This window comes from Phalacrocorax aristotelis, chromosome Z (assembly GCF_949628215.1).
Source record: "Phalacrocorax aristotelis chromosome Z, bGulAri2.1, whole genome shotgun sequence".
NCBI classification, from domain to species: domain Eukaryota; kingdom Metazoa; phylum Chordata; class Aves; order Suliformes; family Phalacrocoracidae; genus Phalacrocorax; species Phalacrocorax aristotelis.
In genome coordinates this window covers 62,949,334-63,093,512 of record NC_134311.1, presented here as the reverse complement: position 1 = coordinate 63,093,512, position 144,179 = coordinate 62,949,334, and the positions used below count along the sequence as shown (strand labels likewise).

At 40.7% G+C, this 144,179-nt stretch overlaps 1 protein-coding gene across 3 annotated transcripts; it reads right to left on the bottom strand.

Moving 5' to 3' along the window:
• Positions 1-74,759: 74,759 nt before the first annotated feature.
• On the bottom strand, positions 74,760-115,588 carry LOC142050671 (chondroitin sulfate proteoglycan 4-like). Of its 3 annotated transcripts, XM_075079640.1 has the most exons (11): positions 115,400-115,587; positions 105,075-105,185; positions 104,807-104,970; positions 100,645-104,214; positions 99,314-99,784; positions 98,280-98,456; positions 92,685-92,883; positions 89,016-89,147; positions 84,699-84,871; positions 80,938-81,121; positions 74,760-80,433 (listed from the first exon to the last, which is right to left on the bottom strand). In XM_075079640.1, the coding sequence occupies exons 1-11, from the start codon at positions 115,494-115,496 to the stop codon at positions 78,380-78,382; spliced, it is 7,332 nt and encodes a 2,443-aa protein (XP_074935741.1). In that variant the 5' UTR covers positions 115,497-115,587; the 3' UTR covers positions 74,760-78,379. The 3 variants fall into 3 exon arrangements, with proteins under 3 accessions (XP_074935741.1, XP_074935743.1, XP_074935742.1); XM_075079642.1 differs by lacking the exon at positions 99,314-99,784 and having other exon boundaries at positions 115,400-115,588; XM_075079641.1 differs by lacking the exon at positions 105,075-105,185.
• Positions 115,589-144,179: the final 28,591 nt, after the last annotated feature.

Sequence of the window (144,179 nt, the reverse complement as noted above, 5' to 3'; positions counted from 1 at the left end):
TCTTTTATTGAGACTTTTTCTGTACAGAAATGCCTTATTAGTCTCCCTTTCCTGCAATAATTACATCTAAACTAACAATGATTCTTGCATTAGACTGTTAAGATTTATGTTATAGTAACTTCAAATTCTTGGCTTTATTTATATATATGGTACGCTTCCTCTTCACCCACAAAGAAGATTTTGAACCTAATGGTGTGTTATTTCCTGTGCAGAAGGAAAGGAAATGTTTATTCACATCCTGGGTCTGCCAAAGCAAAGGCAGACAAGCCCTCTGAGCTCATTGCCCCAGTAGCAACACTGACTGCATGGCTGCGCTGGAGCTAGCACCCTTTAAGAGCAATCTGCGGGGTCACATTTTTCTTTTGTAAATTCATTTGCAGACACTGTTTCCTGAAGAAACAAGATGTTTCCAGTCATGAGCCACCCTGGAAAGCCATGGCTGTTGCTCAGTTTGGGGGCTGTGGGGTGAGGCCCTGCCTCTTGCCGAGTCCTGCCAGTCCCACCTGTGGCCCAGGTCTGTGTCTGTGATCTCTCTGGGTCATCCTCACCACTGGCCATCAACCCTGGACCATACCACGGTAAAAGTCAAAGGGGAAAGAAGACATTTAACTTCAATCACGTGGGCTGCAGAGTGGGAGGTAAGTAGGCATTGTAACAACCACCTCAATCCCTTTCTACGTGACAAGGGTTTGACAGCCATGGGAGCCACTTGGCCTTGAGCTCAGAAGACAACCTATTTTGTCTCTTCCATGGTTCTGCCTCGAGAGCCGTTATCCACATCAGAATCTCAAAGTAAAAATATGACTTTCTCACCAGTAACGACATGATGCTGAAGTCGTGTCAGGGACACCTAAAGGAAATTTTGGCTGTGTCTGAAAGACTTGCACTTCCATTTGGGAAATGATGTGTTTATATACTAAACTGAGTTCAACTATGAAAAATACTACTGTACAGCTGTAAACATCAGAGGACCACAGTGCTGCTTGAAATGTCAGGGAACAGTGGAAAAGCCCGTATAGTTTTGGCAGAAGGAAATAGATGTGGGAAGAGAGGTTTTCATTACAGATACCATCTGATGGTAGTTTTACTAGGAAATAACTCTGTATTTATATTTTTGAAGGCAGGATTCCAGTCTAATAATATTACTACTGCTGTCCACTGAGAGTTGCTGTGCCTGTGAGAGTACCACATGCTGAGTGACTTGCCATAAAGGAAGAACTGTGCTACCATGCAAAGTAAGGGCTTTGCTCAAATGGATCACATTGGCTTGCTGTAGGTACGTGGATATGAGCATGCACACATGTAGGGGGTGCAGAACAAGCTTGCAGTGAAATAAGCCCTAATTTTTTATTGCCTTTTCTGTTGCCCAAAATACCAGGACCAAGATTGCAAGTTACAAGTGGCTGTATAGCTACATACACATCCAGACATCCACGTTCATTCTCTGTACTTTGAAAATAGCTGCTCACGAAAGAGAAACTCTTGTGCATAGTAACTGTCACCAGCAGATGTGCCCCATTCTGACTACTAGCTGCTCCCAATGAAATATCCTGTTGCATATCCACTGCACAAATCAAGAGTTCTTTTTGTTTTCCTCCAAATATGTACATAGTTTAAATTTTGTACTGATTTGCAGTTTCCTAGATTCAGAAGTTAATTACACCAACGTATACACTTGCCATATGTTCTATAGACAGTGCTTTGAGAAAGTACCAGAATTAACTGTAACAGTTTCAGAATCTGCATTAAGTATATTGGGTTTTGATATATTTCTCAGAAAAATCCACTTGTCTCAAATATGTAATTTCCATCTATATTAACTTTAGAAATGTTTACTCTCTGAATTGTTTTTCTCTGGGACAAAGGAGAATTCAAGTTTATCCTGCTCAATTAGCAGTAATTAGATTTTAAAAATGCAATATTAAATGTAGTATTCTCCTTGTTTGGGATTTAAATGAGGAGGTTAAGAACAAAATAAGAGATATTTCCCAGCATTATTCCTAATATAACAATTTTTTTCTATTATGGCTAATATGGATGTATTTTTCATTCCTTCACCAAACAGCCCAACAAATCTGTCTTTATTTAGGTCCTATGAGTGATTTCTTAATCTAGGCAGGTGGGTAAGGTTATCATTGAGTTGAAATGTATGTTTTATCTAAAAGACAAATAACTGAGATAAAAATGCAATAAATCAAATGAGTAATGATAAATCAAATGAATCAAAAATGAGATAAAAAGAGCAGAGAATACTTTGTCCTTCTTGCAAATCTAACTCAAGACATCTGGTGTGGATACTTCCATATATTTCCATTAGGTTTCATAGAATAATAGAATCATTAAGGTTGGAAAAGACCCCTACGATCATCAAGTCCAACCATCAACCAAACACCCCCATGCCTCCTAAACCATGTCATGAAGTGCCATGTCTAATATATCTTTTAAACACCTCCAGGGATGGTGACTCCACCACCTCTCTGGGCAGCCTGTTCCAATGCCTGGTCACTTTTTTAGTGAAGAAATTTTTCCTAATATCCAATCTAAACCTCCCCTGATGCAGCTTGAAGCCTTTTCCTCTCATCCTAATTAAAGGAAAGACTCCACCCCACACCCTAAGTTTTAAAGCCCTAGTGCGGTTATTATCATGATGGTCTAAGACTATAAGAGAAGCAGTATTCATAAATTTAGAAACTAACATTTGAAGAAAAGAAACTGGATGACAATTCATAAACTTTGGGATATGCAAAATCTTTCCTAGCTACCGCTTCAGGACATAATGGGGGCATTTGCATACCTAAAACTGCATGTGTTTTTCTCCAGTTGCATTACTTGCTCCAATAAAAGATTTCACTTCTTCCTTCCTGGTATTTCAAAGGTGGTTGCACACCTGGTGAATTTTTCAAAGACTATTGCTTAAAAGGTATCCATCAGTAAGAAAATTCTGCGTTCCTATTAGGTGAAAAATATGTATTTGAATCTCAGTTAAACAGAACAGAATTTGTTCTGAACAAAAGACGGGTCAGGGATTTGACACCACACGGTAACACCAAGTAAATCTTATGTGGAATAGGATGCTGGATTGAGATGTTGATATGCCAGTCCATAAAGCACAACTGATAAGTACAGGGGTATTGTGTGATGGTGTGATGAAAGAATGAAGAATGGTGTGTTGAAAACAGATTATGCCTTACCATACCATTCACTGCACTGTTGAGTTAGTCTGGCTTTCAATTCATAAAAGTCCGTACTAACTGGATATCTAAGTCGATATCAAGGAGATGAGGCTTCAGTAGTGACTTGTTACACATACGCATAAGCAGAGTTTCTTTAAAAACAGCAGCTGTCCAGGACAAAATGCACAGCTGAAATGTATTTTCTTGGGTTGGAGGCAGTCCGAAAAGATTAGGGTGCTCCTTCAACAAAGTAGAAATCTCAGGCTCTGCTCAATGAGCCTGATTTTGCTCTGCCTGTGAGTCACTGTAAGATGGGAGCAAGTCTGTTACTGGTAAGGGAATTGATTTTGGGGTCAGACTCATATGAGCAGACTCCAGCTCCAGCAGAGCAGCTGGGGATGAAGCACAGCGTTTTAACTGATGGAAAATACAAATGACAATTTGTAACAAATTATTCCATCTGCTTCACATTGCACAGACCCCATTCCTCACATCATTGTTAAAATTATTAACAGGCATCTTAATAGACAAAGTGGAGGTTGGCATTAGAGCAAGAGAGGGAGGTCCCACTGGAGGCTGAGCTGACAGCGCTGCACTGCCTTGGTCTCCACCTCCTCACCAAAGTTAGTGTAAGAAAGCTCCTAGATATGTTTAATTGCTAATTTACTAAATAAAATGTTTTATTATTAATACTTTCATCAAGAACGCACACTTTGCTCCTCTCAAAATAATTGTTTCTTGGAAACATCTGTGGCTGCTATAAGTAGAACAAATGCACCAAGACAACCAGATATAGCAGACTAAGGCAAAGCCTAAGGCATGTGATGCTTTTAGTGTAAACTGTGCTGACAATTAAAATGCATTCTTTTTCATGACTGAATACAAAAGAAGAATGTGAGGTCTTCTCTAGTATTGCAATTAACGTACCGGGAACATTTTAGTGGAGCCTGAATCTTGCAGATACTAGCCAATATTCTGTACAAGCTGACCAATTTCCTGCATTAATAGATGGCTGCTGTCCAAACTGAGCCTCCTCTATGAAAATAGACACAGATTTAAAGAGATTACTCAGCAAATTCTTCATTTTTAACAATGAAATAAACAGTATAGTTGAGAAACACCTTCCTAAGTCCTTGCAGTGTTCACGTTACATTAGCAGACAAGAGTGTAGGAGGGAAAATTATATTCACACAGACACCAATAATAATTAAGCTGAGTTCCTGAAAAAAAATGTACAGTTATTTCAGGAGAATTTATGTGTTAGATACTAACAGTGCTCTAACTTTTTGCCCCAAATAAAGGGAAAAGCCCAAAGAGTTGTGTTGTCTATGGAACATGTATTTGACTTTATATTCTGGACTGAGAATCTATGCATGTTTTGGAAGAGGATTGCAGGGCCAGAGGAGGGAAGCAAGGAAAGAAACAGGATAAAAAAAGATTCAGAGAGAGACATTATTCCCCATTATTCAAAACTATATTCAAGGGCACAGACACAGTACATGGCTAGATAAGAACTTGCTGACAAAAAAATTCATTGCTCTGTAGTGCCTGTTAAGAAATCACATTTTATTCCTGCCAGAAATTATTTACTTCCCACAAAGATATTTTTCCTTAAAGTTCTTCCTCACTTTATAATCACTGAAATAAGAAGAGATGAAATAAAGAAGTAGGAACCTTCCCTTGCTGAAGTGGCTAGCAATACCTCTGAAACCAAAAAAAAGTTAAATGCTCAGAAACCTTGGAGGAACTGAGAATCTGAACCTGAATTTTTCAAATGGAAGTTCCCTAACCAAAACCAAAATCTGAATGCTCCTTGAATTTTGCACACTTGAAAACCTATTTTGAATATTTGATAATGTGTTTGAGGATCACTTGAAGTTAGATGTGCAAAATATCATAGTCTTCAGCTGTGTAATGCATTAAAAAATGTGCAAGAGAGACTGATTTTCTATAAAGGCAAGTGAATTTCTGTGTGTCTTACATTAGGCAATTTTTTTTTTTCCTCCCTCATTAGCAAAGCCCAATTTCACTTTCCAGATCAAATTAATGCCTGTCTGACACACATTTGTATCATTTTAGGTAACTCCTTCTCTTAAATTTGAAAGATAAAAATTACAAAAGTGACCTAATATTTACAGCTAATAGCAAACACATTCATTATAGATTTTAAAACCTGATATTTGCTCTATAAAGTCATAGTGACAGTGCTGAAATTATTACTGGACATCTAGATACTTTGGCATGTATTTGTAAGAGACATGACTAAATCAAAACAGCTCAGGCCAAACTTGGACTCTGCATTAAACAGCATTTTGATGTGCTCAGGTTGGCATAAGAAGAAATTCTTCTGGGTGCTTCCAACGTTAGCTGGGGGAAATGAAAACTGTATGCTAAATGCAAGAATCTCTGCCCTTGCAGGCAGAGATGCTCTCTTAACTCTTCTTGTCCTGTTCCTTTCCCTGCGTAAAGCAGCCAGATGTCAGACGGAGCACAAGACACTCCCTCTTCATCTGGCAGTGATATTTCCACAAAAGGAATGAGCCAATAGCTTTATTTTGGGCTGAAATGTGTTGCTTCATGGGGTAAGGTGTGTTACCGTGCAGGTGGAAGGGCACTGGGGGCTGCCATGGGGCACCAGGACATGCAGCAGGAAAGGAGAATGGCTGTTACTCCGGGCTGGGCCATGGGCAGAAAAGGAGTAGGTCAGCCTGACCCACCACTGACAATATGGTTTCAAATCAGGCAAGTTGGAGCTGAGCAGATCTGCAGGTCAGAATGGAGTTTGCTTATGGGAACCACTGGCCAAAATTATGCCAGATGGGCAATTTTTCCCTGCCAACAGCAGCATTCCTCTCCCCGCAGGCAGTGGCGGCTGGAAAGGGGATGCCAGACGGGGCAGCCAGGGCTCAGAGGCAGCACAGTCCTACAGAGATGGCTGGCAGGTGCCTTTGGCACATGGGCTTGCACAACCCAGCTGCCAGGTGTCAAAGAGTTTCTGAGCTGTTTAAGGAGTTGGTCCAAGCCATTTGAAGAGAAGCAGGGTGAGTCTGCACTGCTTGCACAAATGAGAGCTAGCACAGTTGCCTGTTTCTTTACCATAAAACTAATAAATACAAAGAATCAATAATTTCTTTCTTTAGGAACAGTTTCTTAGTTTTAACAATTGATAAGAGAAATGGACCTGCAGTGTAAGACAGGCCACAATTTTCTAGTTCCGAAATACTCATGCTCCAGCAAGCTGCAAAAGCTGGATACACAGGATGGATTTGTATCCCGCATTATGTCCCAAAGAAATAAATGCTAAAGATGTTTCTTGAATTTTCCATCAAAGATAAAATATACTTTTATTACCTCTAAGTGCAACTGAAGTGAAATAAATTAATATACAGTAGCTACAGGTCCTTTGATTTGGACCCATCAGGGAGGTAGTGCCATAGGGAAGGGTTAATATCTACACCCTATTGGTTTGGTTATAATTTAATCATAGCTCCAAATGACAGGAATTTGAATATATTTCAATATATCTTATTTACATTTTGGAACATGAAGGATGAAATTGAGTATCTGGAAAATAATTTTGCATATAACTCAAGAGATAGGTACGATTAGATTTCCAAGTGTAAATGAAAGCAATTGCAAGATTAACATTGAATAATTGAACAGAAGAAAGCAAATGCCAAGCCAACCAGCTGCACGTTAAATTCAAACAGGTCCTGTTATGGGAGCACAAGTAGGGGGTGTCCTCTAATATGGACCTGGGCAGCAAAATGAGGAGAAACAGACTTTAACATCTGCAAGACAATTTAGCTGACTTCAAATCCAGAGCAATCCTGCTTGGGCTTGTACTACAGAAGCAATCATGTTGCCCCTTGTGTAAATACTTGTTTCATGTCAATTAACAAATGCCTCACAACTTGAACTGTGCCTGGTAGATATGTGTGGAGAATGCAGATTTATACAGTAAGATGCTGCAAAATGAGTTGTGTGCTTTGGGCCTTAATCTCTCCACTACTTTTTGTGATTTCCTTTTGGCCACGTACCTCCTGCAGCATTCACAGTGATAAACCTCCTCTGCTCAGAGCAGTGCTCCCCCAGCACCAGAGAGGGAGAAGGAAGCAAAAAACAGAATTTAACTTCTGTCTTTTCCTTTTCCCCATGACCAAGTCAAGCAACCTCAACCTTTAAGGATGCAATTCGTTTTCCTCTACCTAGAACACCTCATTTGGCAGAAGCAGAATGAATAGGTGGAGGCTGGGTTACTCTCTGATGGGTCCAGTCGCTCGCTGGCCTGAGGATGGTGGCACACAGGTAGAAACGCCTCTTAGGAACACCTCTCCTTAGCAAACTACAGCTCATTTGCAACCCCAAGCAGCCAGCAAGTTTTTGCTCTTGCTCTCTGAATTGCTTCTTCAATCTTTGGCTCACTGCTTCATGACAACACTCTGCCAGGCACCTGAAATTTCTGCCATAACCAGTTCTCATCAAGATTAGCATTATTTTCCAAATTATAGTTTTTATGTCTACATCTTATCCCCAGAGCCCTGTGCAGTACCTGTAAAAAACTATGACATGCTAAGTGCTGAACTTGGCCAAGAGATAAGTTTACTCCAAGTGATGTCAATATAGATCAGGCATAGTCAGGACTTACCTAAGTCCGTTCTACCTGAGTGCCGAAAACAGTATACCTAGATAAGGAATATGCAGAACTCCTTTAAAATAATAGAAGATCCCAGCCATTCAGAAACACTTGATACCTTGAAAATATGAACACAGAACAAAATGTATACTGGAAATTAATAGTCTTAGAAACGTATATGGCAAGGACAGAACTAAATGGTTAGGTACATTGTTCAGTGGTGGACTTGGCAGTATTAGGTTAACAGCTGGACTCAATGATATTAAAGTTGTCCATTCCAACCTAAATTTCTATTCTATTCTATTCTATTCTATTCTATTCTATTCTATTCTATTCTATTCTATTCTATTCTATTCTATTCTATTCTATTCTATTCTATTCTATTCTATTCTATTCTATTCTGTTAAATATATTCATCACAGCTATCTCCAAACAGCTTTAATGTGCTGAGGATAGCTGTGGCCAGAGACATGAAAAATGTCAAGAGAGTCTTGATGGTAACACTTCTGCCAGAGGTGAGTGAGGCAAAGAAATTAGGAAGCCCAGTATATTGGCAGGAGAAAATTTATTTCCATGTTTGGAATAAGCTGGATCTTATGAGTGGCTGGGTGAAGGAAACCAGTACAAAGCTGATATATCAAGAGTACCCTAGGATCAAATCTTACATATGAATGCTACCTCATTAAAGCAGCTCAGCAGAGCCAATGCATGTTGGATTATATCTACAGAGCAAGAATGCACGTGGTATTTCCTTGGCTCTTCTTTAGTGTCTTAGGCATTGATTGAATCCTGCCTATGGTAAGCAAACAAACCCAGCTGGGCAAAGAATTATCACAGTCCCTCTGAAACCACTAAAATATTTCTGGCTGGCCAGACTATCTAACATAACATCTGGCATGAGAACGCATCCATCATATAAGCAAAGATCAGGCGTATCATGGCTCAGAGGCAGATGGGATCCATCCACCTGCAGATTGTGAAAGTCCTTTTTCAACAATAATAAGATGAGATCACTTAGCTGACAGTGCATCAGCCCAGATGACTGGTGACCTAACGGAAGTGTCCTGCACCACCCCTGATGCCAGCTCAGCAGGTGCAGATGCAGCAGAACCACTCTAAGGGAGGTGGGAGGGTGAGCCACATCTGGAGCCCATGGATCCAGCTGCAGGACTGCGGGGCAACACATTGGTAGGCTGCAGGGCTGCTCACTCCCCCTACATCCAGGCAGGGAGTGGGATGCTGCTGACTCAGGGATCCACAGGCAGCTAGGACAGCTTAGCTGGGGTTTGTAATCTAAATCTCACTGCATTTGTTTTGCCCACACAGTAAGGCAGCAATAAATAACTATAGTAAAAACTATGAGCCATGAATTCATCCTGTCTCCATATCCTGTCTCACAAGGTGGGGCAGGAGATAGGATGTGATGAGAGGGCATGGTCACAGGCATGCAACTGGCTTGGCAAGGGCACAGAGAACAAACACACTCACCAGTGTGCATGAAGGCTGTCCCAGTGATGGGGAGGGTCAGCTGGTAACAACACCGCTCCCAGAGCATACCAAGTTAGTCAAGGATCAAACAAAACCCCAGAATTCCATCTAATCCATACACATTTAAAGAATGCTTCAGTGTGGTTTTGGCAATTAATGCAATAAGCTGAATTTTGAGGAAGGACACTGTAAAATGACTCTTTTATTGGTCAGGTTTTTATAATAGAGGTATTAAATACAGTTTATTCAAAATAAGTTTGGCCAGTGATCAATAAAGACTATCAGTTAATGTTAAAAAAAGGGTAATTGGTGTAATGGTTAGCATGACTTGTGCAGTGCTGCAAACAAATGAATAGAAGTCAAATACATCTGCCTTTTAAATCCATGCCCTAGATAGAAGGCAGACACAGGGGATTTTGTGATTTGATCATGCAGAAGAATAGTCAGCTTTTGGCAATTGGATGATACATTGTTGATTATGTGCATGATTTTTTGAATGTTTGAGGTGTCCAGGGAGGGGAGAGTTTCCAAGCCATTTAGACTACATATTGAACCAGTATTAGAGAAAATACACAGGAGAAGAAAGACCAGCAAAAAAAGCACAAACAAGAAGACATCCTGATGAGGAGTCTGTGCTTTAAGTTTCAGAGCAGATTAGAAGTCCTTGTACCCTATCAAATAAGAGTCTATAGAGAGAGATTTTAAAAGATGTGGGGGACAGATTGGTTTCAATGGAGCCACCTCTAGCACACAAAAGGCATGCAAGCATATTTAGGATGTAACTTCTCTCTTACACAATCAGACACTGTATCCATTGCATAAGCCGAGAGGTGCAGTGCCGTGGTACCCTACCCCTTCCCAAGGCAAACCTGTTCATCTTGCATAATCGATCTCTATACACCTGAGTATCTATGAAGATTTAACTGCTCTTTGGGGCTACTATAAGCTACAGCAGCTGCCAAAAGCACCCAGGAATGCTGCTGCAACAGAGGCCACTACAGCATCCACACATCCAGCCATCGTCCCCTGTGTGAGGGGATGATGTGTGAGCGTGAAGAATGGGAAGGGAGAGAGTTCTTGTGTGACCTACAGCACCGCCACCACAGCAGCTCTGTAGCCGCAGTGGGGTGGTGCATGGCTGCCCAAAAGCAAAGTTGGAAACCTGGGCAGAAAAAGAAAACGTTTGAGCACTAAACGAAAAACCCCAGGAGTCGTGGCTTCTCCAAGAAGTTTGCCTTGAATAGTGTAAGGAATTAGGACATTGCACATCTTCATTTTGCATTTTGTGTTGATTGCAATGGCCAATGTACACAGCAGTAGGCTGACAGGTGAGATCAGTAAAACAGATGCAAAAATAGGTGTGCTTTGAGTCATATCTTACCATGCAGTGAAATCTGATAAAAGAGCCAGAGAAATCTGTTTCCAGTTACTTCAGCTACAAAGGATTTGAGCAGAGATCCTTCACAAGGAATATTTCAGAAGGGGAGAGAAGTAGGGTGGAGCTCTATGACACTTCTTTGCCTATCGAAATGTAATCAAGATTGTGTCACAAGGCTGGGACCGTACAATGGATGAATCCGAAGGATTTCATGCAGAAAGAAGAGTAGGCAAACTTGTGTTATCCTTTGTAATCCCACATGGAAACTCTCATAATTCTGGAAAAATAGAGCTTGACACAGTGTTTCTGCTCGAGCTGCTGCTCATAGGAATTGTGCTCTTTCCCTGCCACGTGTGTAAAACTGACAAGACACTTTTATCTGGCATTGGCTTCCCATTTTGAGTTTCCTCCTTTCCACATTTAAGTGTTATTTCTCTCCTAATAAGAAATCAGTAGAAAATCTCTCAGCAGCTAGAAAAAAAAATAATAAAAGAACAGGATTAGAAAATTTGAACGTATGGAAGAATAAACTCTCCTTGATTCTGACTGCTAACAAAAACTTATCTTGCAAGCGCCTTCACATCCTGTTCTTGCAACGTAAGTAGGGCAAGGACAGTATAATGATGGCCATATGAAGAACGGAATTCTAGTTCAGAAAAGTGTTTCACATTTTGAAGTTTGACTTTATTTTAAGCTGGATAAAAGCCCAAAAATTCAGACTTCTTCCTAGTAAAATTCCAAAGCATTTTCCAGGCTGTTTGGTTTCAATATAATACACTTTTTAAAAAGCTGTTCCAAAAGACAATGAAAACATTACTTTTTTTTTCCATTTTTAACCAGTTCCTGTGTACTCTATCCCTTTTTTAAACCATTTTGTTCCAATCACACATTTCAGAGCAAAATTATTCCATTAAGTCCCTCCAGTGAGCTATAAGCAGGTCTTCTGCCTCTCTTCTCATTGCTCTAGATTACTCCAAACTGTAGCTCTCTGCTATTAGTGTGTGGGGGGGGGGAAATAATTCTTACAGTGATTTTAATATGCATTTTATTTTTTACTTACTGATTACTTTTCTTAGTAAATCTCAGTATGGTATTTTGAATATTCAGGATGGCTGAAACATAAACAGATAATTCATATTTCTGCCACACAAAGAAGCTACGGCATTGGCGGCCCGGGAGGCTGAAAAGAGAGATTCAGAGCTACGACTGAATGCTTCCAGTTGGGCTGCAGGACGTCCATTTCCCAGCCAGAAACAAAAGAACAAATCCCTGCCACAGCCGCGAGAGCCCCACGTGGTGCAGAGGCTTTCAGACCCTTTCCACGCCACAGCAGACAGTAGCTCCATAGATACTGAGGTGTGATGCTGAGCAATGTGCAGCTGGTAGGAATTATTTATGGACAATTTAGCAAATTAGGCTAACGATTCACATGAATTCACTCACAGTGGTTGGTGCAGCAGGAGGGCCAGGACAGAGCTTTCCCTACTGGACTGAGGAGCCCAGGCCAGCAGCCAGCTAACAGGATGGTGCCTTGCGAGGGGCTCCACTGACCTCAGAGGGCTTCAGGGGCAAGTAGAGATATCTGAACATGCATGTTTGGCAGGACTAACACCTGTGGTGATAATACACTTCACTAGTACAGTGTTGGCAGCTTTCCATTTGCCAGAGGAGTTGAATTTGCAGATGTTTCATCATGCACACCTTTGAGATTTGGCTAGTGTCCATGGAAGAATAGGAAATAGATTAATCCCTTAAAGTATTTCAAAATAATAAAAGCTATGTCTATAAAATCAAAATATGAATATCCGCTTTCTATTTAAAACATGCCTTGCCTTTAGACAGAGAATGCTTTAAATGACTAAAGGATGTGGGGTCCAGTGCCACATCCCAGTGCCTGGGCAGGAGCTGGGATGCCTGCCTGATCCCGGCAGCGTGGCTGGCTGAGGAGAGAGTGGCCAACTGCTGGATGCAAACCTTTTGTTCCCAACACATTTCTCCACATTACAATGGTAAGCATGTAATCTACTTAGATATTTCAGTGATCTCATACAGGATTTTAAATGGGCTGGGCTGTCGGAAGACTATGACCAATGAAGTGTTTACTTTAGCCCGTCTAATGGATTGCACATCCCTGTGAGGTAATCCAGTCTGAGTAAAATCCAGCTGGCTCAAATCTCTCCTCCACTAATGAATTTGGTTAATATGTGAAATTAGTAAGGTGAGGTGGAGTAATGCTATGAAAAAAAAAGAAAAAGAGGTTCAACACCAGCAGTAACAGAATTAGCTAAATAACAGTGGCCCAGTAACAGGTTTTGTGATGTTTGTAGAACTCATTAAATAAAGTCTTTGATTTCATAGCTTGTTTTTACAAAATTGCCTAAGTAGTTAATAAATATTTTTCCCAGGAACTTGGGCTTTGGCAGGAAAGGACACTGTCTTGTCATGGTACAGCCTCCTCCCCACAGCTTGGAAAATGGATTAAAATTAGGCTGTTTGCAGCATTCGTTCCCCAGAGAGCAGCTGGGCTGTGCTGGCTGGCAGTACTGAGGGTGTACGGAAGGAAGCCTAGGTGCCAGTCCCAGCTTTGCTCTGAGTGGTCACATTTGCCCACCTGTCCTAGCAAGTTGCATGGGAGCATTACGCTGTGTCCCATACCATCATGCTGCTGTTTGACCCTGAGCGATTTGGTATTTCCCAGATTAGTCTCCAAATTAAATGTAAGAATCATTTTGTATCATTATTTGTCCTGAAGAAAGGGCTATGCTGGGACCAAAATAATTTTCAAAAATATAATTTCTGGAGCTTCGGTTTGCAAGCCCACCCCTTTTCAAACCTAGGTTCACTGCCTCAGACAAACAGTTTCACAATACAACATGCTGAGCTGCCTGAAACTACCGCACTGAAATCACAGAGGATAACAATGTACCTGAACTTCCAACCCCCCTCCAGGGCTTAGATGTTTGCTTCAGGATTCATTTTTAATTCCACCATCCCTAAAGAAATGACAACTCTTCTGACATAAGGCATCTAATACAGAACTAATTTTTTAGGTGAGGAGATTTGCTCCTAAGCAGCATATGGGGTGAAAACCAATCCTTGTCGAGGAAAGTTTGCCCTTCCAACAAAAAATCCAATACGAGATAAGAATAAGTGTTTTGCTATTCTTATTCTCGAGGTTATTTAATATTTTCCACTTTGAAAACAAGCAATTTACGAAAAGCAGGTTAAAGTTTACCGATATCTGTACGCTTTATACTGAATGAGAAACAATGACAGCACAGTCAGCTGTTATACTTAGTTAACAACTGATGCTTATCTACAACAAAGTTGCCACAGCGCTTACTCAGTTGGTTCTCCTACTAACTTCCAAAAACTAAATGCTACAGCTACTCCCCTCCTGATACTGCAAGCACTGTGGTCAGAAGTGAAGGATAAACATGCAAGTCAGGTCCCTGATGTTGTTATACAAGTACCCAGATGGACATGCTGACAGTTCACAGACCCTTCAGCAGGAGATCTGACTGAATTGGGCTGGCCAGAAGCAGAGGCAGACGGCCACCTGGGACAGGCACATCCTTACAAACAGCTTATGGGATCCACAGGAAAGTGGAGGCTTCCAGTAAAAAGGATTTATCATCAAGTAGAAGTTACAAGATCTGGCTAATGTGTAGGTAAGAAAGGGTATAGTCTACTAGTAATCGTTTTTTGAGAGGTGTATATTCAAAATTTCCATCTTAATTACACCAGTTAGTTGGCAGATCATGATTTTTGTGTTAGTTCAGCCAGCAGAAATGATGAAAATATCTAAGATTAGCCTGGCTGCCAAGAAAGATTGTCTGTTTAGATAATGGATCACAAAATGATGCAGCAGAGCTACATGATGAGGGGTTAACAAATTATTTGATCAGCATGAATCAGGTATATGCTTTCAGGGTAATAACTACCAAGATAGCATTTGCTGAAGGTTAGGTAACCCAAGGCACATGGTTTCTTTCTGGTAGACTCCATGCTTATTGTCATTTCCACGAAAATCCAGAAACAAACAAAACATTCTATTTCAGAAAAATATTTGACTTGAAATGAGAAGACCCTGGCCCAAGTTATGCCTTGCAAAGCACCTTTTGCAACACAACCAATCCCAAATCTTCTCAGATTTACAAAAGACATTATTAAAAAACATATTCAATAAAACATGAGGATTACCACAGAAGAACATGTTAAAAAAAGAATGCTCCTGTAGTCTGATTATTTTAATTAAGGAAGAATCTGTAACAATTTTCCTTTCTATTATTCTGTGAAAAACAATGTCTTTTTTTAAAAGCATTTTGTAAGTTACTAGAATTTTTTTTTTTTGTTCTGCTTTAAGTGGTAGAAACAACAATTCAACACCAAAGCAGTACATAAGTCAAATTCTCACCCTAAATCAAGAGGAGGAGACCCCTGTGGGAGTTCAGGTACACATCCTTTGCTGGCAAAGCAGGGACTTCTTCCCAGGGTCTAGCAACACAGGTCAGAGGTCTGATCCAATTAATACCTCTAATTGTCTTTGAACAACTTCTTTTGCTCTTGTAAATGAAGATCTGCTGCTTTCTGCAGCACAGATCCATGGAGGATTGAGATTAGTGCATCCTGCTGGTTAGACTACCTACTCCTGCTGTTACAGATCTGGCCTCTCTCTGAATCCACCTTCTGTCTATAACAGTTCCTGTCACAGTCCTGCTGCTCTGTGCAGAACAAACTATACAGCTGCCTCAGCATTGCCAGCTCATCACCCCAGCTTTAGCCTGCCAAACCCACCTGGCAGTGGAGGGAAAATAGCTGTGATTAAAATTAAGTCATCACACTCCTCATCCTGCCTCACTTTCCTCCTTAAATGGTCTCTGCACCAAAGCTGACAAAATATTGACAGGCATTAGACAGCTGGCATGCTGAGTCCTGCCAGTTTAATGTGCAGTCTTACATATAATTCTATACGTCTACATGACAAAAATGAAGACACAACCATGATATACACTAAAACTGTGCTGTCTCCGCCTAGCCACAGTAAAGTCATGGTGACATGTGCTTTAGCTCCTGGTAGCAGCGTGTGCACCTGGCGCTGAAGGGTTATTTTTACTTTGGGCACTAGTATATGTTGAAATTTGACACCACGTCTCCACTGCCTTGGTCATCCACAAGAATGGGCTCAAACTTGAGCAGGCCATAATCACATCAATTGCCTACTATGCCTTGTACCTCTTCCAACTGTTGGAGTTAGTCACTACATATAATTTGAGAGGAGGAAAAAGATCTTCAGCCCTTTATTATAGGTATGTTCAGTGCCATGTGTGAGGCTGGAGCATCTCAGCACTGCTGCAGTATGAGCAAAGAGGGATTAATTAAGAGGCTCAGAACATGGTCATGAACAAAACAACAGCATGGGTTTGGAAACACTGTCAATAAGCAAAACACAAACAACCAAATAAATTCTTTTCCTGCTGTGAGGCATCTGTTGTGTTTTATTTACGTCTCTCAAAAATACCAGGGTCTTGGATTTGCTATACAGAATGCTTCCCCTTGGCAGCCAAGCTGAGAAGGCTGTGCTTTCAATTTAATGATCATGAGAGTGAGGGTAGTAAAGGTCTTCAGTTGCCCATCTCCTTTATGATTTGTATTTTAACAAGGTGGATGGAGACAAAATACAACTGAAAGGATTGTCCCAAGCTCTGCTAGTCTACGGAGACTGCAAAAGAAAGCCTATAACAGCACAGCCACCACACACACTATGAGAGTCTACATATCACCACATTTTTCCTGCTTTCTGAATCCCTATGTTGTACTATAAGTTCCATATTAAGAATTATAGCAAAGAAATATAGGATGTCCTAATTGCAGAAAATAAATATATAAGATATATGGAATGCAAACCAAAATACAGATCATATTTTTACTGCAGTACAGATAAAACAGGTTTGAAGTTCAAACTTTACAGCCCTCAATCCTAGTTTTTTATAGTAGGAGCAGAGAAATAGGTACCTGTGAAGATTCTGATCTGGAAACATTCCTTGTAACAATTCCTTTTAATTGGACATAGTATTGCGAGTAACAGGAAGAAATGCCAAAAAGAATGATGAGCAGGGTCCCAAGAAGTCTGAAATAAATAAATCTCTGCTACATAGTAACTAAATCCTTGAGGTGGCTTTGCCAAGATATAGTCTACTGTAAAGTTTTGCTGCTTTGTCCGGTAGTAAGTTTTTAATACCTTAAGAGTGAGAATCGTGCTACTTACCCAGAAGTTATTTATTATACAGCATAATAATTCTTAGTGTTATGGAAAATGTTTATGTGAATCTGGTAAGACTTTCATTTATTGCAACATAAGCTAGCTACTTCAATATGAATACGAGAAAAAGTTCTTTATACAGCTTCACAGATTTGAAAGACTTCAGAAGAAAGCTTGGAGTTTGAAGTTGACATAAAGAAGAGGGAAAAAATCGGAAGTAGTGTATATCATTAACTATAAGAATTCTATCATTTAACAAAATAACATTACAAAAAGATTAAAAGATTGATCTGAAATCCAGTAAAACTAATATAAAAACCATATCACTAGTTTATTATTATGAAAATAACTGACATCCTCAGTTGATTCACATTCAGCCAGGCAATACCAACACTCTGGGTCACTTCCCTTTAGTAACAGGCTCACTACTCTCTTCACCAGTTAATTACACAGAGAAGTCCTCAGCTTCACCAAAAACAACCCCTCCCATCTTCTGTAGTGTTTCTGCAGAAGAAGCCAACTCTTTCGTATCTAAAGACAGGCATTTTGTTTGTAAAAGCACTGTTTATTTTCTGTCCTACTTCTGGGTAAGTTTTGACCTACCGCATCAAATATATGATCATTTTTATTATAGAAGGAAGTGTTAACTCTTTGTTTACCTCCTCAACCATATTTACTAAACCTTCATGAATAATCGATGGTTTAGTAAAAAAATTGTGTTCATGTGTGTGACTAACTTGGCTAAAAGCATCCATATAGTACTCTTACTAAAAATACTAAAAGGTTTAGCTAATTGTAGAGTTGACTTCAGATCCATAACTCAAAAATTAGTCATAGATTTATGAAAAGATTCCACCACCCTTGGGGAAAACACAGAAAAAGCACGTGATCATCATTAAAAAAGTTTTCTAGCCCTGCCCTTTTCCTACACAAGACTACATTGTTTTAAGTGTTAGGACTAGTCTTCCTAGTTCCTACGCATTATATTTTTTCCTGAATATAATTCATTTTTTTCGTTTTGACCACGTCTCTGGGTCTGACAGCTCCTGTTTTGTTTTGTCCATCATTCCTGTGAACATTATACCCACAGCAGTTCTTTGGTTTATGACATTTCATTATGACCTTACAGCAGCCTCAAGTCAGCTTCAGTCCCCAAGCTATTAACTTTTTAAAATATGTGCTCACATGTTAAATCCTTCAAAACTTTCTGGATATTTGACTGGAGAAAATTCAGAAAAGAGCAGTAGCAGTACAGCTAGCTGCTGCTTCCAGCTACAATGGCTGCACCTTACAAAAGTTGTTCCTTTCACTTGTGAACATGACTTTTTGCTGCTGGCCACAGAACTAGAGCCTGAGCTGGAGCAGAGAAGCACTGTAGAGGTGTATACACCACCTAGAACATCAGGGGATATATGGCTTCTCTTCATTTTCCCTTAAAGGAACTCACGTTTATGACAATGACTTCCTCAACACTGTGAGGTTGAAAATGGTGTCTGTGGCAAGCCATTCTGTCACAAGGAGACAGAGGGGCAAAAAAAATCTGCAGAACTTAGGGCTAACACCAATTTAAAAAAATAAAATACATACAGCATTTTATGTACATAATTTTCATAAGCACAACAAAATTGGGTGTTTCTCCACTTAAGCATCTAACAGACTTATGCATGAGAGCAGTATACCTATATGTGTCCAAAAGGTTAAAAAAATTGTAGCCTTACTTGCTTGAGAATGTTCTCTGTAAGAAATAATAATAAGGACCTCTTCTTATATCCTGCTCTATTCACAGCATCACAGAGCAGCTGCAACTAGAAGGCACCTCTGGCAATCATCCAGCCCAACCCCTTGCTCAAAGCAGGGTCACATAAAGCAGGCTGCCCAGGGTCATGACCAGTCAGGCTTTGAGTATCTTGAAAGGCAGAAACTCCATAACTTCTCTGGGCAACTTGTTACAGTGTTTGACCACCTTTAGATTAAAAGAGTTATTTTCCTATGTTTAAATGGAATTTCCTGTATTTCAGTTCTTGCCTATTGCCTCTTGTCCTTTCACTGGGCACCACTGAGAACAGCCTGGCTCCGTCATCTTTATTCCACCATCGGGTTTTTATACACATTGATAAAATCCCTCCTGAGTCTTTTCTTCTCCAAACTGAACAGTCCCAGCTTTGTCAGCTTTGCCTTGTACATCAGATGCTCTAGATCCTTAATCATCTTCATGGCCCTTTGTTGGACTCACTCCTGTAGGTGCATGCCTGCCTTTTGCTCAGGAGCCTTAGGCTGGACACTGCATTCTAGATGTGACCTCTTATTATACTCTTGCCCACAACAACTTTTCATATACAATTCCAAGTCTCATTAAGAGGTCAGTCTGAATGGAAAGATACAGATTTATTGTTAGTAAACTGATTTTAAGTATCGGAGCTGCAGAAACAAACCACACAAGCCCTAGGGCATCATTAGAAGATGAGTCAAAGGCTATGCCTATCTGCCAAATACAAGAGGGCGAGGAGTCAGTCTGAGCACTGGCGGCATGATTGTCTATGCTGATTAACTGCTGGCTCACACACTGGCTCTGCTCAGAGCTCCTCCAGCCAGCTCCCTCCAAATCAGTATGTGGACGTAAGTAGGGAGGTAGCTGACTGTAAGGACCACTCCCAAAAGACAAGTAAAATGGTACTTGAGAGACATCAAACAATTGTGTTAGCTCTTTAGCAGGGGACTCTCAGGTTCAAGTACCATTGACAGCACAATTCCTAGAGCTGCTGGGATATTTGTCCACATCCAGTCTTTGCCAGTTTCAACCTGGAAGCAGAGGGGAAAACTCAAAACCAGCCAGAATGATGCTACAAAATCTGATATGGGCTGTCAAACACACGTGACAGAGAAGGAGTAAAGAAGCTCATTCTTCTGAGTTTAGCCTAGACATGATTAGCATGACTCACACCTAATTTTTACCACCTACTCAAGGAGATTAAATTGTAATTAATTACTGATTAATAGGTACTGGTTTATAACTGATCATATTTGTCCTCAAAGGAAATTAGAAATGGCCAGGCTTATCATTATTCATTTTTATATGCCCGGATGTCCAGGGTAAAATGATCTAGACACAGACCACTAGGTATTTTTAGAAAAATGTGTCTTAAGAATCTAAGACAGGCATCACGCACAGCTTTTAAAAGATCCTTCAGCCAGTTATTGATTTTTCAGGATCTTTAATACTGAGAGGCTGGAATCAAAATAATGCTGCTGTAACTCCAGCCACAGGAGACAACATTTACAACTTCCATTTTCTAAATATGATTTCAGATAGTAGATCTGTTCTGGTTATCACATCCCACACCCCAACGAAAGACGTTGCTTTCTACCATTTAGAAAGGCTGGGAGAAATGTTAACAGTGTCAAAATGCTGCAAAAGCAGCAGGTGTGAACTAAATTAAACAGGAAGAATTATGGTGAACATGAATTTTGGTGGGGGAGGGAAGAGAGAAAGGGAGCAAAAACCTTTTCCTGATCCCTGCAAGAAAGGAGGTGATATTTTTGTAAATAGAAAACACACATTCACAGAACTGTCATTTCTTCTAAACTGATTGCTGTAAAAGTCAGCAATTGAAGGCTCAAGTTTCAAACAGTGCCAGTGTCAGCAAGCTCCTCATCCAAAGGAGCAGTGATTTTGAATCCTCGAAGAGTCAGAATACAGATAAAACACAGAGATACTTTTTGGTGGCATTTCAAAGAAAGTTTGGGATCTCACTGTGGTGTAAATGCATCTTCCATGTAAAGAAAACAGGAGCAGCAGTGCTGCAGATTCACAACATGATGGTTCTCAAGATAACAAGTATGTTCTAAGTAGAGATCTTCAGTAATAAACATCATTTCTACATCTATAGAAGCAACTGTTTACCACCCCAGCAGCCAGTTGATTGATTGAATCAATCTTTCTTTCTCTATTGTACTTCCTCCCTTTCACAGGACACAGCAGGACACCATTCAGGTTTGCAGTATTTCTCTTTCCTTTTTCCTTGTTTGCATTCCTGCGAGCTCCTGCTTTAACTATGATCAATCCAAGGAGCAATCACTAAGGACATGCCATTATCATGCTGTGGACTGGCAGTCAAAACAATTCACACATCAAATAACCCTCTCAAAACCATGGCGCTTTAATCATCTCCAATCAAAGAGCCATGAAGAGGAGAAGGCTTGGGCATCCTTCCTGTGAAGAGAAAAGTCACTCTTTGAGACTGTGCCTGTTGCATCACTGGGGCACTAAAGACTAAAAATGTGCGTGGGTGAGGATATCAGAAGTTCAGTTTGCATTCAGGAGGCAAATGCCCTGAATCATCTGCATTCATAAGCAGCAGTATTTTAGAAATGGCCTAAAACCCAAGAAAACAGTCAGGCCAGGATATGAAGATGGTCACTGCATGGTGTTATAAATGAAGTCAGCTAGGTCTAGGAGCTGAGCAAATACTTTTTCAGTAAGACTTTGTACTAAATGTACCCAGCCAGTAAAAAGGCAATGATGATTTTATCTGAAACAAGACACAGACTCCCTCAACCAGCAATTTGCAACACTTAAGAAAAGAAGTGGAGCCTCTGAAGAACAGCAAATGCCAAGAAAATGGAGATTTTGAGGCAAATTTATATGAACCAGCAAAGAAGAGCGAGGCTTAGGAAATAGCAATAGGAAATGAAAAGTAAAACCTAAGGGGTATGGTGAAGATGAAGAGAGTTTGCAAGAATGAGAGCTGAAATCCTGCCTTTTCTGCAGGCCAGAGGACTTAGGTCACTGGCTCCCGCTGAGCCAAGGAGTTCACTGAAGGAACACTGGAGCTGTTAGGAGTCCAGGCAAGAGTACTCAGTGGAAGAAAAGATTTGAGGTAGAACTGAAAGACTTAGTGTGTTAAAAGCCCCAAGGAAAGCAAAAGTATTTTGAGCCAGAGCAAAGTTCAGCTGTGCTGAAGTTTTTAGGACTAAGAATACAAAAAACTATTACAGACTAAAAACTAATAAAACTATTATCTCTATAATCTGCTGTCCTGCTGACACACTAGTGGGAGCTGAGGAATAATATCCCTGGAGCTTTTTGTTTTCCTGGGACATATACACAACCAGTGTACGCTAGCTAACATATTTCTACCTAGAATAAATACTTGGGAAAGGCTGTGATTTGAGAATATTTCTGAAGAGTAGGTTAGCGTTTGTGTCGGTGAGAAACAGCTTGCGAAACAGCATGACTCTGGGAAACAGAGCAGTTGTGCCTGAGTGGTGGCTCACTCACATACACTGCTTTGGCACTTTTGGACAAGCAGTTACGCAGAAGTGAACCAGGAGATTAGACTAAGGGGAAGACTGATGTGTGCCATTGTGAGTATCGCCACTGACACTGCTGAAGGACCTGAACATTGTGAGCAGGAGTGGGTAATACACTTGACTCCTGGATGCTGAAGAGCACTGACACGTTTTTGAATAGTCACCAGTCTGCAGAGGAAGGAGAGAAATTTCAGGAGAATTTTATACCAACTTATAAAGGTGTTTCATAGATTTATGAACAACCTCAAAAAATGAAACAAAATCACTGCAAAGCCTGGGTGATTTGGCAGCCCTGAAAAGTTTCTCATGTGAGTATTTTAGACCTTTTCTTTCAGCATGAAACATGTTGAATCTTTGCCTATTTCTTTGCTAAGCCAATTTCCCCAGAAAAGAGATGGGGATTTAGGTCTATTGTGTAAACCGATCACCATGGAATTTGAAAATATTTTCAAATTATTTTTTCTTTTGCTTTTCTTTTTCCTCTGTAATAAGGAGAAGGAAATGCAAATATAGCGATCTACTTGGATCTATGTGGAGTAAGATAATAAAACAAGAAAGAACTTGATCATTCATTGTATTTCTACACTCCTAAAAAAACCTCGAATCAAGAAAAAGATCAATAACTTACAAGAACATGCCAGTGACAAATGTAAGCTTGAGCTGAGCAAGAGGAAGATCTGACCGGAAAAAAATTGATACCCAAAGCACTGCATTGATATAGTAAGAACAAAATAATGATAACAACAAAACGAACAACAATAATAACAACAGAAAAAGCTCACATAAATTCTATACATAAATTATTTACCAGATATGCGTTATGTTTTTTATTTTAGTCACATATTATTTGTGGTACAGAGGATCTCAGTTTCTGCTTCAGAGCTTTTATGACATAGTGTATGTATGTACTAACTCTTGTGCTAATTATCAGATATAGATTATATTAATTCCTCTTCCTTTTGTAATTCTCATGTCAGAAATTTACAATAAATCATTTTCTGCTCTATTGATCAAAGTGTCTCTGATGCATTATGGAAAACTAATTCATTTTATGAAGTTACTGTGGTTTGGCTAAGAGAGAGAAAGTGGTTTTTTATAGCATCTATAAACCATTTTCCTCTCTATTTAACAAAAAGATTTACTGGAATTTGCACTGGAGGGAACACGTGCCAACCTAGAAGATAGATGATTGGCATAGTGCTGTATACATACGTTGATGCAGGAAGATTGTTCTTTTTTGAAGGTCGTAGCTCAAATAACAGGAAAAAAGAAAGGGAAAAAGTATCCTTTAAGGAAATCTCAGAGCTTTAACTTAAAAGAGACTGCTATTAACCTTTCCATGTTTGACATGACTAAAAATAGCATTTTGCTTTTTATCTACCTTTTGTTCCCAGACCCACTTCTGGACAGACTTTGTCAGAGCAACCAGTATAGTGGTACGCACAAGTGGTACCATGCTAGGGAGCAGAGATGGAGCCCAAGAGTGGCAGCCAAGCTGGGCATCAGGACAGGCTTAATTAAGGTACAGTGTTTGCAAGAAGACCTGGGGAGAGAAGGGAGATGAGCAGTGCAGCATTACTTCTGGAGAGAGAGAGGTTGCAAAGTGTGAGTCTGTAGGATCCAGAGACTAAAGGTCTGGGTCAAATGAGAGAGTTAATCCAATGGCCTGAACAACACATACTGGACCAGGTTTGGGTGTAAGGCTAGGGACATGGGAGCATTGCTGGTCTGTCTCTCTTCACAATTTTCTTTCTAGCTCTTGAAAGCGTACCAACCTCAAAAAAGATAATGTCTTATGTCTCTCTGACCTGCAAGTGTTACTAGTTAATATAAAACCTTTGGAAGATTCAGAGTGTTACACAAAGTTATTGCAAGCCCCATGCTTAAACGTAATTACAGTAACACCACCAATGTAGAGACAACTTTGTTCCAAAAGCACTCAAACTGCGTATTAAAATAAGATAGGATTTTAAAACCAGGATGAGTAGCCAAAAACAGGTATCCTCACCACCACCACCATTCTTCCCACCCATGGTGACCTTGCAGTGTCCATTCTTTTTTCTTCCTGCTATTGCTCGAACAACTTGCAGCAGCTTGCTGGCTTTGTAATAAACTGTACAGAGGCTCTCCTAGGTCTTGAGGAGGCCTGCTTGTTCTGTAGGCATCTCTGAGGCTTGGTTGTGGTTTGCTTTTTGACACAAACAGGTCTTTGCAACAGTTGCAGTTCATCCTGGCCTCCCCGAGCTCCTTTCCCCCAAGCTAGGCATGCTCAGGTCTCAGAGCAGGCACCACTTCCTCCCCATGGTTTTATCTGGCTTCATGAAGAGGAGCCAAAACAGGGCAAATGCAGCAGCCAGCTGTGCTGCTGCTCAGCTGCACCCTTTCAATGAAAGCTACCACACACTATACACAAAAACAGTGACGATATTTAATTTGTTGTGTTTATACTGGAGTGTGGTGTATTTCCAGTATACCAAAGACCCAAAGAAATGATATGGCTGAAACTAAGCAACCACTACAGCAAACTCAAATCAAGCCAAAAAACCCAAAACACTCAGAAAATATTTCTTTAAAAAATGGCCATGCCATATCTGATTTCTTGATCAGAATTCTCAAAGAAGGATGTTTATACAAGCACCCCCAGAACTATAATCCTTACTGAAAACTAAGGACTTAAGAGAGACATTAGACTCATTATGACCTTCCTGAAGTTGCCTCCCTGCTGTACAGGGGTTAACAGCTCTTCCCTCCCTTTTTTGGGGACGATTGCCCAGGATGCAACTGCACTTTTATCTATTCTGTTAATGTAATTAAATGTAAGTAAAAGCAGTCCTGTAGAGCATGAAATTAGCTTGTTTTTATATATACCTCAAAAGCCTTTCCTTGTCCCTCCTGGCCACTTGCATCTACGGGTCTGCGAGAAGCAGAGCCGATCTAACAAGTTGCCACTGCGAGGGAAGGGCTTGTTTGCCCTCCCTGCTTCTAGCCTAGGGCTCTGGCACTCCTCAGACACTTCCATAAGCAGAATAAAGAAAGATGAGGGTATGGTGTTTTTTTATTAATTGTTGAATTTAATTTCCTGGGGAGAAGTTGGCACAAAGTAATAGGAGAGGGAGAGCAGTGCTTTTTGGGCCAGTCAGCTCTTGGATTGTCTTATCCTACTTCACAATAGGCTGCCATTAGCCTCCTGATCAGATAAAGGATATTGTCTCTCTACATAGACTTCAGAAGAGAGGTGAGGGTGAACAACATGCTGTATAACACACTGTAAAGGTAAGTGGTGATCTGAAATCCTCAGATCAAGAGCAAAGTACCCAGAAAATGCTCTTCGGACAAAAGTGTCCACAACACTCAAAAATTCTGTGGTATGCAAGAGGGCAAACTATACGAGCTCATGGTCCCTTCTGACCCTTTAATGGTCCATCTGGATTTTTAAAAATGTAGGAAAACTGGGTAAATAAGTAAATAATTTTAAAACAGCCTAATGCTAGGATTCAGAATTTTAGTTTGGACTTAAATCTAATTTTAAAGTGTCTCTCCTGTCCCTGCGAAGTCTTTTATACTGAAAGCTTGATCAGACAGAAATATCAATCCAGAAGTATGGGCTTCTAGAAAAAGAAAAAGAAGCCTTTATGACTGACTTAGAAGAGACAAACAGGCAAGTACCTTAAACTATGTTCAGTGAGAAGTTGCTGTACTAGCACTGCTTTTGTCTTCCCCTCGATCCTAAACAGCTATTGGAAATCTTATGAGTTTAGATATTGCATCAACAGTGGGTAAACAGAGCAGCTCTTTGGTCCTGGCATGGGACCAGGATGAGGTCAGATTTGCTACAATAACAAAAACTGACAGAATTTAGAAAATGATTTAACAGTGGCAACTGTATAACTGCTGACACTGGCTGACTGCATGCAAAGGCAGCTGTACTGTAAGAGTCAGGGCATTTGTTATCTTGCTCTTTGGCATTCTCTTTCTTCAACTCTTTATGCACCACCATTTCTGTGGGAGATTATTTAAGAACACACACTCTGGGCTGAAACTAACCACATGACTGAAATTGCTTCATTCAGGACCTAACTGAAAAATACTTTCTCCTGTAAAGGATGATGTGAAATTGAACTTCAAGTTGTCTCCTACCCAGATACGCACTGTGAAATAATTCGTCAGTGTTAAGGTCTTGTCTTCATTTTTCTCTGGGTCGTACTGTTTTAGCTACTTTCTGGGGTCCAGATCTAAATATGCTATTCACAGTGTCAGTAAAAACTCCCACTGTGGCTAGGAAAGTCAGACACTTGCACCCCCCTCCTTTGCTGGCCCAAAAGGCAAGCACAGTGCTGGCATCACACTTTGCACCTCCTAGCAGCCTTGTGATTTCGGTTTTATTTTTTCCTTTTTCTGTTGGCTTTTTGAATTATTGGGATACTTCAATCCCTCTCAACCCCCAGTTTCTGTAGAGGCCAAGATGAACATGCTGTCAGTAGCATGGGCCTCCAGATGTTTTCAATCTATGTGCTAGCACAGAATTGAGCCTTGAAGCTGAAAGCAGGCAGAACAGAGTGAGTCACTGTGAAAGGGCAGGAGCACGAGGGCAGTTTAAAATAGTTTCTTTCTCCCAAGAGTAGTTCTTTCCTGAGGCCAGCTGCTGTTTCAACCTGAAAAAGACTGCCAACAGTTCATTTTTTGATTTGGGCTCTATGTCTTCATATTCCATATTTATTTGCTGCTCCTCTATCCTCACAGCTCTAGATTTCAGTGTCCTTTTCCTGGATTCTCCCTTTTCCTCCATTCTCTGTTTCCTTATAAGCCTATGCAGTGGCAATGAGAGGGGTTGTATGGCTGGACATGTGTCCCAGCTGTATGCCAAGCCTGTACCTGCATGAGATGCAGGTGTGCTCTCCCTCTTCCCCCCAAAGGGATGTGTCCGTGCTCTCTCAGATGAACCTATATGGACTCCAGCAAGGATGAGGACTGTGAGGCATGCTGTATGGACCTAAGGTCCTTGCTGGCCAGAATGTTTGCTGACTGTAGAAGGAAGAAACTTCCATACGAATCATTGTGACTCTTTGTTGTGAAGTAATTTTCCATAGAAGCAATGGTTGGTAGTCCAGCTGTGCTCAAGTTAAATGTTAAATTCACATATTTAATTAATTGGACATAACTGAAAAAATCCACTGTGAGCAAGTTTGAGAAACAGCACCTTAAAGTTTATTCCTGTATTTATGGATTTCTGACTAGCATACAGTGGCAAAACAATAACTGAGTTTGCTCTGTACATAATTTCCTTATTCTGGATTACATCATCTCTACCCACATACAATTAACAAACGTGACACACCATAGCTAATGTTCTGCCAAATGCTGAACCCACCCAGACTCAGATAGATGTGCTATACCCAGGCCACTCCCAAATCTGTGTACATGGCGTATCACGCTGGTTTAACTTCAAAATATTCAAAGTGTAGTGTGATCAGAATGGGTGCTTCCCATGCTGGCTGGGGTAAAACCAGCTTAGACTGCAACAGACTTGGCTCAAACCCAGAGAGGCTTTTTGGGAATCACACTGTAAACCATGACATACACACTAGCTTTCAGCAAAGAGCAGGGCTACAGCAAGGTGAAGGTCTTTGGAGAAGCAGACGCTGTTAATCCATAGGTAGCTCCTCACCACTGGAGGCAGACTGTGTCTGGTAACTAGCTAAAACCTAGGCAGAGCAAAGACCTGAGGCAGAGAGAGGAGATAGGGCCTACAGTGTTTAATCATGATTACTTGGAGGCACCAAGTACAAAGCCATGTTCTGTTTGCTGGGCTGGTGAGGTGAAGTGTCTGCCTGCAAGCGTTCCTGTCTTTTGGCCAAGTGTGTGAATGCTGGACGGGCTCCCTTTCTGCCTGCCTGCCCCACTGCCTGGAGAACAGTCCTGCCAGGTCCCCACCGGGAACATGGCAGCCAGCAGAGCCTCAGAACACTCTGATTTTCCTGAAAATCAAGAATGCTAACAGGGGGAAATGGGAGACACATGTCTGCCCACGTGCCATCTGTTTCACAGCAGCAAGCACCCCTGCGATTCTGTAGATCGAATAACTGGTTCATGACTCCTGCTGATGCTTTGCAATGTGGCAGTGCTCTGCTTGTCTTTCCCAGAGTTTGGCCTTAGTATCTGACACCCTAGTAACTTCTTGCACGGCCCCACAGGAAGGTGAATGCACGTAACCCTGGCCATGGGAGAGCCCGGGGATTCCTAGGAGAGACTGCAGTCTGCAATACAGACCATGTGGGACCCCAGTATGGGGAACAAAAAGATAGGGTGTAGACTGAGCCCTGATGTGGGGAATTGTGTTATGGAGGAGCTAGGGAGTTTTCTGCCAGCAGGAAGGACAAGGAAGAGGAGGGCTGCACGCAGGAGAGGGGAGGAGGAGGGTACAATAGCCCCAGGAGGGCAGCAGCGTGCATACACAGCTCTACCTTAGAAGGGGCTGCAGATGTGGGACTGCCCATGTGGGGCAAGTGGGAATGAGATATATGCTAGAGCTTGAATAAATTTACCTGAAGATGTCTGGATGTCAGGGACTAGAAACTTGTCTCAACATTGTTGTCAGGCAAGTTTCACTACTAAAGCCCGATCACTACGGCAGCTGAACGGAACAGTTTAATCACCAAGGTCAACCCAGCAGGAATGTGTGCCCCGTTATCTCGGAGTACTCGTCCTCCGCGCGTACGCCCGGGCCCAAGGCCGACTGGCAACATATGGGGGGGGGCTCAGACTCTCTAGAACTTTCAAGCACCTTCTAGCAACAGTACTGGGCACGCGCCCCACCGCCACGTGGGAGGCAGGGGTACGCAGAACAGTTACTGACTATGCAAGAGAGCAACCTTATGAAAGGGGAAACCAGCAGAGACGATGGAGGCGTGTTCTGGAATAGCTCCCCCTCTACCGGCTTCAAAGATGCATTGGACGCCTGGACTCCCTGCCCAGACTGGATGGACTGCCACAGGTCCGTGCTACCGCAACAGTCCCACTCTCTCCCTCCCTCTCTCCCTCTCGTTCTCTTTTTCACCCTTTTTTTTTTCCTCTTTCTTTGCTTTTCTCTCCTGTATCTATTTCTGGCCAAAAAAGTGACTTGGAACTTGACTCCATTTTGAGTCTTAATTCTGTTTCCAAGAATGTAAAAGGAACCTAGTCCTGATAACACATCAGAGTTAATCAGAAGTTAAGCCCAGCCGCCCCCAACCTCCCGGAATTATCTGAGTGAGGTCTGTTGGAAAGCAAGGGGGTTTAACCTCTGCCAAACTGTTCAACCCAACAGTGGACCGTGACACTGGGAAATGGAAGGATTGACCAGGACTTGCACAGCCCCCTGTGAGAGCATAGGCTGGGAAGTCACATCAGGAGTTGTTGCATTACAAGACACAGGAGCAGAGCGTGGCAAGGTGGAAAGATCCCCCAGTGGAGGCAAATGCCCCCAGGCCTGGCCAACGGCCCCTGACTGAGTGGCCACAGAGCTGCGGAGCTGAGGAAGAACAGTCCGTGTGGACCTGGGCCCCAGCCATCTCTCAAGGGCTTTGCCTGGAAAAGTGCCATTGTGGGAGGGGAGAGCCAAAGCAGCAGTAATATGCTCTGCTTCTTCCTAATTAAATCTCACATGCCAATGTGAGACTTCTCCCTGTGCTAGCTTAAGGCTGTGGCTCAGTTGCTCTGTGCTTATTCAGCTAAACATTCAAGCATGCGGTTAACTTTTGGGTGCATGATTCACTCCCTGAGACTCCGGTGGGACTAAATCATGTGCTTAACTTTTAATTTGTGCTGAAATGCTTTGTTGAACAGGAAGGGGATCTCCTGTGTACTCGAAGTTAAGCATTGGAGTGCTTGTCTGAGTCAGGACTAACTCCAGAGTCAGTCCAGTGTAATCACTACCTCCAGAGTCACTAAAAACAGAGAGATGGAGAGAAGAACCAGGCCCACTCTTTTTATGGATTTTTCCTTTTGGTTGAATCTGTCAGTGCCAGCAAAAGTTGGGATACTTCAAAAAAACAAAGCCACACTTGTTTCAACATTATTTATGGGGAAAAAAAAAAACAGGACAGGACACTGACATTAAGCAACTTCCTATCTTAAAAGACACTGCATAAAAAAGCAGACTATTATATGGACCCTGGTTTTCTTCTCCCATCAATTCAAAATTCTTACAAGTGCTGATATTATAGGTGCCGCTCCATGATGCCAGGGAACAGAGAATTAGGACTGAACTTTGCTCTATGATCTGCTTTGAGCAATTCATGTTGTTGATCACATAAGCATCCAAACATTTATGTTTTATTTATAAATAAGCCAAGCCACTTCCAACTCACTTCCTGGTAAAAAGGCAGCATTCAAGCCACAGAAATCCCTTGTGTCATGTGTAGTGCTCATTATTCTCGGAACTTTGACTGATGCCTATTGTATACTGAATGCTTTGTTTCAAGCTTGCAGAGGTCGTTCTGCAGTGCTTCCCCACAATGCTACTGTGGCTCTGTTTAACAAGCACTTAAAACCCAGAGCATGTATTTGTAGCAAAAATGAGAATATGTGGCTGTATGTCAAGTGCTGTTGAAAATCACAGCCTGCCCCAATGCTGAGGGGAGGGAATTTCTGCAATTATCAGCAGGAAACTTCTGGAAACCTGAAATAATAAGTTGAATAATAGAAATCTAAGTATGATTTAGGAATGTAAATACTTCGCCATTCCAGTATTGGATATCTGTAAATAATTTAATTGCAGAGATTTTTTTTACAAGTTCCAGGAATATGACTATATCTATTTCAGAGTTGCTGGCAAACAGTAGTCAAATACCTCTTGCTCTGGTATGAAGCAAAATTCTGCCTGTTTACATAAATTGCAAGGTTATTTGTGTGAAAGCCAAGCCAGACAGCTTGAGAAAATCCCAGTTAGCAGCCCTTGTGACATTAATTTTATGCCCCTTAATAACAACAGGAAATACAGTGGTGTTTTCTAGAGGCTGAGTTTTATACAGAACCACTGTGTGCATCACCCACAGCAATACAGTCCATGAAAATTTCTGATCTTGATTCCAGCATTCACTCAGCAGCCTGCTTGGAAATCATTGATCCCTGGGTAGGTCCATTTGCGTTGTCTTCAGACAATATGCTCACTGTGTTGCACTCTACACAAAATTTTCAGTACCTGTTCCTCTTTCATGGGTGTCTGGGAATCTCACTGTATAATTTGCTGGCATATCCCCTTATTAGCTTCAGAAGTAAATATCAGATGACTCTGTGTGATAATTACTCTGCCTACTGCCTTTTACTGACTCATTTTAACATCAGGAATTGCATCATTTGTAAAAATATGTCACTTTTCCCCCTGCTCAGAATTCCCATTTGAAGTTCAATGATTTAGAGTTCACCACCTTCAATTTCATAACTTCTACAAATGCATTAACACTGAATTTATAATGTATTGCACAGGGAAATTATAGGACTGTTTCTAGATTGGCAATGGAAACATTCAGTTGTCACAGATTAGCAGAGTGATGCTGACAATTTCCAATAGCCAAAGTTACACTCTTCGTGAGACAGAATGGAAAGATGCTTGCAGCTGTAACCTCAGAAACTTCAGCTGTGATAGATGCAGCATTAGGTTGTCCTAATTCTGTCCTCAATTACTTCGATAAAATTATGTCTTGTTTAAATAATTTTGGGTTATCTGGTTCCTAGAGATGTCACATCATGGAAAAACTGGCAGCAGACTGATTTCTGCAAATACGTTTTTCTTTTTTTTTTCCATAATCAAGTGGCCTTACAACACTGCAAAGGTAACATGCAATGAAGAGTGTTTTTTGTCTACTAGATAAATCCAATCTTGTCAATAATTGAATTCAGACTCCACCGTCCCTGCCTCCCATTCCTGTTGCCCATACTAGACCTTGAGGCAGAAAGGACCATTTGGGGCAAAATAACCTGAAGGAAAATAGCCAAATAAAACAAACTTTACCTAATCCCCTCAGGTAGCATAAGGGTATGTGGAAGGTAAGAGCATCTGCTTCATTAAGGTTATCCAGTTAAGGACTTTTTCAATATAAATTTTATAATATATAAAGCAGGGAGTGATAAACAAAGGCAGAGGTACAAACCTGATAGACGGGGGATAACGGAGATAATGTCAAAGACCAAAAGTCTCTAGTCACTTAACTGATGGGCCATTTAGAAATGCTGGGCCACAGCTTTGGAGAGGGCCAGCCTGGAGTCTGTAACAGATAAGAAGGGGAAAATAGGAGGAACACAAGGAATTGGGATATTTGAGATGGTCCTGTGGGACTATGAAAAATTTATTCAGGAATATTTAGGGGAAAGGGACAGGGGAAGAAGACAGTGGGGACTGGACAGAAAAGGGTGCTAAGGGGGTGGTCATGTGTGAAACAGGGCTGCCGGTGCACTTGTCTGAGCCGGGCTCCTGATCTCCGGAGTCTCTCCTGCCTTCTGATTTAATCCTCTCTTAACCCTCTCACTGTGTAATCTCACTCTCTATCCCATGCGCGTGTGAGGGCTGCAAGGACTAGGTGCCAGATACAGGGGGAACCAGCACGAGTGGGTTTGGTACCAGTTGCTGGAGCCACAGCAGGGGTGCAGGTGCCCTAGGTGGTGTCAAACACTGAACAAGTGAAGGTCCCAGTGCCAGCTGGTGAGTGTGCGTGAGCTTGCGAACCCAGAGCGTAGGGGGTGTGTGGTGTGTGTGCACCTGTGTCTGTTCGTGTCTGTGTCCGTGTGTCTGTGTTTGTGTCTGTGTGTGTAGTTGAATTTTCACTGCAGATATTTGGCCCTGCACAGGAGCCCACAGCTGGGGTGTCACTGTGAGGTGTAAGGCCTGATTGAGGTCCTTATCCTCTCTGTCTGGGGACCAATCTGGAATGTCCAGACACATCAGCTTTGGCAAACCATCCACCTCAACACCTGGACAACATGCCCAAGCTCCCTGAGCCTGTTTTCGTTCTGTCTTGCTCTGCTTCCTTGCTGTGGCTTTTGCTTTTCCAGTGAGTTTCATGCACTGATCATACCATTCTGCAGTCCAATGAGCAGCTGCTCACATTTCTTCTTCTCTTGGTGGTGTGGCTGCATGAAGCAAAAAGCGCTGAGTGTTTTCCAACATATTTCTTTGGGATTTAAATTCCACCACTGCAGAAATTAATATAAGACATTGCTACAAAGCCTTGTGCTTTCCAAAAAGCGTTCTGCAAGGATAGAGTATTGGGTAACAAGCTGCAGTAAACTCATGTGGAGGGTGTTTTGTTTCCTCCTGGATGAACCTTGCTGTTGCTGTGTATTTTGAAGCCAGATTAAAACATATTTTAAAGAGAGACTGATGGCATGTAGTTTGATTTATCATATTTAGCTGTATATTTTTTTGTCTCTAGACCAGAGTTGTCTGTTACTTCATAAAAAAATCTTCTGCTCTGCAAGATTTACCCTCATGCATTGTACGATGGCATATTGAATATCTTTCTACCAAAAGTTTGTATTTTTACCTGACTGATTTTTTATACGGAGAGTGTAAGAATGAGGTAATGAGTTGGTTTAACTCTGACAGCTATTACACAAACAGAATCACACAGAATCATAGGGGTTGGAAGGGACCTCTGGAGATCATCTCATCCAACCCCCCTGCTTAAGCAGGGAAACCTAGAGCAGGGGGCACAGGAACACATACAGGCAGGTTTTGAGTGTCTCCAGGGAAGGAGACTCCACAGCCTCCCTGGGCAGCCTGTGCCACTGCTCTGGCACCCTCACAGTTTTTTCTCATGTTTAGCTTGTTCCCATTGCCCCTTGTCCTGCCATTGGGCACTATTGAAAAGAGCCTAGTCCCATCATCCTGACACCCACCCTTTAGATATTTATAGGTATTGATGAGATCCCCTCTCAGACTTCTCTTCTCCAGGCTGAACAAACTGAAGTCTCTCAGCCTTTCCTCATAAGGCAGATGCTCCAGTCCCCTGATCATCTTCGTAGCTCTTCACTGGACTTGCTAGAGCAGTTCCACATCCTTCTTAAAACTGGACACAGCACTCCAAATGTGGTCTCACCAGGGCAGAGCAGAGAGAGAGGATAACCTCCCTCGACCTGCTGGCCACCCTCCTTTAATGCAGCCCAGGATACTGTTGGCTTTCTTGGCCACAAGGACACAGTGCTGGCTCATGGTCAGCTTGCTGTCCACCAGCACTCCCAGGTCCTTCTCAACAGAGACGCTTTCCAGTAGTTCAGCCCCCCGCCTGTACTGGTGCATGGGGTTGTTCCTCCCCAGGGGCAGGACCTTGCACTTGCTCTTGTTGAAGGCTCTCCAGCCTTTCCAGGTCTCACTGGATGGCAGCACAGCCTTCTGGTGTATCAGCCACTGCTCACAGCTTGGTATCATCGGTGAACTTGCTGAGGTTACACTCTATCCCTTCGTCCAGGTCATTGATGAATATATTAAACAAGACTGGACCCAGCACAGACCCCTGGGGAACAACCCTAGTGACAGGCCTCCATCCAGACTCTGCTCCACTGATCAAGACCCTCTGAGTTCTGTTGTTGAGCTGGTTCTCTGTCCACCTCACTGTCCACTCATCCAACCCACACTTCCTTAGCTTGCCCATGAGGATGCTATGGGAGACAGTGTCAAATGCTTTACTGAAGTCAAGATAGACAACATCCACTGCTCTCCCTTAAAAGAGAATCAGAATTAAATCAGTGGTGTATATACAGTGGTTACTAACATAATGGGTAGTTGGTGCTTGCCTCCTAACATTCCTTTTAACAGCATCCAAGAATACGGCTTCAAATTTGGATGCACTTCAGTTACAGAATTAATATTGCTATTCTCTCTGAAGAACTACAGACCTGCCCCTCCAAGAAAATGTTTAAGATCTCAGAGGAAAAGCTTTAAGATTATGATGGAGAGAAGGACTGACTTCAAAAGGATTTTGTGCAGAGGTAGGAAATAACGATTACCCGCCATCTCCAAAAATCTGTATATGTCTACTGCTAACTGTAAAATTGTTTTCCCTGCAGTTTAAAGCTGAATAGAATTCCCAGTGAGTCAGTCAGTAAGCACTAGAGTGTCAAATCCAAAGTAGTAAAACTAGATACTATTTCTTCCTGTCCAGGTAAGAGTATTTTACTTTTAAGATAAGCTGCTTAGGACCTTCATTTTTATTCATAAAATTCCTCAAGAAAAACTTTTCCAAGCATACTTTTGGCTATTTAATTCAGAGGGAAATGTCATGCATAGCTTAGAGCTGATGCACATTTCCCTTCCTGGTTTCCTGCAAGCCTCTCAGTTCCTTCAGGGATCATTCATGTTACAGCATATTCTATCCCTGGTTCGTTAATCACACAGCTAATAAGGAAGGATATGCTATGTGAATATATCTATATCTATCTAAATGTGGATCTGTCTGAAATGTGAATATTTTATCACAGATTCCAAGCACTCATTGAAGTGTTTGCTACCCAGCAAGGTGCTCAAGTATACACTCAGTGGAAATATTTTGCAAAACTGTGATTAACTGCTCAACTAAGGCCTGAAAGTCCTTCCCTGAAAAGGTTGTGGTACCCTTGAGTTTGGGTATTAGACCTGGCTGCTTCTAAACAGGTGCCTGTCTTAATTTCCAGATTTTCTGTCTTTTAAACAAAATTCTTAGAGTGCTGCCAGTGCACTGCAGGATGTAATGGTTGGAAGGAGTCCATCAGCAGTTTAGTTTTAAGCATAACAAAGGCAGGAAGCGGGGAACACAGGCACCATATATTCCTAAACCTGTTGAACCATTCTTCCATAGATATGCTGGTGAACAGCAGGGGAATATTGAAAAAAACACTGGTAAGTGACCTTTCAGGGGAAAGTTAGCGTTACTTGTAACAGGAGGCAAAACCTTTCCTTTTAAAAGATAAATGATCACCATGAATTTGGTCAGTTATTTTCGCAGATGTGTTTCAAGGCTGCATTTGTGTTTTGCATCCCATCACTGAATTATTCCCCCCTTTGCATTCCTGGTATGTAAGTGGAAACCATTTCACTGCATTTGCTGATTAGATAACAAAACAATCTGTAATGAAAATTATAAAGCTAAAGGCTATTTGTAAGAGCTGGTTGAAACCTTTCCAATGAATATTTCAACAGGATTTAATCTACAATCTACTTTCATAAAATATTCAGAAGCAATGTAATTTTTCACAAGGATCTATCATGTAAATATCCTACCAAAAAAAAATCACTAAAAATTAGGAAAAAAAACTTAATCTCTTATCTTTTTTTCTCTTTCCAACTTAATGTCTTTCCTATTGCTGCTAGAAAATGTGTTTAAAATGTGCAACAACATAACTGTTTGTTATTAAAGGTAAAAAAGCATACAAAGCGGTCTCTGAATTGAAGTTGACAAGAGCGAAAACTGTTCTGCCATATAGTTTGCCTTCTTTTCTCACTTCTTTGTCTCTAAGAGGGAAGAAATTATTTAAAATCAAAATTTCTTTTTCTCCTTAAAATGGTAACACTAAGGGAGTGTAAAAATAATTGTCTCATCAATTTTGAAGAAAAATCCTGTCTTCCTGTTTAACAAAAAATTCACACACAGAAAAAGACATCCCTGATGTTGGCCACTTCTGCTGTTCACTGCAACTCACAAGGTCCATACAGCACAGAGAAGGCTTTGCATCCAGGCAACCTGTACTTTTCAAAGAAGACATGAACCCAATAACCACAGAATTACACCCAAGCCTCTGTCTGCATCCCTGCCTCAATCTATCAGCCTATATTGGGCAAAGAAAGAAGCTACATTTAGGTCTAAGTAAGCTAAAATGTGCTGGCTAAACTTAATGCAGGTGCAAGGAAATCTCTGAAAGTATATACTCTGGACTGATTACTCTCTGCAAGTTTTTTCAATTTGGAGAGAAGTTTTAGGGAAGATGTTGTAGTTTGTACTTTAAGGATGGATTCAACTAAGCACAGTTGCATTTGAAATCGTGGCAACCATCAGCAACTCTGCTACATTATGCCAGTGCCCTCAAAGGAATGGAAAAGTGGAGAGAGAGACCACTTTTTACTGTTTGTAAAGCACATGTCAGAGAAGCCTGTGCCCTGCTCATTAGACATAGATGACTGCAGTAATGTATGCTAGACCCACAGTTTATTGAATCTTTATATACTGTATAGAAGATGGTATATACATAACTTTGCAACTAAATGAGGGGCAATTTAGAGGTTAGTTAAACAACCGGGTTTTAGCTTACACTTCTTTGAAGGATATCTAACAGAAAATAGTCTGCAAAATATGAGTGTATCATCACTATTAGATCATGAATCCATGATCCTCCCTGTCACCACTCTTTCCTGGAATAAAGGGTGTCACTGTAAAATCATGGTGCAGGGTTGGTGTGTTACACACTGCTTTTGGCCAAATGAAGTGTGTAATCCTATATTAGAGCATAGCTGAGGTGACCGGGAACATTCCATAGCAAAATCACTTGTGTGTGTGATTAACGGTTTCTCTAATAATTTCACCAAGTTGTCCTCTAAGTTGCAGATGAATTACATTATAGAAATTGCGAAAAAACTCACAAGCTTCATTACATTTTGTGTGATCAACAACCGCCAACTTCTCTTTCTGGGAGACTGTGTACTGGCTGTCGAAATCATTACGGGAAACTTTTCTGCAGTGGCTGAAAAAGCCTCAACTTATAAATGTTTTAAATCCTGTCAACAAACCCTTGCCACAGCTGGAACATCTCTCCTCTGTAAAGGCTGTGAGAGTTAGCAGAAGTGCAGCAGTGCCATACTGGCAGCACCCTCCCGCAGGCTACTGCTGAGCACTGACCTGCTGTGGTAGAGCTGCTGTGATAGTGCTTGGTCACTGCTGTGGGTCATACTGAAGGGGGGACTCATCTTTTAACATGTTTGTGTTATTTGGCCCAAATTTTAAGAAGAAACAACTCTTTCTTCCTATGGATGATGTACGCATTCAGAAAGACCAGAAGTATTTGGATGTCTTTGGATTTAACTGAACTATGAAGCTGAACTGTCTAATAAGAACATATGTTGTCATTCAAATCACTTTTCCAAAGAGTCCAGTACCTTTCAAAACACCAATGCTACAGGTCACAATAAGTAGCTGAAGTCTTTTTCTCAGAAGGTTAAGTTAAGGCATTTCACTTTTCTTTTGCTATATAATTCAACAGAAACTGAACGGGTTGAGTATACTGTGATTGCACTGTGGACATGTACTTATGTATTACCCTTCCACTGTTTTTTCCAGTGTTTGACACCTAGTTTCTGTATTAGAGATTTACCAAAGCTTATCCTGTGCTGGACTGTTACAGAATTTGACTGCAGAAACACTGAGTACTGCAGGTTGGAAGAGACCTCTGGAGCTCGTCTAGTCCATCCTTCAACTGAACACAGGGCCAACTTCAAGGTTAGGGCAGGTTTCCTGGGTTTTTATCAGTTGAATTTTAACAGTCTCCAAGGAAAGAAATTTCATGGCCATTCTGGGAATGTGTGTCAGTGCTTAATCACTCTCATCATGGTTTTTTTTTCCTTTAAATACAATTGCAATTTGGATATATGCCTTTTGTCTCTTGTCCTCTAACTGTGCACGTCTGAGAAGGGCCTTGCTCTGCCTTTTCTATAACTTCTCTTTTTGTAGGATTATAATAAAGCTTTGTTTTCTTGGATGAGTATTGAAAAAAATTCTCTTCAACACACACATTTTGATATGCTAATATTCTTAAAACACTTAGGAATACAGTTTCATCCATTTCATCATGTTACCCCATTTTTTAGTTCTCTGAAAAGTTTCTTCTGTAGTTTATAGTTTTCTTGAGTCTTCTTCTAAAGAAAAATGCTTTCTGAGAACTGTTTTTAATTCCATGTTCCTTTCCCTTGCCATCTGCATTTATGTGAAAAACATCAGGTGAACACAAATTTATTTGTAATACTGAAGATTGTTCTGTTCTGTCTAAAGCTTTTAAAATTCTTGTTCTTTCATTTTAACTAGCTACAGAGAGTTTTTCTGCTTTGTCATCTTGGCTCATTTTTTTTTGCTGAGGGTTGCGGGGTGTTTTTCAGGGCCTGTTCTACATTCAATACTTGAAGTAGGGAAAAAGTGCCATGGCTTAAGCATCAGAGACTGCTCTCCACAGCCTCTATGTACCTTTGAAATCAGTTAAGAAGCCAGCGTTACTGAAGAATGATAAATCTATCCTGGGCTGATAGTGTAAAAGCTATATGAAAAAGCTGGATGTTAGCATAAGTTACTCCTGGAGACAAAGTTTGAGTTCCAAACTCCCAAACAAACTTTGTGTCTGTCATGCTGGCTGTTTCACTGAACCTCTGTGCCTTAGCATCCACCTATAAGATGAAAACTGTCACACTACCCTAACACATGCAGCATGGAAGTGTTCATGATATTTCTGGGAAGCTCAGGTGTTTCAATAATATTGGAAAGGCACAAGAAGAGAAAGGAAAAAACATGACTCTTCCCTTTCTATGCCAGAAACAGCAAGAGTAATTCTACTTCATTCTAAGGCAGCTGAGCTTCTGAATTGCTGGTGTTTAGCATTTTCACCCTTGTATTTTGATGGCTACCTGATTATGTGATAGAACTAGGAAATAGCCAGTGATGCCTGTATGTTGTCTTTGCTAGGTCAAAAACTGATTTTGTCTGAAGATATTTTTGAGCGATGAGACTTGTCTGAGCATTCCGAGCTGTACAAAAATTCAGATCCATTGTCAGTCTTTAACTTTGTGGCTAAATGTGATTTTTGAGAACTGAAAAACCTAAGGTAATGTTTCAACCATTATAAATACAAAATAAAGCCAAATTATTTCTAATGCTCAGGAATAAGAACAGGATAGTTGAAACAGACCTAAAGTGCTGTGGTTGAGAATTACTAAGGTATTAAGGTAAACTGATACATTATATGTGTTATTGAAAAGATTATTTCACGTATCAAGTGTAAATGCATTTTTTTGAAATTCTGTTGATTAATGCTCCTGAAATTTTCTCTGCTAATGACTCGTCAGGATACACTCTCAGGGAAGAGTGATGTTGTGGCTGGAAAGATGAAGGCAAGTTACTGAGAGAGAGGCAAGCAATGGGGAGGGCACATCCATCATTTGGTGACAGGTTGATCTTTACACAGGATACACACAGTGTGCAGGAAAGGACGTGGTTTCCCTTCTCCACCATGGTATCTTAGAAATGCGCTGGGCAATAGGGCAACAAACCAAAGAGTGGAGTATTTTTTCTCCTTGGTGGGGTGACTTTTTAGGTGAGTAAATACATAATTCTTATGACACATCTCTAGTCCTATAGTGTTAGGCTGCCACTAGGTAAGACTCAGCTCTGACTGCTGAGCTACAGCTCGCTGTTTTCTCCCTTGTCCTATCTGTGAGAGCTCAATTATCTGACTGGAGATCAGGTGAGTGCCAGAACTAGGACAAGGGAAGGCACAGAAGGAGCCACCAGCCATGCCAGAGACAGAGGAAGGGAGAGGGATTTCCCCTTTGACAAGGATGAGATGTTAGATCTGCTCACCCCATTTTGTGAAATCACACCCTCCATCTGCTCTTCAACAAAGCATCTAAGTGTGTGCTTCGGTGGTTAACCTAAACCCGCGACACATTGAGAGTGAGGGGACAGATCCAGTGTCCTTGGTTGCTGTTTTCAATGTGACACATTTCTAAAAGAGCTAGCGTTTTTGTCACAAAGTGCTGACGAGATCTTATCACTCTTTAAAAAGACTTGACTCCGTATAGGAACCCTGACTGGGAATGTATGCTGGAGTCAAGCATGGAATTAGTCAGCTTGGTTATATGAATGCTCTGACAATAAAAAGGGTTAGATCTCAGTCATTATTCAGGAGAAGGAATGAAGGAATATGTGGATTTTAGGCATTGTGATACCAGTTAGTTTAGCTCTGTACTCACCACCGGACATATGTTATCCACTCACCAGTGTCATCAACAATCCCATGGATGTTGCAGGACCTGACAATGAATACTGTTTTTTTTAAGTCCAGTGACCCTAATCCTCAACTTAAGCTAACCTTTGTCTTGAACACACCACAGGAATGAGAACCTGACCCAGAATTAGGTGTAGCCTATCAACCCTTTTTGGTACTAAATCTCCTGGCTTCCCAGACATTGCAGCAAAGTCTAGAAAGAATTTAGTGCCTTGCTGCCCCACAACACAACCCTTGTCCCCAAACTAACGCTAGCCACACATGGTCCCAGTCCTTCAGATGGCAAAACGCTGAAAACAGAGCTGTCACTCTGTTGTGGCAAATGCAGCCATTCACTCTAGTTAATATGTTCTTTTCCTGGTTATAACCAATAAGCGTGTCAAAGAACATTTCAAGTCAAATATTTTCCATTTGGTTTTTATTGAATTCTGAAGCTGAAAGCAAAATTTGCGTCACTTGAAGGACCATTAGAGAATTTTAACTACAGGTTTGGTCAAAAAAAGAAAGAAACAAACATCAAAGTAACAAAGGACAATGTATTTTAGTAAAGTATTTTCTGTATGCAGTCTTTTCTATCCCTCTCTGAGCAATGGCTTACTTCTTGCAGTTCCCCAGCTTTCCACAGGCTGAACTGAGCACATGAACATGGTGTTAGCTGAGTGACCAGGTAGCTCTCCATATGTCTTCACTGGCATAATACATTCCGAAGATCTAAATACTAGATCTAAGCAATGATCTTCAGAAATCAAGACTGCTCTTAATTCATTCCTGTGTAATTCTATAGGCTTCAGTGGAGTTACAGTAAAGAGGAACCTTCTAAGCAATCTTCTAAGAGATATTATATCATCTGCCTTTGCAATAGCTTTAAAGAGGTTTCCATTCCTTACAGGTAGTGTTATAACATGACTCAGGTTCTGTACTTTATCAGAATATACTGCAAGCATCATTCAAAGCATGTTATTTATGTTATTTAATTTACCAAAGTTAATGAGTAGTGATTGATGCCAGGAGTGTAAATGCATGCTGGAGAGCCGTGGGAGCTCCTGCTGACCTGGAAGCCTCTCCTTTGTGCACTGCTTTGGTGACCCACTTGCAGGCAAGGCTCATGTATGGGTGTGGGACCTTATGATGCCAGCAGGCAGTAGAGTGGAGCATCTGATTAGTTCCCTTTGAAGGAAATCTGATAAACACATAAAAAAATTGGAGAACAAAAGCAGCACATGGTAAACAGAGAAACAAAATCTCTTCAAATCAAATTGCTAATACAGACACCACCTGGAAGACATATAAAAACTTTGGGTGGCACTATGCCTTTTTAATGCTGAGTTTTATGATCAAATGCTTTCCTTGGATATTGCTGCAGTTACATTTCTAAAAGGAAAACCATGCATCTTTGGAAACTCCAGCCAGAAATACACCTCTGTCATGAACCAAACGAGTAGGAAAGTGCCATCCTTTAGACTTGCAGAAACTTGAATGTAAGAGGTCTTAGAGCACAACAGCTCCAGTCCTGCCTTCCTTGGTCACAGAGACTGATGCTGTGGCATTCTTGAGAATATAGAACATGGAATAACCAACCCATTAGCGTGGGAAGCTTAGGTCAGATTTAATTAAAACTTGCTTATGTCACAAGCTATTGTACCACCTTGTAAGCAGTGGCTTAGGTGGTGTAGAAAGAAATAAAGAGAGGTTCTCTGGGACAACTCTACTGTTATTGTGTATATTTTGGACAACACTGAGCTAACTGCTGTTACTGAAGAGAATTCCGCACAAACACATATGAAAAAACATAACCCTCATCTTTCTTACAAGCAGAAACAAGCCACCATCCCTCATGGAAGTTTTGCAGACACACCTAGCCATGGCTGCTCCACGTACCTCAGACATGTAAGATTTCATAAAATTTAAAATTACCCTAGCACCTTACAGACACTTTTGCAATACTACAAGAAATCAATGCATTCAGATGCAGGTGCAAACTGACTGTTGCTGGTTGTTGCCAGCTGGAGAACCGCCAAGTTTGACACATCTCATACTTTGGAGACATCTATCTCAAATGTGGTGCTACAGACTGCTCTGTTAACTGTGCGAAACACTCAAATACCCAACTGCATCACAAAATGGGAGCTTTCAAAGCGCACTGGATTATATCTGTTCTTCTCAGGATTATATTTGCTCTTACATCGTAAATATATTCTGGCTATGATTAGCATGAACCTCTCTTGATGTGGCCCCTTGTTATGAATAAGATGTTTCTCTGAGCATCATCTAAAGCACAGAATATAGGCCAAGTGTTTCAGAAGCACCTTTATTACTTCACACTGGGAATTGCCACACTAAAATACTAAGTACAGTCAGACTGAAATAATAGCTACTTTAAGGGCTTGATTTGTCATCAATCAAATGCACAGGGCCCAATTAATATTATGGAAACTCAATATTTTGGCTGGAGAATTTCTAGATGTTTGGGTCACAGTGGAAAATGCCTCCCAGTAAATAAAGGATAATCGGGTAAAAAGGCTCAAAATCTCCTAAGGAAAAATTATAAATGTCAAATTAAAATATAGTGTCATAGCAGTCTTAAAAGGCTCTTTTACTAAAAAATATTTGGGACTCCAAAAGAGCTTAACAAAGGCAGCTCAGTTTGTATGATGTGCAAAATAAAAAGGAGGTCCAACACATTTATACAACTTCACAGTTCAAAAATTGTGTAACATATAAATCAGAATTGATATGTTATTCCCAGAGTCTAATAAAAACATGAAATGTGACCTCCATTATGATATCTTCCTTGGATGTTACCAAATTCTGTACAAGCTACCTAATAATCTTAAATAAACGCATGCCAGGAAAAGCAAACTTCTTCCTCCACGGCAAGCTGAACAATAAAGGATCATCTTGGCTAACTTTTGACGCTTACAGTGAATATGTCTTCAGGTGAACAAATAACCCCCTTTCTAACTCTAGTGAAGAAAACATTTTAGGTGCAAATCACTTTGTCCACCTTAGGAAATAGGTAAATTAAGTCCTAAACTTGCCCCTTTCTACTCTGTCATCTATTGCTATAGTGAGAGGTAGAGTCATTAGCTCAAACCATGCATAAGGTGAAATAATTTCCATCAGCTATGAATTAACTGTTGGCACCAGATGTTCAAAAGAATTATATCAAGCCTTGAAACATCAGGTCTTAAAATGCAAAGCATTAAGTATTCAGTAATGGATTTGCCTTCCCTTCCTTTTACCTAGAAAATATTCCTTAGGCCTTCGCTTTAGTCCAGCAGGTGCTTGTTTGCTCTGCTAGCTCTGAGATGTAGGAATAATAGCCACTGGATGACCAGGAGAAACTTAGCTCTCAAATCCAACTTCCTTCGGCAACAGGAAGAACCTACTATAACCATCTGTCTGGACTTTCTGTTAGGGCTAATGGTACCAGTATCTTCAATATCCTTCTTTAGACAAGTCTTCATTTTCTATATCCTTTTTAAAAAAGAGAGAAGTACCCCAAATTTTTTTGCACCTCTTTTTTTAAAGACCATGAAGTCAGATGCTTCGCTTCATGTTGGAATAGAGGATTAATTCATAGAATCATAGAATGGTTTGAGTTGGAAGGGACCTTAACGATCATCCAGTCCAACCCTGCTGCCATGGCCAGGGCCACCTTCCACTAGACCAGGTTCCTCAAAGCCTCATCCAGACTGGCCTTGAGCACTTCCAGGGATGGGGTATCCACAGCTTCTCAGGGCAACCTCTTCCAATGTCTTATCACCCTCACAGTAAAGAATGTCTCTCTACTATCTAACCTAAATCTACCCTCTTTCAGTTTAAAACTGTTAACCCTCATCCTATCAACTGCTGGATAATAGTATATGTCAATAACCTTTCCATGAAGCAAAAATTAGAAATAAGCCACCTTCCAGAGTACAGCATTATAAATACAAACCATATCTGGTAATACCAAATGAAAGCCTTAGCCTATGCTCCAGTAACTAGAAGGACAAACTTGTCAGAGGTGGCTCCCGGGTCATTTGACCTACTTACCAGTCAGACCAGCTTGACACTCGCTACTCATTTGCTACTCACTTGCTTATGCTCACTTGCCCCAGCTGATGGCCCCATGGACACACAGGCCCCATGACAAGCAGTCTGACTCCAGCTGCCAGTGTTCAGTCCCCCACATAGACATGTGCACAGAGTAAACTGAAATTACACCATGTGACTTTGATGGTGTCAAAAGCAATCATAAATTGCAAACTTTTGCATAGACTACTCAAAGCTAGACACTAAAATACCTACAGAGACTATATTAGTGAAACAACATCAATCACCTTTTATATGTATTTAATTCCCAGGCAGATGGAGCGTTGGATGCATAATAAGGTGAATTACTTAAAATGAATAATTATTTGATGATCTGTAATCACAAGCTAGTGAATTTAACACAGCTTATGATTATCTTTACAACTGGACAATACTGTGTGCTACTCTACCAAATGAATTAGCTACTCAAGCATGCCACAAGAGATGTAAGAAATGAGGCCATGCTATCCGTCAGTGGTGGCACCACCGGGCTGGCTGCCTGCCCTTTCCCCACCTTCACTGTAAATCCACATTCCTCTTCTGCTGCTCAGCATAATGATAAAGCCAATCTATTTACACACAGAAACAACCTCTTTTGAGATTTACATGCACAGAGGTGATAAAATTACTTGAGAAAGAAGAGTTAGCCTGGCTCAGAAATCCCCTGCTTGCCTTATTTTTTTAAGCAAAGCCAATCTCTCTAGTGTTGCGTAGAGGAAATAGAAATCTTATCCCCTATGAAAATATCTCAATAAAACAGCCTAGTTGTTCTGCCTATGTCTCACCCTGCAGCACTAGAAAGAAAAAATCTATGGATGTGTAGACCTCAGTATCCCAAACAGACAAGCAAAGAGCCTCTCAGAATGCTGTGGCCTTGCCTTTCACTTCCCTTTCCTACAGCAAATGTTCCCATAATAACACAACACAGCTGCTGTAAGGTGTGCTCAGCTGCGAGACCAAGTGACCCTCTGGTAATAACAATGAAAACACCCAGCAACACGTTATGCAAAAACTAAACCCATGAAGGTTACAGCCATAAGGTCATGCCAGCACCTATATATTGGGATCCACCATTTAGATTCTGCAGTCCAGCAGAATATATTCTAATAAAACACTTTAGTCTCTTTTTCATTCAGTTTTATAAACTGCTTCCTTAAAGGATTTTGAGGTTTATATGCTCATCTTGGCTACATGCCACTGTGGGTGGATTCCCAGCTAAAGCCTTCAGGGTTATATTGATTCAAGCTATTCCCAATAACGGTAATGCTGCTCTTGAGTTTTCATCTGTTGTCACAGCCTTGCTCTTTCTTTGTCAGGGCTTATAATGCCCTAACACCATGGTCAACAGCCCTCTTAATGCTTTATTCTTCCAATAAGAATAATCCTCTTCTTTTGTCCCATCAAATACTTTCTTCTGGCATTAGTAATATGCAAATACTGAGCTGAAGATTATTATACTCTATTTTTGCTGGCTGTTTTCCTCAGAAATGTATTCTATTTATGGCACATGTTGACACAGCTGGTTCCAATTTTCCTTCTCATGCATAGCAATCTGGGGAAGCCTGCCATACTGCTGTATGTAAAAGCAATCATGCCAGGCTTTTGTTTCACAGAGCACCCCAGCCTATGGGTCCTTTCTACTGCCTGGGGAGGCAATCCTTGTGTTCACTTGCCAGATTGTCCTCAGCATCCTCAGCAGATGTGTGGACCCGTCACTGGGGTCATGGCCAAGGATAATACTGAGAGCGAGACAATGCTTCTCCAGCCTAAAGCCTTGTTCTCCACCCACTATTCTGGAATAATACTGTCCACACATGGAGTTAATCAGGAATAGTCCCTGTGCAGACAAGCCCTCACACTAAACACACCACTCATAAGGATGCTGAGGCCTCTAACCACATCCTGGGTACTAGATGCTCATCACATATTCCCTCAGCACTTTGCCTTTATGCTGCAATCTAAACCCGAGCCTTCGATCTTAGCAAAGATCAAACAGCATGTACCTAGAGCTCTGCTACTAACTTAAAGACCTTTTATGATGATTATTAATGTGACAGCTTCCATACTTTACCTGCATATTTAAAGAGCCTTTGGATAATAATTCATTTTCACAGCACTGCTGTAAACGAGGTTATCAAATGTCTGACACTGCAAATGTTTCACTCCTATGCTTAATCTCTGTACGTGTGTGTCAGGCAAACCATGCCTTATTTTTCTCTTTCTAGCTGAGCTGGCAAAACATTGAGGGTTTTGAGAGTTGCATTTCTTTTGTGGGAAGGCATGGGGAGCGATTGGGAAAATGATTCAATGTGATGACCCTCCGAATTCCTGTGGGACTCCATGTCGAAAGCGCACTTTTTTTCTACTTTCTTATTTTTGGACAAAATAGAAGGCAAAGTTCCAAGTTCAATTCCCAGTTACTGATGTGTAAAACTGGAGTAGCTCCACCAAAACCATGAGTATTTCACTGGATTTATGCTGCTCTGAGATCAGAATTTGGACAGCAGGCTTTGTGGTCAGTGCTTGACTATAAAGCTTTTCAAATTTAGGGTTTTGTAATCATCTCTCCCAGAATTCTTTTCAGAAGAACTTCAGAAGGCACTTCAGACAATGCTGCATTTTTCTTTTAAAAATCTTTATTTCTGTATTTTGGTTAGTGAGCAAATGTAAATGTAATCTTACAAGTACAAATTAGAATAAAACCAGGGAAAGGAACCATCAAGTCTGAGTTATTTTCATTTGCTCTTTCACCAACACCCGTATTTTGGATCTGCTCAGCAAATGCTAGAAATGGAATTACGCCCCAAAAATTTAATGAACTGATCAAACAAAGTTCAGTTCAAATATGCATAAAGTGACTTTTTATGCTTGCTTGGCAGGGTTTGCACTGGAGAAGCACTGGGTGGGACCAAAATTTGAGGGCCCCTGAGTTGCATCATCCCTCAGGGCTTGGTCACACCCCACAGGTCTCTTTCGCCTAGTCCTCCTTTTCCCAGCTGCAATGTGCTGTCCATGAACAGGCTGTGCAGGTGACAGTCCCACTATGGGGATCTGTTCCAGGTGCTCCTTCCAGCACCAACATGGTCTCTGTCTCCAGCCCAGGCAGAAGCATTCTCCCCATGGCAGGTAAAGAGCCAACTCAGTACTTAAAGAGGCACCTTTTACTTTATTTAATTTACTGCCTGTTGACACCAATTTTTGAGTATCGATTTGGGTACTGAGAAAAGAAAAAAAAATTGAGACCATAAACAACGACCCAAACGAACACCTATCGTCACCCGTTGCTAGTCTCAGATTCCCTTATGTTTGCCTAGGGTTACAGTCAGACGGCCACAATTTCTTTGGCAAGGTGAAGGGTGGCACAAAAGTTTGAGTGTAAGAGAGGGTATAATGCCTTCTCCTGGACAGGCCAGAGACCTGGCACCTGTTTAAAGTGACCAGAATCAAGAACGCCGTCATTAACTCCATTTACAGACTTGGTAGGCTGTAGGAAAAGAAACAATTTTGTGTCAGGGATAATAAAACACCCATCCATACAGCATGCATTAATCCTCCATCCATGAGCCACAGGGATGTGGAAGCAATGTCTGTTTCTCTGTTCTTAAACATTTGTACCAGTAAGAGTTGTAATCAGTAGCATCCTGCTCCTCTCCCAGGTGCTGGGAGAGGCAATATTGTGCTGCCTAAGGACCAAAGCACCCCAAGGACTGCAGCCTAGCTGGTGATGCTCTGTGCACAGAGTTATCGCAAAGTGCTCCCTGGACATAGTGTTTGCAGCAGGAGAAGCGTTGTAAAACAACTGACACAGTGGAAGGAGTTGGATGTTTGTTATTGGTTCATTTTTTCGTGGTGTTCGGATAGGATAGGGTAACTATGAATTCCATTTATTTTTTAAACCTCGCAAATAGGAAGTTGTATGTAGCTTAATTTCTGCTTCTGTGAGAAAGTCAGCATTTGGTTATTCTAAATTTTTGACCCAATCCAGAGTTTGTTTATACATTTCTTTCACTCTTGTCCTCTCTTTCACACACATGCACTCCACCCAAATCCTATGAGGCTATCTTTAGACTTGGAGGCAATTTGGATAGTTACTGGAAATCACCAGCTACTTGCATTTTAATTTCAAGTCTTTAAAAAAATCCAAAACACTGTAAACTGAACTTTAGCTTATCATAAGCTATTAAAAACCTGCAGATGTCAGTGCAGTCTGGAGGCTTGTGGATTTTCATAAAAGCTTGAGCTATTTAACTTCTAAGATTTTTTGGAAGTTTCACTGCTACCCCAGTCAGTCCTCTTTCGTATCCTGCTATGCAATTACACGCTGCCAATGGGTATGATAGAAGTTGAATGAATCATGGGAAAGATTGGAAAATATTGCTAACAAGGAAAATGTAATAGCTCTGTTGGGCACACACCACAAAGTCCACACTGACTCTGGCATTTAGGAACGGAGGAGTACAGGGAGAGGAGGAGAGGTGTAATGCCTGTTGTGAGATGGCCTGTCTCCATTCAGCAATCACTTTTACTGTTGGGTAACATATGTTGTCAAAGACTCAGAACAAAGCAGACACTGAGCTTTGCAACTAGTAAGAGATCGAGTTAACTTTTGCATGTTCATATGATTTAAGTTAATTTGAATTAGTCTTTTATTCTTCATCTTTTCTAGCATACATACTATATTTGAGCCCTGACATAGGCCCTTCTATCCATGCATTCAAATATTAACATATACAGGGTGTATTTTCAGGGTGACATGACTAAGTGGCTACACTTCAGTTGGCTGTGATGAAAACTTTTCAAGACTACAGAGCATCTCATCATGTGGTGCAAGCTAAGCTTATTGGTGTCTTTTCTAAATTATGGATGTTGTCTTAGATTCTTGCTGTGCTACCATGCTCCATCCAGCTCACATCTGCTCTATGGAAACAACTAGTTTTCACGTGCATTTTAATTTGAGGTGTTGCTATGTGGTCCCATAGTCTTTACTTCACTGTGAGCTCTGTTTCCTTCACCATTGCTTCTTTGTGCCTTCAGAAATCTACATTCATAACCAACATCTGTCATCTATCTAATTATTGGGAACAAAGGCTGATGTCATTACAGTTTCCAGCTGTGTGTCAAACTGCCAGTCAACCTGTGTGTGTCTCCTCCCCACACCTTATTTTCCTTTCAATGAGAGTGATCTATCCTGTACCTCACCTCAAGCAGTGCGGTAAATCCTTTGCCTACACCTTGCACAGCTACAGCTCTTTCCCAGTGATGTACTGTCAGGGCAGGTCCAGAGAAGGCCATAGCCCCAACAAGTATGAAGCAGTCTGTGCCTCCAGGCAAGGTGAATGTGAAGCATCCTACCTTGGCAGGTTTATGCTTATTGCTGATAACAGACCTGGAGGAAACTGGCTGGATGGTAAAGCTTGAATAAAATTTAAAAAAAAAAAGAGAAAAAAAACCACACAACCCCCCCCCCACCCATAGCTAAGTCCACTGGCCTCTTCAGTTTTGCTTGCAAGGGAAAAGATGCACTTCAGACCCTCATTAAGATACAAATTAATTAATTTACAACTGAGTTGTTATTCCTGCAAATGGTAACACAACTTCAATACAAATCTTACCTTCTGCAATATTAGCTCTTTGTGTACTTCCGTACATCTTGTTCACCTCTTAACTATCTCCCCCAGTGGTTATTAGAACATAGTTGTTCTCACTGTGTCCCAAATTCAAAGGCAGTGTAGTACAATCACAAATAAAGGAAATAGTAATGTTGGGCAGGTTAGTAGAGGGTAGGATGAATGAGTGTGAGATGCTGCAAATCCACTTGCCATGGCTGAACTGGAAATGCCCCGTTGAGGCAGAATAAGATGGTCTGGGAGAAAAGAAGTGCATTCACGCTCCTGAGATCTGATTTTCCTGTGACACTCTCCCATGTGGGTTCCTCAGTATGTAAATGTTTGAATGTGGAGTTTATAGTACTGAGTGCCCATCCTACCCCTAATTACCCCAAGGACCAAGACAGTAGCTTAACCTTCTTCTAGCACTTCATAAATGGGGCTTACCCTCCCAGGAATGTCCTAAGGTCTCATCAGCAAGGCCTGAAGCTTGCAGACTTTATGACTATTTTGAATACTCATTGGGATGGGGATTGTGAAGTGGTTTTGTTGCTTAAATAATGTTGCATTCTGAGAGACGGTGACCCTTTCAAAAGCTAACTAGAGTTCTCTGAAGCACGCAAATGAAATACAGTTTAAAGAAAAAAAATCATGGTATGTAGGTGCTACAGGTGTACTGATGGAACAGTATTCATTTCCCTTTATTGTGATAACACGGATACAAAAAAAATCAGTTTGACAGACATCAGCCGTTACATGCTTCCACCACTATCTACAGTTTTCATATTTGTGCGCTTTTGCTTACAGCCACTCAGAAATTTTTCGACAGTGACTTTTTTTCGTTGCTTTTTGGTGTTTGTCGTTTTTCCTGCCATTTTTTTGCTGGTATTATTCTTCCTGTGTTCTCTTGAGGCATTCTGTTATCTGCTCAGGCTTCATATTATTTCCTCCCTGTTCTCCCCATGCTTATTTTAGCTGCTTTTTCCTTCCTTTTACTTATTTTTTCTATCAATTTCCTATGTAATCCTATGTCTTCCTTGCTTTCCTCCACAGTTTAGCCTGTTGGCTACTCAGAAACCTCTAATATTTGGACATTGTGGTGTGAATGTGATTCATTAAAAATATCTAGAAACCAGAACAGTTTCAGCCTCATAAACAGTGCTCTCATCTGATTGTGACAACCGCAATATTTACTACTAATTTCCACCATATTTTTTTCCTAAAATAGAAAATCAGTTCCTGATTGGGTGCAGCACAGAGTCATGAAAACCTCCATGTCAGCACATGGGAAGGAGCAGGGCATGACGAAGGAAAAGCTACTGGGGGGGGTGTCTGTGCCTCTCCAACCAGCTCTGAGCCTGCAGGGATGACTTATGCCAGTCTAAAATTACGATGAAATCAAGGTTCTGCTCAAGGTTACCTCTTTGTGCCTTGTCATCATCAGTAGATACGTGAGGAAACTGAGCTCAGGTCAAGGACTTTAATTTCTCAACTAAAAACTATGACAACTCAATACACTATTTCCACATTTTCCAAGCTCCAGTCAAGGCTTTCGCCTGCCTGGAGTTAGAGAAATTAAATTCTCCTTCCCTAGTAACAAACTACATCAAACTTACAGTGATTTCACTGTAGGTAGGCTAATAGAATAATGAATGGATTACTCCATGGTTTCTGCTTTTCTTTATCCTCCACCTCTCTGCATTATCTTCTGCCTATTTTCTATATTAATTTATTTCCTGGCTGTGAATATCAAAAGTATGGAGGGATCAAAATGAAATAAATGGAAGTACACAGAGTGCAAATAAAGCTAATCAGGACATTAGTATCTACTCTAGCAAGCTCTATTGTACTCTATATGTTTACTGCAAGTTGAATCATACCCACATGAAAAAGGTCCACCTGAATTTAAGGTAAACCATTCTCTTTTCTGTAGTTTGATTTCACATAGCAGAATTTCAGTGTTTTGTCCCTGCTGCCCCATCTTATTGGGATTGTAAAAGAGAAACCTCCATCAAATACCAGAGATTTTACAAAAAATTCTATACGGGCTTACTGTTTGCCTTTGAAATAGAGTGTGGAAAACTTTTTTATAGTGTATAGCTAGTAATACTACTCCTGGATACGCTGGTACTGTAACAGAGAAAACATATGTGGTTCATTTTGCACAGCAAGCAACAGTGTACTTTTTATCTCAGCTATGTCCAATTGGATTCCACACTTGTCAGTGATCTGTGAAGCTTACTGTAAAATCCTATGGAATTTTGTAGAAGAAATATAAAATTTTAACAGAATTGCTAAACTAGCCTAGTCAAAAGGATATTACTGTCTAAAAATTGATGAGAAGCTGCAAGTGTCCCTTCTATTGTGCTTTTTAATTCCTTGCAGCACGGCACCTTGCAACCACATGGAAGCAGCTGAAACAGGGGAAAAGCATGGGGAAGTAAGCATAAAATATATTCATATGGACCAAAATTATAACATTATTCATCAATGGCAGATATGCAAATATAGCAAGCTTTCTGATTTTTTTGTTTATTTTTAATTTTCTTTTTTAAATTGTTTTTATTGAAAATCAGGGGCCTGATCCAATCCTGTTCTGCCCTCAGCCAGATCCCCGGTGAGTTTAGTAGCGTTTAGAGTCCTTTCTAAGGACAGATGCACAAACAATGGTGAGCCACAAGCAAATAAGAATTCACTCAGTAGATCTACTGAGAGTACCTCTAAGATACAACCCTTCCCAAAGTGTCAGAATCCTGAAGCTTGAAAATTTATTATTACACCCTCTACAGCCTAATCTTTAAGGTATCTTTGCACCTACTAGATGTACAGTGGCCTGTGTATAGATAATAACAAAATAATAAATATAAATTAAAAAAAATAATAAGCAATAATACCTAAACCGCAGCTACATCTCAGTAGCTCATGGTGTGACACCCAAAGGAGCTTTAGACCACCCAAGATGCCAGCAGAATTGTGAGCTCTTTTTAGAAAGAAAAGCAAGCTAGAATTATGTTCACATATCCTCAGCATTCAGCAATCAGTAATCCAAAGCAAGGCAAGCCTGAAAAGACGGGTCATCCTTAATCCACTGCTTTTTGAATGCATATTGCTAGAGACACACAAGAGTTCTTGATCTTGATAAAAAAGACACTAATTTTCAACCAGTGATATGTGGAGTGTGCATGTGTTTGGGGGAATGTGCTTCTCAGGGGTCCTGAAATTATGACTGAGGTAGCAAACCCATATATGCTATGTATCTCTTTATATACATACGAAATTTCAAAGGTGTCTGCACCTGTTCAAAAAAAAAAAAGAATGTAAATGTCCTTGTGCATTGAAACAGACTGAAATAAGGAGACTGGTGACTTCCCATTTTGAGAAGGGTTATGAGCTGGACAGGATTTCAAGTGCCATCCAGGATTCATGGTTTTGCAGTGATGTAGAATTCGGATTGCAACTGGAAAACATCAATTCCTGATGGTTTAACTCTATCTGAGGAAAATTCTGAGTGCAGGGAAGTGCCTTGGAGTGAAAGTGGATGTCTTTTTGCTTTCCAGTGTTTTGTGGCTTGAACCTGAATCCCCATTGGGAATTATTTTATCCTGCTATAACCACTACCAAAGCAATCACCTTTTGACTCAGCTCAATACTGAACAGGTACAAAGAACAGCAAGTGAAATGATTGCACCAGATTAGGACTCAACTATGTTGTTAAAAATATTCAGAACATCCCCCTGCCAAGGGCCATTCTCTATTTCTCTATTTCTTCCTTTGGTATGCGTAAAACTTGAAACTCCAGAGGTGGCCTGTCACATGCACTACATCTAATGGAGAAGTCATAACTGGTGTGTATGGTTTTAATGAATGGTTTAAAGGCAAAGTTCCACTATGTAATTTTCTGGTCTTTTTTTGTTTAAGTTGAACCTTCAGTAATATTTTAATTTATATGGCTTCTATTCATACCATACAGGTAGACTGAAAAAGGATTGGCATGTTTTCAGAAACAGCACTATGAAATAATCCCTTCTCAGGTGTTATTCCAGTGCTTTTTAAAAGTCAGTCATTCCCTTTCCCCAAAGCTTTGATCTGAAGACACATCTATACAACTGGACGAATCTTCAGAGAATGTGTTTGATATATATGCCAAAACTCTTCTTTACAGAAACTTTGCTTCAGAGATCATGGGAGTGATATAACCAAGTCTGAAGATTTTTAAAAGTTTATGTGACATTTAGCCAATATTAAAGCAGCTCACAATGAGTTCAGCATACCTAAGAGAAACGTGTTTTTCAAAGGAAAAGAAAACAGCATGTGTTAATTATTGCAATGTAGAGTATTGCACTTTCAGCTGGCACCTGTATGCAATACCAGTGTTTTTTAATGTATAGCATTTCATTTCTTACAAACAAGAGTAATACAAAACCACAGCACTCTGAAATATTTTTTTTTAAAAAGGGAAAAAGGGCTTTGTACCTTCTCCTACCATTCTGGAAAAAAATTGGGAGATTAAATGAACTACCAGATTCTAAAGACTTTTTGAGTCACCAGCTAGAAGGTATGTTGACTTCTGTAGGTAAGGATTTGTCTTTTCCACTTCAGACCTTCTGCTGCCCTACTTTATAGTGGCGAGTTATAAACCCAGGATAATCCTCCTTCCCCTATCTGACTGCTGTCGGATAAATTTTTGGAGTTGCACGGGTTTTCTTTCAACTCGAGCAGTTCTAATGTTTGACATCACACTGTTAGATATTTGATTTACATTGTATTTATAAGGGTTGCTATTTTCATTTTGTTATTGGTGTCATTGGAAGTGAATGACGCATACATGGCACAAAATATTAACCAAAAGAACTATGCAGAAAGTTTGGGTAATGTTATTACCGAAGCAAATTCAAACAGCAAAAGTTTCTGTGACAGGAAGCTGAAGCTAAACAAATGTGCATGATAAATGAGGAACCTTATTTTTCTTAGCATTCCAGACAGTAAATGTCTGGAGGAAATTGTCAGGAATGGTGATGAAATCAAACGAGGTGATGTGCCCTGTCAGTTCCCTGACTCAGTTTCCTCACAGTAAGACAGGAATACTCATTGTCTACTTTCACATCCTACAGGATCTACATGATCTTTCTAGTTCCTGAGTGGGATGGCACACACTCTGTCCTTGCGGCAAGATTCAGACATAAGGGTCAGCCAGTGTTGATGGCTTTGCAGGACAGGGCCACAGCTTTCGCAAAGCATTTGGCCAACCATCCTGACACTACAAAATTTCTCATGTGGGTGAGACACAGAATCAGAGGTACAAGATGACAAGTGACCATACCAGAGGAGAGGGATATCCTGGAAGGGTTCTCAAGCAGAAACTGCAGGCAGGGTCCAGAGCTGCTCAGGTGCCTGCATTGCAGCCTGGGACAGAGCCAGGCTGTGCTGCATTGTGCAGGGTGTGCACTGGGCCAAGCAGTGTTCGCCTCACTGCATCCCCAGGCTCACTTCCTCCCATTGCTGAGGACAGCAGCATGGCCTCATAGCCAGGCATTCAGCTGAGCTCTGGGTGGGAATCCCACCTGAACTGCTTGAGAGCTGCCAATGGTTTAGGACACAGCTGTAGGCCTTCCTTCCTAGCTGCTCAGTACCAAAAATAGAAATAGAAGTTTATCTTAGACATTAAAAATAGCAGATGCTGTGTTCATTGAGTCATAAATAGAGCAAAACCCAGGAAGATGCACAGGTTAGTGTGCAATGTAAATCAGTTTTCCTTTCAGATTATATCTTCTTCGCATGGTCTGGGCTCTTAAGGCTATCTCCATCTGGGACACTGGATAATTCAATTAGAAGATTCAGTTTGACTCAAGAACTCATTTGTCTTTTGGAGGTAGCACAATAAATCACAGCTTTGTGAGGCACAGTACAAGACAGTTGCTCTGCCCTCCACCTTGTTCATTGATCAGACTGACAAGATCACATCTGTCTCCAAGATATGGAGTTGGCCTTTGTTCCCCAGCAGTCTGGCCCTAGGAGTGTGAGCAAAGGCCAAGCAACCGAAGCAGAAATAACTCCAAGTAAAAAACAAGTCTTTTCCATGCCATTGGAAATGCATGTGCAGATAGCAACCATGTGTAGGCTGAAATTGTGCTTGTGAATAAATATTTTAGTTACCATTCTTAGTCTGAGTTTATTGCTGGCAGTGATCTTGTGCTGAACAGTGGTGTCATTGAAGCTGAGCTTCGTATTCAAGCTCAGTTGAAAAATGACAGCAATGCACTTTTTCTGCCAATTTTAATATGAACTCAGCAGCTGAGCATGGCATTCTCTACATACGCTACATTTTGGGGGAGGAGGGATTAGCCGGCAAGGCATCTCTATCAGCAAGCACATTTTCTCTTAGACAGACTGCCCAGCGGACAACCCACTTGAATTTATGGGTGTGTGAATTGCTGTGTCTCCATTGTCTCACCATGGCCAGGACTACCTGCTTTGAAGGTGGCATAGAATTTAAAATGCATTTAGACAAATATAGTGCTATCCAATAAATAAGATCCTGAATGGCCTCAGATGACTGAAAATATGGAAGAACTATATAGACTGGGACTGGAAAGAGGCAAATCAGAAGAGATATTATCGACATTGATAAGCTCATTAATACTGTGAAGAGATTTGGCATTAGATTGTTTCCTTTCCAATATCCGAACAAAGTACTTTTGAGTTATCGAGTCTCACACCACAGGAATTTACATATGCCAAAAAATTACGTATGTTTAAGAAGCAACTAAACAAAATCACAGCAGAGAAAACCACCATGGGCTATTGAATACAAAACCACTCCTTTGATTCTGAAAATCTGCAGATTGATGGATATTAGAACCATATGAACAAATCCTGTGTATGCATCCTCACTTGATTTACATTTTGGGTAGGTATCCAATATTGGCTGGTGGACACAGGATAATGGGGCTGATGGACCTTTGCACCAGTATGGTGCTTGTTACATATCTGCCTTCCTAAATTGCTGCTGGAATTATTCCACTCTTCGTAAGTATGTACATCATATGTGCACCCAGTGTGGAACAAGGCATCTTAATAAATAGGTGCTAACATGGAAGAAATGGCAGTATTTTAATGCTGTCAGTGGGAACTACACACCCAAATGTCTAAAAACTATCTCCCAGGTGTGAATTTTTTAAAACACGCTATGTCTCTGCCATGGACGACACATCTTTCTATAAAGGAGTCTGTCTACTCAGAAGGAAACAGGTCTAGACAAAGAAAGGCCTTGTGAATCTTAGAAATAATGTGCCTTCAGGGGAACACTTACAACCAAATGGCACACTCTGTTTTGTCAATTTGTGTAATGCTTGAAAATCAATATGTCACTTTGTCTTGATAAAGGCTAAGTGCACAAAATGGATTAATTGGATTATTGGGTTGTAATGAAAATGGTCCCAGGAGAGCACAGATGGACAAAGATGCGTGCAGGATTTGGGACTACCCATCAACCACTGAAAATACTTTTGACATGCAGCTCATGATCTGACTTTTTAATGTACTGATCCAGCATATGGTCTAGAGTGGAGTTTTGGAGGGATAATCACTATTGGTTAGTTATTTTCTTGAATGTCAAGGAAGATACAAAGCTTCTCGTGGTATCATTTAGTGGATGAATATTTCAGCCTTCCTGTATTAGCACCTTAGCTTTACTGGTGACAGGTATGTTACAATAAGCACTCGCTTCCTCATTTTACACTTTTTCAGATGTTGTATCCTGCAGATGAAATGACAGAAGTAATTGAAAAGCATTTTCCAATTCCATTTTCTGTTTTTAATCATCTACTGGTTTTAATTCACGTTCTGTGGACTACTTCTATGACATTCACAGGCAGCAACAGAAAAGCAATCCAATTGCCAGTAGGCTTACATTCCCTCTAAATGAGCTACGTGTTCATGAACTGCACTGGAAAAGACTGGGGAGATGTACAAATCAAAAAATCAAATAGGATTAATTTGTGCCATCTCAGATAGAGATTTCTAAATAATTTTCTCCAAAAGCAGCCCCTGTTTTATAAAAGGGGCCAAGGAATTTATTTACCAGTTAATTCAATACTACTGTAACTGCAGAGGAGCAGAAAAGGGTGCACTGTGCTTTTGTTAAACATTGCTGCCTATAGGCAACCACATACGGAAATTGATGCCTTCCCTATGTTTTAGCTGTTAATGCATAAAACAGCACAAACATTCATGACCTAACATCTGGACAGGAACTTTCATGCTCTCTCACTTCTTTCTTTCAATTTGGAACTCGTGGTGATTTTTGTTCACACTGCCTCAAAATATCGTAACAAAAAGAAGAAGGAAGAAAAATAGGTTTAGGCAGCCAATGTAATATGAAAGAACTTTTTTCATACCTTTTGACATACCAAATGCATGCAGGGCCAAATTCTAAGGCTTGTTAAATGTGAAGGCAGGTTGAATAATAATTTTAATTTTAAAAAAATCATGAATTATTTATATGCAGAGAAATTTCCACATTGGTCAGATGAATTAGTCATAATGAATAATTCATCTGGTTTCATTAAATAATTTTAGATCACTGAAACCTCTGTGCCAGGCTGCCCAGATATCTCTTCTAAGATCCTGATCACTCTAAAATTATGTGATCATCTGCAGTACTAGAGCTGGATATTTAAAACATACTTTTAAAATTCTGTTCCTCTTTAAGGACATAGTAGGCTGGAAAGGAATCAGGAACTGCATGTATATGAATCAGGCTCTTTCCACTGAGGTGAAATAATTTGAATTCCCCAGGAAGTGAAGAACTGTCTTGGGTTCTTAATTTTTAAATGTGGGTCCTCGTTTGTATCGCCAGAACTACTATATCATTGTACGGATGTACTTGGTTGTTCAGTTCAGTTGTGCGCAGCTAAAAGGTCAGCCTTTCCTTGTCTCTTCAGGGGGTCACCCTATCTATTCTCTTCTTCCTGAGCAAAATAACCCTGGGAAATTTATTTAATACTCTGGCAGGTTAAGGGGCACCTTGCTGAGAAGATGAATTTAGTGTAGACAGCCTCAGCAGCACTTGTGATGTGTGGTAACTGGTGGGATCAGGCCTTTACTTTTGTCAGGAGACCAACTAACCCTGAGAATTACAACATTTCATTTAAAAATATATCAGAGCTAAGCCATTAAATTAGTAAAGAGTTCCTGTTTGCTGGCAAAGGAGTCCTTTCAAACTTACTCAGCATTTTGTGTCAGATGCTGAATGTCTGTTGTCGTAATCTCAAATTCCTATTTATTTTCAGTGAGTCAGCTGCTTTTTCTTTTTTTACCATAAAAACAAGTAGTTTCACAGGACTCAGTTTCCCTAGACGTCGTACTTCTCACAAGCAACAGGCCATAAGTAGCTTCTTGTCTTCCTCAGTGCAGAGGTCATGAAAACCATTCTGATCACTCATTTCTCTCCTGTTTCCTTCACACTGAATGTCCTTGAGAGCATACCTGACTATTAATCACTTACTTCACAAATACAAAAAGTGAAAAAGCCATTCCCTTTTTGTTTTGCAGAAGAATGCAGTGTGAAGGAAATGAGGAACCAAACAGTACATAGGTACACATGTGTTTTTTAAAGGTTGACTAGCACAATCGATTGAAGTAAGTTCTGTGTGACTGTGAAGCTCCTGGGATTATATATTCTATCATCCTCTATCAGTTTAAACATTTTGACTCTGTGCTTTGCTGGTGTGAAAAGTCTTTTCTCTTTTTTGACAATGAACAGAGTCCCAGCTTGATTTTATATGAGGAAATCTCCCTGAGGACTTTGCAGACCCGCAGAAGATGGGCCTATTGTTCACTGGGACATAACAATACCAGGCCTGTGGAATATACAGCTGTGAGCCACAGGGCACTACTGTTCCTGTGTTGTAATCACCTCCAGTGGAGTCTTCCAGTGCACAGGGGAAGAAAATCTCTCTTTTCAAAGAGGCTTAAGATTTTGGAGCTTATGTACTTACTTAAACATAGGGTTAAAGAAATCAAACATGGCCAAAAAAAGTTATGTGAAGTGGTCCTGTCTCATGCTGTACCAGCTGCATACTGAGGGGATAGCATTGTACTGAAGTATGAGGCATACAGGTCATGCTAGGCAGACCAGTGCTTATGAATCAAATAGTGCTGTGGGATGTGCCCAGGCAGTGGCACTTGATGCTGTTAGATCATTAGAATCCTCTTCAGCAAGGTTTTGGTCCAAAACAGCAAACAGACTCCCAAAATTTCCTAGATGTGGTAGTTTCCAGTTGTGGCCATCATGTTTGGGCAGGCAAGTGGGGTTAATAGGCTGTGGGCTCTCCTGAGAGGATTCTCTGTGCCAGAAAAATCTGTCATGCTTAATTTACCAGCACAGATGTAATCACCAAGTTGAGCTCTTACCTTAATGATTTCTGTAATTGTGATCTTCAGATTTTATGATTACAATAGCTAGTATCTACAAATGATACTATGGCCCCTAAGTTTGTATAGCACATAGCACAGCAGGTTAGTACCCATCACTGTAATGTCTTGCTGTCTGCAAGTCTCCTGAGTCAACGCTGGGTTAAATCCAACTTTTCCATCTTCCTTCTGAGGTTGACATAAATAATGTGAGCCCTTCTGTCTCCACCAGCACCTTCCAGTGGAACACCAGAACTGGTAATTGCACAGTCAAGACTTGGGTGTCCCAGCACACTGCTTTCTGGACAGCTAACACAGGAAAATGGAGTTTGCCTTTGGAAAAAAATAGAAGCACTGGTAAGTTCTCATGCTTTTGGAATGAAATTTAAAACTCATTTTTCCTGGATAGGAAGAGAGAACGAATACAGTCAACAGCAGTTCAATCCAAAGAAGCCAATCAGAGTTTTGTTGCTGATATTTTTATGAGCAGACCTCATATATGAAGTGAACCACTTATAAACATTTGTTGGATGGTTGCTTTTTTTTCAAATTTTGCTCTTCAGATACAATCATAGCAAACACTTTTTAAACAGAGTCTCTTACATCAGAACAGAGCAAAGGGGTGCAAATGTCAGAAAAAGTAAATAGCATGTAAGCAGTCATCTTTAGTCATTTCATCATTCACCTAACTCAGCAAAGGTCCTATAGAAATAAATAACTTTCAAAAAATAGAAAAGAACCACCTTATTCTTTGTGCACTTTGAGAGTGCCTTGGTTTTGTGCTTAAGCACTTGGGCAACGATATTTTCCTGATATTTTCCACTCTTGTTTTTTCACGTTTGTTTCCCTTCCATTCTTTAACCCTACATCAGACCATGGTAAAATAAAACTGAAAAGGAGATGTGCCCATGGAACAAAAAGGAAAAAAAACACCATGAGTGTGGAGGACAGAGGGAATCTGCAACAGTGTATTCAGTTGTAATTTAGTGCAGTTTGCAGCCTCATCTTTCCAGACTGCCCAGCAAGAAGTCACATTGCCCAACTCGTCATGTGTCAATGAAAGAGAAACCCATGACTATCGCAACCAGGAAATGTTGACATAACAGAATTACTAAGAAAACCTGAATGTTAGTCATTCTCTGTGTTAGACAAATTGCAGGCAAGGTCGCACAAGCTTTATTCACATTAATACCACTGTTGTTTTTTTGTCTTGACAGGGTCTATGACAATCAGGCAAAATGCTCTTTTTTTGTCAGTGCACAAAATGAAACAGTATTTTCCACAAACACATTGAAAAGAAACATGGTGAGCCTGTGGCATGGTTGTATCCTGTGAATAGAGAACCTGTTTATTGCAAGCAAGGGGGCATTGCAGGGAATTGCCAGAAGGACAGATTCAGACACATGTGGGTATCTTCTTCCTCCAGTTGCTGTCGTCATTATGCTTCTAATGACCCTGAAGAGACATTAATCTTGTATTTAAGAATTCTGACTTAACATTGAAAAATCTGGACAATGAACTGTCTCTGAGACTACATCAAGACGACACCACACTTTGAAAAGGTCTTTACTGAAAGTAGCAGTAGCTGGATATATGGAAGATTGAACTAGATAAATTCGGTTAAAGGGAGCTACCATTTTAGGTGAGGGCTCCGTGGCATGAACCAAGGATGAAAAAGGCATAGTTAGCTGTACAATTTGAGCAGAATGAACAAGGCCAGGAGAGGGATGGAAAAGCTATGAGCAGGTGTGGGACCTTGTACAGTTGTGGTGGTATGGATGGGTTCTTCCACCTGAGGTGGGAAAGGAGGGGGTGGGTGCCACGGGACCATCTGCCTGCTGCACACCAGGGTAGTTTGCATGAAAGGCAGTGAGAATCCGAGTTGCAAAGGCAATACAGCTAAGCCTATGCACCTGCCTTTGCATCCCAGACTGCTGCTGAGTCCCTTGCAGGGATCTTTACTTTCAGAGAGGGTTTTTTTCTCACTTTTCTGTTACCCTATTAGCAACAATTAACTTTCTATGATCTCACTTTTCCCCAAGACTGGAATATGGCTGAATTCCATTGCTTTATTCAAAATAAAGAACTCAAAAATAATTTTAAAAACATGAATATGTAAATCTTGGTGTCAGTTCAGTGAAGATGAAGATTATTTTTCAGAGTCAAGAAATTTGTAGCAAACAGAAGATAAGGCGTAGGTGTTTATTTAGCCTTTTTTTTTTTTTTTTGATACCTTCATTTTTAAGCCCTGAAGATGCATGCAAACGGTCACCCCACTAAAGCACTTCACATAAAGACATTGACTAAATCAGTGCCAGTTAGGATTAGAAGCCAGAATTTCTAAAATCTTGATCTCCATGTTTAGCTCCCTCTTATTACCTATTTCCTCCATTTCAGAGCAAGTGATCACAGAGGAACCATAGATCTACACATTTTGCAGTCGATATTAAAATTGTGACAATATTTGGGTTTATATTGAACAGATATTGAGGAGTGTACAGACAAAGTTTGAGTTGCTTCCCTTAAGGCTCCTGCATGCTGCTAAGCTTGAATCCTTGAATCCTCTGCTCTCTTAATTAATACTAGAATACAAAATCTCTTTTTTGTTTAAAAGTCATTAGTACACCAACATCAACAGACGTACGCATCAAGGAAACAGAAGCTTATATTTTCCTGTGAAAGCAAGTGACCATCAGTAATTTCTGGGTAATGAAAGAGGTGGGTTTCACAATGGAGAGATCTCAGGTGGAACTAACCACAAGTATGTGTCATTCATTATTCACTGTGAAGTTGAGAGGGGAAAGTTAGTATGCCTTTCAAATTTAAAAACTAAAGGTCACATTAAAATATTTTCAAGTTATTAGTAAAATTAAGGTTCTTACATCTGCTATAACCCCCCAAATAGATAAATACTCTGCTTTTAATATCTACACCAAAATACACCATTCCTGCCATTATCAGTGTAACCCAAGCATTTCAGGGTGTCGAAAAACACCCCATTTGGAGTCGTTTATCTTTCGAATTGAACTGTAAACAGGTTTCTGCTGGGATGGTATTATCATCTAATGACTCTGAAAAGCATAAAGCTACTTAATTACTGAATATAATTTAAATTCCACTCAGATAAAAGGTAGAAAACACACTACAAATCTGTTCCTACTCAAAATAACATTTGTTGTTACTTAGTGATTTAAAAGTTAAAAGAATTTTCTAAACCTGATTTTTTTTATTTTGCTGACATATCATGCTTATTAAGATATGCATATTTTTATCTTGGGAATGGCTCACCTTTTTTACTTCTTAGGCTGCAACCTAACAGTGTCCTTCCCCTGTTATTTCCCCTGTTGCAAAAACTTGCGTTATTTTCACCCTAACAGTTTAGGTGTTTCGTTTCACCCTAAATTAAGTCCACTCATTAAGGAAAGGTTACTTAGACTGCATATACCCAAGAGATTCTGGTCTCTCTACCAATTACTCTGGTAATTTCCAATGAAATGGACACCTGTTGTCTGGATACCCAGTTCAGACTACCATCCTTATTTCATAGAGGACACTGCACAGCAGCCAGATTGCTACTTATTACAAGCTTTTTAGGAATTGGAACCTGAAGTGAGAAACAAAGTGTGCTTTTCTGCATTTTTCAAGAGCATGAGCTGCATAAATACTGTGAAAATACAGGACAAAACATAACATTTTCCACCAGTGTCATAGACATTTCCTGTCCTTGCTCTTTAAGGTAAGAGAAGTAGTTCATTCAGGAACAAATGCCAGTGTCATTTCCTTTTGAAAAGAAATATTGAATTCTTCTTTTTAGAAATGGGGAAGCATCTAAAGTGCCTCCACATTGGGCAGTAGAACTGCTGTGCTTGTGGAGAGCATCACTGTGAGGTCTGCCCTTGCTGGGCTTTCCACAGGCATCTGGCTGCAGCCAGATGGTTACTTTACTCTTCTGATAAAAGTATTAGTTAACAAAAGCCTAAGGAAGTATAAGGCAACACTTCCTGCTCTCTACTTTCCTTCCAACACTTTAACTCCCATCCCAAACCAAAGCCTCACTAGATCTTCAGAAAAACATCTGCAATGTCACAGATTGAGTGCACAGGGGCCAAAAATAAAAATCTAAGGTATCTTCATTAGACTCCAAAATCCCTAGCAGAATACTTATATAATAACCTAATTCAAAGAGGTAAAGACCTATAGCTCTTTTCTTATTGTACGTGAACTTTAGGCACCAACCTGCCTGTCAGAGCAAGGTGTGACATAGGCAAGAGCGTAATGATCATCCCACCACCTCAGAAGTCCATGCATTCAGGTAGGCAGCACCCACTGCCCCTAGAACCAGAGGCTGGAGATTGTTGGGATGGGAGAAGGTAGAGGCCAGGAAGGCGAGGCTTCGTGTGCTGTGCCCAGGAGGATGTGCTTGGGCATCAAGACAGACCAGCTTGTTTATTTCCCCTTCACAAAACAGATGAGGTGAGTCGGATTCCTTTGCTTGGCTGCTGGCATTTCTTTTCTGCCTTGTTCCTTCACCAGGGTACTTCTGCTTGACAAGGCTTCACTCAATCCTTGAGTTCCTAAGTTTTCAGGCTTTAAGTCTGTATAAGCCTATTAATGTCTTTGGGTTCAATAAGTATTTAAGAAAGACTTCCAGGCCTAATTTGAAGACTTTAAAATAAAGAAAAGCTGTTCCCAAGTATGTTTTCACAATAGTTAAGCTGTGCACTCAGAAATGTTTCCTGTTATTGCGAAATTTTTTCACAGTCAGTGTCAAAATTCACCCTGGCTTTTTTTGTACCTGTTAACCTGTTAATCTTCCACAGACCATCATCCAGCCAGATCTTGGTCATTCTTTTGTAAAGCAAAATAATTGTGGTGTATTAGTCTTATAAAAGGGAGAGGTTTTTCTTCAAATATTCTCCCTCAGCAAATCACTCTGGTTTACATTGCTTTCCTACTTCAACTACTCTTTGAAACATGGACATCAGCACTGAAAAATCTGCTCCTTTTTGCTCTCATCAATGCAGTACCAAGATAATACTTCTTCCTTAAGCAACTAGAGCCAAGGATTATCCTCTTTGATCTAAAGCACTGAACTGCAGACCAGGCTGAACTGGTTTTCCACTGCTGTCTGTAGTCATTTGTAGTTCCTGTTCAGTGTCACTGCTTTCTAGGATGAGGCAAACTCCACTTTGACTTACAGGTTTTCCCTCAGATATAGTTGTGTGTGAACGTGGTTGGAGGTTTTCCAGAAGCCCAGTCTCCCATTACAACTGAAGCACAGTAAAGAATAAAGGGGCTCAAAAGGGAAAAAAAAGCCCAATAACTAAGGGTACCAGAAGGAAGAGGAAAGGGAGGAAAAACTGGGAAAGCGTGGTAATAGCATTTACCTTTGACAATCACAGAACATGTTTTAAAACATAATTCCTCATTCTTCAGTTACCTACAAAGCATCATGTTACCAGATTGATTCTGTGTCACTGTTTCACACATTTCAGTCTTTCAATATATGCAACACAGAAAACTTCTTTGAACACTGAATTGTTTCTTCTTTTCTAGATTGGTTTTCTAAGGGAGCAACGCCTGTGCAACCATGCCATCTGCCTGTCTGCCTCCCAACTCCAATTTCAATGCAACAGCCAACTTGAGCCAACTTTGAAAGAGGTGCAAAGTTCTCAAATGCTAAGTTCTTAGAAGTTCATTGAAAATTGGCAGCCAAATAGAGGAAAGAAGCCAAATTTAGCATCTCATGGTGAGAGAAAGACTGGCCTAGCTCAGCACCTTCTCTATTTGAAGAGGCATCAGCCATCTGGCCAGTGTGTAGCCACGTTTTAGCTGGTTTGTCACGTAGCTCTGAATTGGCCATAGGACACACTGAGGCTTTTCTGTGTAAGATATGTGGGAAGGAGCTGAAGGTGAACCTGAGGAAGGGCAGGACTAGGGCCTATAAAACACACATCTAAGGGGAACTAGACTTCATTCATCTTGCTGGTCCTCATCTTCCTGTGATTCTTTTTAAAGAAATTACCATCTTGTTGATGAGGACAAGGAAAGGACAATGCCTGATAACTTTTGGGCTCAGTGCCAGATCACCAGTGTTTTAGTTAGGTATTTTACAACACTAAGGAGAATCAGCAGAGCCAAGACACTGGGAAGCTCCATGAGATCACACAAAACTCAATGAAGAAATGACAACATTATACTAATACACCTTTTGTGACATGTTGTCCCATTACAAAGCATCACCTCACATGATCCTTACCATATATAAAAGATGACTGTGCAGACTGCATGAAATATTCGAGCTGATTAAATTTTATCCCAGCTTCCTGTTAAATATAATCCTCATTTATACTTGCTGAGGGGTCTTTGTTTGTGCCTAGCGATATTTTCCCTAACCTATTTGTAGCTTAGACACGTGCAGCTGCTTTTATCAGTTTCATATGAATAAGGGTTTTGAAATGCCCTGATCTGAGAAACCTAATGGCGAAACACAAGGGATTTTTCAAGTTCAACGCTGCACCCTTATATTATTACTCCTACACTCTTAAAAGCAGCATTTAATAAAAGTTAGTCCTGCAGCAAGTCCAGGCAGTGTTCTGTGAAGGTTGTGTCCTGCATTTAAAAAAAAAAAAAGCCAGAATACCTTCTTATAAAGTGGTTCCAAAACAGCATGGGTTATAAGAAAGAGTGTGATTTTGCGTTTTACACATCTGAGAAAAAGACTCCTCTGTGGTAGATTCACTTCTGCTGCCAGCTAGGCTCTTTTATTGGATGTTAGAATAACAGTAGAACCTGGAGCAGCAGCAAGGAAACAACTTTTCAGGACAGATCGGACATAGATGAATATAACTCATTAAAACTGGCCAGTAGGAGTACGGAAGCAATCGTGCCCCTGCTCAGCACTGGTGAGGTCACACCTTGAATATTGTGTTCAGTTTCAGGCCCCTCACTACAAGAAGGACATCAGGTTGCTGGAGTGTGTCCAGAGAAGGGCAACAAAGCTGGTGAAGGGTCTGGAGAGCAGGTCTTATGAGGAATAGCTGAGGGAACTGGGGTTGTTTAGTCTGGAGAAGAGGAGGCTGAGGGGAGACCTTATTGCTCTCTGCAAATACCTGAAAGGAGGTTGTAGTGAGGTGGGTGTTGGTCTCTTCTTCAAAGTAACAAGCGATAGAAAAGACGAAATGGCTTCAAGCTGCATCAGGGGAGGTTTAGATTGGATATTAGGAAAAATTTCTTTACTGACAGAGTGGTCAGGCACTGGAATAGGCTGTCCAGAGAGGTGGTGGAGTCACCATCCCTGGAGGTATTTGAAAGACGTGTAGATATGACACTTCAGGGCATAGTTTAGGAAGCATGGTAGCGTTGGGTAAACAGTTGGACTTGATGATCCTAGAGGTCTTTTCCAACCTTAATGATTCTATGAAAACTTGAAAACAAAGTAAGCGTTGCAAAAGCAATGGGAAAATGTGTCTGTCAGGTAACTGTTGTGTGACAGTAAAATGTCAGAAAATTTGCTTTGCCTGAGACTGCAGAGAAAGACATGATATGATTTCTGTGGGACTGTCTATATGAGAACTGAAAACATAAAAAATGAAATTTGTAAAACAATAGGGAAAAAAACCCTTGTCATTAACATCTAAGGGCAGTTCTCTGGAGAAGAAAATTTATGCAATGCCTATGTCCTAGAGGATTTGAATGCTTAGACAACACCACGCTGGGAGTTTGTGACTTTATACAAAAAATGAAAAATAAAAATTGCAAGCTAGTGCGTTAGACACACAAACTCATCCACACATTATGAAGGAGCATTAGATACGTAGAAAAGGTTTTCATAGTAGCTACTGAAGCATGCTTGGTGCTGCCTGAGCCGTCCAGAAGGAAGGAACAAGGTCTGAATCATGAACAGAAGGTTGGATCCCAGCTGCAGGCTGCAGGACAGAGCCAGTCTCCTCTCAGCATGGTCTCCCAGTACTCCTCAGTCAGTGACTGAGATAACGGCTAGACCAGCTCAGTTCTTTTCACCAAAAAGCCCAGAAAGTTCCCTACTGTAGGGGACCATACTTTTCCCTTGCTTTTTGCACACTGTAGTGGAAAGGACAGGGCCCTCACCTGACAACCATAGTGCTGACCCTAGTTCTCTGGACAACACCCTAAATGATTGTTTAGTCTCTGCCTCCTTGTTCATTTGGTATTTTTGCAAAGATCATCTATGGCTTTGTTCTCGGAGTGGAGTGGGACACCTTTCTCAGTCAGAGAGGAAGAAGGTTTAAACCTGGATTTCCCCCATGAATGCCCCAATCACCATCCTTACCTGCCACCACCATTTCCCAGAGCATGTGGTGTTTGCAAACACAGTGGCAAGGAAACATGCAGTTTAGTTTATTAACCCAGCCAGGATGTAGCCTACAGCCAGATCATTTGCTATCCTGAACTGCCAGCCATGACCTCCCTAATCTGTCACTGAGGAGAGTGTAAATCCTAGGCAAGTGCAAGGAATGGCCGATCTGATTTCGGCATATCCCAGTCAAACCAGGCACTGCCAGGCTCTGGCTACTAGAAGTGTTGAAGGATTCATGAATGCTGATGTATGTCATCAACTAAGCATGTGCGGTGATACTCAGGTCCTTGCTGTGATTTACCTCGGAGTGAAAGAGCTCACTAAATGTTCTTCCTTTTTATCAGTGGCTATGGCCAATACACCAGATTTCACATGCTGAGCAACATCCTGGTGCCAACAGTATTTGCTCCCATTACACCCCCTGTGAGAGATCGCTCTAAGCTAGGTTTGAAGGAGCAAATTGGCACAGAGAAGTCACTTCTAACCAGCCAGGCTACAGATCCACTGTGTAACCATCTGCATTTCCAACATACATGTTATTTCCAAAGGATGTAGGAGTCCTGTGTGTCTGCCCTGAAAGCATGAGAGGCCATGCCATTTCCCATGGCTGGGGAATCTTCAAAGGCAGATTGCAGAGACTTTCATCAGGCATCTCCTTTTCTCTAAAACACATGCTTGTGTGGAAGCTATTAGTCACTTTTGTTGTCCTTTCTACTATGGGACAAGAAGTTGAGCTCAGCGGAGTACTTCATAAATATAAATATCTCCTAATAGGAAAACAACTACTTCTGTTCCTCTATGGAAACTGTAAACAATAAAATAAAATACTTTTTTGAGATACTTGCTAGATCCACCTTTGGTATTTCTTAAACACGTGCTATCAGTGTAATCAGTTGGATGATTTCTGCATACAGCATCCAAAACACATTTCCAGCTAGAGTTGATCTTCACTTGCTAGAGAAAGACAGTCATAGTCTCAGTGGACTCTGCACTGGTCACACAAACAACTAGCCTCATCATTTTTGCTATCTTTCATTTATGGTATCAATGACTAAGAAAGTGACAGGTCCATGTCTCACACCATCAGAAAAGAGTGTGAAGAAGGTAGGGCAAAATATATTTTGCTTTTTATTTTAAACTATTTTACACAGTTACCCATATGTAGCAGGGTTGGTTTGTTTTTTCCCAAAGCAAGAAAAGTTGATGACGTTGCCCACAGCAGCCATGCTATTCCTTGAAATACACTTATTGGCTCCAAGAGCTCTGAAGTTACAAAGACTTTCAACCATTTGAAGTACTAGAAACTTTCTGTTCCAAAAATCTATGTACTGGAACAACTTTTCATTGAACCTTCCCATAAACTAAAGAAACACATATTGGTGACTTGTGACCGCTGAGCATTAGACCATGTAACAGTTCCTTAACAGAGACAAGTAAATCTCCTAGGCAGTCAGACTTGCTTGAAGAAAATTACAACATCCACAACTGATGATGACATAAACTCTCACTGAGGCAACAGGAAAAGCTGGGTTCAGGTATGTACACCCATACTATATAGATTGTAGCTCTAACACCTGAGAGGTGATGCACAATTTACAACTAAACTATTACGATTGCTCCTGGCAGAGGTTATGATTTAGGTATGTACTTATATATTCTTGTTCTGGATTTGTGTTTCTTAAAAAAGAAATATTTCTTTTTAAAAAAAGGAAGTTAAAACTCTGAAGTAGAACGTGGTTACATATAGGTTGCTTAGCAAAGTATGGCCCCCTGCTCACAGCTGGCAGCCTGAGAATTTCCCAGCAGGGCGGAAGTGGGGAATCTGTGAAACCAGAGTAGAGCTCTGCTACACGACAGCCCCTGAGAGCAACTCCTTCTTCTGCAGCTGCGCTCATCAAGATGCAAGACGACCTCTCCCTGACAGCTGAAGCAGTGCAAGAGGCCATGAAGAGTGAAGGCTCTCGCCCTCTGTCCATGAAACAGTCTGGTATGACTTGACATAGGCTGCCAGATGACCAAGGTCTGCCAGGCACAGGGCGTGCTGCAGCTGAGCTGGTGTTGGGGAATAAGCACCTGTTACCTGAGCTGTGACATCACTGAGGGTCATCACAAACCCTCTGTTTTAGAAACTTTCAGGCTTTCTGGGGAACCAGTGAAATGGTAATGGGTATAATATGTCTTTAAGTGTAACTTGTGGGATGTGATTAGACTAGGCCACAACACAGATCAATGGTGACCAACCGTTACCACCTTGTTGGCTCTATGAATGACATGCACAGAGGTACGGGGATTCTGAGAGCAGATCCCATACTCAGAACCAAGGACCACCAAAGAGACATCTCAGAACCCCAGAAATTAGCACGACAGGGAAGACCAAATGAACTGGAGTCCTATAACCAGAAACAAGGTGATTTAGGGAAGGAAAATAGGCAGCTTGTCTCACTGATGGTTATACTGCAGCATTCCTAGCAGCATATAGGGCCTGGGATGGACAGTAAGGATTGACTAAGAGATGCTATGAAGCAGGCAGCTGTTTGTTCTTCTAGCTGATTCATCCCACTTCTGCTTACTTCTATACCTGGTCTAATCTTAGTCCTAGAGCTGCTCTTCAACAGTATTTTGTGCAGCCATGTGTAAATGACATCAGCCCTCAAGCTACTTTCATTTCTTTCAAGGACTAAGCTGGGGTCCATCTTTACCTGCAGTAGTCAGCTCAGTGCTCAAAACCAAGACCTCTGTTGCCTTAAATATCTTTCAGTGTCTGCAGGTAACTAGATTTACTATTAATCATTAATTGTGATTACAGTCAAAACCTCAGCCAAGATCACCCTGTTCCTTTCTGCACTTTGACCAAGACACTGGGAACATTACAGCTCTATTTTTAAGGCAATACTCATGCCAACAGGCTTTAACATTTGAGTTACACCCTAGGCAACTCAGCTTAGCCAGACTGGGCAATGGTTACATAAGGAAGGATTTTAGTGATCTGATCTGATGAATCCCCACAACTGGACTTCTTGACAGGCAGCCACCTTTGTAAGTCAACATTCAAAATGTTCATGCGACAAGAAATTTTCTTCTACTAGCTCTCCTGCCAGCTGCAGAGGGAAGGAGGAGAAAAAGCAAACTGAGCTTCGAAGTCTTGCCACCCACCCCAAGAACAACTCTCCCCTCTAATAGGAAAAAAACTTGTCATCTTGATTCTTGCTCTTCCCTTTCTCTGGCAGTGACGTGAGCTCCCCAAGCAGCATGCTGAATCATAGCCCACTTCCCAGCATGTCACCTCTGCCTTTCAAACAAGCCCATGGGTCTGCTTCCAGATGACCTTCCCTTGTTTTTAGAAACTCCATCTAACCCCAGAGAACTTGTCTCTGTCCTCCTACCTCCCCCTGCCTCTCCAACCAACCCCTTCCTCACACCCACTGCTAGCAAAGTAGCTTCCCTGGTGGCTTTGAATATCTCAAACCAACTTCCTATGTGCCTCACCCTTACAAATTCAATTTCATTTATATGTACTTGAATATGTACTTGTATATGAAATATGAACTTTTGATTCCTCCAATTATTTTTTATTCTCTCAAGAATTTCCTCATCAGTATGCTTTCATGCTTTCATAAAAGTTGCTATGCAAGATGAAGTACAGTGTATTAGCTGGAGCAAATAAATGTGATCAGTTGCATTGCCTGTGTTCTTGCAGGATGTTCTGGTGCTTGGTACCATCCCATACAAATGCTCAATCTGCTCAGTCTTCATTTTTCCCCAAAAAATTTGAGATCTGATGACCCTCTCACTGTGATGCCATGCAAAAGTTTTGCAGCTAAAACCTCAGTCTGCAGACAACTTCGTGTCTAAGTAGTGGTTAACCAGCATGTATAAAGCTTTACCACAAAAATAACCAAGCAGCAAGGCTGGAAATGAGGAAACGATCACATAAAGCAAGCATTTCACCATACAGAGTCTTCCTACAAACAGATGTGAAACTATGGATTTCACCAGTTGCAATGAAAGAACATCTTGTTCTGGGACTGCATTTGGGATATGCAAGCTCTGGCAGGAATTACTTAGCTTGAAATGAGTGAAGATAAATTAATACAGTTTCCATTGAATATGCCAGGACAATTATTTTCAGCCCATTTAAAAATATTCACAGAATGTACTTCAACATAGCATCACAAGGACTGACTTGAAAAAAATGGTGTAAGCAGGACAGAGGCCTGTAGCACAGGACAGTTCTCCTGCCAAATTTGGGCTTGCAGGTAGTAACAGGCTACTGCCCTGAAAGTTGTAGCTGGCCCTTACTAATGTTATAATAAAAGGAAAAACATAAAAGGTTTATGACCATTTCTGTCCTATTTTCTTTCCTTCCCAACCTAACATTTTCTGAGTTGTAGGAGGGGCACACAACCCCGAGACCAAGCACGGCTACTGCTGACACAGGTTTCTGCACTCAGGATGCCAATTTATGGTGCAGGGGAAGCTGCTCCACCAGGCCACCAGCATTTCTCATGTCTCAAGAAAGAAGTCCCTTACCTCAAGTTACAGGAACAACTACAAACCAGGTAAATTCTGATTAACAAAAACTCAAAACCAGGTTGAACAATGCATTTGGTGTGAGGCTGGAATGAGTGTGTACTTTTAACTGAGAATAAAATATAATCTGATGAACTTTAGAGATTTAAAAAATCAGATTTTTTTATGACAAAACAGCACTAATGCATTAATATTTAAGAATTTGATATTTTAAAATCTTCTAAACATGTGCAGTTAAATAACAGAACTTACTGAAATAAACCCAGTGCAGTCCTGTTTGAGTAGGTTCAAATCAATGCATTTATGTTGGTATTACATACTGCAAGTGCTGAACGTGGCCAGGTAGATGCACGATGAGATGTCTCTTCTTCTTTGGCCGTGTGCATTATGTAGAGGCACAACACTGGGCACAGCACAACAGCAATCTCAGCGCATGTGCGATTTAAAAGATAAACATCAGAAAACTTGGAAGAATGCTGTTATTGGCAATGGGATTCCGTTGTGTTTCTGCACCGACAGCAGTATTTTACAGGTCTTTAAAGAAAGCACAACAACATAAGTGTGTAGATTATAAACAAAAGAGTTTATTTTTTTATATATGTTTTCAAGGCACTTTCATGCTGCGGTTTAGAACTCCATTTCATAAGAAAGGGAATCCTTCATAAACCCCACCTTCACTAAATAAAACACATTCAAGGTTAAGTGAAACAACCAAAAAATTCAAACCACGTCCTGACCATAAACTACGTATGTTCCTAGAACCACAAAAAGAACCCGTCAGTAGAAAACGTTTTCCTTGGGGATTTTCTAGATTGACTGTTATCTAGGAAACCCAGGATTAGATTCATCCCTGCGAGTTTTTACCATCTCAAAGCTAGACCTCTAGCTAAGCCAGTGACCTCAGCTCATCCAGAGTAGACTCCTCTGACCTGTGTTAAATATCTAGGTAAGAACAAGATGAACTGTCCTCCATCAGAGACTATTCTGTATTGTCCACCGGGAAAGCTTACATTAATGCAATCAGATTTTTTTTTTTTTTAACTGGGGGTTCAGGGTAGGATATTAAAGCAAAATCCATATGTAGTTATCAGTTACAATATCACCTCACATTTTGTATGAAACCCAGTAATCACTAATACAATATACTTATATCCATATAAACTTCTCATCAAAATATTCCCTAATATGGCAGACATTCTGGCATGGTTGTCTCACCATAGCACCGAGGGAGAAAATGGAATGCTGGCACACTTCACTGATGAATTAGGCATTAGATGACTGTTTTTATTTAAAAAAAAAACCATAACAACCACCAACTAGAAAAAAAAACCAAACCTCAGTGCTTTAAAAATTGAGCCCAATGCTCAAAATACAATTCCATAATGCCTGATCTACTTGAAACGAACATCTGCTGTGAGCCAAAAGCGTTTTGGAAACAAGAGGAGTTCTGCACATTATGCTGAATCAAAAAAAGCTAGCACAAATTCTACCACCTTTTCTGGACTTTTCATGCACAATTTCTCACTCAGATCATGCAAATGCTGAAACTCAAGAATGTCTATTCAATTGTGGAGTTCTAATTGCTCTGCTGTTTCTTTGACCATTGCTGATATGTCATGGTCTCATTTTTTACCATCGCTAGCACTACGGCAGCCCTGCATTCCATCCCCACTGCACACTGAGCACCGCAACTTTGGGCACACCTGTCTTTACAACAATATGGTTAGCCAAATATCATTAAGCACATATTTCACTTCCATACTTCCATTCAGTGTGGATTTTGTCACCAGACTCCAGCAGCTTTCAGCATTGCAATATTTTGGTGCTGAATTAGGGGCATATGACACCTCTTTTGCTGTTGACATTAAGATCTCAGTGGTAAGGAATTGTGAGACAGGCTTCTTTAAGTGTCAGGAAAGTGTTGCATTATAATTCTTTACTACTCCTTGGAGTGAGGCCTTGGAGAGGTGTAAAGGAATCAGGTTCCTGCTAGCAGCTAGAAGGGTTCGGAGGCAGGCTGTAGCAAATACTCTGCTGACAGATGGGATTTGGAGGAAGCCGCTCTCTGGTGTCAGCAGAAGAGGTCTCAGGAAATGGCAACAGACATACAGCTGTAGCACCACAGAAGACACTGGGGTGTCCCTGTGATGGCTGGCAGCACCACCTTTCTGGCTGAGAGTTTCTAAAAACAGTCCCAGACTGTTTGTACACCAAAAAAGGTGTACAATGCAGACCTGCAGTTGTCCACCTGGGACACCTGACACTCCAGCCTTTTACACCGACCACACTGCTTGAGTTCAAACCTGCTCACAGTGGCATCAGGGAGAAATGGTAATGACAGAGAAATAAAAACTATGTTTCAGGGTTCAAATACATTTTAGTTTGAGCATATAAAGGGTTGATATCTTTAGTCTCTAGTGGTACTAACTTGACTAGCTGAAGATGTGGCTTACATATTTTCCACTGACATGGACTACTCTCCTTGAAGTGGGCATTTTGAAAATGCACCGCAATGATGGCTGACCACGGCAGAGGTGGCAAAGATGAGATAGACTAGCCCCACTGCTCCTGTGTTTAGTTCCCAGAGCACAGCAATGGGCAACAAATTAGTCTGGCTCTCCTCATGGGTGAAAATTTCCCATAATTGGAATATAAAATCACAGAAACACAGCTAATCATCAACAATAACAACAACAACAAAATAACCCAAAAAGAAGTAGTGTGAAATGAATAGCACCAAGGATGTTGAGGCCCATATATCGGTTCTATAAAAGTGAAAACCGCAGTACCTAGGCTCAGACAAAAACGTTTTTCCAGTGTTAACTGAGTGTGGTGCTGAGACCGCATGCTGACACTGAGGATGGTGTTTTTAAAGAGAAGCTAACTGGAAGATGTAACAGTACAAAAACACAAAAATAGATGATAAGTACAGTGGTTAGTGAGAGACTGGTTATGATGACAGCACCATTCCCAGTTCATTCTCTTAATTCAACAAAATTTTTGCTGTTGTCCTCAGTGGAAGAAAGAGTGGACCTTAATGGGAGACTGCACATCACTATTGAGCTTGGATTTCCAAAAATATTCCAGGGAAATTATTGCACATTTTACCACCAGAGCAAAATTAGAGTAGGTAGTACTTCTCATAGAGTGTGTAAGGTACATGTGTTCAGAATTCTGGGAGATGAAAGGTAAATTGTGGAACTTCAGAAGGGGATGCGTACTTCCTTGCAGGCTTGTTTCAGTCAGTAGCTCCACAACATGTGTTAGTATGCAGCAGAGGACTTGACTTGTCATCAGCTCCTTCGGCCTCCAGAAAGAGTTGTGCTTGCTTCACTGAAGGCAGAATTTAGCCCTTTGTCAGGAGCAGGAAATTTTGATATGCACTTCCAGACATAACTTAAGCCTAGAGATAATTCAGCAGACAGGCTGACTGGCAGATACACAGTTTTTGCTATGTGGCTTAGAAGTCATGGATGCCTTTTACCAGTCTGCAGACATTAAAGGCTAGAGTTTGGTATCAAATGAGGAAAAAAATTAAAATAAAAGAATGAACAACATCTCTCAGTAAGAGTATTTTACCAGAAGCCTTATATACTGTCACTGCTATACTATTGTTGCTGAGCTGAATTCTAGATTTCCAGCTCAGTGACCTGGATGAACACCTGTCAAAATAATCACAGCTGTGTCTCTTTAGTACTGGCCTTGGAACAGCCTTCAGGTCAAAATGACATTATTGAGATCAGCACCTTGGCAATTACTTAGAGGAACAGTTGAAAGATCTTCAAATAGAAGTGGTGGTTCAGGAAAGAATACAATACCCTTATAGCAAACTTGGTTCTTCAAAAAACTATATTAAAATATATAATCCATGAGAGAACATTCTATTTTGCCCTTGTCATGGGAAATAAAAAATACTGCATACAGAGGGTACACTCAAAATCTATGGGCCAAATTATGCACTGAATTAAGTAGGAATTTTTCTGAAGTACCAACTGGAAATCCTATTTTATGGCCATTGCAATCGATAAGATTTTTGTTACTATTTCACAGGTATTTGGATTTCATTTAACAAACAGGGCATCATTTCACCTGTAATAAAGTGTATTAAAGAACAAATTGTATGTCAACAATGTATACCCTTTTTTCCACACTACATCAATTAGCATGACCAAAACTGGCCATTACTACACCCAGTATTGATTGCGCTTCAAAGTTGGGTTTGTTTTTCGACAATACTGGATCATTTCAGGGTCAAGGTTTAACCAGTTGTTTTGCAGAGACTGTTCTACAATTGGAGAGAACACTGCAGGAAGCAGCTGTTCATGTCTTACTGCCATGAATGTTGAGGATGTACTTCTCTCAACCCCCTTCAGGAGAGGAGTCACTGTAACACTGGGTACAGTCAAGCTCCGTTCCAGACATCTATCTGGACTACTGAGGACTGCATCTGTTTGACTTTTGATAGGCGGGTTTGTCTTCTCTTTCTTCCGACACATTAGCAAAATGCACACAGAAATAACAGCAACAATGAGTAGCACAGACACCAGGACCAGGGGGATAATGATGTACCAAGGGTTGCTGCTTTCACCTGCTTGCTCTCTGGGACCCCTGGCATTAATCTGGGTTGTGGTCTTAGTCCCTGGAGATCCACTTGTTCCCATTGCCAGATTTAGCAATGGACCTTCCTCATGTAGATCTCCCCAGCGATTCTGCCCTGGCCACATCGTTGGTCCAGTCTTCCATAGTGCTACTGTAGACTCTTCATTCTGAGAGAAGGCTGGTGCCTCGTCCTTTGTGGTAGTGTGAATCTTTAAAGTAGTAGTGCTGGTTATGGAAGGCACTTCAGTTGTAAAAGCCTGTACAAGTGGAGGACTGTATGGCACAATGGAATACTGAAAATAGCCGACAGCAGGCTGCACAGCATCTGCCCTGAGTATAAATGTGAACGAGTCGTTTAACAAATCAATGCCTGTCATATTCGTATCTATGTCTAAAAGCACAACACCACTGTCAATATCAGCCTGGGTGAATGTCTGAGTATCTTCAAACACTGCATCATTCACGAACCTCTTCTTTACAATCCTTCCATGAGACGGCGGCACTATCACTTCGAATCTAGGATTACTGTTTGTCAAATTAGCTAGCTCAGAAGCATCCAGGTCACTGGTTCTGAATTTATAAACTGCTTGATTTGAAATCTGCATGTCAGGTACAACTTGTACTAAAGGCTTCACTGTGATGTTCAGCACTTGGCCTGTTAGATTGCCTTCTGCAGTGAAGAGCATAAACTCCAGTACTTCCTTGGATGCAGTGAGATTTGTCAGGTGGTAAGACAGCCTTCCTAAGTACAAATCTGCCTGCTCAAATCTAGTAACCTGCTTGTTTCCAATCATCAGGTGCCCATACTTGAGCGGCTGAGTTATTTCATAAATGATATTAGTGCTTCTTCCATTTGTGAAAGCCGAAAGCTGCATGTTAGTGATAGTGACAGATGTCTGGCCCTGTGGAAGTGCAACATCGGTAAGGTTGACAAGGACAAGAGCAATTGGTATGACTTCAAGACTGAATAGTTTGTATAAAGGGCGATGTTTACCATCAGTCACACTGAAATAAAACACTCCAGAAGATGAACTTCCATCCTGTACAAAACAAACTTTACCACTGTCGACATCAGCTTGTGTGAAATCCTTTATAGAGACACTGAGATTGCTTTTCATTGCTAAATAACCATTATTGGGGTTGCTAACAATGGTGTATTTGAGCTCAGCTGGGGTGTTATCTAGGTCTTCAACTTTCAGATTCTCTGACCCCAGCACTGACACATCTCCCTGCAGGACTTTCAAGTGTAGCCTTTTAGTCTTCAGTTCTGGAGCTTGGTCATTTACTGGAACAACAGTGATATTAAACATCTCCTCCAAAACTTCACTGTGGGGCTTTGTTGCAGGCTTGCTCTTCAGGTTTAACCAAACAGCAAAAGTGAAATTGTCATTAAGTGATTCAGAATTATCATGTACATACACAATTCCAAATTTGTTCAGTATGTATTGGGAGAAGTTAGGTTTTCCTTTGGTAATGTTTCTTTCTCCAACAACAATCACACCATGTTGGGGTAAAGATACAACTTGATACCACACTTCATACATGGAGCGCTGTACCTCAGGTAGCTTAATCAATAGATTTGAAGCATCCAAATTTGTTTTGTTGATTAATACTCTGCCTCCTTCCTGGACCATGGCACCTAGCAAGAAAGGAAAAGAGAATCTTAGAAATTGAATATTTCGTAGTTGCAATGTTTCAGAAATTAGATATCAAACACCGATGATGCTCAGAAAAGTTTCTCCTTCATGGCACCCTTAGTTTCCATATGCCATGGCTAAAAATGTATTACCACTATTATTAAAATATAGTCACATGTAAGAGGCAAGATTTTCTATTGATGCGTACATTAAGATTAAAGACATAATAATATCTCAAAGGTTCTGACAGTGTTTTCACCTACCATTATAGCAAAATGGAGAATACTCACTACAGCAGTAGGAAGGATCAAACATAAGTAGTAAATATAATTTTTAAAGATGCAGTGATGCAGTTTTCCAAGCTAGTATCCACACTACACTCTGTGACAAAAGTAGTCTAGTCATTTATTACTGAAAAGAAAGTAGCCTTTGTTTTTTCACATTTGTTCCTTGGAACCATGACAGATCCAAAACAATTTGGAGCCCAAACATTATACCATCTTCACCTGTATTTGCCAGAAGACGACTGTTCCAATCATGCCTGGTAATTTCATACGAAATTACAATATGGAACACCTGGAGGTCCAGAGCTGATGGTGGAGAGAAGACAGTAAATGTAAAGAAATCTTCTGTACTCCAGCCAGCTGACTCGGCTTGGAAGTGCTCATATATGATCACACCTTCATCCACCTGTTTAGGGTAAAAAAAACCCATAGGTATGTAAGGAGAATAATTTTAAACACAGAAGTGTAAAGAGAAAATAAAAATTTAAGAACACTGTTCAAAAGAGGCCTTTGTACCTTAGGCCACGCACTGTGTATATGTAACTTACACTGAGATTATCTAGTATTCCTCCTTCTCTGAAGGTGGACTCTGTGCTACCAGACAAGCATACTTGAAGATAGGTGAAATGTTTCTGGGCATGAATGCTTAGTAGAGGCCTTATGTGATGAACAGAGACGTAAAACATCGAGAAACTTATCTCAGTCTAGCAATGGTAATGGTGATCAGGAGCTCAGCTGAACTGTATCCTTAGTGAATCAGAGTATCATATGTCTAGGGGTTTTTCTTTATAAGGACACCAGCGGGACTGGACTCATTGTCCTGAAAAGGCATATGAAAGACTAAAGGCTTCAAAAGGACTTTGATGAGGCATTTCATGGTGAATAGTAAAAGATACTTGGTAAGAGACTACAGAAACCAGGAGGACATGCAATGACCATTGAAATATATTCTCATTTATAACCACAGAGCTGATAGGATTCCTTAGTGGAAAATTTCTACATCATGGAAAGAAGCAAGTTCCTAAGAGACAGGAAGGAACATGGCTTGCCCTACACCTGCTTTCACTGACCTTGCAGATCATCATACTCAAGAGAATCTTATCATTCCCACCATAAAGATTTAAGCTTCAAAGCATAATACTGCACTATTCTTCAGAGAAACACATGTTTATACAAGATACAACCATTTATCTCTTTAGGCCCCAAAGCAAAAGATGGTATTTTCAGACTAGGATTCTCATCAGCTGGAGTTACACCGAAACTTTAAGATCAGCACCATAATACATTGAAACCTAATAACCATAAGACTAGAACACTGAATTGCATCCAGTAGATTCAGTGTCTGGTCTGTTTGATAATTCATTCAATCACCTGGAGAGGAGACAGCTCTACCCATTTAATTCTTGGCAACTACTGACCTGGCATGTGTTACTTCATAATTACCAAAGAGATCGCTGTTTGAAATGGTGCTGGTCCTAAACTTACTATTGGTAACATACTCTACACAGCTTGCAAATACCCTGAAGGAACTCATTAGCACAGGTTCCCATCACATGTGCTTGAAAGGTGTGAAAAAAAAAAACCAAAAAAAACCTTGCTGCTATCACAGATGAAGCACTTTAGTACTATAGAATTGGAGCTGTGACTGTAGAGCACGCTAATCCTGAAACTACTGCAACAGGGCTTTCACAGTCAGTTTTCTCAGCAGCCTCAAAACCATCCCATCTTCTTATCTATAAAATTCACACTGATGTGATAAAATCCTATAAGCACATCTCCAGGTTTATGCTTTCCCTATACTGATTTAATTCTTAATGGCTATCATAGGACAAAACAAACAAAAATTGTTACTGAAAGGGTATGTTTGTTCAGGATAACTTTCCAAAGCGTACCTCTAGGACTTCAAGTTGGAGAAAGCAAAGTTTTGTAACAAGAACAGGCACAATATGCATCCTTTAAATTCAACTGTGTTTAGTATCAATCTTACTGGGGTTATCTTTCTTCTAATTGCAAGCCCATCCTAATATGTGGGCTAAGAGAATGGAATTGGTGAGGATTTCTGTGCCTACCTCTGTGACGACTTTACACATAAAGGAGAAATCATGGCTTGCTGCAAGATGAAACTACTTCTAAGACACCATAGAAAGTACTGGCAGAGAAAAAAAACCCAAACATCATGTTGAAAACTACTGTGTTATTTCTTGGAATACAATAGTGATTTTAATTCTTTTTTCTTCCTTTTTTCCTTTGGCAACAAAGCAATAAACCACAGGGCATAGGGAAGAGTTCAGCACCATAGCAAAAGTGTTAACTACTTTTATAAGCTAGCTGCACAGTACTTTTCAGAAGTGAAGCTTCAAGTCCCACAATACAAAATAAAGTCAATGAAAACCCAAAGAACTAAACTAATACAAAATATTTTCAATTCAAATCAGATTTACAAGCTCCTCATTACCAAACAGAAATTGAATGCCTTATTACATGGAGAATATAAAATGTTTGTAATATTAATGCCATTTTCTCACTAATATTTAACTTTATGTGGCTACAACATACTAGAGAGTGAAAGTTTATTTACAATCTCTTATCTCTCCCTTATACCTCATTCTCTACAAGAATAGCAAGCTGGTTAGGATACCTTAATTCTACCTGCAATAAATCACATAGCTCTACTTGCTGGAAGTGAAAATGGCCAATACAAATACCTTCAACAGGGAAGAAAAGCATTCACATTATTACAGCTAAAATTCTAACCCAGTTTACCAAGTTCCAAAAAAAGTTAGCTATACATTAGTTAGAACAAAAGCTATAGAGAATAGGTGGCATGTCTGACAAGCCTATGTGAAGATCATATCCATAGGCAAAAAAGAGAAAAACTTCAAAACCTTAGCTGAAAGATCTTCTGTGTGACATGCTGAACGTGCATCTAATGCTCACAAAAATCACATATTTTAGGAATAAAAGGGAACAGTGTCATTAGACAGTTCATCTCCCTCATAAAGTAAGACAAAACCCAGCAACTATTACAATAAGACCAATAACATAATGGGATCAGAACACAGCTTTAAGAGAAATATTCTGTGTTCATCTTGATTTATAAAGGTCAAGTGGAGATTCATTCCACCACATGCCTTGGTTAGGTTGTTTCAAAGTTTGATGATAGCTAATAAAAATATTAATCTTTTTCCAGGTTTTATTGGTCAAGTTTCAATTTCTGGCCAAAAGATTTTTTGTCATTCCTTCACACAGTAAATCAAATAGCTGCTTTTAAAATCTGTAAATGTAGATTAAGACCAAATCATCTCTCAATTTTGCCTCTAGCAAAGTCAGGAGATTGAGCTCCTTTTCTCTCCCTCACTTAGAGTTTCTGAGAATAACTTCCTGCATGCAGAGTACACAGCTATATTCAGATTCTGAACACAGACATAAGTAATTTCAGTTGCAAAAGAATGTTTTCCATCAAGTTACATGAGCTGCCACGTTTTAGTCATTCAAGTATGAGACCCTGTATCACAGTTAAGATTCTCTAAACACTTAATATCACAGCCAATCAAGTCAATAAAAGTCCCTTGGGGACACCCATGAGGACCGTGTACAGCTGAAATGAATCTGATACTTGGACTTTTCACAGAGCAAAAGGCAATTCCTTCTGCCAAAAACTAAAGACCTAAAGACTTCCAACCTTGGACTGCTGGCTAATGGCACCAGAACAGCTCTTCTTGAAAAATACTGTTACAAGCAAAACAGTGGAAATTGCCAAGACCCTGCTAGTATCCAAGCAGAGGGGAACAAAGGCTCCTCTTGCTTTCATTACTAGATGCCAGATATTTAATGACACAGCAAATCCGGGTGATTGCACTGATGGGTCACATATGCCTAGTTACTTAACAGATATAAATGGATCAGACAAAGAACAAGCAACTGAGATGCCCTTTGAATTAACAACCTACCCTTGAACTAGTTATTTTAGACTGAATGCTTACCATAGCCTGTGTAAAACTGAGGATTTCCTGAGTGGTATTATCAGAATTTACTCTGAGCAGCCTTCCAAGTTTTGGGGAAGTTACAATCGTAAAAGTTATAGTTCTGTTTCCTGCATTGGTCACATCATTGGTTACAGCTTTCAGATCATGTCGTGAAATAGATTTCCTGGAACCTAAAAAATATCAGTTATAAGTAACGTTGATTTGCAACAGCAATTTTTCCCAAAGGGTAAGTTTTGTATGCACAAATCACTCTCTCATCTAGGTATTCAACTAAGTATGTTACTAAAGCTTTGTAAGATCATCAGGTTTACCCTCTTTCCAGTTACCTTCTAGTTACAACTCTTCCACAGCTTTTTTAATCAAAAAGCCCATCAGTAGGATGTACTTTTGTTGTACAGAAATTAAAAAAGGGCAGTTCTCTTCAGCTAAATACTAACTGCTGCCAAAACAACCCAGAGTATGGAGTAGAGCGTGTATAAGAATCCCTGTTCCTATATTACATATCTAGAACTGAATTCAAACTCCAGCTGAAGTCACCGCTGTTAAGGTTTTTGGTAATCCCAGCTGCCCAGAGAAGGCAGGGTGATTTGGCAGGGAGAAGCCTTAAGACAGCAAAGTTTCTAGTGAACACAAAAACCAAAACTGATTATGACCAGATGCTTGAACCACACTTCATCAATATGAAAGATGATTTTCATTAAATGAAATTAAAAAATAAACACTGAATTAAACAAATTAGGAAGACCATCACCCAACAGAAATAACAGCCCGAACTCAAGTAATGTATTATTAAGATGGATGGAGACTAAGGAGTAACAAAATCCTTTTAATACATAGACCCATGATAACCAGTACCTTCTGGCTTAAATACAAAGATTATAAAGAGCTTTCCGGCATTTAGTCAAACCAAGACAATTTTTGACATAGCTGTCACAAAACCAAACTTAGTAATTTCCTAAAAGAAAAAAGTTTTATTTGGCTTCTTTTTGATGCACTGTTTCGTCATACACACTCAGCAAACTAAATCTCATGTTTAATGATACTTTTGGAGAAGCAACAGATTCCCATAATGGTACTCCCCCTGCCCCCATTTCTGCCTCCATTTTTACATTTTCTTATTTTTCTTGAGCAACAAGCTTTTATAAGTATCAATGCACAATTTCAGACACCAGCAGTATATATCCTTGAAGTCTGAATTACCAATCCATCTTCAATAAAGCATAATATTTATATGGGAATAACACAAAATAACATGTTCCTGTTATACTATTCAGACGAAAAAATATGGCAAGCAAACTGAAGAATCGGGATGTTTTACAAGCCATTAGTAACATCAGGATTCTGCCTGCCTACATGTAATTTGCCCTGGTTCAAACCACATCTCCTTTGAAGCAGAGTTGCTATAATGAAATGAGATGTCTGGCTCTGCCTCTTTTGCCCTTTCCACCTTCCCATGCCTCTGTGTCTCCATACTGCTTTGAAAAGTGAAGCAGTCCCTCAGGTCTAGAAAAATTATCCCACACTTCATCGAATTCAAGAAATGTCCCTCCTCTTCCTCTCTTCTTTTCCCTTTCTTGCATGACAAGCAGAGAGGAAAGTACAACCTTGTGTTGTGCGTACAGCAGATGTGGTCAGGAAGGTGTAACTGAGAGCAACAGTTACTCTGACCACATGTATCTGCATGCAGAGTTATTTCTCAGTAACCTTCTACTTATGCGAGTCAGACCTCACTGCCTTAACAGAGTATGACAAACTCACACACATGGTCCCACTGTAGTGATGGAAGTTACCAGTCCGATTATTCATAACCATACCAGGTTATCCCACCACCGTCATCACAGTGACAGAGCATGTGTGACACAAAGCCCTTGTTTGCTCCCAATAGACCCAATCTCATTGACTGGACAGCACAGGCTGAAATACAGTCTAGGGCCACAGACAATAAAGTCTCTCATGCTTTCTTCTAAAATGGGATACTCCCCCAAACATAACCTTCACCCACTTTTGTCCTGAGACTTGAGAATCTTTTCCAGCAACTGCAGTAGTTCTGCTCTGGTCTGACACCTCAACAGGGAGAGGAAGGTTATTCGTCAGCCAACAGAGTGCACAAAGGAAAGAGAAGTGAAAACACTGTCTGCTTGCTCCCAAACATGGCAGCAGAGAGATCACAACTGACAGGAACAAACTGGATCAAAACCAACCCCACCCAAACACAGGGAAAAGGAACAGAGATAGCAGAGGAAGGAGGATAACAACGATGGGTGATGCAGTGTAGGGGCAAGTGAATCCATACACCTAGAAGGCAACAGCATAAGGCCATTATCGGTACCTAATAATTTTGGTATCCGTTTTTACTGCCTACATTTAAGATTTGGAAATTGTTTTGGAATGACCGTTCTGTCTATCACTGCTAAACAGTTATGGATCACCTCATCTACTTACTGCTTCTACAGATCTGCTTCCAAATACCTACAAGTCAGGTTGCCTTTCCTCAAACTGCAACTCAGCTCATTCCTTCTCTGAGAAATGCTTCCCTGAAGAGAGCAAATCCTCACACTGTAGATATCTACCACAAGTAAAAAACCCTCATATATCTAGCACTCAATTTACTGAGCACACTGAATAAAAGAAGCTTCTGTTGAGCAGAAAAAATTCCATAAATTGTATGACAAATCTGGTATATCCAATACAAAAGAAGACAGCAGTACATGCTCTTACAAAATTGCAGAACAATATGCTTGAGAGAATAGTTCACACCCAGTCCAGAAGATATGGCAAATTCTTCACAATATATTCAACTTTTACTTCCCTAGAGAGAAGATTCTTCAAGTTGTCTCAAAATTAACTTTTCCTGCAGTGCTATAAAATACAACAGGACAGTGGCTATTGTTTTCATGTGCATTGACCATTTGGCACCATCATTGTTGTAATAGTCATTTCATGATGAACAAGTACAGCTTGCTTATGTATTGTATCAGTTTCAACATATAGCTCCAGAACTTCTTTAAAAAGTATCATAAAAAGAATGGGTAAAAAAGCTAGTAATACATTTTAACACCAAAAAGGAATTTTGCTAACTCAAAGTAAGCAAGAATTCAGGAAAACCTGCAGGCTTAGATGAATACAGCTTGCAGTGCTGAAAGAAATGCTGTATTTTACAAACTGGAGAACTGATAGACAGTCTAGAGACTTTGCCTTCTATGGAAGTATCAGGCATACTTTTCTTACAACTATCTTTGGCTCATGATAGAATTCCTGTAAATCCCTGTGCCTGAGGCAACTTTACACACCAAAATCACAGATTAATAAGCTTTGTAAGTGGATTTATATGTGAATCCATTTATATCAACTGAATTAGAAGATCATGCTGCTACAATCTCATTTTTTGTTGCCTGTGTTTAAGTGGCTTTTGTTGCAAGCCTTTGTTTACGCATCTTATATTCAGGAAATTTAAGAAACTAAAGTGCTCCTCTTCTGTATCAAATTAATAAATCAAGGTATAGATTAATACCTATAGATCTTTACCAGTTCTCAGTCTCTCTCTGGCTGTACAGATCATGCTCAGAGCAAAAAGAAGGTAGTGCAAACAAAAGCATCATGCAAGACATTGGTTAGAGAAGACTAATCTTCATTTCTCCTTTAATCCTGGAATTAATGTTAGATTACTAACTTAATGAGGGATTACTCTTGCCCATGCAAAGCAGTAAATGGCTCTGTGAGACTCTCTTAAGACATCAACTCCTGCAGCAGTAGGATTTACTTAAAAAATACTCAGCTGCCAATCCAGCTAGTTCCAAATGCACAAATACAAACCAAAGTTTTCAGTCCTTCTGTTCATCAGTGAGTCTGTGCTGCTCTTCATAGCTCAACTCAAACAATAAGAAAGCAAACTAGCAGTCTGGCGAGTTTACCTGTGCTGTTCAAAATCCTACAGACACAAGCTTCACTCTGCTTTTACCAATCAAAATCACAACAGCTAAGACACTTCTAAATATATTAATATAATATAGAACTTTTAAACAAATCTGAATGGGGAATGTTCAGAGCTTAGGCAGACTGTTATTGTCACACTGTACTTATATTTTTCACTGCCAATTTCCATGATTCCAAGCACATGCACATATCAAAAAGTTAAAGACTATAAAACAATAAAGCAATGTTGTTTGAGAAAACATAACTGTTCTTTTAAAAATCAGACAGATAGCTGTTCCCAGGTACAGTTTTCTAGTTTAGACAGCTAACCATGTGACAAATAATCATATATTATGCAAAGTTTTCAAGTGGATGAAATCATGATAATCTTTAAAAACAGACCTGGAAAGACTCCAAGTGCTTTGTTTACTACAAGGCTAATAACTAGCGTCCGAGCTGTGATGCTAAAAATCTGTCGAGGTGCGAAGTTCAAACCATCTGTTACCTGAAAGTTGAAGCCTCCAGACATTGCTCCTGTAGAGAACAAAAACACAAATCTATTCTTGTATTATTCGATTTTTCACCCAAAACATAAAAACATACACTGGACCCCTTTTGCTCTTGGCTACAGTGAAATATATCCAAAGTCATCCTGAAGCAATTTTTCATCAGTACCTTTGTATCTGAATTAGAATTAAATAAATTAATAATGCAGAGAACACCTTATCAATGAAGAACTATTGCCTGTTGCTTACACTGAAGGCCAGACACCCCTTAGCAGAGTGCCCCTTTCTTTCTTCACTGACCCCAGTGGAGCTGAAACCAAGTTAAACTTGGGGAGACAATGACTCCCAGATTTCCTACTCCTTTTGTATCTTAGAAGGAACCAAAGCAGTTATGCAGAGACATTTTGGCAAAGAAGGAATTTGGGAAAAAGAACAACTAGAATGTTCTTTCATTTTGATTTACACCTAAAGGACTGAATCCACTCTCAAGTTGTTTCCTTTGCCTCTTTGCTCCACTTCAGCTTTGTTGAAGAGCATGTTGTCACAGCTTAAACTATTTCAGAGGTTATGTGTACTCATAATAAATGCACATTTTTTCCTTTAATCTTAGGACCTGTATGTACTTTGGCACAAGTGATAGCTAAATCCTTCAGGAGACTGAGTGGATTCCTGTAAAAATACATCTCTCAGAATGGACTTACTGAGGTGTACACAGCTGCCTAAATCTTGCTTTAAGTAGAGGCTCCCCAGATTGTTTAATTAGGTAGAAAGAGGGAGTGAAAAATTGAAACAGTAACTGTTGCAGTTACCATTGCTCTTCTACCTGTTTTGCCTAATTTAGCCATGAGATCTTGCTACATTAATGTATATCCTGAAAGTGAGAGGGCACCACATACTTTCACTTAAAGATCAGCACTCCTTGCCTAACTATAAATTAACTATCAGAAGAATCAAATGTGCATTCTGATATTACACTTAACAACTACCCTACGCAATACTTTTATATCCAGCCAGGCACTCAAGCAGCTGTAGAAGATCGTGTCATACTGTTTTTGTTTTAAAGTTTTTATTCTCTGATGTTTTCTCTTGATAAAAACGCACAAGTAGTTGTGCATTTAAAAAAGGCATTGGGGAGTCTATTTGCCTCACGTTGGGAAAAAGAGGCTTACTTAGCCTCACTTGCTTTTTTGGCTCATGCAGGTCAACTGCCCAATTGACACAGGCATTTTGAAATTGGCAGCGTCACGAACAAAACTAAATCCTGAAGTGCTGCTTAGGTGGAGCAGGTATGTTTTTATCACAATTAATTTTTAAAGGCATATCTGACCAGAGGTGATAAAAAGGACACCAGAAAGAGGATTGTAAAAATTGCACTGAGGAGACAAAGAGGCTTCAGAACCAAGAAGAGTTCAATTCAGTACTACCCTAAGGAAAAGACTGGCAGGGTTTAAGGGCAGACCCCATACTGTGAGGCCAGGATGGGAGTGCCCTGGAGTGAAGCGAGGGTGGAAAAGGGAAGGAATTCTCACACTAAAAGAGGCGTACAGAAAAGGAAATATATGTTCTGGTTCTGTGTTTATGCTGGTGACAGGATAATCAGGTTTATGGAGGAAACAAACACAAAATTTAAGGGGAAAACATGAGAACAAAGAGGGATATTTGCAACTCACAGCACAAAGCAAGCAGCATAATGTAATTCGTAAGACTGAGCAAAGATGAAGGGAAAATTTTATTAAGTCTAATGTTAGAGGCATGAAAGCAAAATATGGCAGTACTTTCTTTGGCAGTACAAAAAACCCTGAGATGGAGAGTCACTGCCATGTATACATGTAAAAGATCTGTGGTGCCATGAAGAGCAGCCAGGGAATGAAAGAGCTGCCACAGCCAAGAAGATGCTGCTCCTGCCCTTGGAAAGGGCTAGAGTGAGCAGGAAGAGTAGATGCCAGGCTCTGGAGAACATAAGGTGGGGGCACTTCCCAGGAGGAGCCAAAGAAGCTCGCACATAATAGAAGACTGAAGACAAGGGACAGAGCAGCTGAAGAGAAAAGGGGTAGAAGGCCAAATGACAGCAACCAGGTAAGGAAAGGTCCCAGCACAAGGCTGGGAGCAAGAAAATGAGAGTAACAAGTACAGTTCTAGCAACAGTACAAGATAAAGGAGGAAAGAAAATCACAGACTAAGAAAGGAAAAGAAGCAAAATGTCCAAAGTACTTTCTGAAACACTGGAGGCTATAAGGCTGAACAGATGGCAGTGCCAGAGCAGCTGCAAGAGCTGACAACATGACCTGGGCAATTTTACATTTCAAATTTACTGCACAATCCACACTCCTACTCAGTGGAATATTAAATTTGCTGTTCTTTTTACTTTTATTAATCAAGACGTATTTCCTAAGGCTACAGATGTGCATTGGCCCTTTCTGGAACACAGAGTGGATTCATTTCCTCACACTGAGACTACCACCATCCTACCACCATAGGAGTTTCTACTTGTCAAAATCTCCCTTGGAACACTTTAAACAGCTTGGCTCACTTTTGCCATGTTCTTGACCTTTCGTTTCCTGACCAATTATTTGAGCAGGATACTTACAGCTCACCAGCAGCAGCTGGTAAAGCAATTTTAGCAAAACATATGCACTCTGCAAGACAGTGCATGGGAAGTCAGCACTGCAACCTGCACCAAGCCTCACGAAGACACAGCACAGATCTGGAGTGACTGCTGCACCCAAGGGAGCACTAGAAATAATTCCAGCCTGCCTTGGGCCTGGCACGAGTGTGCTGTACCTCTTCCATCTTCTTCCCCAAAACTGGTTTATTCTTTCTTTAGCACCTCCTTTCTTCTTTCTGCTGAGATAACATGATAATACAGCTGGAGTACGAGAAAAGCAGCTACCACACTGTAAAAGCCCCACCTCTTCCACTGGCTGGAGCCCCGCCGGGATCTTCATTCCTGCAGTTTCCCAGAACTGCCACTCAAGGATGAATGAAGCTGCCCTGGCTTCTTTTTTTATTGCCTACACATTCTCTCTGTAGCAGCAGCACAAATAACCCAATGTCTAGCTCTGGCCACTGGCAGAAAAGAGTCAATGGTTGAAGCTGAATTCCTTCACAGCCTGAAAGAGATGTTGACATCTTCCCGATGGCCCATAACTTCATTGCTGCTCAGGAACACAACTACACTGTGGCAGGTATCTAAGAGACTTGGTACCTGAATAATTCTTCACTGTAGCAAGACAGAAAGGTTCCTGGAGATTCTCAGTTACAATGGTCAAAAGAACAGATTTAATATCTCTGAAATCTGCAAGGCAATGCTCCCCTACTGCAAACCTGCATTGAGAAAGAAGGCTCCTACCAACTGAACCACTAATACACCATGGTTTCTTGGTAAGCACACATCTAAGTAGTTTTTCAGACCCTTTCCTGTTTAGTTTGTGAGACCATGTATTGCATAACCAGTGCTCTGAGATTTTTGTGACATTACAAGGATATCTTCAAAGGATTACAGACACAAATATACTGAATAGGAGCGTATTTTCATAACAGAAGTAGTATTTTTGAAACCACATACCATTGTGTACAAATACCAGCTGCCCTTCAATTATATCAGCCTGGGTAAAACTAAGGATGCTCTTGTCTGGAGAAGACTTCAGAGCCAAGTGCCCATTGCTAGGTGGAGTAAGGGAATATATCAGTTCTGATGGTGAGGAGTCCTTGTCTTCTGCACAGAGGTCATCAATAGTTATTTCTGTGACTGAACCCACCCAGACCTGGAAAAGCAAAAATAAAAAAAAAAAAGTAAGAATAATGAAAATGCATACAAAAGAAAATTAGGGGGGAAAAATCTTCAAAGAAAAAGAAAGCATAAAGATTTATGTTGTGCAACACTCGCAGCTATGACAGGTTTCCTTACTGTCCATCCAAATCTCTGATTATGGACTGAAATAGTTAATGTTGGCAAATGATTTTCAGAAAACAAGGCCACAAATTAATACAACCAAACACACCCTACAGCAGTTTGAGTTTTAGGCGGCTGCAGCAGGAGTGCTCTATGCGTCAGGCACTATCCAAACTCTTGCAAACGTAACAAAATTGTATTTTGACAACTGAGTCAAGGAGCAGCTTTCCAACACATACACATGAATATTAGTGTCATGTACTTCACAGCAGGCAAGGCATTCAATATGCTCTACCTTCACCAGCAGAAAAGAGAAAAGAAAAACAGCCTGGAGACAGCATAATCTCTAATACAAATGGAACACTCCTTGTAGCTGCATTATCTTTCTAACAACAACCACTAAAGGCCCTTCTTTAGTGCACCAAGCAACCCACAGAGATGCTCAGTCAAGTGGGAGATGAAGGAATCAACACCTCCAACAGCAGCTTAGCACACTGCAAGGTCATGCATCCAGGCAAAACACCTAACTAGTATTTGCAAAGAACCCATTACTTAATTCTAGTGAATCTAAATGCTTTTTTGGATTTTATCTTAAGACCCTTCTTTGAAGCAGAAAGGACTGCTGTCTGAGCTTCATCTATATCTCACTGGAAACAATAAGCAACCGCCCATTTTATTCTTGATATTTGCTGTATTTATTTGGAATTAGAGACAATACATATCCATCGCAACATTAAATTCCTAAATTTTCAATACCTCAAAACCAATTGTCTCCATGCAGAGTTTATATAGGATACGATCTTAAGGGCACAACCCTTCAAAAACATCAGCTTGAGCTTCAAAACACATACTGCATTGTCCCTTCCTGTCCTCCTAGGGTCTTAGTACACTTAACAAATATCCATTAAAAACAGCACAGCAAATGCTTGAAGAGCAAACAAGATCCTTGACAAAGGGCATTTTACCTCTGCCAAAACCAAAAATCAACAATCATATTTTTGCCCTAAGTATTAATTTTACTTTTTAATAAAAACCATGGAAGAAAACCTTTTAAAGCCAATGGGATTTTTGTTATGAAATTTCAATAGAGGAAAGGTTTTAGACTACATTGTGTCACAAAATATGTGCCATGGAAAAAGAAATACTAAAATGAAATTATATGTGTTTTCTACATAGAAAATAGTTACATTTTATAATACATCTTATAATAGAAAATATCTTCAAGCAGGAAATAGCTATTTTCTCCCTTGAAATACACATTCCTCTGCAATGTAACTACTACTATCGCAGTCTGGTAAAAGATGGCACCTGTGAAAACACAGCATGATAACTAATAGCAAAGGCTGACTTACTGAGCGGCACCAAATAAGCCTATCATTGTAACTGGTTTTGTATTAAGATCCTTTAACTCATCTCAGTAGCACTTGATTCAGATATTCTACACATAAAATAAAAGGTTGCATACAGAACATGCAAAAACATAAGAAAGGACTATGCAAATATGTTTTTACAAATGACTCATTAAATGTTCAAAAGTTTCAAAATGTTTTCTCTTACTAAAGGAAAAAATGAACTTTTTTTTTTGTATAAAGCGAGTGTTTATTTCTATTGTTCCAGCACACTAACACACAATGCTTTTTAAAGTACTGTACATGCCGAGGTGCTTCATGACCTGCAACAGGATCCTTGAAGAATGAAAGGAGATCCAAGAGTGAAAAGAGCGGTTAGGAAGTGGATACTCAGAATTCTGCAAACATTGTACAAGTGGTTTATTTTCCACATCTGGGATCAAGTCCTCCTTGAAGAGCACCATGAAAACTATATCTAATCTTCCAGGAGGTAGCATGACCCTAATTTTGCATGTGCCTAACACATTTCACAGCATGGTCCAAAAAAAGGTTCATCACCCTGCCCACTGGGAAATAATCCAATCTGCTCTACTTAGAGCATTCAGCTTATCGATATCTCCTTGCCAGACACTATATTCACAGACATTTTAATATTCCGGTGAGTGATTTAAATTAAAAAAAAAGTTTCAATTTGTTCTTTAAAAAATCTAATTCTAGGAAAATACGGCCCTCTTGTGGCAACAGGGAGTTACAGTCACTTCACAGCATCACTACCCATAAATGTATTTAAAGACATATATAAATGCAGTAAATAATGCCAGGATAGTAGTTTTCTTAAAAATATCCTATTTCCCTTCCCCACTCCCACCCCAGAAAAAAATTACCACAGAACCTGTGGAAATTTTAGGAAATTATACCTAAAACTCTGTAGGGTGTCTAAATAAACATATCACTTATGCACTTACTGTTCTAATCTGAATTATTTACATTAAATGCAAGTATTACTAGCATACATTACAGAAGCTCTCAGAACATTAGAGTTTTAAGTATGTCATGTGTTACGTTAATATAAACACTTCACATGTCATAAATTAGCAGCCAAAACAAAACCAAACCAAAACAAAACCAAAAAAACAAAACAAAACACCAAAAAAACCCTACCAAACCCCTAGAAAGTCACTTACTTTCACCTCCTAGAGAACAATCAGAAAAAAACTCCCAAAATGTTTGGTTCTTTGTCCTCCTGAAACTCCTCCCATGGTGTTCATAACCTTGATGGTGTTCATAACCTTGGTAAAAAGAGTCAAGGCTGTGTGAAGAAAGGATGCTATGGATGCCTCAGCAGCGAGGGAGATAGAGCTGAAGGAGTCATTCAGCATGTGTGCACATGCTAAACAGTTTCTTGCATTTGGGCAGAAGACCCGCGACAAAGGCCAAAATTAACTTTCATATATCCACACCGACATCACTGGCCACATAATGTGGCTCTTCACAGAAGGTATTTCTCAACAGGAGATGCCAAAAGCTAACCTATTTTTTAATTGTTCAGCATTTCTTTCTAACTCTTTATATTGAGATGTGCAAAATTTCTGAGGTGCTAAACTTCAGTAAACTCACATGGTCCTACTGGACCACAGTTTTCACAGTACTTGTCCCTCATTTTACACTTTTGTACATTTCCAACCTTTCAAAAGATATAAAAGAGCATCTGCCTTTTTAAAGCAACACACGGTTTATTACTCAACATTCACCACTAGCAATGTCCTTGAGGAGCACAAACTGCTTGTCTAGAACATGGGGCTAGCAAGTATCACCCTACACAAGATTGCCTGGCTCATCTCAATATTTAGCAGGACTAAGAAAAATCCATTTCTCCCACGTAGTGGGATGTGCAAGTTTCCTCTGAAGAATGATCATCTCAGTGTATTCCTCACAGTATATAACTCAACGGCCAGCTTTGTTTAGTCTGTACATAAATCCAACATACGTGTGCACATTAGTACCCACTCATGACAAAAATAAAGGTTATTTCTCAGCAATAGCTTATGCGTGTCCAGCAAAACACAAGGGGCAAAGGCAGCTTCTTGATTCTGGGTATGCAAACTGCCTCCCCAGCAGAGAGGACGAATTTTGGCTAGGCTAAACTGTGTTATCATTGTTCTTGGGAAGTCAATCCATATGCTGCCTTGCAGTGCACTGCATAGCCTCAGTTCTGTTAACAGACTGCAGTTCAATGCCAGCAATGCACCAGAAAGGAGACAGAGAAAAATCTCTGACTGGACATATATCCCTCTCGTCTGCAACTAGACAAGCATTACTGCATGCTGTGCTCATGTCTGTAGGGTACCACTGTAATCACTATAACCAGGGAAGGTTTTACTCTGTGCCACCCAAATGCTTGTGGAGTCTGCCCTTCTGCCAGCCAACTCTGCACAGGGGAGGGTGTCTTGTGTTGTGGGATCTGCGGATTATCACAACTACCTGCTGTGGCTGCAAAGCTGCACAATACTACCACTATTGCTGTTTAAAAATTATGTCTTTTCTCATGTGAAAAGCCTAAATACACAGCACAAGGTTATTATCATCTTTAACAGTAATCCATTCTCCTTCTGCAATGCACAACTAAATACGTAAAATTGAACGCATGTTTTAGGTGCCACCAATTTGCAAACTGAATCATACAGCACTGGGGATGATGTTGCCTCAAAATACCCTGCTTAGCTTCTTTCAAACCTATTCCTAAATACCTTCTCTGTCTTGACACCTCTCACCTGGTTTACTGTGACCACACGTTCATTAGCTGACCCATACCCATTTCATTCTGCTTTTCAGAGTCATGTAATCATATCTCAGACAGGAAGCCTTTACACGTGAGATCTTTTTGGTTTATATAGGCACAGCCTCCATAATAAATTTGTTCTGGTTACTGAGTGCTATTGTAACACAAACAAGTAACAACTCTATAAAGAAACAAAGAAATAAACCTGAAAAAGCACTGAAACTGAAATGACAGTAGTGACTTTTTTCAAAGATCAAAATATTTATAAGCCAGTTATGCTTGTTAAGAGCAAAAGGTAGCATCAATCAGCAATTATAAAATTTTCTTCAGGAATTTGGAGTGGGGTAGTTATAAACAAGTTAGCATATCCTTTTTTAAACTCACAGTATCACACAGTAATAGCTTCAGTGTCTGCGCTAATATTTTGATGACCTCTAACAGCCTAGATTGTCACAGATCACATTGTATTATCCTTATCAGGAACTTTTAAAGAAGAGAACATTCCTGTTTTGAATCAGAAAGACCCAACACATACTCAATTCTCTAATGAAGTGCCAATGAGAATGCTGTTCTCTTCTCTTGTCCTGTCCCACTGGGGAACCAGAAAGGAGCAGGCAGCAGAACGCACCTCAGGAGGTCTGACCCTCTGCCACTTAATGGCAAGAGGCACAGTGCCTGAAGGCTGTGCAAAGACAACAGTGAGACCTTTGCACCCTCATCATCACTACCCTTGGTACTTTTCTAAGCTACCATGTTCATTAAAAGCCCTCAAGACACCCTAGGAAACAACACTAAAACACAGCAATGACGCAGGTGCAAGCCATCCCACCCCACAAGCCCTATATCAGTCCAAGAGACATGATGTATCTGTAAGATTAAAAGAAAGCTCAGTCAGCCTTCTAGATAAACTTCACGTTACAACAGCAGAAAATGTTCTTAATGATGACTAGAATCTCCCCAAATATATATTACCAATGTACTGCCTCCCTTCATTAACACTAATTTATTTAAATCCCAGGACCACCATTTGTTATATGGACTATCCCACCAGAGACAAACCTAATACTCTGGCAATGATGGTGAACTAAATAGTACCAGGTTAGAAATAATTTTAATATTTCAAGATGTTGACAAACATACCCGAAGAATTCTGTTCACTTTTATAACAGGAGTTTCATCATTTACTGCAGTTACTGTTACAAATACAGTTTGGGGCATGCTTTGTTTCCACAATTCTGTGTTATTTACTACCACAGTAAAATTGTCCATCAGTTCCTCGCTGTCATCATGAATGTAGTAGATTAATTCTTGTTCCACCTGAAAAATATAACAACCTGAAAAATATAACAACCTAAAAAATTAAAGAGGCTAAAAGAAAATGAATGCCACATTAAAAAGCCAAAAATATTCAAGTCTAGGCATGCCCCTCTCTATCTATTTCCTGAACTTTTTATGAATTCCAAGACTTTATTTATGTTCATATCTGATCTGTACCTCTATCTTTGTTCCATTCACAACAGCATATTTTACAGCTCATCTATCCATTCCTCTAGCCAGAATATCTTAACTTGCCAGTCTTGGCATTTCCCCTGCCCCCTGAAGGGAAAATGGAAAATCCAATCCCACTATATTTACCACAATGTTTCCTGGAAACTATAAACTGAACATAGTATTAACAGATGGTGACTTATGACACAGTTTTGCTTCTTACAGCTAAAAGACCGAAAATTAGCTTGTTATGCATACACTAGCTCTCTGTGAGCAAAGACATGACCTAAAATAATAATTTTTTCACACTTTTTTTCCTTGTTCAATCTATACAACATTTCCTCTGGTCTTTTCAAAATGTACCCACAGACTGCCTGTCTTAGGTTTCCAGAGTATCAACAACCCTGCCTGAGCGGCCCACCTGTCTACTGTGATTATAGCACACAAGTCTGTGTGACCAGTGGCTCACGAGGAAATAATGTGGTTCACAACAACAAGGCACCCTCCCTCCCCACCCCAAATGATCAGCTAGCAACTGCAGAAAGATCCTTGGTACAAGAACCAGAATAAAGCTCAAACTCATGTATCCTACCCGTTCCCACCAAGTTGTCCCACTGCAGGCAAAAATTAGCTTTTAGCAATACAAAAAATTAATTGTGACTACAGCAAAGCTCTAAATGCATTACCTGTTTTCTGGTAAACGTGGTTAACTTTAGTCCAGGAACACGAGAGTTTTCAACATACCCATGTTTTGGCTGCTCAATTAAAATAAATTCACAGCTGAGCCCTGCAAAGTGTCTACTAGAAATTTTTAGATAGTCTTCCACCAGGGCTTTTGAGCCCCCTTCAATTACTGTGAAGTTCTGTACTTCCAGGGGAATTATTCTGGGGATGATGTCTACAGAGATTTCTATTCCACTCACTGTTCGGACACCGTTGGTAACATCCAGAGAAAAACGGTCATCTAGCTGGTCAGAAACTGTCTGCACATACTGAACTTTGCCCTCATCAACATCTTGCTGTGTGAAGCTCAAAACTGGCCTTTGGTCAGCACCAAGATAACTTTCTTCTGAGGAAAACTTCCGAATGTATCCATGTACTGGAAGCTGTCTTACTGTGAACACAATCTCAGATGGAGAACTGTTTTCATGAATGACCTTAAATTTAAAAACATACCCCAAAATTATTTAAACAGAATTGGGAGAAATTCTTTAGTTCTCGTCTGAATTTTTCACTTTTACCCCTTGGATTGTCTGTCTAATTAATTAGCATTCCTTGTTTGGGTTACATGGTATATCTGCAAATTCCTAATACAATACAGTAATACTTTAAGTAGACTTCTTAAATAATGTTGCATCGGAGTGTTTTGTAGCCACAAATTTGTAAATTTTAGAAAGGAACACACTGCTGAATTGACCAACAGCCTAAGCACTGCAGACCCCTGCTTGAAACAAGGTTTTCAGCAGCACAGCCATGTGTTGCCAGAGCCCCCTCGCGGTGGTTACTGAAAGGCTACACACAATGGGGAGGAAAATATTAACCAAAGAGAAACGACCTCAGGTTTGTGACTTGATGTTTTTAAAATTTTGGATGCAATCCTCAGACATTGTTAACTGGGCTAGCTCCAAACTTAATGAAACAAACTTCTTTCATCCTTGGCATTTCCTACCAGCTCAACTAAGAATGATGCACAAACATCAAGTACAAACAATTGTCGTAATTAAAACAAATATACAAGTGTGGCATCTCCAAAGCTTAACTTTCTCAAGCATCAATATGTAATGAAGCCAAAGACTATGGGCAGTCTTTTTCTTTAACATAACCCATTTCCTTTCTAGAAGAGGAAGCTTGCTGGTGTTAGTCTGTCCAGAATTAAGTATCCAGAACTAGCAGTCATGTTAGTGACAATCAAAATAAGTTAAAGAAAAAACAGAGACTTAAGACATTGCAATGGCTGAGAAAGCAGTGAGGAAAATTTGCTACAAGGTTGGAAAAATGGACAACACAGTTGACTTACCTGTAGTTTTCCTTTACTGATTTTAACTGGTTTTCCTTCTTCAACTAACAGATTGTTTTTGTTCACAATCCTTGGCGGCCACTGATGACTTTCCAAATATATGCGAACATGCACTCCAGCATCCAGATGGACATCTCTAGCATGGACCGTAAAGTTAAATGTGTCAATAAGGTTGTTACTGTCATCATGCTTGTAGGTCACATACCCCTTTATCAGATCAAGTTGAGTAAAGGAATCCATCAGTAGATTATTTATATATATTCCTCCATACTTTGGGAAAGAGAGTATCTCATATGTAATCTCAATATCATTTCTGATGTCTTGGTTTGTAATAGCGCTTAAGTTAGCTGTTGTAATAGTTTCCTCTTTTCCTTTTTGAACCAACAAGCCTGTATGATTTGCCAACCTAACATAAGGATCAGTGGCACTAACTTCCAGAAGCAGAGAGGTATAGTGCTTGCCATCTGTCACAAAGAGCACAAAACGCCCAAAATCTGCACCGCGGTGTATAAATAGGACTTGCTTTTGCTCCAGGTCTGCTTGTTTGAATTGGTAGAGTCTGTGCGAAGTATCATTTGTAAGCACCAAGTCCCCATTGGAAATGCCACGTCTAGTATATAGCAACTGTCCATCATCAAAATCAGAATCAGGATCATGATAGCAGAGATCTGTCAAAGTTAATAATCGCTGCCCATTTCTCACTATGCTAAATATCTTATCAATGACACGTATTGGTTTCTCATCATTCTTCAGCTGGATAGAAATGTTGAATTTAATTTCTACTGACAAAGGTTCTACTTCTGGATCAAAGTTTGGCCGCTTTCCTGACTCTTCACTGGAAGCTCTGACAAGAAATTCATCAAATGCCGTCTCAGAATCATCATGAACATACATAAGGCGCTTATCAGTTATATCTTTGTTAGTGAAAGTGGTGAGATTGTCATTACTCTCAGATGAGCCTGAAAAATTTATGAGTTTTAATTTCCCATGCTTAGGAAACTGTGTAACTGTATATTGGAAAGTTTTATTATCTGGTGTTTGCACAAACAATTTTGTGCTTGTTATTAACTCTCCTTCACCTTCAGTAACAGTGAGGCCATTGTTAGTCAAAAGAATGTTTCTGAAATCTGATTTGATGTAGACTTCAAAGTCATATAAATTTGATTCTATATACTTTGTAGAAATAAGGAATCTAAATGAATCATGGCTGTCCTCATGGTACCTTCTGATTAATTCATATGCCACTTTTTGATCAGTAATATCTTTCTGGCTAAAGACTGAATCTTTTTTCAAAGGCTGGTCATTAAGCAGTATTTGTCCATTCTTCGGTAGGGACAGCAATTTGAAATGTAGCTCATCCTCAGGTATTTCTAGATCTACAATCACAGCAAAAAGATTATCTGAATTCAAGTACTTCTTTTTTGATTTTTCAATTTCTAGAGGAGCATGTTTCAATAAACTGTACCTTAACCACTTCACTTTGATGGGAAACACATGCTCTTCACTGATTCTATTTCCTATGCTAACTTTGAATTTAAATTGGTCAGTAACATTTTCCAGCTGAATTTCTTTAAAAGTACTACAGTATCTCACACGGCTACGCTGAACAGAGCGTTGAGAAAAACAGTTGACTCGCTTCCATTCCCCCCTTGAATGCTGCCTTTGGACTTCCCCAAATTCAGGTGGCTCTGTGATCTCATACCGTACCTCCAGCTGCTGGAGGTTGGCATTTGTTTCAACTGATAGATGTCTAGGTGTGATCAGAGCTGTAACACCTTGGAGTAGTTTTACTCCTGAGTTGTTGACAACTCTGTAATCCAAAGGAACTGCCATGACACGTAACACCACAGCGTTGCTCACTTTCTCACCATCACTTGCCCTCATAACAATCCTTGAGTTCTTGACGCCTGTATGGACAAAGAAAACATTGCCTTCTCTTAAGTCCTGATTAGAAAAAGTAGTAATAGCTTTTCCAGGATGCTTTGAATTTTCTAAAAATCCTGCATCTGCATTCAGATTTCCAAGCACTGAAAGACTGAGATTGACAGGATCTGTATCCTTATCTAGAACTTTTATCAGATCACTAGTCAAACGTTTCTTTGAGTTCTCTAAGAGAAGCAGCAAGTTTCCCTTGGGAAGTGTGATCTCAGGCGCATCATTTACTGGAGTAACAGTAATGCTAAACACATGCCGCTCATTTCCTTGCAGATATGCAGGCACAATCTTCTCACTGCTGGTAGAAACGGAGAAATTAAAATAATCATAAGTGTCCTCAGAGCCATCATGGACATAAAGAATCTTCCCTTGCCACACGTCCTGCATAGTAAATGTATTTACCTCCTGAGCTGGTTCAACATGCAGTTTCAAGTCTCCATGAGAGGGTGGTTCCTTTATTTCAAAAAGAATTTGTGACTGATTAATCCCTAATTTCTGAAAGTCTAAGTTGACTTTAATATGTTTGGATTCAAGTGAAGCTTGTCCGCCCTCTAGCACAGTCAAGTTACTTAGAACTAAAACGTGGCTTTTGTCTTCCTTGCCCAGAGAGACAGAGCTTTCAGAGGAAATGGCAAACGCTGGGGCTGCTTTCACAGTAGGGTTCTTTACCGCCAACTCTAAAGAAAGACTTATATTAAAAGCACTCTCTGTTTCACATCCAGCTGAAATGTCCTTTGTTACCAGAACATTCTTCAGCGATTTCTTTTCTGAATTGGCTTTCAGATCTCTTAAGCAACCTTTGAAGGACCCTCCTCTGGCATACTTCCCAGACACTGAAGTTAGCTCTAACTTAATCACTTCTGATCGTGTGCTGTCATCTACACCACCTACAAAGAGAGACCCCTTCAGAAGTGGCAGCTTCCTGTCAGTAGGCAATGATTTTTTCACAGTTTCTTCATCCAATGTCAGCTGCAAATATTTTGCAGTAAATTTCATTTCGATGTAGTGCCAATGACTGTCATTGACAGGCCTACGAGAGGAAAGCTGGGTTCTACTTTTATGTTTTCCCACATAGGCCTTAATTAATCCATCTTCCATTTCCATTGCAATGAAATCTCCCCCTTGCCCAGGATGGTAAAGCAGCAAGCCACATGCAGCTGAGGTTTGCAATGCATACTCCAAGATTAACTCATCATCAACATTCCATGATGGGAAAGAAACATAGGATCTGGAACTGAAGAAACTAATGGGTTCATCTTCACCTGCAAAGAATTCATCACTGCACCCCACTGAAACTTCATGGACATTTTTAAAGCCAGGAGAAGGTCTCAGAGGCATCAGAATGTCTAGCTGATTGAACAACACATCATCAATACATCCTCGGAAATTGGGCAGTGCTCCAACAAGGTAGGGAACATCAAGTTTATTAGTACCACCTATGTAGAATCCATAATCAATGTTTAATTCATAAAGAATTCCAGGCATTTTTGCACTAGTTCTATCATGTTTATCAATTACCAATGTGACATTATCATGTTCATGGTGTAGTTCAACCAGGTGCCAAGCTAAATCATTCAGCTGAGATCTTTGCTGAGAATGCAGTACTCGTTCCCCCACGCCAAAGTTAATTCTCAGCTGCAAGAGACAGAATTTTAACTATCAAAATCCAAAGTGATATTTTTCACAATCAAGTATTAATATATCGTTAATAGATTAATTTTAATAAATTTCCATATTAAGTACATAATTTACAAAATGCAATTTAAAAAGTAAAATCCCACTAAAATTTTGTGTATGTTTACTTCCCATCATCAATATGACTTGAATAATTGCAGGAGAGGGAACAGACTCCTCTGCAGTTCTGCTAGGACCAACAACTCCTGAGAACACAAGTCACAATGACCATTCAAGAACTTACCTTGCAGGAAAACTATTATTTGGATCCAAACATTTTCTACATCATAAAAACTGAAATTTTGCCTTTACTGAACATCATGCTTTGAATACAATGATCTTGACTTTAAGATCTATAGATCTCAAAGGCTTTTAGAGGCCAATTTTAGTAACTATGATTGTAAGAAATACCATATTTTGAAATTATCAATTATGTGATTTTTCCATTTTTTTTAAACACAAACTGTGAGAATTGTTATAGACAACACCTTGAAGAAAAACACTAAACAATACAGGCTACAGAATTCTTTTTAGCTATAGTTATTAACCGTACTTGTAAATTTCCTGAGTGTAGCTCCATTAAACAATAATCCTTCTTCCCAGCTGCAAGAAAAATCAGTCCATGTTGCTTGCTTGTTCGAAACCGCAGCTGTAAGGATGTCTGAGAGGATGCTTCTGCTGTGTTCAACTGCACAAAGCTATCACCGTAAAATGATACTGAAAGAAAACAAACAGGACATATGGTCACACACACAAAAAATCTTTCTTATCTACAACAAAATACATATAAAACCCCTTATATTAACTCTCTATATACTTACTTAAATATGAATGAAAATCGATCTCAGACACCAAATTCATCTGTCCAAGCAACTGGATAAGAGACCAATGGCCATACCAGTACGGACGAGGAGTGAATACAGTCCAGTATTCTACCTCCAACAGTGACAATAGGGAATTGTAAGAACAGTACAATCACATTTAATACTTTCCTTCATATAGTCTTCCAAATATTTTTTTGTTTCAGGTGTTTTCCTGAGCTTGTCACAGTCAGTCTATTTTTGTAACTGCCAAAGGATTTCTCTCTGAAGTACTCCTGTAGTTTCTCTTTGGACACATCTTCATTTACAACATGCTCTTACATCTCCATCACAGATACCCTGTCATCTCTGATAGGAAGTCCCCATCTGGTGTTCTGCCATCTACATGACTCTTTCACATGCTCTCACCCATTTCTTTTCCAGGCTGAAGTGTCCTCTTGTTTCATGTATGCAGCCTCCAACCACCCCTGCTGCCCTGTTGCCCAGTCACTCAGTTCTGTACAGGCCTCCTGCAACACTTCATTCTCTTCTCCCTTCTTTACTGCCCTGAAGAGTAAACCAGGAAACTCACCCATCTCACTGCTCACTGCCTTTACCGTCCCTGTTATTACTATACTGAACAGCACAGATCCCAAGACCAAACCCTCAGAAACTCTGGTAACTTCCCTCCTATACAAAAAAAAAAGCTATCATCTACCCCTCCTCCTATCTTTTAATCCATTACTTAATATATAAAGCCCTGCATTCCTATCCAATGGCTGCTCAAAAGCCTTTTGATGTCAAACCTTACCAAAAGCCTTTTGGGAATCTAAATCTTGACCACCTTTCCTGCGCCCATCAAGAAAACTCCAAGAGGTTTGCAAAGCAGAACCTATCTTTTAAGAAACCCTACTAACTCTTCCCAAGCTGATCCTACTTACTTCTGTGACTTTTATCCTTTGTTACGATATCTATAAATTTAAATGGTATGGATGTCCTCTGGTCTTCTTGTTTTAAACACTGGCATAAAATTTGCCACTCTCCAGGCTTCAGGTATCCAGGGAGTTTAAAGCCTGAGATCAGATATTACCCTTAGCAAGTAGACAATTTCATCCCAGAGCTTTTTTTAGGTCAACCCTCTTGTTCCTCCCTCAAAAAAGGAATTTCAGTTTGGGAATCTTCCCCATTAGCAGTAAACACCATTTCGTCTGAGTGCTTCTCTTACACTGATAACTTAATCAACTGGCTGCACAGACCCTCTGCAGGGTATTTGTTCTTGATGTATTTAAGAGGATTTAGTAAAAGCTTTGATTCTTTCAGCTAGCTGATCCCTGACCTTATTTTTTTTTCAAGGCCTGCCTAGTTTCACATTAAATCTGCCAGGGTTTACGATGCTTTCAGCTGTGTTTGGACACAACTCTTCGAGGACACCACCAGCTAAATATTTATTTTGCACCTTTTAGCTTCATTCTGAGACAACTTTCCCATTTTAACACAGTTCTTTTTAAAATTAAGCATAACTGCAGAGGACTTCTGAGGTTTAATTATTCTTGTCTCTACATTAGCTGTCCCTCTGCTGAATCTAACACACTCTGGTGACTCTTACAAAGTCTGGCTTTAAATCAGATTCAGAACTGGATTCTGCACAGCACAGAGTACCAAATCAAAGGTCTTGTTAACCATCTGTTTCATGAAACAATCACTAATAGTATCCAAAAATTGGCTGTAGTATACTTAAAAATTTTAGGTGACTTTCCCAAGAATAAGATTTCAGCAAACCCCACAATCAAAAGCTGTGTAATAGTGTGTTACATTAAGTACCCAGAGAAACACAGGAAAGATTTTCAGATTACTATGAAGTACACATATTTTGCAAAGGAAGAGTCACCACTGTGCACAGAAAAATTGGTTCCAAGTTGGACAAAACGGAATTCTTCCCCACCAGTTTACCTCTAGCATAAAAGAAGCTTTCATGAAACAGCTCTAATATACCTTACAGGTCTTCCATAAATCTACACAGTAAGAGGACCAATGCATTTTTTTTTATATAGAAATGTTATTACTGTGGTGTTAATAAAGGCCTACCTCCCTTTTAAAGCAAGTATTGGAATAACAGAACTTTAGACAAACCCCCAATATAAGTCAGGATTAAATTTTACTTGTAAGCCAGGAAACAGGTTAAATGTTTATAGATTTTCTATAATGATAAATTCATATGATGGCAGTGGCTAGGATGTCACTGTTCTATCTATCATACAGATGGACTATAAGAGATGCTCCCTACCCTATAGTGCCTCGGACCCAATAACACAGGTAAGGGAGAGGAGTCCCCTGACCTCCATCCCAGCAAGTGAGGCACTGAGATACCACCTTCCTGAAGATCACAGGAAGCATACCCTAGCTGTCTGAGATAACCCACCTTAATCAAAAGATTACTCCGTTTCCTTCAGCCATTGTAGAAACATCAGAACATCAATATAATGTTATGAGTACAAGAAGGTTCCACCTCGAGAAGACAGACCCTTCTCCTCACCCTGCTGAGACTCCACACAGCAGTTACATTTGGTTTGCTACGTTACATCCTAGCACACCTATGGAACTGGCAAGTAAAAGATTTCATTAAGTCGTATCAGTGAAGTTCCTCAGAAATTAACCCATTAAATCCAAAGCTTTCACAGATGTTAATGTTCTGGAAGTTTCATTATGATCACTGTAACACAGCCCCCAAATTTCATTGGTGAATTTCTGAATAAAAACTAATGACTGCTGATGGAACTTGAAAATAACTTTTAAAAACATCAAATTCTCATTAGACTCAAGTATGTGGGAAAAACCATTGGATTTTGAGGGAAGCAATTGAGCAGAAAGATAAACTTATCCATGGATTACTAACTGCAGTTTAGAATAACTAGAAATGAAGTTGCAGAGTCAATATTTTGTGGTGTGCCACTGCGAAACAGTTTGGTGTTTATACTAAATATGAATTTCCTGGAAAAGAAAAAAGAAACATAAGTTAAAGCTTTTGCCTTCCATAAAATACTTCAGAGTCAGAATCCATCACTGATGGTGGGGCAGGAAACTCAACATCAGCCTAGGCACTGATCCAGCACTAAATGAGATCTTGGTCCAAGACCACCTACAGTGCCTTGGCATGATTTCTGCTTCAGTACCCACCAAACTAAGAAGCATGTTATTATAGTAGAGGAATCAAGTTCCTGCAAAGCAGACATTTTAAAATTATTTCTGGCTGAAACCGTGTTACAAGTGACCTCAAAATGAGTCAGTGCCCCAGCTTTAGAAAAGGGGACATTTTGTCCTGGACCATCTGATGTCAATCATACTGTATGGAAAGTATTGGAGTTCAACCAACAATACCAGCTTTTAAGCTCCCTTGCTACTGGAACAGGTGAATTCAGCATATCATATAGGAAGTGATTCCTATGGATTGCCTGGGCAGATGATCTATTCTGTAACAGCTCTATGCCTCAAAGGAAAAAGACATGTGGGAGCAGCTGAGAATAAGAGCCGGATCTACACCAGCTGTAATGTCCCTTAATGGACAAAAATACACAAAGGTTCAAAAAAATAGAGGCATAATCACTTGAGATGCCAGTTTAAAGGTCTCTTCAACCTGAGTTACTGACTAATTTGTGGTTCCCACCTCTCTCCCTTCTCACTTCTCACCGACCCTCACTCTGACTAGAAATACCACATTGGGGCTATAAATCCCTCCTAATACTTGCGTCATAACAGGTAACATTTATATGGCAAGTCAAAGTTTTGAGAATTTTGCTTCAAGTAATTTTACTGAACATTCCTGACCAGTTCTGTCCACCACATCTTTCTTAGAAGTAACCATGAGAAACCAGGGCAGGCACAGCAAAAGCCTTCGTAATCACAGAGGAAAAGGTTCTTCACTCATCATCTAGCCGTGGCATTAGGCTGGCGTTTAACCTTTTGTTCAGCTTTCATTCTTTAGTGTTAAAAACATCATCAAATTCAGCTAACACCTACACCTTGAATAATTTTTCTCTTGGTTTCTGTACTCAAAGCACAAAGCAATAGAAGCCTTGTCTCTTCTCCACTACCAAAACTAACAACCCCGGAAACATATCTACAAGAAACCAAACTCAGAGTCACTACAGTTGTCATGAGCTATGCACATCCATCCAACAAAATCAAAGCTAAAGTGCTGACTGAAAGAATTTTTTTTTCTTTTTTTTTTTCCCTTTTTTTCTGTCAGTATTTCTCATTTCAGACTAGACTACATAACTTCTCAGCAATGCACAGGGATCATAAGGAAGAAAAGTGATCTTGGCATCACAACTCCACATTCACGTCTTAATTGGAAGTAATTTAATGCAGACTTCATGTCTGCTCAACCCCTTTTGGTCTCCACTGTGGACAGGAAGAAGCCAAAGCTCCATATATCTCAACCCTTTCCTTCTGGACCCCTATTACACCTTCTTCCCAAAGAAAGTCACATGGAAAGGCCTTCCCTACTGTGCCTGAACCAGTAACCCAGAAAGACCTTTATACTCATGTAATCCTTAAAGATTTTTGCATTTATGCCAGATGAAAAAGAGAAGAAGGGCATTTTACCAGATCTCTTCCCTGCCACTAATATCCATCCTTTTATAGGAAAAAAAATTGAAATACATACTTTCATCTCCAGACAGAAAAGAAAAATTATGTAGATGCCATGTAAGACAGTATTTGGACAATGTTTTTGTCTTCAAAATGTTCAGGAGGTAACAGCGCCAGGGCCCTTTAAAGATAATATTTTGGCCAGAAGCCTACACTGTAAGGAAAAACACTGCAGATAACACTTAAAAGAAGAGTCAGACATCCTGAATCCTTCTGACATAGAAAAACCCATTTGTCTACTTTTCATACCTAATATATTGGATCTTATGGTTTCAACACTACGATAAATGTCATAATCAGGACACAGAATTACTGCTGCTCAGGCAAACTTTTCCCATGTAGCCTGCTAATAATTGTATGTGAAAAGAACTATATATGACTTGTTTTACAGAGCAGCAGGGGGGCGGGGAGTCATGCAATCTATTACACTACCTAGTCATTAAAGATAAAATTACAAAACTAAAGGATTAAGTCTAACATTGCCCCTGTATTTTCAGTCAGGATCCTCTCCAAACTCCAGAACTGCTATGCCAGGAGGTGTTGTTGGCTTGTTTGCTGTCCACTGCAAGACAAGAGTCACTTCTGTGCCACAGTTAACTCCTCAGCTGAGACCACAGTTCTTGCAGTGGCCTCACTAATAATCTGTATCAGTGAGCTCTACAGGCTGGCTGTATAAAAAGGAATTAAAAGAAGGAGGGGGGGGAAATCACATCAGTCGTTTTGAACCTGCTATCTTAACATCTACTGCTGTCATATACTGCACTGGTATCCAGGAGCCCCAAAGACAGAGAAGGTCCTCATCTGCTAAAAGTTTGATGCACATCCCTCCCAAGATACACCAACTGTACAATACCCCTTCAAGAAAATAAAGTTCCTTATCTTTCTGTGTGAAAAATGCAAAGTCAAAATACAGGCTAATTCACCTCTCCTAACAGCACACTCAAAGTGCAGCAAGCGCACACCAAGGGCAGTTGTGACTGGTGAGGTACTGACTTCATCGCCACCTGGAGGCAACACTTGTTTTAGTTATTCGAATGAATAAGCTTCCCATTGTCCAGGTGAGACTTGTACCTTGAAGATTTGTCCCCTGCAGCTCATTCACTAAATTGTACGAGGAACAGGAACCAAACTGCACAGGTAGCTCAGATAAATATTTATCTTCCAGATGACAGTGGTGTTCCATCTGTCTGTTGACAAGTTCTGGTATGTTTTTGACTCTCAACTGTTTTGGATGTTCAAGGAGAAGAAGCTCTGCCTCTCCACCCTTCTCCCTACATTCTCAAAACAGAGCAGTTGTCCTTCATACTGACACATTTCTTTTGTACCACCAAGGCCTTTAGGGTGCTCCAGTGAGAGGTGGAGGGGTTGTGCAATCTAGAGATGAAGGCAGGTTTCTACATAGTAAAAATACTTTCAGGCTATATAAAAGCACAGCTTGAAGTCTCATGAAGGATCCTCATGCATAGGTGCTGGGCAAACAATGAGAGACGCCTTAAGTCCCAAATAGTTTCTGCTGTAATTGAGATAAAATACGTGGGTCTCAACTTTGTTCTCCCAAACTACAGGAAAAACAGCACACAACCTCCAATGTAGATATAATAGGAAGACTCTTCCTTGGGATAGGATTTGAGTGATGGAAGCAAGTGTTCAGAGCCTATTAATACCAAATATAAATAAGCTGTTGTGATATTAATAACTTTTAAAAGCCTTGTTTACCCTGATTTTACAGCACAAGTGGAGATAGATTAAAAAGGAAGAGAACATTAGTGAAACTCAATGTAACAAGCTTTTAACAGCCCTCTGCCAAAAAACAGGCATAACGGGTGATTAAAAATACATTGGCAAGTACTGCTCGGCTTACATTCTGCTCTACAAACATGCTTAGAGCTGTCCCACAGAACCAAACTGTTTCTCTAGCTCCTTCCAGCTAGCAGAGCTTTGCACCCAGGTCCAAGACATCACCTCTTGTACCACCAGAAGGGCTGTCAGTCCTCTCCAAAGTGAACTCCCTAGCATGCTCTAGAAATACTGACTCTACTCCTACAGAAGTCTGTAGCTTTAGCATATTTCAGTTTTGTGCTGGAACCGTTTATCAGAACACCTGAGCCAAAGTGATTCTTTCAGATGCTACAAGCATCTGTTCTGAAATTTTGTTATTTGTATGTTTATTTCTCTAACTGTATTTCCTTCTTTCATCTTGAATCCGCCAGTAATATGTTTGAAACCATTGTGACTATAGGAGAATCCTAACTAAAGAGTACATAAAAATATTTTGGAGAAATAGATACTGGGTTCTAGCATTCGCATAGAATTACATTAGAAGTTATTAATTTATACTAAAGCTTCTGAAATAGACTTCTCCAAGTCGTATAAAAAAATTGCTAAGAAGATAGGATAAAAAGAAGAATTCATTATATCAAGCTGTCCTCACTGAAAAATAATTATTTCAGGTAAAATACCTTATACAGCTAACATTTTGTTGGAACTTTGGAAAGGTCTGCATATACTTTGTAGCACATCAGTGATAAAAGTCACTATTTTTTAAAATATAATGGAAATGGTAAAAGAAATTGTCATAGATTTCATGAAGTTGTCAGGAGCTGCATATTCTAGAAATAAAGATGATAAATTCTGGTGATCCAAAGCTCAAGTAAAGTAGAAGTTAGAAAAATAGAATTTGACAGCAATTACTTTCTTAATTTCATATTTACTTTTTTTGCTTCTGAACAGCAGTGAAGAATCAGATTTGCAACTGATTTTTCTGAAGTTTCTAACTGAAATCTGACCTCATGTTAGAAAACCTTAGTTTGTGTGACTGCCCATTAAAATTAGATTGAATGGGCACTTTAGTTAGTACTTTAAAGTACTAACTAGAACTTCATGAGCATGACAAAATGAAGACTGCTCTACACAAGTGTAATCTGATGCTGATGACAATCCTGCCTTTTACAGTGAATCTCGATGCCTCTCGCTTTTGCATGGGGAGGAAAAGGTGAACCTCCTTTGAGTCTGTTTCAGCAGCAATTACTAACACTCACCTGAGGGGAAAAAGCCTTCAGAAAATATATCCTCATAAACAAAAATGCACTTATGGCTTCTTCGTTTTCTCTTACAGCTAGACAGAACCATGTTTTGAATGTTCCTTTTTAAACTCAGTAGTTGCTGCATCACAGGCATGATCAAATTCAACTGGTGAGACTGAAAAGCACTACCAGTAATACAGAATACCTTTGGTAATACGGTTTGCTTACAAATCTTACTCTCCACAGTGCTGATACTCCAGAAAACAGGAGTTTGGTTAATGAAGCTTTGCTACAAAGGCAAAGAGCAGAAATAATGCCACAGAATGACAGAAAGAAAACAAAGAACCAAAACAGGACACTTCATAATGAAAACATTCTACTACCGTCTTTGTCCTCTTATCTAACGTAAGGGGAACGGCAAAAACAGAAGTGGAGAAGGAAGTTGCCAGATTCACTGGGAATGCCCTTTAAGGCTAATGTAACCATTATTGAAAAGTGAATTCACAGGGTTGATTCACACTTTCTCAGTGTAGGATTTGCAGTGAGATTTTTGTGGGTAAATCAAACACTGTGAGAGTCTCCAGGCCTCTTATGCTCACCTCAAATGTACACAGCAAGGAACATCCTTGTGTTGCATCCACAGATGCTTTACATACCAGACATGTTGATGTTTAAAGGTCCGTCTAACGCAAAAGATTCTATTATTTCCAGATAAAAAAAATAAAGCATTGAACATCAAAAGAACAGAGCTGATGTTAATTTTTGGTTCTATCACAGAAACACACTGAAGAACTGGGAAAACCACTTAACACTTAATTTCAGTTCACTGCCTATAAGAAGCTGTTCATGCTTTTTTTTTTCCTTCCAGCCTTTGACTGATTTTTCATTTCACTCTAAGACTTTTGGGAGCAGGAACTCTCTACATCTGGGTCCAGCTATAGCTATAGCAGCAGCTGGAGTAAGAGCAGAGAGCTGGAATTTAACAAGCTCACCTGGCAGAGATGCCAGCTCACATGGCCTGGCAGAGCTCAGCTTGAAGGCAGCTCAGCCGGAGCATCCTGCACTGCTGCACCTAAGTTTGCACAAGCAGCAGGCTGTGTTGCTGATGCCCCTGTGTTGCAGTTTGGAAATGTACCCTCTGGCTCTGGCTTTGCCTTGCACTGCCTGCATCACTGGGAATAGATGACGCTACTGCAACAGTGAGGCATAAAGTGAATTGTCAGCTTCACATTTTCACAGCAGTACTGGTTGGCCTAACATTACTACCAGCAAAATCAATGACAAAACAATTCATAATGACATTTAAGCTAATGGTACTATTACCAGAGAAATTTCAGTGGCAATCAGACCTCCCGGCTGTCTCTGATAGCTCTGAGGCACCTCTATGAGCAATAAAGAAAGCCTCCCCCACCCTGCATGCAGGCTTTTTGCTCACAAAATTGGTGAGAACACACTTAAGAGCTCCACACATTGAAATTCTCTCATGGAAAGACAAGAGAGGCGTATTTCATTTCTAATATCTGAAATTAATCCTGTAAGAAAAACTACCGTTTCAGCCTTCATTAATCCCTGAAGAACTGAAAACTATTTTTTAAAGTTACAATTAAACATTTGGAGTTTATTTGTAACTAGTGAAAACAGACACCATGCAATCACAAAAACCGACAAGCCACTCAACATTCCAAAAGAAATGGAGTTGTGGCAACTGATTCTTGTCACATGGGATCGCAAAGATTATGAAAAAGCACACTTCTGCAACTGCCTGCTAGCCCATTATTTTAAAAGGTATTTAAATAATCAGCCTGATTGCCAATCTTTGATGCTGTAATTATAATTTACTTGAAGATATAAAACAAGACAAAAAAGGTATTTCCAGCTGAAGTTTTTGGCTGTCCCAGTGGTTTTGGTGACTGCCCAAGACCTGTACCTTTACGTGCATCACCATCAGCAAGAGCTGCAGGCCCTTGGCATGTCTGAAAAGCCAGACATACCACAGCTAAATCCAGATGCCAAAAAAAAAAGATAGCCGCAGTTGCTGGCTGATCCTTAATGTTGGAACTGTTAGTTCACACGCATGCTAAGGCAGGGGATGGAATCACAGGGAATATTCTTGCATATGCCTTAGTGCTTTCTGTGTGACATATTAGTTGTGATTGTAAAAAAAAAAGGGGGGGGGGGGGAGGTTCATCTACGTTGCTTGGGGTTTGTTTGGTTTTATTACAAAGTCTAGCTATGTGAAGTCCCAGCATCTCCGCCGTAGAAGGGGAAACCGACACCAACACCGCTCAAACCCGCGCTGACAGGCTCGGCCGTCACTTTAAAGGAAGGAGACACCTACACCTTCACAGAAATGCCCGCCGCCCCGGCCGCCTGCAGCAGACAGCCCAGAGCGCCAAAGCGCCGGCGGCCCGATCAGCCCCCTGGCATCGCCAGGCACCGGGGCCGCGGCGCTCCCCGCCAGGCCGCTCCCCTCCGCCGAGCCGCCGGCGACAAGCCCGCTCCGGCGAGCCCCACCGCGGCCCGGCCCTGGGCCACACTCCACCCGCCGCCGCCCGGGCGCTGCCGGTCAGTCGCGCCGGGCCGCCCCTTCCCCCGCCCGGCGCAGGTGCCTTCCGGCCGCCCGTCCCGCAGGCCACGGGGCCCCTCGCCATGGCGGCGCCCCGCGGGCAGCCCTACCTGCGGCGGCCGGCCGGCCGGCAGCCAGCAACAGCGCCGGCGGCAGCAGCAGCAGCGGCAGAACGGCGGGCACCCTGGCCCCCGGCCCGCCCGCCATGCCGCTGCCGCGGCGGGGCCGGACCGCGGCCCGGCGCTTCCCGCCCGCTGCCCCGCGACGGCCGCCTCCTCCTCCTCCCCCCTCCCTCCTCACAGCACGGCTGCTCCCGCCTCCCGCCCCCGCTCCAGAAGCAGCGGCCGGGGACGGGAGGGGAGCAGCGCGCCGCCCCGCCGCCCGGGCCGCCCTTCGGGGAGCAGCAGCCGCCCAGCTCTCCCCGCGGCCGCCTGCCCCGCGGAGGGTCCCTTCGGCGCAGCGCTGGGCCGCCTACGCGGTGGCCACCTTGGCCATAAGTCACGCCGTGCGGCCAGGCCGGGTTTTGTTGCTCGCTCGTCCTAAAGCCCGCCGAGGACGGAGGCTGCAGAGCACCCCATGGCCACCAGCTCCCGGGGACAGAGTTGACTCTCATCGCGGATGTAGTTTTGTCTTTTTATCAGATGGCAGCTGGCGAGGATTTCGTTTGCAGCTGTTGTCAGTCCGTCACCCGCCGTAAACCTCCCAGTGTCCTTCCCGGCAGCAGCAGGAGGCTGCTCCAAGGTTCCCCCAAAGCCTTCTCTTCTAGCTGGAGCAGTCCCGTCCCTTATAGAATTTGCATGCTGTGTATAAAGAAATACATCATACTTCTTTAGGGAGGATTTCCGTAACGGGTAGACAAAGCATTAGGAGTACAACCAGAGATGATTATAACCGGTACAGGACCTAAGTTAGGCAAAGTTCTGCATTCCACATCTCACCGCTGGTGTTCTGTGCTTGAAAGCACAAGATTTCAGTTCAGAAAATGTTTTAAAAAGCACACTTGAACCACTCGTGTCTAAGCCACTTACCCTACCTAATTCAAATATGCAGACATGCCTTCAGTTACATACATCATCCGTGCCAGGAACAGCCTTGCAGTCATAAAATTTTCTCTGATGTTGTCAGCTGGCAGGGTGTATTGCAATGTGTCTCAACAGGTTGGTTATTTTTTTAACTTGTTACTCCCTTACACATAGGCCTGGAATTTGTGACCTGAAATCTGATGCTAAGCAAGCAGAGTAAGTAACCGAGATAATATTCCAAAACTGCAGAAAGAAGAAAAATTGTGATGGCATGAATCTCTTTTCTAGGTCAGCTGTCTGGTTCTCCTCTTCCTTTGAGGTTTGCAGTTATCATTTAGTCTACATTTTCCTTAGAAATTTTTGGCAGGCTTTGCTGTCTTTATGGTTTCAGAATAATGTACACGGCAGGAAGGGGGATCCATGCCCAGAGGGAAATCACAAGGAGGTATCTTCACCCAGATATCACTTAACAGTTTTATTAAAGATCTCAAAGGCAGAGACACCTAATAAGCTTCATTCTTTTCAGACTGGTGCTTGGAGAAGATTTGTGAAAACCTGGAGAAGGAGTTGTAAAAAAGCGTCAGTCTTAGATGTGAACAAGAAGGGCAAAAAAAGATTTACCGTGGAATAATGATCAATAATGTGACTGAGGCTAGAAAAACAGACCTCCAGGTAAGCAGCAGTGAAACCCTGTGCTGCGACAGAGAAGCCTGGGGAAAAACTTTGCCTTTGCGCCATTCCTGTGTTGCACAGATCTGACTTAATGTATCCCCACCTTGGAGTATTTGGCTTCCCCAACCCTGTACAGAGGAGTTTGTCATGAGAGTCCTTGGATATACCTCAAAGGGGGCAGCATCACTTGCACTGTAGGCCTTGGGAATTAATATTCAGAACCACATTACGAAAAAAGTAATGCAGCAGATGCTTGGATGAGAGGCAGGAGGTAGGTAAATAGGAGTACCGAATACGTATGGTGTGTTTGGCAGCTAAATGCAGAGGTAGTGGCACAGGGCATGTGGAAGCCCCAGTATCACGTGCAGGGTTGGTGTGGCCACATTCAGGACGCTGTCCAAGCAGGGGTACTCCGTGCTGGACCAGTTGCTAGCTGGAGGTCTGAGTTTAGAGAAGGGGAAAACAAATCAGTGACACAGTTGGAGATGTCACACTGTCAAGCTTTTGTGAAAAAGAATGAGGCTTTTTTTTAAATACCTTGTGGTTCATGGGATAGGATGAAATTTGGGAATGTGATGCATTTTAGGGTATATGAAACTTACAATCTATTCCACATTGTAGGTACACTCTATACAGTCACAAAAGTGTCATCAGTCAATTATTATGTGTAACCCGAGTAGGTAACTCAGCAATCCCTGAACTAATATTATCTTTAAACAAAGTAATCTCTTTTTTTATTATGCTCATTTCAAAATTACCTCTCATCCAATGAAAGGCAATCCACTCTAATGCAGGAGAAGGGGCTTACAGAGCTGGGATTGTTCAGCCTGGAGAAGAGGAGGCTCAGGGGGATCTCATCAGTGTTTATGAGCAGGTGATGGGAGCATGTGAAGAAGATGGAGCAGGACTTCTTAGCTGTATCCAGTGAAAGGACAAGAGCTAAAGGGCTGAAATAACTAAGCCCTAAACTGAAATACGGGGAATTTCATTTAAACACAAAAATCTTCCTCACATTGGGGGTGGTCAAGCAATGGAACAGGTTGCCCAGACAAGCTGTGGGTTCTCCATCCTTGTTGATATTCAATCCTTGAGAGGACACAGCCCCAAGCAACCTGCTGTAGGTGACCCTACTTTGAGTAGAGGGGTTGGACTGACTCACACCGAAATGTCCATGGTCATTTAAAACAAACAAACATTAAGAGACTTCCAGAAGAGAAAGGCCACATCTTGAGAAAGGCCTAAATGGCCTACATCTTTAAGCCACATTTTCTTAAGTCATTCAGGAGTTTCCAACACTGAACACCTCTTGCTGTCAGCAGGACTTTGGTTTCTTAAGAAATGTAAATCTGAATTTCTCTTTGTTCCTGCAGTTGGGGGGGTTGGGGGTTTTTTGGTCATCTTTGATTTTTATTACTCAAGGGTTTCTTACATCTTGCAAGCATGACAAGACTTGTTTCTGAAACAAAAAATCCTGGTCATGTGGTCAGACAGGCAGAAATCTAGTGTGTAAAACATACTGGTTTGTGTTCTTTCTTCTTCCCTTTTTCCTATATGCCAGCTGCAAATTCAGTATTTGACCTCTAGTGCTGAGTACTTCTGTGCAAATGTGAAAAACCATTCAGCTAGTTGACATTCCTTCCTGTTAATGGTGGAGATCTGCTTGTTTGCATCTGACAGCCAATCAGTGTATTAGTTAAAGCAGAATGCATGATGTTACTGATGACTAGAATTCACTGCACATCAGTTTCTTTTTATTGAATTTGGTTGGAGAAAGGTTCCACTGAGAAGTAAGGAGTTTCATGTGGTACCAGAAACCTTTTTAGAGTCCAGTTTCTATTCAATTTTCAATCACTAATACTCTTTGCAGATTGCTGCTGCAGCCAAGACTTCCTTAGGGTTCCCACAGGCTTTCAACCAATTTAAGAAAACCAAAACTCACCATGTGATTTGAAACAACTTGTATCAGATTGGTTTGGTTTTGGTTAAATTATGCTGAAATTACTGTTGTGGATAAGTAACAAATGCTTAGAAGACATGGATGGTTCTGATGGGAAAGATAGGACACTGTCTGCAAGCAGTCAGGAGAGGTCCTGTGCTGATAATGTAAAGAAGCTACATAGAAGATATTAATAGTCTTCAAGTAAAGCACTATTAACCCAACATTTATTGCATTAAAATGACATTTTCATTTGACATCTTAATTTTAATTTAACACTGTATCAGATGGCAAATGTTCACTTTGGATTTCCTGCGTGGAGGGGCAGCATGGTGGACGAAAGCTTCCTAACATCTCACATACAAACAAGAAATTATGGATGTATGCTCTGTAGTCTTCGTCAAAAGCAAACACAAACTTGCAGTGGTCCATACAGGTTCCCAAAGAGCCTCGCTGAAATGACACTAGAGGGAGTCCTGATGCCGCAAGAAAATATTTTTCCTGTAACAATTTCTTAAGTAAATAGTGCCTTATAAAGTAAAATGTTGCTGAAATAGAGCTTCTGGGGAAAATGAAGGAGCCATTCAATTCAGACGGGATCCAACCGTACTCAAGTTTTCCAATGATACATTAAGCAGTCCAAGTGAATTTTAAAAAGGGCATTGTTTATAAGGACTTTATTTTTTCAGTAAAGAGGATATTTAAAGTCAGCATTCAAAATGGAGTAAAAGAATCTCTTATGTTATTGTTCTGGTAATTTAAATTACAAGGGCCCTGTTCTACAAAATCTTGTGATCCCTCATTGAAGTCTTAAAAGGTAGACCATGTGGTCCTAAGTTATTAAATTAGACAACTGAATTTTTACAGAAGCCAATAACATCTGTCAATGCACAGCACCTTGAAGCTCAGGCTACACATCTGCAACAAAAATAGGTTTCCCAAAAGTGCATGGGTACATCCCACATGTTACTATGGGATGCTGGTCCATGTATGTTTTAAACCACTTTCACAATTTTGAATATTGTAGGTACCTAAAGAGAAATTTGTGTGCACCCAGGACTGGCAGTCCTCAGTAGTTCAGAATGATAGCTTATCCTCTGCCACTGGGATTGAGAATACAGCTTGTGCTGTGAGAGATCATAACATGCAAACCCAAAGCAAGGCAAGGCTCTCTGCTCTGAATAAAGGAGGATGGCGGCATTGGCATCACTAGGGATCCAAATGCTTCCTTTCTTCCCCTTGGTGGCCTGTGCCTCAAACCAAGACCTCTTAGCCTGCTTCGGGTATTCACTATACAAACCCTGTCCCTTCCAAGATATCACAGAATGAGTACTCAGCTCTTGCTCCTGTCCTGATGTTGGATGAACTCTATCAGAGAGCTCTGGATTCATTCAGGAATGCATTCATTCAGGAATTCTGGATGCATTCAGGAACAGGTGATCCAGGAAACTAAAATCTTCCTCTTTTTCAGCCAGAGTGGCACAGCCTGAGGGACTCAGCAGAGGAGGCTGCAGGTGCTACTAGGGGCAAGAGGTTTGACTGTTGGAGAACCCAGAGAAGAAAATGGTGGGTGATACTGGTGGGTAGAGGTGCCCTTCACCTGGACAGCAGCAGTGTGGCTTCAAGATGACTATCACTAAGTGATAGTCCTTACTGAGCTGTTCACAGGGCCAGCCCAATGGAGATCCCCAGTGTAGTACTGTTACCACAGCAAGAGGAAAATCACAGCCATGTAGGCAGGCCAGATACTACATTTTCTCCCTGGAGCTATCCATGAAGTGAAGGCTTAGGCATGCTCCTCCTCCTCTTCTTTTCCCTGTGGGTGGTAAGGCCCATTACATCAGGTTGTGGCTGTGCACGTATCTACAGGCTGCGCAGTAAAGGACTTGCTGTCCTTACCTGCTGTCCTCAGGCTCATGCCTGAATTATCACGGCTGATTGATTACACTAATAAAGGCTGTTCTTTCTGCTAAAGCAATACAGTTTTAGAAAAGACATGCCATGAAGAAGCATGAGTATATATTATGATGCTGCCATGGTGTAGACTGCCTTATTCCCTACAGGATAAGCGCCAGCAAACACAGGATGCTTTCCATGTAGTCTCTCCTAGTCACAGATCAACATCTCATCTTTTCTTAGCAACACAATTCCTTAATTTACAGAATATAATAATGAGGATATTAGTTGCATAGTACGTGTTATTGAAATCAAACTATGATTATTAAAACAAATGTGGGAAGTGCACCAAACAATGCAGTAGCCTTAGCTTGTATTATTTTTGCTTGTTTCTTTGGTTTCAGTATGTGAAGATGCATTTCTTTATCCCAGGTATTTACTGATATATGCATGTGCAAGTGTCTGAACTGTCACACTGGCCTTAGAAGAAATACTCATTTGCGCCAAGTTCAGTGTTAATCATTGCAGTTTAGTGGCCTCTCTTCTGCTAATCTATATGCAAGTCTCAGGTCATTTCTTTCAAGGGAACCTATTTAAAGATTCCAACTCCAGAAGCTTCCTCAGAGATAATCTGTCAGAACTGGGACTCTTGAACCAGGTCTTCACCTCTATCTGCCAAAGCAAAACAACTGTCAGCCAGCCAAAAGTCCAGCAAAGAAAAAACAGAAACACAACTACAGCAAAAATATGCAAGTTATCTTACCACAGGGAGGAGATTAGAATTCAGCTTTTGTACCGGTCAAAGGAGGCAGAGGAACTTGAAGGGATGGTGCTAAAGAAAATGCTTTCATATCCCTGGCTTCAGCACACTGAAAGAGAAAAACAGCTCCCCAGAGAGGGCTTCACTTCCAGGGCAGTGGCACGTGATGTCCCTCAAGACATTTGCAGAGATAAGTTCTTAGGTTTTAGTGAAAAACATCATCTCATTCCGTGGCATGACTGATTTAGAGACTGTCTTGGGATCAGACACTGCGGCAGCATATTTACAGGCAATGTATGTCAGAATGCTGAATAAAAGTAGTAAAATAGAAAAAAATTCATACAGTTTTGAGGTTTGTTTTTCTGATGCACTTTGCTTCACTGATTTATGCAGTTTTACTATTTCTTTTTGGCTTCAGCAGGCTTTTAATGCCACTTTTGCTGATCAGTAACTTCATGATTGCTGTTTGTAACTCAGTCCCCTTTAGTTAGACCCTTACTGTCTAGGAAAATCATTTTTATTCATCCACACTGATCTGTTTTTCTCATTTGCCCATGCAAAGAGTTCAGATTCTTCCAATAAGGGTAATGCAACTTTCTTTTACCAAGTGAATCCTGGATTACTGAGAACTGTCCTCAGCATCATTGTTATCATTCTGTTTGGGCGTCTGGTGCTTTTTCATGTGCTGCCTTTAATGTCAGTAGAAGTGAGTGATGTCTTTACAGCCCTCCTGCTCTCATACTCACATGGCTGTCATTTCTGCTGCCTGTATTAAAAGGTGCATTTGCAAATGTGTTTTGTACGGCTTTGCTTTTGAGATTACTTACCAAATGCAGCTGTAGTAAATTCACACCATGGCTATGCAGAAAGCTGCCTCTTCCTGTAAACCAATACCCTCTGCTGAGAGTTGCTTTTACATCTGGATTGGATTCCTGTCTTGCATCAATCTTAACACGGGTGCTGCTGTGCTTGCTAAATTATCTATGGCTCATGGTAGCTATTTTTGCAGCCTTCACAGTTTTGACTGTTTTGTTGTTATTAAAGCACTTGCATTAGAAGCAATGGGAGCCTCTTTTTTCTCTGTTGGCTGTGGGTACAGAATAATGTTGGCTGTGGGTGCATAATAACGTAGGATGGAATAGACCACCCGACTCATTAAATTCCCCCTGCCGGCTACTACAGACATTACCTCATAAAATAATTACTGTTGTTCATTTATTGAACTCTATCTTAAAACACACAGATGGCCTGGTCTCATCCCTGTCCTGTACCTGATTCTGCCTTTGCAAAACTGCGGCTGAACATGATTGTTCTAATGGTTTGGAAACTTCTGATTTTCAGCTGAAGTAGTTTATGGGTAGCTGATATTTCACTTGTGCCAACATTGGTTTTTAATCTGAGCAGTTACCAAGCCCTTGGTGCTGAGCTTTTCCCTCAATGTATATGTAGATGGCACACTTTTTCCCCTCAGCCCTGGCTGAACCAGCCTAGCTTGTCTATCTAGCCTCCTCTCACAAATTAGATTCTCAATACCCTCCCTGTTCTTTACAGCCTTCTCTTGCTCCATCTCTGATTTGAAACCATCTCTGAGAAATCCATGTGACTAGAATAACCTGCAGTCATCCAGACCTGGTTGCAGAAAGGCCTTGTCTCACAACTTCCCCTTTTCCTTCAGAAGGTCTAACTCTACCTCTGCCTTAGTCCAAGGACCAGATTGTCAAATCTAGGGGAGACCATTAACCTCAAACCTGGCAAAGGAGGGGACAACTACAGCAGCTGGCACATGAGATGGCTGTCATCATGCTGTTCTCCGGAGACCCCAGCTTTCCCTTTTGTGCTGTCTGATAGTAACCTCTCAACAATGGCTCAGACTGATAGGAACTGCTGGACTAGCACCTATGCTTCCCCATGCCATATGTGTGGAGCACAGCTGGGATTGGCATGGGCCTTCTGCCACAGCGAGATTTACCAAACCTCTCACAGCAACCTGGAGCCTGTGGAGTATACAGTATATTAAGTCCACTACTATGGCTCTTTATTCCTTAGAATTTGGAAATTATTGATTTCATGCACCCTTTAGAAGCTGTGTGGTTTTCTTTTTCTCATATCTGAACAAGTTACCTCATTGCAGCTTTTTCTTGAGGAGTTTCTGCCAGTTCTCTGTCACTTTATCGTCATTTGTTTGCCTGGGGTAACAGAAGTGCTGTGCTTCTCGCTGCATAGGCAGTTTAGAAACAAGAACAGCCCAATGGGATAGGAAATTGGTCTGATGAATAGAGGAGAGAGAAATAGTAGACTGAGATGAGGTGTGTGAGCTGGTCTGCAAAAGGGACGTTATGTAGAACTGCCTCTAGGTTTTTAATATTTTGGTGATACGTTTCTGTAATGGTTAATACAGTTAATATTTATATATTGTATAGGTTTTGCCACAGAGTTTGGAAGAATGTTATTTGAAGGCTGTGCTCTTGGCTTGGTGCTCGGGTGCCTGGGGGCATTGCATTGGGTGAGAGGACCTGGGAAAGTACAGAAGGGATTTGGAGTGAAGAGAACATCAAAAAGACCATAAAAGCTAGTGTCCTTGATGAAGCAGATGTCACAAACTCAGTGATATATGGCCTTGAATGGAAAGGGAAGTAATAGTACTAACCTAAAGCCCTACTAACACAAGCAAAAACATTTGCATTGAGCTTGACAGGGCTGGGATTTAATCAAAAAAGTTTTAATCTAGTACACATAGAAACATGGAGACCTGGAAGGTCTCAAGGTGACTTGGTCACCAGTAAAAGCTGATTCCTAATGGCTACAGTTTTTGCAGGCTGGGGGGATAAGTCCTTACGTAGCTTCAGTTTTTGTCACTCTGTGGCTAATTTGTCATCCAGCCAGGTTTCCCAGTGCTTCCCAGCAAGGACAGTGCCTTGTACAAAGAAGAACTAGATTGTTTTAATTTTTAATCCATTAATTTTCTTAAGGAGGGTGTTGGTTTGAAAAGCTACCTCTTAACACTTAAAGGCATGTTTGACTCATCCTGTCTGGCAGATCCCTCAGTGCCCTAATAAACCCGGTGTGAACACTTTGTTCTGGTGTGTGGTATTTCAACCCTGAGATTACATTTTGGAAGCAGCCTGGTTATTGTATCCTACTCCACTGTCCAGACCGGCTGAACTGGAGCCAGGTCACTCTGCACTGTTACTACCAAGGAATGTTTCAGTCGTTTGGGTGACCCCGTGGGAGCTGGGAGAGAGAAAGATGTACTCTGAAACATGAGCTACAGACCATCTGTAAACGGTACCAATGATACCTACTCCATTTTATGAAGTGGCTTTACTAGTCCAGATAGTATGCCTGTAGACTGCTATATAGGGGGTACTTCCCTACCTTGTGTGTAAGCAGTCCATAAACCCAACCATTGCCCACCCACTGGCAGTGCACATAGTCCCACATCTTACTGCACATCTGCCCAGCCACCCATTCAGATAGGGGCTCCAAGATCAGTAATGCTGTCACTCTGTGTTTTTTTCCAGCTCTCTGATCATGTGCTATTCCTGTGTATCTTTTTTAGACTGATGAAAGCTTGTTTCCTTGCTGTTATTTAGCCACGAGAACTTGGTGCAAAACAGACAGCAACAAGATGATCTGAGAGACATCAAGCTTCTCCCTTGACAGCTCATGTTCATAAAGGACCACTTGTAAGACCAGAAATACAAGTTCAGGTACTGACCAATCACGGGTAGGGCTCATCTGCAGTATCTTTCAGTGCAAAATCTCTATCAAATATTGTGAGACCTAGTTTCTCCTTCCAGCTTTTACCAGTCACCTCAGATCGACGTAGTGGTGGTGTTTGGTGTTCTGCTGGGATGGGAATCGTTTTTCTCTTCAGCAGTTTAAGAATGACAGCTGCCATGTGAGCAGGATTTCCCCATACTTTCCCACTGTCCCCAGCCTGGCAGTAGCAATATCAACACTAGTAAAACTTGTGCCCATGTTTGAGACCTGGTCTCTAAATTTGCACTCTAAGCACTAGGTACAGTCCTCCCAGCCAGGAGAGTCTAGTAATATGGTGGTTGAAAACAGCAGCTGGGCCTGGAGACCCACCTTCACTGAACTGTTGCATCATACAAGTGGACCTGAGTGCGCTCTGAGAGCAGAAATAGGACTGGGTATGTGGACTGCCAGTATTACTTCCCCAACTCTATCCAGGCTGCCCCAGGCTGCTTCAAAGATATGTCCACTCCCCAGGGAAGTTTCAAAGTAGAAATTATTCACAGCAGCATCGTTGGAGTCAAAAGCAAACAGAGATGAGTTGCTTCAAAACAGAGGAAGCCTGGATGCTGATGGTCGTTCTGACTTCTATCAGGCATCAGGAAGACCTACAAAGGATTGTGGGGATGGATGAAGAATAGAGAGAAAGAAATGTTGACAGACAAGGAAAGGAAAAAAATGTGTAAAGGAAAAAAGAGCAGAAGGGAAAGAGAAGGGAGAGTTTCTTCCTTGCTGCCCCTGCCTTGCTGTCTGCCCTGCAGGTGGTAGGTGGCTATCTGTATATGTGTGGCTGGTTTATAGATATCAGAAAGAAAAGTAAGTATCCTAAGGAATTAGGGAAGAGGTTTCACTGATCATTTACTTTTACAGTCTGCATTTTCCTCTAAATCCAAGGTAATCCAGAGATCTTATAATTATTTCATAGGCAGACCCCCCAACTTCCAGTCGCAGTTTTGTTGCCCTTCAAAAGAGGGGAACTTCTCTCCACTCTTTTTTATGCTCACAATGAGATGTGATTTTCCGAGGCTCTAGATTTATATTCTTTGCACAGAAAACAATACTTTTTATTGTTATGTAATCTGGCCATGCTTCTTCTGCAAACACTTTAGCTTTTAAGCACAGCATGCCTGGTTTATTTTGGCTTCCTTACTCTTTTTACCCAGTATATGAGGAAAATAGACATGCGTCTCCATTGCATTCTGCTCAGCTCTGTATTCACAGCACACTAATCTGTCCAATTTTCTGGAGACGCTCTTAGTTCTCCTGGCAGAGTTTATCTTGTGCTGCCAGTGAGAACCCTTTGAGGTAGACATTGATCAAAACACTCTAAAAGTAGAAAAAGCTTTGCTTTCCTAGTGTTGTCCCAATTTTCTTATTACCAGTGGCAGAGGTCAGCCAAATCTAATATGATCCCTGTGACAAGATCTCAGGTCTAACTACCTGTGTGGGTGTTTGCTGAGGAACAGTCTGCCCATTGAGGACCCAACTCCCTCCTCACTCCTACTGATGCGGCACCACTGAATCCAGCTGAACTCCAGTGTTTGAAAACTGCTAACAATGAAAGCCTGCTATTGTGCATTTTACAGGTCTCTGTAATTTTTTTCAACCCACTCCTGCCTCTGCTTGAGGACTGTAAAATTGACGCTCATAAAATGTAATGCTTGACAGATCAAGTGAGTTTTTTTGTAGTTCTTACAGGTGTAGAGTTGTGAAAGAAAGCAATCAGTTGCCTTCCTTTGTGCAAATGTGGTTTTTCGTATGGAAAAAACAGAATTAGTCATCTGATAGCTGACATTTGAATAGTGGTATGTCGCAGATCATCATTTTTCCCCTAAATACAGTGTGGAGGCTTTTTTTTTTTTAAGTAAGCTGTAGCTTTCAGACATGTGATCCAATGAAAATAATTAGAAGTAGGACAGGGACTTTGTATGGATCTCAGTGATCCAAATCTCTTTGACTACACAAGTACCTGCGGCTTTGACCATCAGAATCCATCTATTGTAAAAATGTCCTTAACATTTGGGTTTGCTCACAGAGTAGATTTAATCCTCCACCTGACAGTCAAACAGGGATTTCACTGGTACGGGCAGCCTCAGAGCTGTGTTTTGCAACTGCTCAGAATTCTCTGAATGGAGTATGACTTCAGAAATAGGCCCATTGATAGCATTACTTTCCCTGATATATAATTTTATTTATAGGATATTCCTTCGTCTGTGTAGCAGTCCTCAGGAGGGAAGTAATAACAAAGGGAAAAATTTACTTGTTCTGTTATTCTCATCCTTTGATACTATCACCGGGGTGTGCATGGCTGAGCTCTCCATCCTCCAGCAGAAAGAAGGATTTGCTTTGTGCTTCCTGTCCTTTTCCCCGAAAGTGTTGTGCATCCAGTGTCTCCTTCTAGTTCCAAGACAAACTGCAGCACATTTTCAAAACCCAGACAGCATGTTCACCTGCCGAGAAAATGGAGTTAAGAGTTGTACACCTCTTAACCAATGGGTTTAACTTCTTGTCTTTGTCTTCAAGCTTAGTACTCCCCAGTTGCTGCTGTTTTGGATGATCAGACTAAGCAATTATGTTATTTTGACTGTTTAACACCACCCTCATTGTGTTAATTTTCAGTGGAAAGATTTGCAGTAAAAGGTCAACGTTTGCCATAGAAACCACTAAGTCACCAGTTATTTCTATTTGTGAAATCAGAGAGTAACTGGGGAATCTCACATATGCTGTCTAGTCAGGATAGGCACATGCCAGCACCGACGTGACAGACACCACAGCAATATCAGTCAAAGAAAAATTCTGAAGTGTGAGGGGAGATGCTTTGGAGACGGTTGAGACTTATGAATAAACATTCATTAATTAATCAGTGGGATAAGAACACTACAGTGATTTGCTTTTCCGTGGAGAACTTGTGAAAGCTTATATTAGACTGACCAGACCCAAAGCCCAGCTGAGATATAAATTGTCTCAGTTCTGCTTCAGTGAGTACAGCAATGCTGATTTATATCATCTGAGCATCTAAGTAGGTGTTGTTGCATGTAACCATGGTGGGAAAGGTGTGTTCCAGTGAGCTAACAGAATGACATACCATACTGGGGTTTAATTCTTATTTTTTTCTAGTAGAACTATATCATATTATAGAGCCTTCCCATAGAAAAAAGAGAGGTCCTCACTTTCTCTTCATCTCATTGATGTTATAAGCAACAAGAGAAAAAGAATGAAAAAGAGCTACAGAAACACAGATACAATTTTTTATGTGTAACTTTTACAAACTTGCACTTGTTGAGATGGGGACACAAAAAGTTGGTATGTTTATTTGTTTGCAAATATTTTGTTAAATTCCAGGAAATATTACCTACTATTTTTGTCAAAAGGTCAAAATCTTAGAGTATTATATACCATTCATTTTCCAGTGTGAATGTGTTTCATTCTTAATTTTTCTGATGACTCATTCCCTTTTCTCATCTCGTCTCCTCCAGATGTAAATTGGAAAATATATGCAGTCCTTGTGTAATTCTCAGGGTTGTTTTGGTATGTAGGTGAAGTTCACCAGGTGTTTTAAGTAATTCTTAGGAAGCATGCAAGGCAGTCACGTTGTTCTTGCAACAATAGAGAAAAATGTTTAGATTTAAATTATCTGTTATCTTTCTTTGTTAACAATTTTCTGAATACACTGAGAACAGTCAAAGAAGCAGTTAGGTCTGAAGTATTTGTTTCTTAGTCATATGACTGTAGAAAAGTGTGAATTATTTGATTTTTCAATTAGGGGGCTAAACCAGAAGAAATTGGGAGAGAAATATTTTGAGTGCACCTTGGAAAAAATGTGGTAAAAATGTGGTGAAATGAACTAGTTCTTTATTAGATACACAAAGCAAACCTTTATTTCATTTTCAGCAGTGTTGGGAAGGAAGCACAGTGAAAGAGAGTTTGCTTGCTTATAGGCCTGTGGATGTTGAAGCATTCCTAAATGGCAAGCAGATGAGTCTGGCCACTTTATCACAACAGCACTGATTTCTTCTTTCTCAGGGGCAGCAGGGAGAAGAGGCATCTTTAAAACTTTTCTAATTGCATTTAGCCAAGCTTGATTTTAAGCAGGTCTTTTAGCTTTGGTTTTTATTAATAAGAAATCTTCAATTGAAAGAATACTTTGAAGAACTCACAGGCCAAAAATAACAACTTTATTGCCAACACCACCTCCCCTTCCCATCCAGCTCTGACAAGTACTTCCCTTCCTCTCTTTCTCCTCTTATCCAGCCACGTCCTCCAACAGCACCAGAGGCTTGGGTCTGAAAGCATACAGGAAGGCAGCTGGGGAGAGTGGAGATAAAAGCATTTTAGGTATGGGGAGGACAGAGATGTTTTCTCTTGTTTCTTGTATACTTTCTAAGCATCCTGCCCGCCTTAGAAAGACACCTTATCTGCCAACCAGCTTTGATGTTTTTTAAACTGATACCCTTTTCCTAATCCAGTATTTGGAAAACTGAAATGCCAATTGACAGTCATTTCAAAAGAATATTTGAAATGGTTTACTTGGAAACTTTTTAAAATTACACGTCTTGAATTTTCTAAAAATAAATAAATTCTCTCTTTTTTTCCACTCTGAAAATGTTTACAGAATCAATCTAAACTGTACCAATAGTTCCATCCAGCACCAGCAGTGCCTTTTTTTAACAGACCGAATGTCTGCAGCCTGCTCTAGTGCTTTGTCAGATCCCAAATGTCATCTGCAACCTGCCAGCCACTGACTTACATCTTGATAAACAGTGTTTTTCATTCCATGTGAACTGGGTTCTGTTCTTGTTTATACCCAGCTGTATAGAACAGCTCCTATTGTCCATTGTTCCCTTATGTACTTTCAGAAAACCTATTTTGTTTCTGGCAGCCTCCTCTTCGAGGAATGTGATGCAGAGCACAGATAAAAGCACAAGCATCTGTTAAGATGATTGGCATTATCCTGACAACAGTGTAGAAGTTGTCTGCCTGGAATGGCAGATGGGCACAGACAAACAAAATTAACAGTAGCTTCAATTTGCAGTGGATATGATAAAGCATATGCTTGAATTCAAGCATATTGAATGCAAAGCTTGCTGCTTATTTCCTATGCGTGGCAGTGGTACACACACACTGATTCATTCAGCAGGAGCTGACACTTACATAGGTGCTAAGCTCCAAAATACTTTTGAGGATAATAGTATGGATAAAGGCAAAAAAACTCAGAGTTCTTCAAATATTAGTCCATTCTTGGGAGCTTCAGGGAATATTTGCAATCCTAGAAGCTGGTACTTGACAGTCTTCAAGTGTTGATGCTTTGAGTCCTGAGTGATGGAGGGAAGTCTTCCAAGTCATCGGTTTTATTTCAGGCAACAAAAAGAAAATTATTGGTGTTTTCTCATTCACACTGTGACCTGACTTGACCCTGCTTAACTTTAAAATTTGGCAAGCATGGTCTGGAATTATTTTTCTATAGCTAAGGGTTAAACGCATATTTAAATGTTTTAGGCCTTCTACTATCAATGTTAGTTCTCTGTTCAAGGATATATTGTTCTGTTTGTCTTTTATATAGCTGATTTTGCCTAGGCATCCCTAAAAACATTTCTGTAGGGAAAAATTGCCACAAACTGACATCCTTTGTGTGTTTTATATATCTCACTAAAATATATTTTAATACCGAACTAAGAAGCTTCACCGGTGTCTGTTGAAATTTACTGCTGTGTTTCTGCAATGATTTTTTTTCTATCATTATTCCTGATTTTCTGTCTAGATTAAACAACATAACCTCCCTGAAAGAGACCAGCTGTTACTATTCCTTCCATTCTCTCCTCCTCCAGTGTTTTATTTTCGGGTTTGTAACGCAAAATGCAAGAAATCCTTTTAGATGCTTTCAACAAAGTGTCAAATTCCCCAAACATCAGCAAGCGAAAATAGCTGTGGAGGGTATCCTGCAAGACATCAGTCCCCAGCACTTTCATAAAATGATCAAAGTGAGATGACTGGCATGCAAACCAGGGAAAGACTCTCTCCCATCACTGATGTTTCTCCGTGGGCTGCACAGAGATATCAGGTTGATACTTTGATAGATTGCAATCTGTTTTCAGCAGCTGACCCAGACATAACATCATCATTTCCTGATTATATTGATATGTGTTTCTATTATTTGCTTATTTTGCGCCTTGAGAAACAATTCCTTTTTGTTGTTAAACTGTAAACAGCATTGCAAGGCCTCATATTAAATCATAATTATTTACCATGCTGTTCACGCACCTTTGTCCCTGGGGAATGTGGTGACGTGAATTTACAGGAAGATCGGGGTATTTCTCACCAACAGTTTCCTGTTATTGATATGCTTTTGTTTAGTTGTGATCTTTTTTTTACCCTTTCAGGTTCTCAGGGGAAAAATAAACAGGCACATGACATTAATCACAGTCCTTGGGTATCGTATTAGAGGCCTCACAAATACTTTCAATGTGAAATTGTGAACTAGTTTTGGATCTTTCAGAAACACCTATGACAAGTTATTGTTTATTAGTACCTAATCTCCTATTCTGTTAAATTATTCCAATAATTCTTAAAAATTCTTTTGTGATCATGCTCCTCATAGGAAGCAAGACGGGTTCAAAAGTTTGTGAAGACAATCCTGAACAGTTTGCATCTGTGTGTGTATTTTTGTATAATAGGGCTACGTTTCTATTCAAGACAAAACACATATCACATAGAGATACAGAGGTAATTAAAAAATTCAGAGTACTTTCAGCAGATACTAGTAAACATGGCCAAAAATATTTTCTTCAAGATGGTTTGCCAACTTCTTTTCTTTATAAGCAAGTGAAGCCCATAGTCTTTCTGCAAAAAGATAACATACGAATTTTATTCACTAGTGTGTCAAGACCCACCAGAGTATCTACCAAGGTAGTTAGCTAACACACGTAACACATAGATTTTAAGACTTTTTCATTGGCTTTGGCTATCCAACTTCTGTTTCTGTCTCTCTGGACATGTGGTACGCTCCTAGCCAGCGACCTTTGCATAATAGCTTGATTTTGCAATGAGGAGCTGCAGCAGAGCAGCCAAGAAATTTAATGTCAAACCAGATTTTGGGAGGTTTAGATTTTTTCTTCCAAGTTATTGTAGAAATATTGCAGTAAAAGGCCAAATGGCAGCATGTCCCAGAGAAGACACACCGAGAAGACGACTGAGGGATAGATCTGTTGGCTAAAACAAACCAGTAAAGTAAGCTCACATGTAATGCAGTAGCTATTCAGGTTCACTACCAAATTCTCAGGGTTTAATATTTTTATTTCATATATTATTAAGTAATGTAAGTTAAATAAGTTAACTTAAGTTTCTGAGAAACTGTGTCATAAAATTTAGAGCAAAATCTCAGAGTCAAAACTACGTGTCCACATCCTATTAGTGGCTGAAGATTTGTTGTATTTGGTATGTAGTGTTCTGCTTTGAGTGTGTGACACAGCTGTGTTCCTTCATTACTACTGCTAGCATTAAGGACTACTAAGAACAAAAGTTGTATGTGATGTAGTATGAAGAAAAATTCATGTTATATAACATAGTATGGAGGTCATTAATTGCCTTCTTTTCTCCTTTTGGAGTATTTAACATCTGGATAACCTGTAGATTTTATTTGAATTCTTAAAATACCCAACTGTTCCTTCTAAAAGGCTATGTAATGAAAAAGACCCTGTAAAAGTTTCTCTATGGCCATGCACAGTCCTTCTCCCACTGGATTTCTGTAAATTTGTCCTCATCTGTAAGCTCAGCCAAGGGAGACCTGGCTGCTTTTCAGGTGAGGAATTTCTAAGAAATCTCAGGTTATGAGGTTGTTCTAGTTGTGACATTTCATCCTCTGGACTTCCAGGCCTTGAAAGCAAGTTGTTGGTTCCATTACTGAATTAGGTATATTCCCTCCCAGCAGCATCAGTTTAAGATTTCACATCCTGTGTAAAAAAAGCTTTTTCTTTCTGGAAATCCCCCTGGGAAAAAAAGAAGTGAAAAAAATACAGCAATTTCATTAAGTAGACCATAACAAAGCTTCCTATTTGATTTTGTTCTCTAAGCACGTTCATCCATCAAACCATAAAAGCATGCAAACCAAGTTCTCTCCATTCCAAGTGAAGCTCAAGACAAACAGATTGAGTCCCCAGCACAGCAGCAAGCTCACCTTCCCCTCTCTGATATCACCCTTGAAGACCTTGGGTGCTGCATTCTCTCCCAGCACATAGACCTCTAGATTGGGGTCTCCTATTACTTTTTTTCCAACACACTGCCTTTTTCTGAGCAATTGTTGGGATGTCAGCTTCGAGTTGTGTACCCCTGCACTGTGCCCTGGCTATGTGTGGCCTGAACAATTGTGTGGTCTGAACAAAACAGTGGCTTCACATTTTATTCATACAGCTGATGTAGCCTTTCACCTGCTGCCAAAGCCAGTTGACCTGGTGAAGATGGACTCAGTAAAAATGTTTTAGAAATGAATGAAATGCCTAATTCCCCTGTCATATCCGCACTGAATGCGCAGAGTTTTAACACAGTTCTTCCTTCCTCTGTAAAGGTTTAAGATAGGGATCTGGATCTTCTATTTGAGTACCAGACAGGATGGAAGGAAGTCAGAATTACATTTCATCCAAGATGTTTTGGGCTCTTCATTTCTCCTGGTTTGGTGTTTGGGATCAGTCCTAAGCAGAAAGGAAGATAAAGGGTCTGTCATTTCTCTGAGTCCTCAAGCATTTTGTTACTGTTGTTCCTCTGTAGTTCTTGCTTTCTGCTAACCACCTCAGGAGCCCTTTCTGGCAAAGTGGTCAGACCAGCTTGTACTTTGTTAAATCCCTCTGAAACCTTGGTGCGTGGTTTTGATACTTCTAGTATCTCTCTGGAGAATTTTTATTATTATTCTTCTGTGCCACAGGAAAAAGTTATTTCTATTGTTGTTAGGTGCTTTTGGGAAGCAGATATGTCAATCATGGTCATTACAGAATCATGGCATGAAATTGGATGCCTTTTCCTCTGCATGGATGCTTGTGGCCACTTTGGTTGGTTTTATGTTTGATGAACCAATTGCTTCCATATTTGTCACACTTGGGAGGACAAATGTTCAAGATAACAGACAAAGGATAGGTGTTCAGAAGTCAATGTTACGTAAAAATGTTTATTCACAAACCCTGTCCCATTTTCAGAAATACTCAAGTTCAGAAATATTCAAGTTCTGGAAAGATAAACTTTCTTAAAAGCTCACAAGTGTCTACTGTTTCCACAGTTCAATATCTTGTGGAAAAAGATTAATTTCACCCAGGATGTGCACTTATCTGTTAGATCAGCAGATATTTTATGTATTCCTTTTCTTCCCCAGTGACAATTCTATAATGTTCTTATTGCTTCCTGCTGGCCAAATATCACTAAAAAGGCCTTGATTTTCCTGCCAGTGCATTTTAGCTTTGTGTGATATGTAACTGGTCAGGCAGTCAGACTAGGTGGTCGTTGTGGGTCCCTTGCAACTGAAAGAATCTACTGTATTCTATTGTATTCTGTTTTCATCTAAACTTCCATTCATCAACTGCAGGGTAATGTACTCCCTTGATGAGTTCAGGCACAGTATTATCCTCAAAATATTGGTTCACCATTTCCAATCTCTATATGGCTATAAATGCTATTTTAACACAGGTGCTGGAAGAATACTGTGGTATTTATCTCAGTTGAAAGCATGGGGTAGTATTCACCTGACCTAACTCAGACAACTGCAGTGTGGACACATACCTCACTACCAAGAAAAATAAGTTCTTTGAGTGAATTTCTCTCACCTTCTAGAGGACACCAAGAGTATGTCAGAGGAGTATGTGCAGTTGTTGCGACTGACCTGGGTTTAGGAGCACAGAGGTTTAGCAGGAAAGCAAATGACACTGCAGCTGCAGGTGTACAAACACTTTAAACACAGAATAGTGGAAGTGATGGTGGAGGGGACACCTGGACGGCTTGAGGCCCACCTGCCCCTCACAGCAAGACTCACCATCACTGGATGAGGTCAGCCGTAGCTTTGCATATAGAATCACAGAATCATAGAATCAAGGTTGGAAAAGACCTCTAAGATCATCAAGTCCAACCGCCAACATAACACCACCATGCATCCTACACCACACCCTGAAGTGCGACATCTACACATTTATTGAATACCTCCAGGGATGGTGACTCCACCACTTCCCTGGGCAGTCTGGTCCAATGCCTGACCACTCTTTCAGTGAAGACATTTTTCCTAATATCCAATCTAAACCTTCCGTGATGCAGCTTGAGGCCATTTCCTCTTGTCCTATCACTTGTTACTTTGAAGAAGAGACCAACACCCGCCTCATTACAACCTTCTTTCAGGTACTTGCAGAGAGCGATAAGGTCTCCCCTCAGCCTCCTCTTCTCCAGACTAAACAACCCCGGTTCCCTCAGCTGTGCCTCGTAAGACTTGTTCTCCAGGCCCTTCACCAGCTCCGTTGCCTTCTCTGGACACACTCCAGCACCTCAATGTCCTTCTTGTAGTGAGGGTCCCAAACCTGAACACAGTACTCAAGGTGCAGCCTCACCAGTGCCGAGTACAGGGGCACGATCACCTCCCTACTCCTGCTGGCCACACTGTTCCTGATGCAAGCCAGGATGCTGTTGGCCTTCTTGGCCACCTGGGCACACTGCTGGCTCATGCTCAGCTGGCTGTCAACCAGGTTGTTTTCCACCAGGCAGCTTTCCAGCCACTTTTCCCCAAGCCTGTAGCATTGCATGGGGTAAGCATGGTGTAGCTCCATGGAACCCTGGGACTAACACACACTAACTGGCCACACTACTAAGCTCTCTTAGTCTAGTCTCTTTTTCTCTACACGTCTCCTTTTAGTATAGTACGCCCTACTCAAAACCCTAGCACTGCATGTGCATACCCTTATTGCCTTCACAGTTATTCATTGTTGCTGGGGTTTTTGGTACTGGTCATCGCATAAGTCTAGTTTAGCCATGAACCTAGCATGCAATAGGCCATGCAAATGGAGTGGTCTGCAAATTTTCACTGGGTTATGAAATGGATGCTCTGAGGTCTCAGCCACAGTTGCAAGGAACTGCAGATATATTCTGCCTTTGAGATGCAGGTGGAAACAGCAGGTCAGCCTTAGGTGGACCTGTGCACTGTCTTAGATTCCTAAATAAGATCTCAGTTTTGCAATTAAAAACTGTATTGTCTACCTGAGAGGGCAATTACACAGGTGGAATTTTAGATATGCAAATGTCTAGAGTGAAATATGCAGCCCTTTTATCTGCTGTATTTTTGCAAACAGAAAGCAGTGTCCCTTAGTATATAAATCTGACTGATTTGAAGGTAAATATAGGCTGAAGTTAGATCCAAAAGCCAAGTGTAAATCCCAGAGTAAATCCTTGCTGGGCAAGGCTGTCAAAGCTATTGCCAAATGTTTCCATGCAGACAGCCTAGTCTCATTGAGACACTGCTCAAACCCACTGGAGGAAGAGGGAAAGTGAATATAAAATCACTCTGTTTAAGAGTTCCAGTGGTAGGATCACAGGTCCCAGAAAAAGTCTCCAGGAAACCCAGCCAGTTTGAATATTTGAATCCAGCAGTTGCAAACAGCTTTCATTTTAGCTGAGAAAGGGTAACACAGGTCTAGTCCATTCCAGGTCCTGAAGACATTTCAGCTGTAGTGATGTCCTCTGCTGACTTATTTAGCTAATGAGAGCTGAGTCACAGCAGTCAGGAGACTGACACAGAAATGGGAGTGTTGGAGTGCAGACACCCTCTCCTTATATTCCTTATATTATGTTTACAGTGTCCCACACCTGTGAAATGCAAAGAACTGTCATCTCATGGAGGAAAATTTCCAAGTACTTTTACAGTTGCACATTTGAGTATAGCTTACAGTATCACTTAGATGCTTAAATTTAAACACACCAGTCAAAAAGCTGATCCCACTGGAGAACTGAGCTCCCAGCCATTGAGGTCTACCACAGAGAGTACATTTTAAAAATATAAAGCCCCTCTATCTTTTCTCTTGCAAAATATTTATTCTTGCTTTTCCTAAGCTTTGTTTTTCTCCAACATTTTTCAGATATTGGTGCCAATGTCATTTTACAATAATTTTGGCTTAGAGTACAATATACTAAACTCTTCCTCTCCACACAAAACAAACAAATGAAAGAAGAAACAGAAAATCTTTTATCTGTTGTCTTTTTTTTTACCAAAAAAGTAAATAATTACCCATTGTTATGATAACCACAAATCACTCATGAATGTTAACAACATTCTGGGAAAAATGAAGGACAATATAGTTGCCACTTACTAGTTCTTAGTTTAAAAAAAAAGTGTGTTATCATAGCAATATGCACTGATTTCTTTACAGAACTTCACTTTAAAGTACAAAATGGCTATTTGCACTTAGAGTGAATTATGGCATGATACAAAGATACGTTTTTCATTATTTTTTCTCTAGCTTTCACATAAAATTCAGCAAGCTGCAATTGAAAGAAATGTTCAGGGGAATGCAAACCTGCCATGTTCCCGGACATCTTTACTGCTGCTTTTAAGACAAAATAACACAATAATTCTTCAAAATGTCCAGGTTGCATCACTTGTTGACTCTTTATTTCATCCCACCTGCTTTCTTCCATTGCACTTGCAAGTCCCCAGATTCCATCCAGTAAAAAACCTATTCAAATGATATACTTAAATCAGCATAAGCAGCAATATATTTTCAGCCAAGGTGGTGGAAGACAAGTATGATCCCAGGAAAGTTTACGCAGGTAGAGAAATTATTTAATTCTTAACAACAAGAAAGGAGCAGAGCACTTGGCTCTTTCTTTTGGAAACTGGGTTCTTAGGCACTATGATTTGAATGAATTGCAACCCTGCAGTGAGCTAGTGTGTCATGCTAATGTTGGCTGTGAGCCTGAAGAAAATTGCCATCAAAAGCCTTAGTGGGTATGCAGTTATTGCAGAAAAAGGGTCTCCTGTCAGTGGAGCTTATTCCACTCTGAACTGGTTTGAGTGACACCAACAAAAATACTCTCTGGCTCTGGTGAAGAGATGTTGCCAGTATTGCTAAAACAGAAAGCCTTTTACTTGCAGACAGCCTAACAGTATTGGTGCAGCATGTGCTGCCAGTGCTGCATGGCTGCAGAGATGATGGGTGAGCCCTGGGGAATATACATGGCCCAGCAGGTCCCCCAGTGCCTGTTTTGTCTGAAGAGATGGTTTCAGAGTGGCAGTGAGAGGAAGTGACTTCAGAAGGACTCACTTGTCAGCTCCCTGCCAGGCTGCTTCCATGGGTGCTCGATCCCTTAACCTATTACTGGTTGTGTTCGTGTCACCCTGCAGAGGTGGCATCTCCACCCCAAGAAGGGCCACGAGTTCAGATTCATATTGCCAGGTTTGTAGGGTAAGGTCTGCAGAGCCCACATAGCTCCAAAGCATTTTAGGAGGGCTGTGAATGAGATGCAAGGGGGGAGCCTGGGCAGGGTTTGGGAAGCATATGGTGCTCAGCAAGCAGCATGCCTGGGAGGAGGGAGGACCAAAGCACTAGCAGAGCAGACACACCTTGAGGAATGAAATGAAAAAAGGGAAGCACGGTGGAGGGGAATAATGTGACAGATAGGACCTGGCCAGGGCACAACCTGGTAGGCAAAGATGAGCCGCTTCCCCCCAGTAAGGATTGCTGGGTGTGGCTTTTTGGTTTTCGCTTTCCTTTTGATTTATATGTTTGCTTGTTTTTGTTTCTCCCCAGAAGTTCAAGTGTGGGTGGGAATACAATGGCAGTGACTCTTCACCCAAACTCAGAAATAATCTACAGGTTTGGGGATTTCATCTTTCAACTTGCAATACACAAATAAAGTTTTTTTCTGGAAATGGTGCCTCATTTTAACAAACCAGGTAGTAAATAAAAATCTCAAGCATAAGGAGATTTGCTGTTCAGCTGGTAATGAGTGTCTGAGTTTAAACAAGGTTTCTGCCTTTTTTTGAAATGTACTTTATTAGTAATAGACTATTTCTCAAATATAACTTTTCATTGAATCATTTATTTCAAACAAGAGGGCAGCATCCTGTGGCTGATGAAAACATTTGAAAGTGCTAAGTGTACAGATCAGAAAGAAAAATATTTACCTTTCATGAAGGCATGATGGCAAGGAAAAGTTTCTGGAAACATTTTCAGCTGCTGCTTGGAAGCTTGGCACCATGGCCAAGGGACTTGTTCTTGCTGTCTTTACACCCCTCATGCAAAATCCTACATGCCCTCTGTAAGCACTTACAAGGGAAGCACTGCAGAAACAGACGCATTCATCCTCAGGGAGAAGAATCCTAAGGCATAGGCGTAGGTTTTAAAAAGTGACATATTATTTTCAATATCTCAAGGATTAGCAGGAGACCTGAGTCTGTTTCCAGCTCTCTCCTATCTGGTGGGTAAACCCCACTATGTTACATCAGTATTTTGGGTCTCACTTTCTTCCTCTTTGAACAGGAAAGGGAAATGTGCTTTAAAGATAAAGATGGAATCATTATACAAGAGGTAAATATGGCTATTATTTTATATTATAAGTGTAAGACTTAGTCATTGCACAATAGTGTTAAAAGCTTCTCAGCTTCAAACACTGGCTGAATGTTTCTTCTATTTTTTCCTGTTTTCTTTACTGCATGTTCCAGATCATGGAAAGAAACTTACCCTTACCAGGAAGAACTGGATGGAAATAGTATAAAGAAGTAAACATTTTAAATTTAATTAAAGAAAATAATTTAAACCTGTGGTGTGGGAGAGAGAATAGATAATCAGTTTTAGAACAAGATGTCATTTTGTCGTACAGAATTGGAGGAGAATGAGACATGGTTTGTCTGCTGAAATAACTTTCACTGCACCCTGGAAAAACATCTGTGGTGATAAAAATATATAAAAGAACTTTTTATAACAAGAGTTAGAAAAAGCGCAGACAGGAAGAAACAAATAAGCGTAGTAGAGAGGCTGAATTTACTTTAGCCCAGCAAGAGGCAAGAAGATAACACTAAATAGGATCTCAAAGAGCTACTCTAATACAGACAGCAGTGACAGATAACATGTTGTCCATATATGAGGATATACTGCTAGTCAGATTCTCGTTGTGTGTAACTCATGCTATAGAGTCATACAGGGAATATCAGGAATATTGATCCACAATTATGAGTTACATCACTATGCAAGTTAATTATAGCCAACATTTCAAGTATACATATTTGCATATGTACATTCCTAGGTACTGGGTGCTTTTCTCAGAGCAGCATGGGTTTGCACAGCCCTGCACAGGACTAGGACTTCTTTGTACTTCACTCTTTGTAAGCTCACAGGAAGACATGGTCTTTGTCCCAAAGCATTTTAATGTGTACCTAGAAACAATAGCATGAAACAAAAAGAGGGAAGCAGAGAGGGAAAGGGACAATGAGGTCTTGCAGTTACGTGAGTCAACTCCATGTACAATAGAACTGACCTGAACCATCTGAAAGGCTCCTCGGGTAAATAGCTTTGCTGTCCTGGCACGTGTCCGGGCAGCTGGTTCTTTTACATGGTTTTGATGGTCTGTCTATTCAGTTTTTGTTCTGATGTGGAGGATGTTGTTTGCATTGTAGGAGAAGCAGGCCTGGTTTTAAGGAGGGAAACGGGACTTCCAGGTTTCCATGCCACTGCAGTGAGATTGGGAAATAAAATAAAACCTAGGACATGCAATGTTTTTTACAGCATGTCTGAGGCATACAACAGGAACTGATATTGGTGTTATCTGTCCCTCTGGACTCTTCTGTGTTTATGGTCAGGTTTAGAGATATATGTGCGCAGGGGCTGTGGAGGGGATCCTGTGATTTAGTTTATGTTCCCTGAGAAATCAATAAGATTTAATTGCAGATGACAGTCAGTCAATATAATTCAAGTGAACCCTCTGTCTTACACACAAACATAATTGTGTGAAAAAATACTGGTTCCCAAAATATCTGTGTGAACAAAAACATTTTCACATGAGTCTTCCTGGAGAAAGTGTTGTGAAGACGCACAAGCCTGCTAGAAGCAAACATCTGTCCAGAACCAGAGGAAACATTCATAATTTGTGCAAACTTGTTGAGCTGTGATAAATCAAGCTGTAGCAGTAGCCTTTTTATGCTCAGAGCTTCTTCATTAAAATTTTAAGGCTCTAGGATACAGAGAAAGTACACACCCTGCACTGTAAAGTCCCCCCCGTATCAAATCATAGCAACCAGAAGTCAAACTGATAGATATCCTTCTTATTATTAAGCCACTGAATGCGTGGAAATTTGCTTTGCAAACATTTTGAAAGCACTTCGAAAAGAGGATGATCCAATATGTAGGTCACTAACCTGGTACTTGCAAAGCTGGCTGGAGCCCTTGCTTTGGCACAGAGTACCAGCAGGGTCCTGGCCAGGACACCTGGCCTCCTCTTTTCTCAGTTTGCCATCTGCAAGCTGTAGTGCCCTTCTCTCTTTGAGTGCAGCAATGGGGAACACACTAGTGACTGCAAGATGCTCATGAAATGGTGGAGGAAGCGCCACAAGGTGGTGAAAGATTTTTGTAGTACTCAGGGCTCCCTGTTGTTATTTTCAGAAGAAAAATACTCATACCTGCTCAGCGCAGATTCAGCTGAGTTCCTACATAAATTGCATCTGAGCTTTTTAAAACACAAAAGACATAGGTGGCTCATCTGCTATTTCTCTGTATGTGAGCCGTGCCCGTTGAACTCTAAAAGCTTCTCCTTCCTTATTAAGGGTGCTATTTATAGCCCCCCTAGCTGCATTCCACCTGAAGGTCAGATTGTGTACATGGAGTGAGGATATATTGTGTTTTTCTCAATAAAGAGCACATTTTTTGATTCACAAAAAACCCTTCTTATTACCTACATAACATAACGGACAGATCTTACCTCTCACAACAGAGGCCAAAAAAAAAAAAGTCAAATCCAAGGAGTTTCAGAGAGCAGAGATGGCTGAAAATTTGAGAAAGCATAGTAAGGGTATTCATGTGCATGCCGGAAAGTAAAGAGCACCCATGTAATAAACACAAATAAATAATGCAGGGGCATTTGTCTCCATTAAATTTTTAACCCGGGTCTATGTTTCTATTTCCTGCAGCAACTCCCACTCTGCTAGTAAACAGCATATGAAGTCCTGCACAATTTTGTATTCCTCAGGCAGTACTACTGTTCCCGTTTTTTATTTTCCAGTCACAGAAATTTTCCTATTTCCTTTATTGGAAACAGGATTGGGTCAAAAGTTTCGGGGATCTACAAACCCAAACAGAAAAGGAAAATGGCAGATGCTCTATAAGGTAAAATGTCAATTTATGTGAATATATTATGCATTATACCTATTTTTTTCCCACCAAATTCCCATGTAATATAGAAATAGTTTGTGTCCTCGTAGAACGAAAGAGTCCCTGAATATGACATGATATGGTTCTCCTTTCTCTGTGGTTTTCCAGTTCTTCAGGATCTTCTCACCTTAATATAACATGGGGAAAAGTATCACATAAATAAGAACTACTCTCTCCATTCCAACATTTGCAGACATAAATAAAGAAAATGAGCCATTTTAGGACTTTGATAATGCAGTACTTTTCAGGATAGAAGCCCATGGAACAGGCAGAATCTGTCTTCCACATGGAACCAGGTAGTTCACACAGACCAGCCAAAAGAGCTATTTTTGGCATTTTATTTTGATCCTAGGAAATTAAGTGTCCTGGGAAAGAACTCTTATCCAGTGTATGATAAGAGAGGCCAGCGTGTGGCCAGTGAGCTGATTATAGTCTCAGACTTAATGGGAGAATTAAGGGAATTAAGCCTCTCCTCTCCCGCTAATTCTAGCCACTGCCACATCATGGAGTTGCAGCAGTACAGCCTGTCCCTGAAATGCAGCCTTCAACAGCCTTTAAGCCTGGTCTTTTCCTTCTATTACTAAGATTACTGCAAAGTTAAAAGCCTAAGGAAAATAATTAAAATTTTTAAAAAGACAAAAATAAAATTAAGTAACTGGAAAGGACTTTTGAGTACCCACCACCCTGCAAAGGCATTCAGGGTACTGCATGGGAGATGCTGCCCAGCTGACCTTTATCCAGACATACGGCAAGGAGGAAAAGAGCAGATGCAAACCCCACAGCTGAATTTGCTAACATGCTGTGGGCAGCTGGGAGGCTCATGTGGCTCACATCAGAGAATCAACAGTATGGGTCCAGGGATTAAGGTTGGATGGTTCTTCAAGAGTCATTTGAGAGAATAGAAACAGAGAGTTTCAAGGAAGTCATCCTATCTTGGACTAAAAGGTATGCAAAGCTGCAGGTGGGCCACCAGTTCATGAATTGACTAGACTAGGGTCTGCCCAACCCCTCAGTTCACAGCTGAGTCTTTCAGGGCTATTCAGCAACACAGCACAAGCATCTCTGCCACCTGCACTAATAGGTGCTTCCCAGGACAGTCCCCTGGCTTGTTGGTTATGATAGACCTGGTCACTGGAAAGAGCTGATGGATCCTGGGGAGATCCTGAGAAAAAGACTGGCAGTATGGACAGCTGTTAGGGAGGTAAAAGCTGTTATGAGGAGGATCTTGGGCAAGTAGGATCTTCAGTCTGACCTGATATGACCATTCTTACTCCCTCCTTATGTTATGCTCTTCACTGAGGTTAAGCGGCAGCACTAGAAGACAGCTTTACCTTACCTGCTGAGCTGAGAACAGCTACCATGTACTTCCTATGGGAATTTATGTTTCTGGTTTCCCAGTATTTGCCCCTTTGAATCGGCTGAGACTGATCTCACCTTCTGCTTTTGTCCATCTTGGCAAAAGATAGAAAACAACCT

What these genes read in the sequence shown, in the direction of transcription:
- LOC142050671 (XM_075079640.1), bottom strand. Translation starts at nt 115,496, where the DNA reads ATGGCGGGCGGGCCGGGGGCCAGGGTGCCCGCCGTTCTGCCGCTGCTG. An exon ending in CGGCCGGCCGGCCGCCGCAG is followed by an intron (nt 105,186 to 115,399) that starts GTAGGGCTGCCC and finishes TGTTGGAGGTAG; the next exon opens with AATACTGGACTGTATTCACT. An exon ending in GCTGGTATTTGTACACAATG is followed by an intron (nt 89,148 to 92,684) that starts GTATGTGGTTTC and finishes TGTTCTCTACAG; the next exon opens with GAGCAATGTCTGGAGGCTTC.